Genomic DNA, 136,187 nt, shown 5'->3' on the forward strand with positions numbered 1-136,187 from the left:
ATTTCAATATGGGTCAGGATCCCTAATAGACCTTGAGATGAGGAACTCAGATGACGTAATTAAAAAAAAATATTAGTCCGCCATACAATTGTGGATGCTGTGATTTTAAAAATGGACATAAATGAACAATAAGAACTGTTTTATAGAGCTGATGTGATGAGAAAAGAAAGATGTAGATTTGACCTGAAATAAATTATTAGAAAGGACAATTTTTTTATTGAATTTTATGATCTGAATTTTGGGATTATTTCATGAGGAGAGTGACATTTTTCACCATCTTCCGGGGTCCAGCAATTTGCGAAAAAAGTAATCTCACTTGCCACCCCGAAAATTTAACCAGACATGTATAAATGTATCAGCTTCGATATGAGCCATCATACATGTTCAAGTAAACGATATGGACTGAGCAACGGAGGAAAACGTTACCATTACGGCCTATGGAGAATTAATTGTAAATGTATACCCAAATTAGAAGCTTAATTCCAGAAGTTTTCAGGCTGATTTATGGATGATTTCACCTTGTACACCACCGAAAATGATGGTTAGTAGTTTTTTATTTATACCTAGTTATTATAAATGGTTTAAGATAAATATTATTGATAAAGATCAGCAAAAACTCAATGAAATTTTCGCTTTTAAAATGCATTACTGGCACGGGGCTGAACACTTTTTTTAGGCACAATCATAACTTTGTTTACTTCCGAGATATCCGAAAGGAATTTGTTTACTATATTGAAAAAGGCAAGAAATAACTTTTAAATATTATTAAATTGTAAGTAAACATGACACAATATAGTCTTTGTTATGTAATTATCACTTCGGTCTACAGGAATACCTGATAATCATGGGAGATAACACACTTCATACGAGTAAAGTGAGATACATCATCGCATGTGCTTTTATCCAATGATTTGACCCCTGGTCAGTAGATATATGCAAAAAAACAGAAAACACATGTACATGTTTTAAGAAAATCATGAATTATTATTTTTAATGCACTTGAGCAAAACAAAAGATATTGTCATTTCTCAGTGAAAAAGGGGGAGGGTCAAACCTTTTTGAAAACAATATTTCTACACCGATTCAACTATTAAGCTAGTTAGCTACTACCCATTGCTTCTAATATAAAAGGTTTAAATGAAGGTTACTAAGCCACAAGGGAGAAGCATTTGTCTTTCTTTGTAATTAAACTTTCAAGAAATAGATTTTTCTCTCTCAATAATACTTATGTATTTAAATCAAATGATAACACAGCCTGAGTAATTTTTTTTTTGTCTTATTTCAGTTCCAGACATATCATTACTTTTTAACCTGAGATGGCAAACTAGAGGTTTTAAAAAGTCCTGAATAACTGGTAAGCATTTTGTTTTGTTAGGCAAGCTCTAAATTGTTTATTTATGGTATTTATGCAATTGAAATTACAGTCGGTATGTTAAAAATATGCAAATATGAAAACTGTTGCTATGGTCTTGATATTGAATGGAAAGGCTTAGTTACAGATCGTTTCGACTCAATATTTCGAGTTAAATCTTGCGGCAACTGTTTCTCACGTAACACCGCAAACTATATTTAGCACTATTTTGATCTGTCGTTATTTAATGACGCCATAATACATGTGATGTCACAATGTTTCCTTTAAAACCTAATGTGGATTTCTCACTGATAAAAGGTTTTCACTGAAATACATGTTAAAAACATTTTTTCTCAAATAGAATTATGTGAAAGGACAAGTTTTGAAAATTTGCACTATATTGCACTCTAATTATATGATAAGGATGACTTTCCCAGTAGTTTAGAGTGCTTTCCACAGTTTTAAATACCAGATTTCCACTAGTAAGAATAATTATTTTGGTGTTGGTTTTTTTATAAAATCTTCATTTTTGCATAATTTCTCTGCCAAAATGCACTTTAAGACACAAGAAAATTTTATAGAATGCTTTAACAGGGTCTGTGTATTGTAATTAAAGGTTATAATCAGAAGTTTTGTCCTTGTTTTGACTAGTGAATGTATTCTGGAAGAAATTAATTATACATACACATTGTATTCAAAATAAATGAATATAGCGACGAAAGTATCATTGCCTTATAGTGCTAAAACAACTTTATTTTTTTTCAGAAATGGACAAAAATACACAGATTTATTCAGAATGTTATACCGATGAAGATCACATAAAAATATTTGGAAAAATCAGAAGTATTGATTTCAATATGGGTCAGGATCCCTAATAGACCTTGAGATGAGGAACTCAGATGACGTAATTAAAAAAAAATATTAGTCCGCCATACAATTGTGGATGCTGTGATTTTAAAAATGGACATAAATGAACAATAAGAACTGTTTTATAGAGCTGATGTGATGAGAAAAGAAAGATGTAGATTTGACCTGAAATAAATTATTAGAAAGGACAATTTTTTTATTGAATTTTATGATCTGAATTTTGGGATTATTTCATGAGGAGAGTGACATTTTTCACCATCTTCCGGGGTCCAGCAATTTGCGAAAAAAGTAATCTCACTTGCCACCCCGAAAATTTAACCAGACATGTATAAATGTATCAGCTTCGATATGAGCCATCATACATGTTCAAGTAAACGATATGGACTGAGCAACGGAGGAAAACGTTACCATTACGGCCTATGGAGAATTAATTGTAAATGTATACCCAAATTAGAAGCTTAATTCCAGAAGTTTTCAGGCTGATTTATGGATGATTTCACCTTGTACACCACCGAAAATGATGGTTAGTAGTTTTTTATTTATACCTAGTTATTATAAATGGTTTAAGATAAATATTATTGATAAAGATCAGCAAAAACTCAATGAAATTTTCGCTTTTAAAATGCATTACTGGCACGGGGCTGAACACTTTTTTTAGGCACAATCATAACTTTGTTTACTTCCGAGATATCCGAAAGGAATTTGTTTACTATATTGAAAAAGGCAAGAAATAACTTTTAAATATTATTAAATTGTAAGTAAACATGACACAATATAGTCTTTGTTATGTAATTATCACTTCGGTCTACAGGAATACCTGATAATCATGGGAGATAACACACTTCATACGAGTAAAGTGAGATACATCATCGCATGTGCTTTTATCCAATGATTTGACCCCTGGTCAGTAGATATATGCAAAAAAACAGAAAACACATGTACATGTTTTAAGAAAATCATGAATTATTATTTTTAATGCACTTGAGCAAAACAAAAGATATTGTCATTTCTCAGTGAAAAAGGGGGAGGGTCAAACCTTTTTGAAAACAATATTTCTACACCGATTCAACTATTAAGCTAGTTAGCTACTACCCATTGCTTCTAATATAAAAGGTTTAAATGAAGGTTACTAAGCCACAAGGGAGAAGCATTTGTCTTTCTTTGTAATTAAACTTTCAAGAAATAGATTTTTCTCTCTCAATAATACTTATGTATTTAAATCAAATGATAACACAGCCTGAGTAATTTTTTTTTTGTCTTATTTCAGTTCCAGACATATCATTACTTTTTAACCTGAGATGGCAAACTAGAGGTTTTAAAAAGTCCTGAATAACTGGTAAGCATTTTGTTTTGTTAGGCAAGCTCTAAATTGTTTATTTATGGTATTTATGCAATTGAAATTACAGTCGGTATGTTAAAAATATGCAAATATGAAAACTGTTGCTATGGTCTTGATATTGAATGGAAAGGCTTAGTTACAGATCGTTTCGACTCAATATTTCGAGTTAAATCTTGCGGCAACTGTTTCTCACGTAACACCGCAAACTATATTTAGCACTATTTTGATCTGTCGTTATTTAATGACGCCATAATACATGTGATGTCACAATGTTTCCTTTAAAACCTAATGTGGATTTCTCACTGATAAAAGGTTTTCACTGAAATACATGTTAAAAACATTTTTTCTCAAATAGAATTATGTGAAAGGACAAGTTTTGAAAATTTGCACTATATTGCACTCTAATTATATGATAAGGATGACTTTCCCAGTAGTTTAGAGTGCTTTCCACAGTTTTAAATACCAGATTTCCACTAGTAAGAATAATTATTTTGGTGTTGGTTTTTTTATAAAATCTTCATTTTTGCATAATTTCTCTGCCAAAATGCACTTTAAGACACAAGAAAATTTTATAGAATGCTTTAACAGGGTCTGTGTATTGTAATTAAAGGTTATAATCAGAAGTTTTGTCCTTGTTTTGACTAGTGAATGTATTCTGGAAGAAATTAATTATACATACACATTGTATTCAAAATAAATGAATATAGCGACGAAAGTATCATTGCCTTATAGTGCTAAAACAACTTTATTTTTTTTCAGAAATGGACAAAAATACACAGATTTATTCAGAATGTTATACCGATGAAGATCACATAAAAATATTTGGAAAAATCAGAAGTATTGATTTCAATATTAGAAGCTTAATTCCAGAAGTTTTCAGGCTGATTTATGGATGATTTCACCTTGTACACCACCGAAAATGATGGTTAGTAGTTTTTTATTTATACCTAGTTATTATAAATGGTTTAAGATAAATATTATTGATAAAGATCAGCAAAAACTCAATGAAATTTTCGCTTTTAAAATGCATTACTGGCACGGGGCTGAACACTTTTTTTAGGCACAATCATAACTTTGTTTACTTCCGAGATATCCGAAAGGAATTTGTTTACTATATTGAAAAAGGCAAGAAATAACTTTTAAATATTATTAAATTGTAAGTAAACATGACACAATATAGTCTTTGTTATGTAATTATCACTTCGGTCTACAGGAATACCTGATAATCATGGGAGATAACACACTTCATACGAGTAAAGTGAGATACATCATCGCATGTGCTTTTATCCAATGATTTGACCCCTGGTCAGTAGATATATGCAAAAAAACAGAAAACACATGTACATGTTTTAAGAAAATCATGAATTATTATTTTTAATGCACTTGAGCAAAACAAAAGATATTGTCATTTCTCAGTGAAAAAGGGGGAGGGTCAAACCTTTTTGAAAACAATATTTCTACACCGATTCAACTATTAAGCTAGTTAGCTACTACCCATTGCTTCTAATATAAAAGGTTTAAATGAAGGTTACTAAGCCACAAGGGAGAAGCATTTGTCTTTCTTTGTAATTAAACTTTCAAGAAATAGATTTTTCTCTCTCAATAATACTTATGTATTTAAATCAAATGATAACACAGCCTGAGTAATTTTTTTTTTGTCTTATTTCAGTTCCAGACATATCATTACTTTTTAACCTGAGATGGCAAACTAGAGGTTTTAAAAAGTCCTGAATAACTGGTAAGCATTTTGTTTTGTTAGGCAAGCTCTAAATTGTTTATTTATGGTATTTATGCAATTGAAATTACAGTCGGTATGTTAAAAATATGCAAATATGAAAACTGTTGCTATGGTCTTGATATTGAATGGAAAGGCTTAGTTACAGATCGTTTCGACTCAATATTTCGAGTTAAATCTTGCGGCAACTGTTTCTCACGTAACACCGCAAACTATATTTAGCACTATTTTGATCTGTCGTTATTTAATGACGCCATAATACATGTGATGTCACAATGTTTCCTTTAAAACCTAATGTGGATTTCTCACTGATAAAAGGTTTTCACTGAAATACATGTTAAAAACATTTTTTCTCAAATAGAATTATGTGAAAGGACAAGTTTTGAAAATTTGCACTATATTGCACTCTAATTATATGATAAGGATGACTTTCCCAGTAGTTTAGAGTGCTTTCCACAGTTTTAAATACCAGATTTCCACTAGTAAGAATAATTATTTTGGTGTTGGTTTTTTTATAAAATCTTCATTTTTGCATAATTTCTCTGCCAAAATGCACTTTAAGACACAAGAAAATTTTATAGAATGCTTTAACAGGGTCTGTGTATTGTAATTAAAGGTTATAATCAGAAGTTTTGTCCTTGTTTTGACTAGTGAATGTATTCTGGAAGAAATTAATTATACATACACATTGTATTCAAAATAAATGAATATAGCGACGAAAGTATCATTGCCTTATAGTGCTAAAACAACTTTATTTTTTTTCAGAAATGGACAAAAATACACAGATTTATTCAGAATGTTATACCGATGAAGATCACATAAAAATATTTGGAAAAATCAGAAGTATTGATTTCAATATGGGTCAGGATCCCTAATAGACCTTGAGATGAGGAACTCAGATGACGTAATTAAAAAAAAATATTAGTCCGCCATACAATTGTGGATGCTGTGATTTTAAAAATGGACATAAATGAACAATAAGAACTGTTTTATAGAGCTGATGTGATGAGAAAAGAAAGATGTAGATTTGACCTGAAATAAATTATTAGAAAGGACAATTTTTTTATTGAATTTTATGATCTGAATTTTGGGATTATTTCATGAGGAGAGTGACATTTTTCACCATCTTCCGGGGTCCAGCAATTTGCGAAAAAAGTAATCTCACTTGCCACCCCGAAAATTTAACCAGACATGTATAAATGTATCAGCTTCGATATGAGCCATCATACATGTTCAAGTAAACGATATGGACTGAGCAACGGAGGAAAACGTTACCATTACGGCCTATGGAGAATTAATTGTAAATGTATACCCAAATTAGAAGCTTAATTCCAGAAGTTTTCAGGCTGATTTATGGATGATTTCACCTTGTACACCACCGAAAATGATGGTTAGTAGTTTTTTATTTATACCTAGTTATTATAAATGGTTTAAGATAAATATTATTGATAAAGATCAGCAAAAACTCAATGAAATTTTCGCTTTTAAAATGCATTACTGGCACGGGGCTGAACACTTTTTTTAGGCACAATCATAACTTTGTTTACTTCCGAGATATCCGAAAGGAATTTGTTTACTATATTGAAAAAGGCAAGAAATAACTTTTAAATATTATTAAATTGTAAGTAAACATGACACAATATAGTCTTTGTTATGTAATTATCACTTCGGTCTACAGGAATACCTGATAATCATGGGAGATAACACACTTCATACGAGTAAAGTGAGATACATCATCGCATGTGCTTTTATCCAATGATTTGACCCCTGGTCAGTAGATATATGCAAAAAAACAGAAAACACATGTACATGTTTTAAGAAAATCATGAATTATTATTTTTAATGCACTTGAGCAAAACAAAAGATATTGTCATTTCTCAGTGAAAAAGGGGGAGGGTCAAACCTTTTTGAAAACAATATTTCTACACCGATTCAACTATTAAGCTAGTTAGCTACTACCCATTGCTTCTAATATAAAAGGTTTAAATGAAGGTTACTAAGCCACAAGGGAGAAGCATTTGTCTTTCTTTGTAATTAAACTTTCAAGAAATAGATTTTTCTCTCTCAATAATACTTATGTATTTAAATCAAATGATAACACAGCCTGAGTAATTTTTTTTTTGTCTTATTTCAGTTCCAGACATATCATTACTTTTTAACCTGAGATGGCAAACTAGAGGTTTTAAAAAGTCCTGAATAACTGGTAAGCATTTTGTTTTGTTAGGCAAGCTCTAAATTGTTTATTTATGGTATTTATGCAATTGAAATTACAGTCGGTATGTTAAAAATATGCAAATATGAAAACTGTTGCTATGGTCTTGATATTGAATGGAAAGGCTTAGTTACAGATCGTTTCGACTCAATATTTCGAGTTAAATCTTGCGGCAACTGTTTCTCACGTAACACCGCAAACTATATTTAGCACTATTTTGATCTGTCGTTATTTAATGACGCCATAATACATGTGATGTCACAATGTTTCCTTTAAAACCTAATGTGGATTTCTCACTGATAAAAGGTTTTCACTGAAATACATGTTAAAAACATTTTTTCTCAAATAGAATTATGTGAAAGGACAAGTTTTGAAAATTTGCACTATATTGCACTCTAATTATATGATAAGGATGACTTTCCCAGTAGTTTAGAGTGCTTTCCACAGTTTTAAATACCAGATTTCCACTAGTAAGAATAATTATTTTGGTGTTGGTTTTTTTATAAAATCTTCATTTTTGCATAATTTCTCTGCCAAAATGCACTTTAAGACACAAGAAAATTTTATAGAATGCTTTAACAGGGTCTGTGTATTGTAATTAAAGGTTATAATCAGAAGTTTTGTCCTTGTTTTGACTAGTGAATGTATTCTGGAAGAAATTAATTATACATACACATTGTATTCAAAATAAATGAATATAGCGACGAAAGTATCATTGCCTTATAGTGCTAAAACAACTTTATTTTTTTTCAGAAATGGACAAAAATACACAGATTTATTCAGAATGTTATACCGATGAAGATCACATAAAAATATTTGGAAAAATCAGAAGTATTGATTTCAATATATATTGGGTCAGGATCCCTAATAGACCTTGAGATGAGGAACTCAGATGACGTAATTAAAAAAAAATATTAGTCCGCCATACAATTGTGGATGCTGTGATTTTAAAAATGGACATAAATGAACAATAAGAACTGTTTTATAGAGCTGATGTGATGAGAAAAGAAAGATGTAGATTTGACCTGAAATAAATTATTAGAAAGGACAATTTTTTTATTGAATTTTATGATCTGAATTTTGGGATTATTTCATGAGGAGAGTGACATTTTTCACCATCTTCCGGGGTCCAGCAATTTGCGAAAAAAGTAATCTCACTTGCCACCCCGAAAATTTAACCAGACATGTATAAATGTATCAGCTTCGATATGAGCCATCATACATGTTCAAGTAAACGATATGGACTGAGCAACGGAGGAAAACGTTACCATTACGGCCTATGGAGAATTAATTGTAAATGTATACCCAAATTAGAAGCTTAATTCCAGAAGTTTTCAGGCTGATTTATGGATGATTTCACCTTGTACACCACCGAAAATGATGGTTAGTAGTTTTTTATTTATACCTAGTTATTATAAATGGTTTAAGATAAATATTATTGATAAAGATCAGCAAAAACTCAATGAAATTTTCGCTTTTAAAATGCATTACTGGCACGGGGCTGAACACTTTTTTTAGGCACAATCATAACTTTGTTTACTTCCGAGATATCCGAAAGGAATTTGTTTACTATATTGAAAAAGGCAAGAAATAACTTTTAAATATTATTAAATTGTAAGTAAACATGACACAATATAGTCTTTGTTATGTAATTATCACTTCGGTCTACAGGAATACCTGATAATCATGGGAGATAACACACTTCATACGAGTAAAGTGAGATACATCATCGCATGTGCTTTTATCCAATGATTTGACCCCTGGTCAGTAGATATATGCAAAAAAACAGAAAACACATGTACATGTTTTAAGAAAATCATGAATTATTATTTTTAATGCACTTGAGCAAAACAAAAGATATTGTCATTTCTCAGTGAAAAAGGGGGAGGGTCAAACCTTTTTGAAAACAATATTTCTACACCGATTCAACTATTAAGCTAGTTAGCTACTACCCATTGCTTCTAATATAAAAGGTTTAAATGAAGGTTACTAAGCCACAAGGGAGAAGCATTTGTCTTTCTTTGTAATTAAACTTTCAAGAAATAGATTTTTCTCTCTCAATAATACTTATGTATTTAAATCAAATGATAACACAGCCTGAGTAATTTTTTTTTTGTCTTATTTCAGTTCCAGACATATCATTACTTTTTAACCTGAGATGGCAAACTAGAGGTTTTAAAAAGTCCTGAATAACTGGTAAGCATTTTGTTTTGTTAGGCAAGCTCTAAATTGTTTATTTATGGTATTTATGCAATTGAAATTACAGTCGGTATGTTAAAAATATGCAAATATGAAAACTGTTGCTATGGTCTTGATATTGAATGGAAAGGCTTAGTTACAGATCGTTTCGACTCAATATTTCGAGTTAAATCTTGCGGCAACTGTTTCTCACGTAACACCGCAAACTATATTTAGCACTATTTTGATCTGTCGTTATTTAATGACGCCATAATACATGTGATGTCACAATGTTTCCTTTAAAACCTAATGTGGATTTCTCACTGATAAAAGGTTTTCACTGAAATACATGTTAAAAACATTTTTTCTCAAATAGAATTATGTGAAAGGACAAGTTTTGAAAATTTGCACTATATTGCACTCTAATTATATGATAAGGATGACTTTCCCAGTAGTTTAGAGTGCTTTCCACAGTTTTAAATACCAGATTTCCACTAGTAAGAATAATTATTTTGGTGTTGGTTTTTTTATAAAATCTTCATTTTTGCATAATTTCTCTGCCAAAATGCACTTTAAGACACAAGAAAATTTTATAGAATGCTTTAACAGGGTCTGTGTATTGTAATTAAAGGTTATAATCAGAAGTTTTGTCCTTGTTTTGACTAGTGAATGTATTCTGGAAGAAATTAATTATACATACACATTGTATTCAAAATAAATGAATATAGCGACGAAAGTATCATTGCCTTATAGTGCTAAAACAACTTTATTTTTTTTCAGAAATGGACAAAAATACACAGATTTATTCAGAATGTTATACCGATGAAGATCACATAAAAATATTTGGAAAAATCAGAAGTATTGATTTCAATATGGGTCAGGATCCCTAATAGACCTTGAGATGAGGAACTCAGATGACGTAATTAAAAAAAAATATTAGTCCGCCATACAATTGTGGATGCTGTGATTTTAAAAATGGACATAAATGAACAATAAGAACTGTTTTATAGAGCTGATGTGATGAGAAAAGAAAGATGTAGATTTGACCTGAAATAAATTATTAGAAAGGACAATTTTTTTATTGAATTTTATGATCTGAATTTTGGGATTATTTCATGAGGAGAGTGACATTTTTCACCATCTTCCGGGGTCCAGCAATTTGCGAAAAAAGTAATCTCACTTGCCACCCCGAAAATTTAACCAGACATGTATAAATGTATCAGCTTCGATATGAGCCATCATACATGTTCAAGTAAACGATATGGACTGAGCAACGGAGGAAAACGTTACCATTACGGCCTATGGAGAATTAATTGTAAATGTATACCCAAATTAGAAGCTTAATTCCAGAAGTTTTCAGGCTGATTTATGGATGATTTCACCTTGTACACCACCGAAAATGATGGTTAGTAGTTTTTTATTTATACCTAGTTATTATAAATGGTTTAAGATAAATATTATTGATAAAGATCAGCAAAAACTCAATGAAATTTTCGCTTTTAAAATGCATTACTGGCACGGGGCTGAACACTTTTTTTAGGCACAATCATAACTTTGTTTACTTCCGAGATATCCGAAAGGAATTTGTTTACTATATTGAAAAAGGCAAGAAATAACTTTTAAATATTATTAAATTGTAAGTAAACATGACACAATATAGTCTTTGTTATGTAATTATCACTTCGGTCTACAGGAATACCTGATAATCATGGGAGATAACACACTTCATACGAGTAAAGTGAGATACATCATCGCATGTGCTTTTATCCAATGATTTGACCCCTGGTCAGTAGATATATGCAAAAAAACAGAAAACACATGTACATGTTTTAAGAAAATCATGAATTATTATTTTTAATGCACTTGAGCAAAACAAAAGATATTGTCATTTCTCAGTGAAAAAGGGGGAGGGTCAAACCTTTTTGAAAACAATATTTCTACACCGATTCAACTATTAAGCTAGTTAGCTACTACCCATTGCTTCTAATATAAAAGGTTTAAATGAAGGTTACTAAGCCACAAGGGAGAAGCATTTGTCTTTCTTTGTAATTAAACTTTCAAGAAATAGATTTTTCTCTCTCAATAATACTTATGTATTTAAATCAAATGATAACACAGCCTGAGTAATTTTTTTTTTGTCTTATTTCAGTTCCAGACATATCATTACTTTTTAACCTGAGATGGCAAACTAGAGGTTTTAAAAAGTCCTGAATAACTGGTAAGCATTTTGTTTTGTTAGGCAAGCTCTAAATTGTTTATTTATGGTATTTATGCAATTGAAATTACAGTCGGTATGTTAAAAATATGCAAATATGAAAACTGTTGCTATGGTCTTGATATTGAATGGAAAGGCTTAGTTACAGATCGTTTCGACTCAATATTTCGAGTTAAATCTTGCGGCAACTGTTTCTCACGTAACACCGCAAACTATATTTAGCACTATTTTGATCTGTCGTTATTTAATGACGCCATAATACATGTGATGTCACAATGTTTCCTTTAAAACCTAATGTGGATTTCTCACTGATAAAAGGTTTTCACTGAAATACATGTTAAAAACATTTTTTCTCAAATAGAATTATGTGAAAGGACAAGTTTTGAAAATTTGCACTATATTGCACTCTAATTATATGATAAGGATGACTTTCCCAGTAGTTTAGAGTGCTTTCCACAGTTTTAAATACCAGATTTCCACTAGTAAGAATAATTATTTTGGTGTTGGTTTTTTTATAAAATCTTCATTTTTGCATAATTTCTCTGCCAAAATGCACTTTAAGACACAAGAAAATTTTATAGAATGCTTTAACAGGGTCTGTGTATTGTAATTAAAGGTTATAATCAGAAGTTTTGTCCTTGTTTTGACTAGTGAATGTATTCTGGAAGAAATTAATTATACATACACATTGTATTCAAAATAAATGAATATAGCGACGAAAGTATCATTGCCTTATAGTGCTAAAACAACTTTATTTTTTTTCAGAAATGGACAAAAATACACAGATTTATTCAGAATGTTATACCGATGAAGATCACATAAAAATATTTGGAAAAATCAGAAGTATTGATTTCAATATGGGTCAGGATCCCTAATAGACCTTGAGATGAGGAACTCAGATGACGTAATTAAAAAAAAATATTAGTCCGCCATACAATTGTGGATGCTGTGATTTTAAAAATGGACATAAATGAACAATAAGAACTGTTTTATAGAGCTGATGTGATGAGAAAAGAAAGATGTAGATTTGACCTGAAATAAATTATTAGAAAGGACAATTTTTTTATTGAATTTTATGATCTGAATTTTGGGATTATTTCATGAGGAGAGTGACATTTTTCACCATCTTCCGGGGTCCAGCAATTTGCGAAAAAAGTAATCTCACTTGCCACCCCGAAAATTTAACCAGACATGTATAAATGTATCAGCTTCGATATGAGCCATCATACATGTTCAAGTAAACGATATGGACTGAGCAACGGAGGAAAACGTTACCATTACGGCCTATGGAGAATTAATTGTAAATGTATACCCAAATTAGAAGCTTAATTCCAGAAGTTTTCAGGCTGATTTATGGATGATTTCACCTTGTACACCACCGAAAATGATGGTTAGTAGTTTTTTATTTATACCTAGTTATTATAAATGGTTTAAGATAAATATTATTGATAAAGATCAGCAAAAACTCAATGAAATTTTCGCTTTTAAAATGCATTACTGGCACGGGGCTGAACACTTTTTTTAGGCACAATCATAACTTTGTTTACTTCCGAGATATCCGAAAGGAATTTGTTTACTATATTGAAAAAGGCAAGAAATAACTTTTAAATATTATTAAATTGTAAGTAAACATGACACAATATAGTCTTTGTTATGTAATTATCACTTCGGTCTACAGGAATACCTGATAATCATGGGAGATAACACACTTCATACGAGTAAAGTGAGATACATCATCGCATGTGCTTTTATCCAATGATTTGACCCCTGGTCAGTAGATATATGCAAAAAAACAGAAAACACATGTACATGTTTTAAGAAAATCATGAATTATTATTTTTAATGCACTTGAGCAAAACAAAAGATATTGTCATTTCTCAGTGAAAAAGGGGGAGGGTCAAACCTTTTTGAAAACAATATTTCTACACCGATTCAACTATTAAGCTAGTTAGCTACTACCCATTGCTTCTAATATAAAAGGTTTAAATGAAGGTTACTAAGCCACAAGGGAGAAGCATTTGTCTTTCTTTGTAATTAAACTTTCAAGAAATAGATTTTTCTCTCTCAATAATACTTATGTATTTAAATCAAATGATAACACAGCCTGAGTAATTTTTTTTTTGTCTTATTTCAGTTCCAGACATATCATTACTTTTTAACCTGAGATGGCAAACTAGAGGTTTTAAAAAGTCCTGAATAACTGGTAAGCATTTTGTTTTGTTAGGCAAGCTCTAAATTGTTTATTTATGGTATTTATGCAATTGAAATTACAGTCGGTATGTTAAAAATATGCAAATATGAAAACTGTTGCTATGGTCTTGATATTGAATGGAAAGGCTTAGTTACAGATCGTTTCGACTCAATATTTCGAGTTAAATCTTGCGGCAACTGTTTCTCACGTAACACCGCAAACTATATTTAGCACTATTTTGATCTGTCGTTATTTAATGACGCCATAATACATGTGATGTCACAATGTTTCCTTTAAAACCTAATGTGGATTTCTCACTGATAAAAGGTTTTCACTGAAATACATGTTAAAAACATTTTTTCTCAAATAGAATTATGTGAAAGGACAAGTTTTGAAAATTTGCACTATATTGCACTCTAATTATATGATAAGGATGACTTTCCCAGTAGTTTAGAGTGCTTTCCACAGTTTTAAATACCAGATTTCCACTAGTAAGAATAATTATTTTGGTGTTGGTTTTTTTATAAAATCTTCATTTTTGCATAATTTCTCTGCCAAAATGCACTTTAAGACACAAGAAAATTTTATAGAATGCTTTAACAGGGTCTGTGTATTGTAATTAAAGGTTATAATCAGAAGTTTTGTCCTTGTTTTGACTAGTGAATGTATTCTGGAAGAAATTAATTATACATACACATTGTATTCAAAATAAATGAATATAGCGACGAAAGTATCATTGCCTTATAGTGCTAAAACAACTTTATTTTTTTTCAGAAATGGACAAAAATACACAGATTTATTCAGAATGTTATACCGATGAAGATCACATAAAAATATTTGGAAAAATCAGAAGTATTGATTTCAATATGGGTCAGGATCCCTAATAGACCTTGAGATGAGGAACTCAGATGACGTAATTAAAAAAAAATATTAGTCCGCCATACAATTGTGGATGCTGTGATTTTAAAAATGGACATAAATGAACAATAAGAACTGTTTTATAGAGCTGATGTGATGAGAAAAGAAAGATGTAGATTTGACCTGAAATAAATTATTAGAAAGGACAATTTTTTTATTGAATTTTATGATCTGAATTTTGGGATTATTTCATGAGGAGAGTGACATTTTTCACCATCTTCCGGGGTCCAGCAATTTGCGAAAAAAGTAATCTCACTTGCCACCCCGAAAATTTAACCAGACATGTATAAATGTATCAGCTTCGATATGAGCCATCATACATGTTCAAGTAAACGATATGGACTGAGCAACGGAGGAAAACGTTACCATTACGGCCTATGGAGAATTAATTGTAAATGTATACCCAAATTAGAAGCTTAATTCCAGAAGTTTTCAGGCTGATTTATGGATGATTTCACCTTGTACACCACCGAAAATGATGGTTAGTAGTTTTTTATTTATACCTAGTTATTATAAATGGTTTAAGATAAATATTATTGATAAAGATCAGCAAAAACTCAATGAAATTTTCGCTTTTAAAATGCATTACTGGCACGGGGCTGAACACTTTTTTTAGGCACAATCATAACTTTGTTTACTTCCGAGATATCCGAAAGGAATTTGTTTACTATATTGAAAAAGGCAAGAAATAACTTTTAAATATTATTAAATTGTAAGTAAACATGACACAATATAGTCTTTGTTATGTAATTATCACTTCGGTCTACAGGAATACCTGATAATCATGGGAGATAACACACTTCATACGAGTAAAGTGAGATACATCATCGCATGTGCTTTTATCCAATGATTTGACCCCTGGTCAGTAGATATATGCAAAAAAACAGAAAACACATGTACATGTTTTAAGAAAATCATGAATTATTATTTTTAATGCACTTGAGCAAAACAAAAGATATTGTCATTTCTCAGTGAAAAAGGGGGAGGGTCAAACCTTTTTGAAAACAATATTTCTACACCGATTCAACTATTAAGCTAGTTAGCTACTACCCATTGCTTCTAATATAAAAGGTTTAAATGAAGGTTACTAAGCCACAAGGGAGAAGCATTTGTCTTTCTTTGTAATTAAACTTTCAAGAAATAGATTTTTCTCTCTCAATAATACTTATGTATTTAAATCAAATGATAACACAGCCTGAGTAATTTTTTTTTTGTCTTATTTCAGTTCCAGACATATCATTACTTTTTAACCTGAGATGGCAAACTAGAGGTTTTAAAAAGTCCTGAATAACTGGTAAGCATTTTGTTTTGTTAGGCAAGCTCTAAATTGTTTATTTATGGTATTTATGCAATTGAAATTACAGTCGGTATGTTAAAAATATGCAAATATGAAAACTGTTGCTATGGTCTTGATATTGAATGGAAAGGCTTAGTTACAGATCGTTTCGACTCAATATTTCGAGTTAAATCTTGCGGCAACTGTTTCTCACGTAACACCGCAAACTATATTTAGCACTATTTTGATCTGTCGTTATTTAATGACGCCATAATACATGTGATGTCACAATGTTTCCTTTAAAACCTAATGTGGATTTCTCACTGATAAAAGGTTTTCACTGAAATACATGTTAAAAACATTTTTTCTCAAATAGAATTATGTGAAAGGACAAGTTTTGAAAATTTGCACTATATTGCACTCTAATTATATGATAAGGATGACTTTCCCAGTAGTTTAGAGTGCTTTCCACAGTTTTAAATACCAGATTTCCACTAGTAAGAATAATTATTTTGGTGTTGGTTTTTTTATAAAATCTTCATTTTTGCATAATTTCTCTGCCAAAATGCACTTTAAGACACAAGAAAATTTTATAGAATGCTTTAACAGGGTCTGTGTATTGTAATTAAAGGTTATAATCAGAAGTTTTGTCCTTGTTTTGACTAGTGAATGTATTCTGGAAGAAATTAATTATACATACACATTGTATTCAAAATAAATGAATATAGCGACGAAAGTATCATTGCCTTATAGTGCTAAAACAACTTTATTTTTTTTCAGAAATGGACAAAAATACACAGATTTATTCAGAATGTTATACCGATGAAGATCACATAAAAATATTTGGAAAAATCAGAAGTATTGATTTCAATATGGGTCAGGATCCCTAATAGACCTTGAGATGAGGAACTCAGATGACGTAATTAAAAAAAAATATTAGTCCGCCATACAATTGTGGATGCTGTGATTTTAAAAATGGACATAAATGAACAATAAGAACTGTTTTATAGAGCTGATGTGATGAGAAAAGAAAGATGTAGATTTGACCTGAAATAAATTATTAGAAAGGACAATTTTTTTATTGAATTTTATGATCTGAATTTTGGGATTATTTCATGAGGAGAGTGACATTTTTCACCATCTTCCGGGGTCCAGCAATTTGCGAAAAAAGTAATCTCACTTGCCACCCCGAAAATTTAACCAGACATGTATAAATGTATCAGCTTCGATATGAGCCATCATACATGTTCAAGTAAACGATATGGACTGAGCAACGGAGGAAAACGTTACCATTACGGCCTATGGAGAATTAATTGTAAATGTATACCCAAATTAGAAGCTTAATTCCAGAAGTTTTCAGGCTGATTTATGGATGATTTCACCTTGTACACCACCGAAAATGATGGTTAGTAGTTTTTTATTTATACCTAGTTATTATAAATGGTTTAAGATAAATATTATTGATAAAGATCAGCAAAAACTCAATGAAATTTTCGCTTTTAAAATGCATTACTGGCACGGGGCTGAACACTTTTTTTAGGCACAATCATAACTTTGTTTACTTCCGAGATATCCGAAAGGAATTTGTTTACTATATTGAAAAAGGCAAGAAATAACTTTTAAATATTATTAAATTGTAAGTAAACATGACACAATATAGTCTTTGTTATGTAATTATCACTTCGGTCTACAGGAATACCTGATAATCATGGGAGATAACACACTTCATACGAGTAAAGTGAGATACATCATCGCATGTGCTTTTATCCAATGATTTGACCCCTGGTCAGTAGATATATGCAAAAAAACAGAAAACACATGTACATGTTTTAAGAAAATCATGAATTATTATTTTTAATGCACTTGAGCAAAACAAAAGATATTGTCATTTCTCAGTGAAAAAGGGGGAGGGTCAAACCTTTTTGAAAACAATATTTCTACACCGATTCAACTATTAAGCTAGTTAGCTACTACCCATTGCTTCTAATATAAAAGGTTTAAATGAAGGTTACTAAGCCACAAGGGAGAAGCATTTGTCTTTCTTTGTAATTAAACTTTCAAGAAATAGATTTTTCTCTCTCAATAATACTTATGTATTTAAATCAAATGATAACACAGCCTGAGTAATTTTTTTTTTGTCTTATTTCAGTTCCAGACATATCATTACTTTTTAACCTGAGATGGCAAACTAGAGGTTTTAAAAAGTCCTGAATAACTGGTAAGCATTTTGTTTTGTTAGGCAAGCTCTAAATTGTTTATTTATGGTATTTATGCAATTGAAATTACAGTCGGTATGTTAAAAATATGCAAATATGAAAACTGTTGCTATGGTCTTGATATTGAATGGAAAGGCTTAGTTACAGATCGTTTCGACTCAATATTTCGAGTTAAATCTTGCGGCAACTGTTTCTCACGTAACACCGCAAACTATATTTAGCACTATTTTGATCTGTCGTTATTTAATGACGCCATAATACATGTGATGTCACAATGTTTCCTTTAAAACCTAATGTGGATTTCTCACTGATAAAAGGTTTTCACTGAAATACATGTTAAAAACATTTTTTCTCAAATAGAATTATGTGAAAGGACAAGTTTTGAAAATTTGCACTATATTGCACTCTAATTATATGATAAGGATGACTTTCCCAGTAGTTTAGAGTGCTTTCCACAGTTTTAAATACCAGATTTCCACTAGTAAGAATAATTATTTTGGTGTTGGTTTTTTTATAAAATCTTCATTTTTGCATAATTTCTCTGCCAAAATGCACTTTAAGACACAAGAAAATTTTATAGAATGCTTTAACAGGGTCTGTGTATTGTAATTAAAGGTTATAATCAGAAGTTTTGTCCTTGTTTTGACTAGTGAATGTATTCTGGAAGAAATTAATTATACATACACATTGTATTCAAAATAAATGAATATAGCGACGAAAGTATCATTGCCTTATAGTGCTAAAACAACTTTATTTTTTTTCAGAAATGGACAAAAATACACAGATTTATTCAGAATGTTATACCGATGAAGATCACATAAAAATATTTGGAAAAATCAGAAGTATTGATTTCAATATAGAAGCTTAATTCCAGAAGTTTTCAGGCTGATTTATGGATGATTTCACCTTGTACACCACCGAAAATGATGGTTAGTAGTTTTTTATTTATACCTAGTTATTATAAATGGTTTAAGATAAATATTATTGATAAAGATCAGCAAAAACTCAATGAAATTTTCGCTTTTAAAATGCATTACTGGCACGGGGCTGAACACTTTTTTTAGGCACAATCATAACTTTGTTTACTTCCGAGATATCCGAAAGGAATTTGTTTACTATATTGAAAAAGGCAAGAAATAACTTTTAAATATTATTAAATTGTAAGTAAACATGACACAATATAGTCTTTGTTATGTAATTATCACTTCGGTCTACAGGAATACCTGATAATCATGGGAGATAACACACTTCATACGAGTAAAGTGAGATACATCATCGCATGTGCTTTTATCCAATGATTTGACCCCTGGTCAGTAGATATATGCAAAAAAACAGAAAACACATGTACATGTTTTAAGAAAATCATGAATTATTATTTTTAATGCACTTGAGCAAAACAAAAGATATTGTCATTTCTCAGTGAAAAAGGGGGAGGGTCAAACCTTTTTGAAAACAATATTTCTACACCGATTCAACTATTAAGCTAGTTAGCTACTACCCATTGCTTCTAATATAAAAGGTTTAAATGAAGGTTACTAAGCCACAAGGGAGAAGCATTTGTCTTTCTTTGTAATTAAACTTTCAAGAAATAGATTTTTCTCTCTCAATAATACTTATGTATTTAAATCAAATGATAACACAGCCTGAGTAATTTTTTTTTTGTCTTATTTCAGTTCCAGACATATCATTACTTTTTAACCTGAGATGGCAAACTAGAGGTTTTAAAAAGTCCTGAATAACTGGTAAGCATTTTGTTTTGTTAGGCAAGCTCTAAATTGTTTATTTATGGTATTTATGCAATTGAAATTACAGTCGGTATGTTAAAAATATGCAAATATGAAAACTGTTGCTATGGTCTTGATATTGAATGGAAAGGCTTAGTTACAGATCGTTTCGACTCAATATTTCGAGTTAAATCTTGCGGCAACTGTTTCTCACGTAACACCGCAAACTATATTTAGCACTATTTTGATCTGTCGTTATTTAATGACGCCATAATACATGTGATGTCACAATGTTTCCTTTAAAACCTAATGTGGATTTCTCACTGATAAAAGGTTTTCACTGAAATACATGTTAAAAACATTTTTTCTCAAATAGAATTATGTGAAAGGACAAGTTTTGAAAATTTGCACTATATTGCACTCTAATTATATGATAAGGATGACTTTCCCAGTAGTTTAGAGTGCTTTCCACAGTTTTAAATACCAGATTTCCACTAGTAAGAATAATTATTTTGGTGTTGGTTTTTTTATAAAATCTTCATTTTTGCATAATTTCTCTGCCAAAATGCACTTTAAGACACAAGAAAATTTTATAGAATGCTTTAACAGGGTCTGTGTATTGTAATTAAAGGTTATAATCAGAAGTTTTGTCCTTGTTTTGACTAGTGAATGTATTCTGGAAGAAATTAATTATACATACACATTGTATTCAAAATAAATGAATATAGCGACGAAAGTATCATTGCCTTATAGTGCTAAAACAACTTTATTTTTTTTCAGAAATGGACAAAAATACACAGATTTATTCAGAATGTTATACCGATGAAGATCACATAAAAATATTTGGAAAAATCAGAAGTATTGATTTCAATATGGGTCAGGATCCCTAATAGACCTTGAGATGAGGAACTCAGATGACGTAATTAAAAAAAAATATTAGTCCGCCATACAATTGTGGATGCTGTGATTTTAAAAATGGACATAAATGAACAATAAGAACTGTTTTATAGAGCTGATGTGATGAGAAAAGAAAGATGTAGATTTGACCTGAAATAAATTATTAGAAAGGACAATTTTTTTATTGAATTTTATGATCTGAATTTTGGGATTATTTCATGAGGAGAGTGACATTTTTCACCATCTTCCGGGGTCCAGCAATTTGCGAAAAAAGTAATCTCACTTGCCACCCCGAAAATTTAACCAGACATGTATAAATGTATCAGCTTCGATATGAGCCATCATACATGTTCAAGTAAACGATATGGACTGAGCAACGGAGGAAAACGTTACCATTACGGCCTATGGAGAATTAATTGTAAATGTATACCCAAATTAGAAGCTTAATTCCAGAAGTTTTCAGGCTGATTTATGGATGATTTCACCTTGTACACCACCGAAAATGATGGTTAGTAGTTTTTTATTTATACCTAGTTATTATAAATGGTTTAAGATAAATATTATTGATAAAGATCAGCAAAAACTCAATGAAATTTTCGCTTTTAAAATGCATTACTGGCACGGGGCTGAACACTTTTTTTAGGCACAATCATAACTTTGTTTACTTCCGAGATATCCGAAAGGAATTTGTTTACTATATTGAAAAAGGCAAGAAATAACTTTTAAATATTATTAAATTGTAAGTAAACATGACACAATATAGTCTTTGTTATGTAATTATCACTTCGGTCTACAGGAATACCTGATAATCATGGGAGATAACACACTTCATACGAGTAAAGTGAGATACATCATCGCATGTGCTTTTATCCAATGATTTGACCCCTGGTCAGTAGATATATGCAAAAAAACAGAAAACACATGTACATGTTTTAAGAAAATCATGAATTATTATTTTTAATGCACTTGAGCAAAACAAAAGATATTGTCATTTCTCAGTGAAAAAGGGGGAGGGTCAAACCTTTTTGAAAACAATATTTCTACACCGATTCAACTATTAAGCTAGTTAGCTACTACCCATTGCTTCTAATATAAAAGGTTTAAATGAAGGTTACTAAGCCACAAGGGAGAAGCATTTGTCTTTCTTTGTAATTAAACTTTCAAGAAATAGATTTTTCTCTCTCAATAATACTTATGTATTTAAATCAAATGATAACACAGCCTGAGTAATTTTTTTTTTGTCTTATTTCAGTTCCAGACATATCATTACTTTTTAACCTGAGATGGCAAACTAGAGGTTTTAAAAAGTCCTGAATAACTGGTAAGCATTTTGTTTTGTTAGGCAAGCTCTAAATTGTTTATTTATGGTATTTATGCAATTGAAATTACAGTCGGTATGTTAAAAATATGCAAATATGAAAACTGTTGCTATGGTCTTGATATTGAATGGAAAGGCTTAGTTACAGATCGTTTCGACTCAATATTTCGAGTTAAATCTTGCGGCAACTGTTTCTCACGTAACACCGCAAACTATATTTAGCACTATTTTGATCTGTCGTTATTTAATGACGCCATAATACATGTGATGTCACAATGTTTCCTTTAAAACCTAATGTGGATTTCTCACTGATAAAAGGTTTTCACTGAAATACATGTTAAAAACATTTTTTCTCAAATAGAATTATGTGAAAGGACAAGTTTTGAAAATTTGCACTATATTGCACTCTAATTATATGATAAGGATGACTTTCCCAGTAGTTTAGAGTGCTTTCCACAGTTTTAAATACCAGATTTCCACTAGTAAGAATAATTATTTTGGTGTTGGTTTTTTTATAAAATCTTCATTTTTGCATAATTTCTCTGCCAAAATGCACTTTAAGACACAAGAAAATTTTATAGAATGCTTTAACAGGGTCTGTGTATTGTAATTAAAGGTTATAATCAGAAGTTTTGTCCTTGTTTTGACTAGTGAATGTATTCTGGAAGAAATTAATTATACATACACATTGTATTCAAAATAAATGAATATAGCGACGAAAGTATCATTGCCTTATAGTGCTAAAACAACTTTATTTTTTTTCAGAAATGGACAAAAATACACAGATTTATTCAGAATGTTATACCGATGAAGATCACATAAAAATATTTGGAAAAATCAGAAGTATTGATTTCAATATAGAAGCTTAATTCCAGAAGTTTTCAGGCTGATTTATGGATGATTTCACCTTGTACACCACCGAAAATGATGGTTAGTAGTTTTTTATTTATACCTAGTTATTATAAATGGTTTAAGATAAATATTATTGATAAAGATCAGCAAAAACTCAATGAAATTTTCGCTTTTAAAATGCATTACTGGCACGGGGCTGAACACTTTTTTTAGGCACAATCATAACTTTGTTTACTTCCGAGATATCCGAAAGGAATTTGTTTACTATATTGAAAAAGGCAAGAAATAACTTTTAAATATTATTAAATTGTAAGTAAACATGACACAATATAGTCTTTGTTATGTAATTATCACTTCGGTCTACAGGAATACCTGATAATCATGGGAGATAACACACTTCATACGAGTAAAGTGAGATACATCATCGCATGTGCTTTTATCCAATGATTTGACCCCTGGTCAGTAGATATATGCAAAAAAACAGAAAACACATGTACATGTTTTAAGAAAATCATGAATTATTATTTTTAATGCACTTGAGCAAAACAAAAGATATTGTCATTTCTCAGTGAAAAAGGGGGAGGGTCAAACCTTTTTGAAAACAATATTTCTACACCGATTCAACTATTAAGCTAGTTAGCTACTACCCATTGCTTCTAATATAAAAGGTTTAAATGAAGGTTACTAAGCCACAAGGGAGAAGCATTTGTCTTTCTTTGTAATTAAACTTTCAAGAAATAGATTTTTCTCTCTCAATAATACTTATGTATTTAAATCAAATGATAACACAGCCTGAGTAATTTTTTTTTTGTCTTATTTCAGTTCCAGACATATCATTACTTTTTAACCTGAGATGGCAAACTAGAGGTTTTAAAAAGTCCTGAATAACTGGTAAGCATTTTGTTTTGTTAGGCAAGCTCTAAATTGTTTATTTATGGTATTTATGCAATTGAAATTACAGTCGGTATGTTAAAAATATGCAAATATGAAAACTGTTGCTATGGTCTTGATATTGAATGGAAAGGCTTAGTTACAGATCGTTTCGACTCAATATTTCGAGTTAAATCTTGCGGCAACTGTTTCTCACGTAACACCGCAAACTATATTTAGCACTATTTTGATCTGTCGTTATTTAATGACGCCATAATACATGTGATGTCACAATGTTTCCTTTAAAACCTAATGTGGATTTCTCACTGATAAAAGGTTTTCACTGAAATACATGTTAAAAACATTTTTTCTCAAATAGAATTATGTGAAAGGACAAGTTTTGAAAATTTGCACTATATTGCACTCTAATTATATGATAAGGATGACTTTCCCAGTAGTTTAGAGTGCTTTCCACAGTTTTAAATACCAGATTTCCACTAGTAAGAATAATTATTTTGGTGTTGGTTTTTTTATAAAATCTTCATTTTTGCATAATTTCTCTGCCAAAATGCACTTTAAGACACAAGAAAATTTTATAGAATGCTTTAACAGGGTCTGTGTATTGTAATTAAAGGTTATAATCAGAAGTTTTGTCCTTGTTTTGACTAGTGAATGTATTCTGGAAGAAATTAATTATACATACACATTGTATTCAAAATAAATGAATATAGCGACGAAAGTATCATTGCCTTATAGTGCTAAAACAACTTTATTTTTTTTCAGAAATGGACAAAAATACACAGATTTATTCAGAATGTTATACCGATGAAGATCACATAAAAATATTTGGAAAAATCAGAAGTATTGATTTCAATATGGGTCAGGATCCCTAATAGACCTTGAGATGAGGAACTCAGATGACGTAATTAAAAAAAAATATTAGTCCGCCATACAATTGTGGATGCTGTGATTTTAAAAATGGACATAAATGAACAATAAGAACTGTTTTATAGAGCTGATGTGATGAGAAAAGAAAGATGTAGATTTGACCTGAAATAAATTATTAGAAAGGACAATTTTTTTATTGAATTTTATGATCTGAATTTTGGGATTATTTCATGAGGAGAGTGACATTTTTCACCATCTTCCGGGGTCCAGCAATTTGCGAAAAAAGTAATCTCACTTGCCACCCCGAAAATTTAACCAGACATGTATAAATGTATCAGCTTCGATATGAGCCATCATACATGTTCAAGTAAACGATATGGACTGAGCAACGGAGGAAAACGTTACCATTACGGCCTATGGAGAATTAATTGTAAATGTATACCCAAATTAGAAGCTTAATTCCAGAAGTTTTCAGGCTGATTTATGGATGATTTCACCTTGTACACCACCGAAAATGATGGTTAGTAGTTTTTTATTTATACCTAGTTATTATAAATGGTTTAAGATAAATATTATTGATAAAGATCAGCAAAAACTCAATGAAATTTTCGCTTTTAAAATGCATTACTGGCACGGGGCTGAACACTTTTTTTAGGCACAATCATAACTTTGTTTACTTCCGAGATATCCGAAAGGAATTTGTTTACTATATTGAAAAAGGCAAGAAATAACTTTTAAATATTATTAAATTGTAAGTAAACATGACACAATATAGTCTTTGTTATGTAATTATCACTTCGGTCTACAGGAATACCTGATAATCATGGGAGATAACACACTTCATACGAGTAAAGTGAGATACATCATCGCATGTGCTTTTATCCAATGATTTGACCCCTGGTCAGTAGATATATGCAAAAAAACAGAAAACACATGTACATGTTTTAAGAAAATCATGAATTATTATTTTTAATGCACTTGAGCAAAACAAAAGATATTGTCATTTCTCAGTGAAAAAGGGGGAGGGTCAAACCTTTTTGAAAACAATATTTCTACACCGATTCAACTATTAAGCTTAAGTTAGCTACTACCCATTGCTTCTAATATAAAAGGTTTAAATGAAGGTTACTAAGCCACAAGGGAGAAGCATTTGTCTTTCTTTGTAATTAAACTTTCAAGAAATAGATTTTTCTCTCTCAATAATACTTATGTATTTAAATCAAATGATAACACAGCCTGAGTAATTTTTTTTTTGTCTTATTTCAGTTCCAGACATATCATTACTTTTTAACCTGAGATGGCAAACTAGAGGTTTTAAAAAGTCCTGAATAACTGGTAAGCATTTTGTTTTGTTAGGCAAGCTCTAAATTGTTTATTTATGGTATTTATGCAATTGAAATTACAGTCGGTATGTTAAAAATATGCAAATATGAAAACTGTTGCTATGGTCTTGATATTGAATGGAAAGGCTTAGTTACAGATCGTTTCGACTCAATATTTCGAGTTAAATCTTGCGGCAACTGTTTCTCACGTAACACCGCAAACTATATTTAGCACTATTTTGATCTGTCGTTATTTAATGACGCCATAATACATGTGATGTCACAATGTTTCCTTTAAAACCTAATGTGGATTTCTCACTGATAAAAGGTTTTCACTGAAATACATGTTAAAAACATTTTTTCTCAAATAGAATTATGTGAAAGGACAAGTTTTGAAAATTTGCACTATATTGCACTCTAATTATATGATAAGGATGACTTTCCCAGTAGTTTAGAGTGCTTTCCACAGTTTTAAATACCAGATTTCCACTAGTAAGAATAATTATTTTGGTGTTGGTTTTTTTATAAAATCTTCATTTTTGCATAATTTCTCTGCCAAAATGCACTTTAAGACACAAGAAAATTTTATAGAATGCTTTAACAGGGTCTGTGTATTGTAATTAAAGGTTATAATCAGAAGTTTTGTCCTTGTTTTGACTAGTGAATGTATTCTGGAAGAAATTAATTATACATACACATTGTATTCAAAATAAATGAATATAGCGACGAAAGTATCATTGCCTTATAGTGCTAAAACAACTTTATTTTTTTTCAGAAATGGACAAAAATACACAGATTTATTCAGAATGTTATACCGATGAAGATCACATAAAAATATTTGGAAAAATCAGAAGTATTGATTTCAATATATTAGAAGCTTAATTCCAGAAGTTTTCAGGCTGATTTATGGATGATTTCACCTTGTACACCACCGAAAATGATGGTTAGTAGTTTTTTATTTATACCTAGTTATTATAAATGGTTTAAGATAAATATTATTGATAAAGATCAGCAAAAACTCAATGAAATTTTCGCTTTTAAAATGCATTACTGGCACGGGGCTGAACACTTTTTTTAGGCACAATCATAACTTTGTTTACTTCCGAGATATCCGAAAGGAATTTGTTTACTATATTGAAAAAGGCAAGAAATAACTTTTAAATATTATTAAATTGTAAGTAAACATGACACAATATAGTCTTTGTTATGTAATTATCACTTCGGTCTACAGGAATACCTGATAATCATGGGAGATAACACACTTCATACGAGTAAAGTGAGATACATCATCGCATGTGCTTTTATCCAATGATTTGACCCCTGGTCAGTAGATATATGCAAAAAAACAGAAAACACATGTACATGTTTTAAGAAAATCATGAATTATTATTTTTAATGCACTTGAGCAAAACAAAAGATATTGTCATTTCTCAGTGAAAAAGGGGGAGGGTCAAACCTTTTTGAAAACAATATTTCTACACCGATTCAACTATTAAGCTAGTTAGCTACTACCCATTGCTTCTAATATAAAAGGTTTAAATGAAGGTTACTAAGCCACAAGGGAGAAGCATTTGTCTTTCTTTGTAATTAAACTTTCAAGAAATAGATTTTTCTCTCTCAATAATACTTATGTATTTAAATCAAATGATAACACAGCCTGAGTAATTTTTTTTTTGTCTTATTTCAGTTCCAGACATATCATTACTTTTTAACCTGAGATGGCAAACTAGAGGTTTTAAAAAGTCCTGAATAACTGGTAAGCATTTTGTTTTGTTAGGCAAGCTCTAAATTGTTTATTTATGGTATTTATGCAATTGAAATTACAGTCGGTATGTTAAAAATATGCAAATATGAAAACTGTTGCTATGGTCTTGATATTGAATGGAAAGGCTTAGTTACAGATCGTTTCGACTCAATATTTCGAGTTAAATCTTGCGGCAACTGTTTCTCACGTAACACCGCAAACTATATTTAGCACTATTTTGATCTGTCGTTATTTAATGACGCCATAATACATGTGATGTCACAATGTTTCCTTTAAAACCTAATGTGGATTTCTCACTGATAAAAGGTTTTCACTGAAATACATGTTAAAAACATTTTTTCTCAAATAGAATTATGTGAAAGGACAAGTTTTGAAAATTTGCACTATATTGCACTCTAATTATATGATAAGGATGACTTTCCCAGTAGTTTAGAGTGCTTTCCACAGTTTTAAATACCAGATTTCCACTAGTAAGAATAATTATTTTGGTGTTGGTTTTTTTATAAAATCTTCATTTTTGCATAATTTCTCTGCCAAAATGCACTTTAAGACACAAGAAAATTTTATAGAATGCTTTAACAGGGTCTGTGTATTGTAATTAAAGGTTATAATCAGAAGTTTTGTCCTTGTTTTGACTAGTGAATGTATTCTGGAAGAAATTAATTATACATACACATTGTATTCAAAATAAATGAATATAGCGACGAAAGTATCATTGCCTTATAGTGCTAAAACAACTTTATTTTTTTTCAGAAATGGACAAAAATACACAGATTTATTCAGAATGTTATACCGATGAAGATCACATAAAAATATTTGGAAAAATCAGAAGTATTGATTTCAATATGGGTCAGGATCCCTAATAGACCTTGAGATGAGGAACTCAGATGACGTAATTAAAAAAAAATATTAGTCCGCCATACAATTGTGGATGCTGTGATTTTAAAAATGGACATAAATGAACAATAAGAACTGTTTTATAGAGCTGATGTGATGAGAAAAGAAAGATGTAGATTTGACCTGAAATAAATTATTAGAAAGGACAATTTTTTTATTGAATTTTATGATCTGAATTTTGGGATTATTTCATGAGGAGAGTGACATTTTTCACCATCTTCCGGGGTCCAGCAATTTGCGAAAAAAGTAATCTCACTTGCCACCCCGAAAATTTAACCAGACATGTATAAATGTATCAGCTTCGATATGAGCCATCATACATGTTCAAGTAAACGATATGGACTGAGCAACGGAGGAAAACGTTACCATTACGGCCTATGGAGAATTAATTGTAAATGTATACCCAAATTAGAAGCTTAATTCCAGAAGTTTTCAGGCTGATTTATGGATGATTTCACCTTGTACACCACCGAAAATGATGGTTAGTAGTTTTTTATTTATACCTAGTTATTATAAATGGTTTAAGATAAATATTATTGATAAAGATCAGCAAAAACTCAATGAAATTTTCGCTTTTAAAATGCATTACTGGCACGGGGCTGAACACTTTTTTTAGGCACAATCATAACTTTGTTTACTTCCGAGATATCCGAAAGGAATTTGTTTACTATATTGAAAAAGGCAAGAAATAACTTTTAAATATTATTAAATTGTAAGTAAACATGACACAATATAGTCTTTGTTATGTAATTATCACTTCGGTCTACAGGAATACCTGATAATCATGGGAGATAACACACTTCATACGAGTAAAGTGAGATACATCATCGCATGTGCTTTTATCCAATGATTTGACCCCTGGTCAGTAGATATATGCAAAAAAACAGAAAACACATGTACATGTTTTAAGAAAATCATGAATTATTATTTTTAATGCACTTGAGCAAAACAAAAGATATTGTCATTTCTCAGTGAAAAAGGGGGAGGGTCAAACCTTTTTGAAAACAATATTTCTACACCGATTCAACTATTAAGCTAGTTAGCTACTACCCATTGCTTCTAATATAAAAGGTTTAAATGAAGGTTACTAAGCCACAAGGGAGAAGCATTTGTCTTTCTTTGTAATTAAACTTTCAAGAAATAGATTTTTCTCTCTCAATAATACTTATGTATTTAAATCAAATGATAACACAGCCTGAGTAATTTTTTTTTTGTCTTATTTCAGTTCCAGACATATCATTACTTTTTAACCTGAGATGGCAAACTAGAGGTTTTAAAAAGTCCTGAATAACTGGTAAGCATTTTGTTTTGTTAGGCAAGCTCTAAATTGTTTATTTATGGTATTTATGCAATTGAAATTACAGTCGGTATGTTAAAAATATGCAAATATGAAAACTGTTGCTATGGTCTTGATATTGAATGGAAAGGCTTAGTTACAGATCGTTTCGACTCAATATTTCGAGTTAAATCTTGCGGCAACTGTTTCTCACGTAACACCGCAAACTATATTTAGCACTATTTTGATCTGTCGTTATTTAATGACGCCATAATACATGTGATGTCACAATGTTTCCTTTAAAACCTAATGTGGATTTCTCACTGATAAAAGGTTTTCACTGAAATACATGTTAAAAACATTTTTTCTCAAATAGAATTATGTGAAAGGACAAGTTTTGAAAATTTGCACTATATTGCACTCTAATTATATGATAAGGATGACTTTCCCAGTAGTTTAGAGTGCTTTCCACAGTTTTAAATACCAGATTTCCACTAGTAAGAATAATTATTTTGGTGTTGGTTTTTTTATAAAATCTTCATTTTTGCATAATTTCTCTGCCAAAATGCACTTTAAGACACAAGAAAATTTTATAGAATGCTTTAACAGGGTCTGTGTATTGTAATTAAAGGTTATAATCAGAAGTTTTGTCCTTGTTTTGACTAGTGAATGTATTCTGGAAGAAATTAATTATACATACACATTGTATTCAAAATAAATGAATATAGCGACGAAAGTATCATTGCCTTATAGTGCTAAAACAACTTTATTTTTTTTCAGAAATGGACAAAAATACACAGATTTATTCAGAATGTTATACCGATGAAGATCACATAAAAATATTTGGAAAAATCAGAAGTATTGATTTCAATATGGGTCAGGATCCCTAATAGACCTTGAGATGAGGAACTCAGATGACGTAATTAAAAAAAAATATTAGTCCGCCATACAATTGTGGATGCTGTGATTTTAAAAATGGACATAAATGAACAATAAGAACTGTTTTATAGAGCTGATGTGATGAGAAAAGAAAGATGTAGATTTGACCTGAAATAAATTATTAGAAAGGACAATTTTTTTATTGAATTTTATGATCTGAATTTTGGGATTATTTCATGAGGAGAGTGACATTTTTCACCATCTTCCGGGGTCCAGCAATTTGCGAAAAAAGTAATCTCACTTGCCACCCCGAAAATTTAACCAGACATGTATAAATGTATCAGCTTCGATATGAGCCATCATACATGTTCAAGTAAACGATATGGACTGAGCAACGGAGGAAAACGTTACCATTACGGCCTATGGAGAATTAATTGTAAATGTATACCCAAATTAGAAGCTTAATTCCAGAAGTTTTCAGGCTGATTTATGGATGATTTCACCTTGTACACCACCGAAAATGATGGTTAGTAGTTTTTTATTTATACCTAGTTATTATAAATGGTTTAAGATAAATATTATTGATAAAGATCAGCAAAAACTCAATGAAATTTTCGCTTTTAAAATGCATTACTGGCACGGGGCTGAACACTTTTTTTAGGCACAATCATAACTTTGTTTACTTCCGAGATATCCGAAAGGAATTTGTTTACTATATTGAAAAAGGCAAGAAATAACTTTTAAATATTATTAAATTGTAAGTAAACATGACACAATATAGTCTTTGTTATGTAATTATCACTTCGGTCTACAGGAATACCTGATAATCATGGGAGATAACACACTTCATACGAGTAAAGTGAGATACATCATCGCATGTGCTTTTATCCAATGATTTGACCCCTGGTCAGTAGATATATGCAAAAAAACAGAAAACACATGTACATGTTTTAAGAAAATCATGAATTATTATTTTTAATGCACTTGAGCAAAACAAAAGATATTGTCATTTCTCAGTGAAAAAGGGGGAGGGTCAAACCTTTTTGAAAACAATATTTCTACACCGATTCAACTATTAAGCTAGTTAGCTACTACCCATTGCTTCTAATATAAAAGGTTTAAATGAAGGTTACTAAGCCACAAGGGAGAAGCATTTGTCTTTCTTTGTAATTAAACTTTCAAGAAATAGATTTTTCTCTCTCAATAATACTTATGTATTTAAATCAAATGATAACACAGCCTGAGTAATTTTTTTTTTGTCTTATTTCAGTTCCAGACATATCATTACTTTTTAACCTGAGATGGCAAACTAGAGGTTTTAAAAAGTCCTGAATAACTGGTAAGCATTTTGTTTTGTTAGGCAAGCTCTAAATTGTTTATTTATGGTATTTATGCAATTGAAATTACAGTCGGTATGTTAAAAATATGCAAATATGAAAACTGTTGCTATGGTCTTGATATTGAATGGAAAGGCTTAGTTACAGATCGTTTCGACTCAATATTTCGAGTTAAATCTTGCGGCAACTGTTTCTCACGTAACACCGCAAACTATATTTAGCACTATTTTGATCTGTCGTTATTTAATGACGCCATAATACATGTGATGTCACAATGTTTCCTTTAAAACCTAATGTGGATTTCTCACTGATAAAAGGTTTTCACTGAAATACATGTTAAAAACATTTTTTCTCAAATAGAATTATGTGAAAGGACAAGTTTTGAAAATTTGCACTATATTGCACTCTAATTATATGATAAGGATGACTTTCCCAGTAGTTTAGAGTGCTTTCCACAGTTTTAAATACCAGATTTCCACTAGTAAGAATAATTATTTTGGTGTTGGTTTTTTTATAAAATCTTCATTTTTGCATAATTTCTCTGCCAAAATGCACTTTAAGACACAAGAAAATTTTATAGAATGCTTTAACAGGGTCTGTGTATTGTAATTAAAGGTTATAATCAGAAGTTTTGTCCTTGTTTTGACTAGTGAATGTATTCTGGAAGAAATTAATTATACATACACATTGTATTCAAAATAAATGAATATAGCGACGAAAGTATCATTGCCTTATAGTGCTAAAACAACTTTATTTTTTTTCAGAAATGGACAAAAATACACAGATTTATTCAGAATGTTATACCGATGAAGATCACATAAAAATATTTGGAAAAATCAGAAGTATTGATTTCAATATGGGTCAGGATCCCTAATAGACCTTGAGATGAGGAACTCAGATGACGTAATTAAAAAAAAATATTAGTCCGCCATACAATTGTGGATGCTGTGATTTTAAAAATGGACATAAATGAACAATAAGAACTGTTTTATAGAGCTGATGTGATGAGAAAAGAAAGATGTAGATTTGACCTGAAATAAATTATTAGAAAGGACAATTTTTTTATTGAATTTTATGATCTGAATTTTGGGATTATTTCATGAGGAGAGTGACATTTTTCACCATCTTCCGGGGTCCAGCAATTTGCGAAAAAAGTAATCTCACTTGCCACCCCGAAAATTTAACCAGACATGTATAAATGTATCAGCTTCGATATGAGCCATCATACATGTTCAAGTAAACGATATGGACTGAGCAACGGAGGAAAACGTTACCATTACGGCCTATGGAGAATTAATTGTAAATGTATACCCAAATTAGAAGCTTAATTCCAGAAGTTTTCAGGCTGATTTATGGATGATTTCACCTTGTACACCACCGAAAATGATGGTTAGTAGTTTTTTATTTATACCTAGTTATTATAAATGGTTTAAGATAAATATTATTGATAAAGATCAGCAAAAACTCAATGAAATTTTCGCTTTTAAAATGCATTACTGGCACGGGGCTGAACACTTTTTTTAGGCACAATCATAACTTTGTTTACTTCCGAGATATCCGAAAGGAATTTGTTTACTATATTGAAAAAGGCAAGAAATAACTTTTAAATATTATTAAATTGTAAGTAAACATGACACAATATAGTCTTTGTTATGTAATTATCACTTCGGTCTACAGGAATACCTGATAATCATGGGAGATAACACACTTCATACGAGTAAAGTGAGATACATCATCGCATGTGCTTTTATCCAATGATTTGACCCCTGGTCAGTAGATATATGCAAAAAAACAGAAAACACATGTACATGTTTTAAGAAAATCATGAATTATTATTTTTAATGCACTTGAGCAAAACAAAAGATATTGTCATTTCTCAGTGAAAAAGGGGGAGGGTCAAACCTTTTTGAAAACAATATTTCTACACCGATTCAACTATTAAGCTAGTTAGCTACTACCCATTGCTTCTAATATAAAAGGTTTAAATGAAGGTTACTAAGCCACAAGGGAGAAGCATTTGTCTTTCTTTGTAATTAAACTTTCAAGAAATAGATTTTTCTCTCTCAATAATACTTATGTATTTAAATCAAATGATAACACAGCCTGAGTAATTTTTTTTTTGTCTTATTTCAGTTCCAGACATATCATTACTTTTTAACCTGAGATGGCAAACTAGAGGTTTTAAAAAGTCCTGAATAACTGGTAAGCATTTTGTTTTGTTAGGCAAGCTCTAAATTGTTTATTTATGGTATTTATGCAATTGAAATTACAGTCGGTATGTTAAAAATATGCAAATATGAAAACTGTTGCTATGGTCTTGATATTGAATGGAAAGGCTTAGTTACAGATCGTTTCGACTCAATATTTCGAGTTAAATCTTGCGGCAACTGTTTCTCACGTAACACCGCAAACTATATTTAGCACTATTTTGATCTGTCGTTATTTAATGACGCCATAATACATGTGATGTCACAATGTTTCCTTTAAAACCTAATGTGGATTTCTCACTGATAAAAGGTTTTCACTGAAATACATGTTAAAAACATTTTTTCTCAAATAGAATTATGTGAAAGGACAAGTTTTGAAAATTTGCACTATATTGCACTCTAATTATATGATAAGGATGACTTTCCCAGTAGTTTAGAGTGCTTTCCACAGTTTTAAATACCAGATTTCCACTAGTAAGAATAATTATTTTGGTGTTGGTTTTTTTATAAAATCTTCATTTTTGCATAATTTCTCTGCCAAAATGCACTTTAAGACACAAGAAAATTTTATAGAATGCTTTAACAGGGTCTGTGTATTGTAATTAAAGGTTATAATCAGAAGTTTTGTCCTTGTTTTGACTAGTGAATGTATTCTGGAAGAAATTAATTATACATACACATTGTATTCAAAATAAATGAATATAGCGACGAAAGTATCATTGCCTTATAGTGCTAAAACAACTTTATTTTTTTTCAGAAATGGACAAAAATACACAGATTTATTCAGAATGTTATACCGATGAAGATCACATAAAAATATTTGGAAAAATCAGAAGTATTGATTTCAATATAGAAGCTTAATTCCAGAAGTTTTCAGGCTGATTTATGGATGATTTCACCTTGTACACCACCGAAAATGATGGTTAGTAGTTTTTTATTTATACCTAGTTATTATAAATGGTTTAAGATAAATATTATTGATAAAGATCAGCAAAAACTCAATGAAATTTTCGCTTTTAAAATGCATTACTGGCACGGGGCTGAACACTTTTTTTAGGCACAATCATAACTTTGTTTACTTCCGAGATATCCGAAAGGAATTTGTTTACTATATTGAAAAAGGCAAGAAATAACTTTTAAATATTATTAAATTGTAAGTAAACATGACACAATATAGTCTTTGTTATGTAATTATCACTTCGGTCTACAGGAATACCTGATAATCATGGGAGATAACACACTTCATACGAGTAAAGTGAGATACATCATCGCATGTGCTTTTATCCAATGATTTGACCCCTGGTCAGTAGATATATGCAAAAAAACAGAAAACACATGTACATGTTTTAAGAAAATCATGAATTATTATTTTTAATGCACTTGAGCAAAACAAAAGATATTGTCATTTCTCAGTGAAAAAGGGGGAGGGTCAAACCTTTTTGAAAACAATATTTCTACACCGATTCAACTATTAAGCTAGTTAGCTACTACCCATTGCTTCTAATATAAAAGGTTTAAATGAAGGTTACTAAGCCACAAGGGAGAAGCATTTGTCTTTCTTTGTAATTAAACTTTCAAGAAATAGATTTTTCTCTCTCAATAATACTTATGTATTTAAATCAAATGATAACACAGCCTGAGTAATTTTTTTTTTGTCTTATTTCAGTTCCAGACATATCATTACTTTTTAACCTGAGATGGCAAACTAGAGGTTTTAAAAAGTCCTGAATAACTGGTAAGCATTTTGTTTTGTTAGGCAAGCTCTAAATTGTTTATTTATGGTATTTATGCAATTGAAATTACAGTCGGTATGTTAAAAATATGCAAATATGAAAACTGTTGCTATGGTCTTGATATTGAATGGAAAGGCTTAGTTACAGATCGTTTCGACTCAATATTTCGAGTTAAATCTTGCGGCAACTGTTTCTCACGTAACACCGCAAACTATATTTAGCACTATTTTGATCTGTCGTTATTTAATGACGCCATAATACATGTGATGTCACAATGTTTCCTTTAAAACCTAATGTGGATTTCTCACTGATAAAAGGTTTTCACTGAAATACATGTTAAAAACATTTTTTCTCAAATAGAATTATGTGAAAGGACAAGTTTTGAAAATTTGCACTATATTGCACTCTAATTATATGATAAGGATGACTTTCCCAGTAGTTTAGAGTGCTTTCCACAGTTTTAAATACCAGATTTCCACTAGTAAGAATAATTATTTTGGTGTTGGTTTTTTTATAAAATCTTCATTTTTGCATAATTTCTCTGCCAAAATGCACTTTAAGACACAAGAAAATTTTATAGAATGCTTTAACAGGGTCTGTGTATTGTAATTAAAGGTTATAATCAGAAGTTTTGTCCTTGTTTTGACTAGTGAATGTATTCTGGAAGAAATTAATTATACATACACATTGTATTCAAAATAAATGAATATAGCGACGAAAGTATCATTGCCTTATAGTGCTAAAACAACTTTATTTTTTTTCAGAAATGGACAAAAATACACAGATTTATTCAGAATGTTATACCGATGAAGATCACATAAAAATATTTGGAAAAATCAGAAGTATTGATTTCAATATGGGTCAGGATCCCTAATAGACCTTGAGATGAGGAACTCAGATGACGTAATTAAAAAAAAATATTAGTCCGCCATACAATTGTGGATGCTGTGATTTTAAAAATGGACATAAATGAACAATAAGAACTGTTTTATAGAGCTGATGTGATGAGAAAAGAAAGATGTAGATTTGACCTGAAATAAATTATTAGAAAGGACAATTTTTTTATTGAATTTTATGATCTGAATTTTGGGATTATTTCATGAGGAGAGTGACATTTTTCACCATCTTCCGGGGTCCAGCAATTTGCGAAAAAAGTAATCTCACTTGCCACCCCGAAAATTTAACCAGACATGTATAAATGTATCAGCTTCGATATGAGCCATCATACATGTTCAAGTAAACGATATGGACTGAGCAACGGAGGAAAACGTTACCATTACGGCCTATGGAGAATTAATTGTAAATGTATACCCAAATTAGAAGCTTAATTCCAGAAGTTTTCAGGCTGATTTATGGATGATTTCACCTTGTACACCACCGAAAATGATGGTTAGTAGTTTTTTATTTATACCTAGTTATTATAAATGGTTTAAGATAAATATTATTGATAAAGATCAGCAAAAACTCAATGAAATTTTCGCTTTTAAAATGCATTACTGGCACGGGGCTGAACACTTTTTTTAGGCACAATCATAACTTTGTTTACTTCCGAGATATCCGAAAGGAATTTGTTTACTATATTGAAAAAGGCAAGAAATAACTTTTAAATATTATTAAATTGTAAGTAAACATGACACAATATAGTCTTTGTTATGTAATTATCACTTCGGTCTACAGGAATACCTGATAATCATGGGAGATAACACACTTCATACGAGTAAAGTGAGATACATCATCGCATGTGCTTTTATCCAATGATTTGACCCCTGGTCAGTAGATATATGCAAAAAAACAGAAAACACATGTACATGTTTTAAGAAAATCATGAATTATTATTTTTAATGCACTTGAGCAAAACAAAAGATATTGTCATTTCTCAGTGAAAAAGGGGGAGGGTCAAACCTTTTTGAAAACAATATTTCTACACCGATTCAACTATTAAGCTGGTTAGCTACTACCCATTGCTTCTAATATAAAAGGTTTAAATGAAGGTTACTAAGCCACAAGGGAGAAGCATTTGTCTTTCTTTGTAATTAAACTTTCAAGAAATAGATTTTTCTCTCTCAATAATACTTATGTATTTAAATCAAATGATAACACAGCCTGAGTAATTTTTTTTTTGTCTTATTTCAGTTCCAGACATATCATTACTTTTTAACCTGAGATGGCAAACTAGAGGTTTTAAAAAGTCCTGAATAACTGGTAAGCATTTTGTTTTGTTAGGCAAGCTCTAAATTGTTTATTTATGGTATTTATGCAATTGAAATTACAGTCGGTATGTTAAAAATATGCAAATATGAAAACTGTTGCTATGGTCTTGATATTGAATGGAAAGGCTTAGTTACAGATCGTTTCGACTCAATATTTCGAGTTAAATCTTGCGGCAACTGTTTCTCACGTAACACCGCAAACTATATTTAGCACTATTTTGATCTGTCGTTATTTAATGACGCCATAATACATGTGATGTCACAATGTTTCCTTTAAAACCTAATGTGGATTTCTCACTGATAAAAGGTTTTCACTGAAATACATGTTAAAAACATTTTTTCTCAAATAGAATTATGTGAAAGGACAAGTTTTGAAAATTTGCACTATATTGCACTCTAATTATATGATAAGGATGACTTTCCCAGTAGTTTAGAGTGCTTTCCACAGTTTTAAATACCAGATTTCCACTAGTAAGAATAATTATTTTGGTGTTGGTTTTTTTATAAAATCTTCATTTTTGCATAATTTCTCTGCCAAAATGCACTTTAAGACACAAGAAAATTTTATAGAATGCTTTAACAGGGTCTGTGTATTGTAATTAAAGGTTATAATCAGAAGTTTTGTCCTTGTTTTGACTAGTGAATGTATTCTGGAAGAAATTAATTATACATACACATTGTATTCAAAATAAATGAATATAGCGACGAAAGTATCATTGCCTTATAGTGCTAAAACAACTTTATTTTTTTTCAGAAATGGACAAAAATACACAGATTTATTCAGAATGTTATACCGATGAAGATCACATAAAAATATTTGGAAAAATCAGAAGTATTGATTTCAATATAGAAGCTTAATTCCAGAAGTTTTCAGGCTGATTTATGGATGATTTCACCTTGTACACCACCGAAAATGATGGTTAGTAGTTTTTTATTTATACCTAGTTATTATAAATGGTTTAAGATAAATATTATTGATAAAGATCAGCAAAAACTCAATGAAATTTTCGCTTTTAAAATGCATTACTGGCACGGGGCTGAACACTTTTTTTAGGCACAATCATAACTTTGTTTACTTCCGAGATATCCGAAAGGAATTTGTTTACTATATTGAAAAAGGCAAGAAATAACTTTTAAATATTATTAAATTGTAAGTAAACATGACACAATATAGTCTTTGTTATGTAATTATCACTTCGGTCTACAGGAATACCTGATAATCATGGGAGATAACACACTTCATACGAGTAAAGTGAGATACATCATCGCATGTGCTTTTATCCAATGATTTGACCCCTGGTCAGTAGATATATGCAAAAAAACAGAAAACACATGTACATGTTTTAAGAAAATCATGAATTATTATTTTTAATGCACTTGAGCAAAACAAAAGATATTGTCATTTCTCAGTGAAAAAGGGGGAGGGTCAAACCTTTTTGAAAACAATATTTCTACACCGATTCAACTATTAAGCTAGTTAGCTACTACCCATTGCTTCTAATATAAAAGGTTTAAATGAAGGTTACTAAGCCACAAGGGAGAAGCATTTGTCTTTCTTTGTAATTAAACTTTCAAGAAATAGATTTTTCTCTCTCAATAATACTTATGTATTTAAATCAAATGATAACACAGCCTGAGTAATTTTTTTTTTGTCTTATTTCAGTTCCAGACATATCATTACTTTTTAACCTGAGATGGCAAACTAGAGGTTTTAAAAAGTCCTGAATAACTGGTAAGCATTTTGTTTTGTTAGGCAAGCTCTAAATTGTTTATTTATGGTATTTATGCAATTGAAATTACAGTCGGTATGTTAAAAATATGCAAATATGAAAACTGTTGCTATGGTCTTGATATTGAATGGAAAGGCTTAGTTACAGATCGTTTCGACTCAATATTTCGAGTTAAATCTTGCGGCAACTGTTTCTCACGTAACACCGCAAACTATATTTAGCACTATTTTGATCTGTCGTTATTTAATGACGCCATAATACATGTGATGTCACAATGTTTCCTTTAAAACCTAATGTGGATTTCTCACTGATAAAAGGTTTTCACTGAAATACATGTTAAAAACATTTTTTCTCAAATAGAATTATGTGAAAGGACAAGTTTTGAAAATTTGCACTATATTGCACTCTAATTATATGATAAGGATGACTTTCCCAGTAGTTTAGAGTGCTTTCCACAGTTTTAAATACCAGATTTCCACTAGTAAGAATAATTATTTTGGTGTTGGTTTTTTTATAAAATCTTCATTTTTGCATAATTTCTCTGCCAAAATGCACTTTAAGACACAAGAAAATTTTATAGAATGCTTTAACAGGGTCTGTGTATTGTAATTAAAGGTTATAATCAGAAGTTTTGTCCTTGTTTTGACTAGTGAATGTATTCTGGAAGAAATTAATTATACATACACATTGTATTCAAAATAAATGAATATAGCGACGAAAGTATCATTGCCTTATAGTGCTAAAACAACTTTATTTTTTTTCAGAAATGGACAAAAATACACAGATTTATTCAGAATGTTATACCGATGAAGATCACATAAAAATATTTGGAAAAATCAGAAGTATTGATTTCAATATGGGTCAGGATCCCTAATAGACCTTGAGATGAGGAACTCAGATGACGTAATTAAAAAAAAATATTAGTCCGCCATACAATTGTGGATGCTGTGATTTTAAAAATGGACATAAATGAACAATAAGAACTGTTTTATAGAGCTGATGTGATGAGAAAAGAAAGATGTAGATTTGACCTGAAATAAATTATTAGAAAGGACAATTTTTTTATTGAATTTTATGATCTGAATTTTGGGATTATTTCATGAGGAGAGTGACATTTTTCACCATCTTCCGGGGTCCAGCAATTTGCGAAAAAAGTAATCTCACTTGCCACCCCGAAAATTTAACCAGACATGTATAAATGTATCAGCTTCGATATGAGCCATCATACATGTTCAAGTAAACGATATGGACTGAGCAACGGAGGAAAACGTTACCATTACGGCCTATGGAGAATTAATTGTAAATGTATACCCATATGCTCTTCAAACATCAGAAGCTCAGACAATAGATGCAATATGACACTTATCAAGTGTTGACACCTCAGTCTTTAAATACAAAGATTTTGGTGAAAAACTGTCAGAACGAAATATTCATCAGAAGAACAAAGTCACAGAGAATCTGAAATCTTCCCGGGTACTTACTAAGTGCTAATGATAAATTTCCATTAGCACTAGTATGTGCTTGGAGAGGGGATCGGAAAATAACATCTTTAGAGAAATACAGCCGAAACTTTGAAAAAGCCAGAGAAGAGAAGCCGAGACAATATTTTGAAATCTTTTCAGGTAGTTACTATGTGCTAATGATATTATAACATTAGCACTAGCCTGTGCTTGGAGAGAGATCATCGAAATAACACCACAGACGAAGAGAAAAAGAAACAGACAACAAAGATCCGGACAACAGATCTACGCCAACAATCTGATATCTTCCCAGGTACTTGTTATTTTCAAACGATTAAGAAAAATTAGCACTAGCCTGTCAGTCCAAAATCCTTCCAAGGACATGTTATGTGCCAATGGACAATAAGCATTAGCACTAGCTTGTGCTTGGAGGGAATTTGGAAAGTATCATCGTATCAAAGGTCATGGATGTCTTTCTACATGAGAAAAATAAACAGGTTGATGAATGTTCATCTTAAATTTGTCCCCAAGTACTTATTATGCGCTAGTTTAAGAATAGTTACAAGCACTAGTCTGTACTGGGAGACAAGTTTAAATGTCATCATTTATTTTGGTCGAAAAACATCACATTTTCGGCTAGGTTTCAAATATATCAAGTTTGTTAAAAAAAGAAAAAAGAAAACTATTTTCATTACTGTGGTTTAAAGTATCACATTTAAAAATATTCGTGATTATTGTCAGCGAAAATGGTGAAAACTTGGCTTGGGATACAAACATCGATCTCATCAATAATGACATTAATCGAAATTGGACGACTTTCTCATATGCTCTTCAAACATCAGAAGCTCAGACAAGAGATGCAATATGACACTTATCAAGTGTTGACACCTCAGTCTTTAAATACAAAGATTTTGGTGAAAAACTGTCAGAACGAAATATTCATCAGAAGAACAAAGTCACAGAAAATCTGAAATCTTCCCGGGTACTTACTAAGTGCTAATGATAAATTTCCATTAGCACTAGTATGTGCTTGGAGAGGGGATCGGAAAATAACATCTTTAGAGAAATACAGCCGAAACTTTGAAAAAGCCAGAGAAGAGAAGCCGAGACAATATTTTGAAATCTTTTCAGGTACTTACTATGTGCTAATGATATTATAACATTAGCACTAGTCTGTGCTTGGAGAGAGATCATTGAAATAACACCACAGACGAAGAGAAAAAGAAACAGACAACAGATCTACGCCAACAATCTGATATCTTCCCAGGTACTTGTTATTTTTAAACGATTAACAAAAATTAGCACTAGCCTGTCAGTCCAAAATCCTTCCAGGGACATGTTATGCGCCAATGGACAATAAGCATTAGCATTAGCTTGTGCTTGGAGGGAATTTGGAAAGTATCAACGTATCAAAGGTCATGGATGTCTTTCTACATGAGAAAAATAAATAGATTGATGAATGTTCATCTTAAATTTGTCCCCAAGTACTTATTATGCGCTATTTTAAGAATAGTTACAAGTACTAGTCTGTACTGGGAGACAAGTTTAAATGTCATCATTTGTTTTGGTCGAAAAACATCACATTTTCAGCTAGGTTTCAAATATATCACGTTTGTTAAAAAAAGAAAAAAGAAGACTATTTTCATTACTGTGGTTTAAAGTATCACATTTAAAAATATTCGTGATTATTGTCAGCGAAAACGGTGAAAACTTGGCTTGGGATACAAACATCGATCTCATCAATTATGACATTAATCGAAATTGGACGACTTTCTCATATGCTCTTCAAACATCAGAAGCTCAGACAAGAGATGCAATATGACACTTATCAAGTGTTGACACCTCAGTCTTTAAATACAAAGATTTTGGTGAAAATCTGTCAGAACGAAATATTCATCAGAAGAACAAAGTCACAGAGAATCTGAAATCTTCCCGGGTACTTACTAAGTGCTAATGATAAATTTCCATTAGCACTTGTCTGTGCTTGGAGAGGGGATCGGAAAATAACATCTTTAGAGAAATACAGCCGAAACTTTGAAAAAGCCAGAGAAGAGAAGCCGAGACAATATTTTTGAAATCTTTCCAGGTACTTACTATGTGCTAATGATATTATAACATTAGCACTTCCCTGTGCTTGGAGAGAGATCATCGAAATAACACAACAGACGAAGAGAAAAAGAAACAGACAACACAGATCCGGACAACAGATCTACGCCAACAATCTGATATCTTCCAAGGTACTTGATATTTTCAAACGATTAACAAAAATTAGCACTAGCCTGTGAGTACAAAATCCTTCCAGGGACATGTTATGTGCCAATGGACAATAAGCATTAGCACTAGCTGTGCTTGGAGAGGGGATCGGAAAATAACATCTTTAGAGAAATACAGCCGTAACTTTGAAAAAGCCAGAGAAGAGAAGCCGAGAAAATATTTTTGAAATCTTTCCAGGTACTTACTATGTGCTTATGATACTATAACATTAGCACTAGCCTGTGCTTGGAGAGAGATCATCGAAATAACACCACAGACGAAGAGAAAAAGAAACAGCCAAGAAAGATCCGGACAACAGATCTACGCCAACAATCTGATATCTTCCCAGGTACTTGTTATTTTCAAACGATTAACAAAAATTAGCACTAGCCTGTCAGTCCAAAATCCTTCCAGGGACATGTTATGTGCCAATGGACAATAAGCATTAGCACTAGCTTGTGCTTGGAGGAAATTTGGAAAGTATCATCGAATCAAAGGTCATGGATGTCTTTCTACATGTGAAAAATAAACAGGTTGATGAATGTTCATCTTAAATTTGGCCCCAAGTACTTATTATGCGCTAGTTTAAGAATAGTTACAAGCACTAGTCTGTACTGGGAGACAAGTTTAAATGTCATCATTTATTTTGGTCGAAAAAACATCACATTTTCGGCTAGGTTTCAAATATATCAAGTTTGTTAAAAAAAGAAAAAAGAAGACTATTTTCATTACTGTGGTTTAAAGTATCACATTTAAAAATATTCGTGATTATTGTCAGCGAAAATGGTGAAAACTTGGCTTGGGATACAAACATCGATCTCATCAATTATGACATTAATAGAAATTGGACGACTTTCTCATATGCTCTTCAAAAATCAGAAGCTCAGACAAGAGATGCAATATGACACTTAATAAGTGTTGACACATCAGTCTTTAAATACAAAGATTTTGGTGAAAAACTGTCAGAACGAAATATTCATCAGAAGAACAAAGTCACAGAGAATCTGAAATCTTCCCGGGTACTTACTATGTGCTAATGATAAATTTCCATTAGCACTAGTCTGTGCTTGGAGAGGGGATTGGAAAATAACATCTTTAGAGAAATACAGCCGAAACTTTGAAAAAGCCAGAGAAGAGAAGCCGAGAAAATATTTTTGAAATCTTTCCAGGTACTTACTATGTGCTAATGATATTATAACATTAGCACTAGTCTGTGCTTGGAGAGAGATCATCGAAGTAACACCACAGACGAAGAGAAAAAGAAACAGACAACAAAGATCCGGACAACAGATCTACGCCAACAATCTGATATCTTCCCAGGTACTTGTTATTTTCAAACGATTAACAAAAATTAGCACTAGCCTGTCAGTCCAAAATCCTTCCAGGGACATGTTATGTGCCAATGGACAATAAGCATTAGCACTAGCTTGTGCTTGGAGGGAATTTGGAAAGTATCATCGTATCAAAGGTCTCGGATATCTTTCTACATGAGAAAAATAAACAGGTTGATGAATGTTCATCTTAAATTTGTCCCCAAGTACTTATTATGCGCTAGTTTAAGAATAGTTACAAGCACTAGTCTGTACTGGGAGACAAGTTTAAATGTCATCATTTGTTTTGGTCGAAAAACATCACATTTTCGGCTAGCTTTGAAATATATCAAGTTTGTTAAAAAAAGAAAAAAGAAAACTATTTTCATTACTGTGGTTTAAAGTATCACATTTAAAAATATTCGTGATTATTGTCAGCGAAAACTGTGAAAACTTGGCTTGGGATACAAACATCGATCTCATCAATTATGACATTAATCGAAATTGGACGACTTTCTCATATGCTCTTCAAACATCAGAAGCTCAGACAAGAGATGCAATATGACACTTATCAAGTGTTGACACCTCAGTCTTTAAATACAAAGATTTTGGTGAAAAACTGTCAGAGCGAAATATTCATCACAAGAACAAAGTCACAGAGAATCTGAAATCTTCCCGGGTACTTACTAAGTGCTAATGATAAATTTCCATTAGCACTAGTATGTGCTTGGAGAGGGGATCGGAAAATAACATCTTTAGAGAAATACAGCCGAAACTTTGAAAAAGCCAGAGAAGAGAAGCCGAGACAATATTTTGAAATCTTTCCAGGTACTTACTATGTGCTAATGATATTATAACATTAGCACTAGCCTGTGCTTGGAGAGAGATCATCGAAATAACACCAAAGACGAAAAGAAAAAGAAACAGACAACAAAGATCCGGACAACAGATCTACGCCAACAATCTGATATCTTCCCAGGTACTTCTAATTTTCAAACGATTAACAAAAATTAGCACTAGCCTGTCAGTCCAAAATCCTTCCAGGGACATGTTATGTGCCAATGGACAATAAGCATTAGCACTAGCTTGTGCTTGGAGGGAATTTGGAAAGTATCATCGTATCAAAGGTCTCGGATATCTTTCTACATGAGAAAAATAAACAGGTTGATGAATGTTCATCTTAAATTTGTCCCCAAGTACTTATTATGCGCTAGTTTAAGAATAGTTACAAGCACTAGTCTGTACTGGGAGACAAGTTTAAATGTCATCATTTATTTTCGTCGAAAAACATCACATTTTCGGCTAGCTTTCAAATATATCAAGTTTGTTAAAAAAAAGAAAAAAGAAGACTATTTTCATTACTGTAGTTGAAAGTATCACATTTAAAAATATTCGTGATTATTGTCAGCGAAAATAGTGAAAACTTGGCTTGGGATACAAACATCGATCTCATCAATTATGAGATTAATCGAAAATGGACGACTTTCTCATATGCTCTTCAAACATCAGAAGCTCAAACATTAGATGCAATATGATTCTTATCAAGTGTTGACACCTCAGTCTTTAAATACAAAGATTTTGGTGAAAAACTGTCAGAACGAAATATTCATCAGAAGAACAAAGTCACAGAGAATCTGAAATCTTCCCGGGTATTTACTAAGTGCTAATGATAAATTTCCATTAGCACTTGTCTGTGCTTGGAGAGGGGATCGGAAAATAACATCTTTAGAGAAATACAGCCGAAACTATGAAAAAGCCAGAGAAGAGAACCCGAGACAATATTTTTGAAATCTTTCCAGGTACTTACTATGTGCTTATGATACTATAACATTAGCACTAGCCTGTGCTTGGAGAGAGATCATCGAAATAACACAACAGACGAAGAGAAAAAGAAACAGACAACACAGATCCGGACAACAGATCTACGCCAACAATCTGATATCTTCCAAGGTACTTGTTATTTTCAAACGATTAACAAAAATTAGCACTAGCCTGTGAGTACAAAATCCTTCCAGGGACATGTTATGTGCCAATGGACAATAAGCATTAGCACTAGCTGTGCTTGGAGAGGTGATCGGAAAATAACATCTTTAGAGAAATACAGCCGAAACTTTGAAAAAGCCAGAGAAGAGAAGCCGAGAAAATATTTTTGAAATCTTTCCAGGTACTTACTATGTGCTAATGATATTATAACATTAGCACTAGCCTTTGCTTGGAGAGAGATCATCGAAATAACACCACAGACGAAAAGAAAAAGAAACAGACAACACAGATCCGGACAACAGATCTACGCCAACAATCTGATATCTTCCCAGGTACTTGTTATTTTCAAACGATTAACAAAAATTAGCACTAGCCTGTCAGTCCAAAATCCTTCCAGAGACATGTTATGTGCCAATGGACAATAAGCATTAGCACTAGCTTGTGCTTGGAGGGAATTTGGAAAGTATCATCGTATCAAAGGTCATGGATGTCTTTCTACATGAGAAAAATAAATAGATTGATGAATGTTCATCTTAAATTTGTCCCCAAGTACTTATTATGCGCTAGTTTAAGAATAGTTACAAGCACTAGTCTGTACTGGGAGACAAGTTTAAATTTCATCATTTATTTTGGTCGAAAAACATCACATTTTCGTCTAGGTTTCAAATGTATCAAGTTTGTTAAAAAAAAGAAAAAAGAAGACTATTTTCATTACTGTGGTTTAAAGTATCACATTTAAAAATATTCGTGATTATTGTCATCGAAAATGGTGAAAACTTGGCTTGGGATACAAACATCGATCTCATCAATTATGACATTAATCGAAATTGGACGACTTTCTCATATGCTCTTCAAACATCAGAAGCTCAGACAAGAGATGCAATATGACACTTATCAAGTGTTGACACCTCAGTCTTTAAATACAAAGATTTTGGTGAAAAACTGCCAGAACGAAATATTCATCAGTAGAACAAAGTCACAGAGAATCTGAAATCTTCCCGGGTACTTACTAAGTGCTAATAATAAATGTACATTAGCACTAGTCTGTGCTTGGAGAGGGGATCGGAAAATAACATCTTTAGAGAAATACAGCCGAAACTTTGAAAAAGCCAGAGAAGAGAAGCCGAGAAAATATTTTTGAAATCTTTCCAGGTACTTACTATGTGCTAATGATATTATAACATTAGCACTAGCCTGTGCTTGGAGAGAGATCATCGAAATAACACCACAGACGAAAAGAAAAAGAAACAGACAACAAAGATCCGGACAACAGATCTACGCCAACAATCTGATATCTTCCTAGGTACTTGTTATTTTTAAACGATTAACAAAATTTAGCACTAGCTTGTCAGTCCAAAATCCTTCCAGGGACATGTTATGTGCCAATGGACAAGAAGCATTAGCACTAGCTTGTGCTTGGAGGGAATTTAGAAAGTATCATCGTTTAAACCCAAGTAAAATAAATAAACCCTTTTTGAAATTTAAAGGAAAATACCTTGATAAAGTATATGAATATAAATACCTTGGATGTGTTATAACATCTAATGGCAGTCTAACTAGTTGTAGTTCAGATCTTGCAAAAAAAGCAAGAAAAGTTTTATTTGCTATTAACTCTTATTCATCAGGCTTTGGACAACTTCCTGTGAGAGTGTCTTGCAACCTTTTTGAAACTTTGGTCAAACCTATTTTAACATATAATAGTGAAATATGCTATATGGACACTTATATTCAATTTTATAGAGCTAAACTCCGAGCTAACAAAAATAGCTCAACACCAGATGCTATTCATTTTATTGATAAAAACTGTTTTAGAAAAAACCCAGCTACATTTTATGAAACAAGTACTGGGGACAAAAAGAAGCTCAACAAATCTAGCTGTTAGAAATGAACTAGGACTTTTGCCATTAGAAACTTTCATAATCAAAGCCTTAAAGGCTGTAAAAGCAATTGCTGCCATGTTAATGTTTGGGGACTTTTATTTTTCATCCACATATATACAAGAATTAAACCTGACATGAGTGTTGTCTAGTTAAAAGTAAGAAGGTTTTAACTTTATATAAATAAAAGACTTTAGCAGAAAGTCATTTTTAATATGTTTTATATTTCACAAGGAGACAACACGTTTACCAGGCTAAAGTTGGGGTCAAATATACATGTGCTGAAACATATAACTCAAAAAGAAATCATCATGGATTATCCCCTGGTAGTGTTTGTAACTTCCTTGGCAATAATTTCCTTTATTGATTTAATTTTAACAATTTTCATTATTAATTTATATTTAACCATTAACACAAATGATTAAGTTAAAACATTTCAACTTTCCAGACGCACATGTTAAAAAACGGGAAAGAAATAAAATATCTTACAAGACATAAACATGTAAAGAATAAATTAAATGTATATTTCAGCTTAATAAAAATATTTTCATAATGTTACTTTGTCATCATTTTTAAAACTAAGTTCCAAACATTATTGCTCAGTTGATATGTGTCCTTCTGATGCGGTACGAGCACAGGCACTTGTTTCTATCCATAGGAAGGTCGATTATCCATATAAATAGTTTTATATGGATAGTCGACCTTCCTATGGATAGAAACAAGTGCATGTGGGTACGAGATAACTACAATTCTCATGCAATCCCGAAAAGGGGGGGTCATCACAGACAAACATGACATTAAATCGTTATCACTGAACTAGTATATATATTGTATAGGGGCCAGCTGAAGGACGCCTCCGGGTGCGGGAATTTTTCGCTGCATTGAAGACCTGTTGGTGACCTTAATTCTGCTGTTGTATGTTTTTCTATGGTCGGGTTGTTGTCTCTTTGACAAATTCCCCATTTCCATTCTCAATTTTATTATACGAACAAGAACAAACAGCTCTACGTTGCTTTGATATTTATCAATTTTCAGGAAACATTGCGAAAAATGATCTTCAATATTTCGAAAACATGTGAAATAAAATTGCTAACACGGTGGACCGTCGAGTGTCAACAAACGTAGTACTAGTAGACTTGTTCACTGAAAAGACGAGGATAATGGTTTCATCTGACATTTGTTATGCAAACCCAGTTTTGATCATGATATTTAAAAAGACGTACTTTTTTCAATCTATGTATTAATAAACTAGAAAATTCCAAATTGTAAATATCTCTTCATCTGGACCGACTTGGCATCTACTACGTTTGGACGGGTCCATTTCATTAGTAAGGTGATCGATAAATATTACGGAGTTTTGACAGAAAAGGAAAACGAACTTATTGTTATGTGTTTTCAACAAGGGTTTCGTTCCGCTAAATTATTTGCGCAAATAAAGTTTGTCTATTTTTAGATTACAGGTAATAATTTGACACTACGCATTAACCTGTGTAGTGATTTTGATTTTACGATAAATGTATGAATGAACGATAATTTTATGAATGAACAAGAGCACCTGACCTCTTAAAGAAACACAAATTAAACATAAAAAACCGTATTTATTAGGGGATAATTCAGTTAAATTTCCAATACTAAATCAACAACTGAAATGAATCCATATTTTGTTGAAACATCGTACGAACGGCGGAAAACGGAATCGCATTTATAGAAATGTACTTTTTTTCACTCGGACTTCTATGTTATTTGATAGTCAAACGGTTGACCCTTTAAATACAAAAATACATCTACAAGAACATATTCTGAAACTTCTTAAATCCACTAACTTTTTTTTTAAAGTTTCAAGCTATGTATTGCATTAGAAAACATACATAGGTGTTAAAGAATGACTGACCAGGAGCCTGTTAAACAAAATACTATGGCTTGATCTGGGCGGAGTCTCTGATCTGGGTCACAAAGATGGCCATACGCGACGGCATAAAAGCAATTGCTTTAAAAACCCAAACTATGATGTACCTATCTAGATTAAATAATGAAAATCTAAACCCACTTCTTAATGAAGCCTTTAAATTAACTAAAAGTTTAGATACCAAGGGAACATACTCTTGGTATACTTTTGCAAAAAATGTGTCACAAGATATAAATATTGACATTAAACTTACTGAGGAAACTAAAACTTTAGAACAGACTAAAATGTTAAAACCCCAATTAAAAAAAAGTTATATCAACTATTATCAAACTGTTATTGATGATAAAATAAATAACTTAAATGAAAATAATAAAATATATCTATATAAATTTCTTAAATCTAATATAAATAACCAAATGCAATACTACCTATCACACCCAAGTAAAGAGACAAGAAAAATGTTAACCAAATTTAGAATAAGCGAACATTGTATCTTCATAGAAACTGGACGATATACCAAAATACCACGAAATGAAAGAAAATGTAAAATATGTAATATCTTAGACGATGAATTTCATTTTTTCTTCAACTGTAAAATAAATAAAAATATAAGAGAAATCTTTCTAAAATATTATATACAAAAATAAGTAAATTTTAATACACTTAATTTTACTGATAAACTCGTAATAATACTTAATCCATCAACACTAAATGATGTAAAAGCAGTTGTTTCTTTTATTAAAGAGTCATTAGAACTGAGGAAAGGAGAACAGTAACTGTTTTTATCATATTTCTTATAATATTGTCGAGTTTTCATTATGTTTCATTATGTTTGTTTGTCAATGTATTTGCCACAACCAAAATTGGTTTTTGTATGTTTTGCAAATAAAGATATTATTTTTAAAGGTCATGGATGTCTTTCTACAAGAGAAAAATAAACAGGTTGATGAATGTTCATCTTAAATTTGTCCCCAAGTACTTATTATGCGCTAGTTTAAGAATAGTTACAAGCACTAGTCTGTACTGGGAGACAAGTTTAAATGTCATCATTTATTTTGGTCGAAAAACATCACATTTTCGGCTAGGTTTCAAATATATAAAATTTGTTAAAAAAGGAAAAAAGAAGACTATTTTCATTACTGTGGTTTAAAGTATCACATTTAAAAATATTCGTGATTTACTGTCAGCCAAAATGGTGAAAACTTGGCTTGGGATACAAACATCAATCTCATCAATTATGACATTAATCGAAATTGGACGACTTTCTCATATGCTCTTCAAACCTCAGAAGCTCAGACAAGAGATGCAATATGACACTAATCAAGTGTTGACACCTCAGTCTTTAAATACAAAGATTTTGGTGAAAAACTGTCAGAACGAAATATTCATCAGAAGAACAAAGTCACAGAGAATCTGAAATCTTCCCCGGTACTTACTAAGTGCTAATGATAAATTTCCATTAGCACTAGTCTGTGCTTGGAGAGGGGATCGAAAAAGAACATCTTTAGAGAAATACAGCCGAAACTTTGAAAAAGCTAGAGAAGAGAAGCCGAGAAAATATTTTTGAAATCTTTCCAGGTACTTACTATGTGCTAATGATATTATAACATTAGCACTAGCCTGTGCTTGTAGAGAGATCATCGAAATAACACCACAGACGAAGATAAAAAAAAACAGACAACAAAGATCCGGACAACAGATCTACGCCAACAATCTTATATCATTTCAGGTACTTGTTATGTCCAAACAATAAACAAAATTTAGCACTAGCTTGTCAGTCCAAAATCCTTCCAGGGACATGTTATGTGCCAATGGACAAGAAGCATTAGCACTAGCTTGTGCTTGGAGGGAATTTAGAAAGTATCATCGTTTTAAAGGTCATGGATGTCTTTCTACATGAGAAAAATAAACAGGTTGATGAATGTTCATCTTAAATTTGTCCCCAAGTACTTATTATGCGCTAGTTTAAGAATAGTTACAAGCACTAGTCTGTACTGGGAGACAAGTTTAAATGTCATCATTTATTTTGGTCGAAAAACATCACATTTTCGGCTAGGTTTCAAATATATCAAGTTTGTTAAAAAAGAAAAGAAAAAAGAAGACTATTTTCATTACTGTGGTTTAAAGTATCACATTTAAAGATATTCGTGATTACTGTCAGCCATAATGGTGAAAACTTGGCTTGGGATACAAACATCGATCTCATCAATTATGGCATTAATCGAAATTGGACGACTTTCTCATATGCTCTTCAAACATCAGAAGCTCAGACAAGATATGCATTATGACACTTATCAAGTGTTGACACCTCAGTCTTTAAATACAAAGATTTTGGTGAAAAACTGTCAGAACGAAATATTCATCAGAAGAACAAAGTCACAGAGAATCTGAAATCTTCCCCGCCGTACTTACTAAGTGCTAATGATAAATTTCCATTAGCACTAGTCTGTGCTTGGAGAGGGGATCGAAAAATAACATCTTTAGAGAATTACAGCCGAAACTTTGAAAAAGCCAGAGAAGAGAAGCCGAGAAAATATTTTTGAAATCTTTCCAGGTACTCACTATGTGCTAATGATATTATAACATTAGCACTAGCCTGTGCTTGGAGAGAGATCATCGAAATAACACCACAGACGAAGAGAAAAAAAAACAGACAACAAAGATACGGACAACAGATCTACGCCAACAATCTGATATCTTCCCAGGTACTTGTTATTTTCAAACGATTAACAAAAAATAGCACCAGCCTGTCAGTCCAAAATCCTTCCAGGGACATGTTATGTGCCAATGGACAATAAGCATTAGCACTAGCTTGTGCTTGGAGGGAATTTGGAAAGTATCATCGTATCAAAGGTCATGGATGTCTTTCTACATGAGAAAAATAAACAGGTTGATGAATGTTCATCTTAAATTTGTCCCCAATTAAGTACTTATTATGTGCTATTTTAAGAATAGTTACAAGCACTAGTCTGTACTGGGAGACAACTTTAAATGTCATCATTTATTTTGGCCGAAAAACATCACATCCTTCGTCTAGGTTTCAAATATACCAAGTTTGTAAAAAAATACTATATTCATTTCTGAGGTTTAAAATATCATATTTGAAAATATTCGTGATTAATGTCGGCGAAAATGGTGAAAACTTGGCTTTGGATACAAACATCGATCTCATCAATTATGACATTAATCGAAATTGGACGACTTTCTCATATGCTCTTCAAACATCAGAAGCTCAGACAAGATATGCATTATGACACTTATCAAGTGTTGACACCTCAGTCTTTAAATACAAAGATTTGGGTGAAAAACTGTCAGAACGAAATATTCATCAGAAGAACAAAGTCACAGAGAATCTGAAATCTTCCCGGGTACTTACTAAGTGCTAATGATAAATTTACATTAGCACTAGTCTGTGCTTGGAGAGGGGATCGGAAAATAACATCTTTAGAGAAATACAGCCGAAACTTTGAAAAAGCCAGAGAAGAGAAGCCGAGAAAATATTTTTGAAATCTTTCCAGGTACTTACTATGTGCCTATGATATTATAACATTAGCACTAGCCTGTGCTTGGAGAGAGATCATTGAAATAACACCACAGACGAAGAGAAAAAGAAACAGACAACAAAGATCCGGACAACAGATCTACGCCAACAATCTGATATCTTTCCAGGTACTTGTTATTTTCAAACGATTAACAAAAATTAGCACTAGCCTGTCAGTCCAAAATCCTTCCAGGGACATGTTATGTGCCAATGGACAATAAGCATTAGCACTAGCTTGTGCTTGGAGGGAATTTGGAAAGTATCATCATATCAAAGGTCATGGATGTCTTTCTACATGAGAAAAATAAACAGGTTGATGAATGTTCATCTTAAATTTGTCCCCAAGTACTTATTATGCGCTAGTTTAAGAATAGTTACAAGCACTAGTCTGTACTGGGAGACAAGTTTAAATGTCATCATTTATTTTGGTCGAAAAACATCACATTTTCGGCTAGGTTTCAAATATATAAAATTTGTTAAAAAAGGAAAAAAGAAGACTATTTTCATTACTGTGGTTTAAAGTATCACATTTAAAAATATTCGTGATTTACTGTCAGCCAAAATGGTGAAAACTTGGCTTGGGATACAAACATCGATCTCATCAATTATGACATTAATCGAAATTGGACGACTTTCTCATATGCTCTTCAAACCTCAGAAGCTCAGACAAGAGATGCAATATGACACTAATCAAGTGTTGACACCTCAGTCTTTAAATACAAAGATTTTGGTGAAAAACTGTCAGAACGAAATATTCATCAGAAGAACAAAGTCACAGAGAATCTGAAATCTTCCCCGGTACTTACTAAGTGCTAATGATAAATTTCCATTAGCACTAGTCTGTGCTTGGAGAGGGGATCGAAAAAGAACATCTTTAGAGAAATACAGCCGAAACTTTGAAAAAGCTAGAGAAGAGAAGCCGAGAAAATATTTTTGAAATCTTTCCAGGTACTTACTATGTGCTAATGATATTATAACATTAGCACTAGCCTGTGCTTGGAGAGAGATCATCGAAATAACACCACAGACGAAGATAAAAAAAAAACAGACAACAAAGATCCGGACAACAGATCTACGCCAACAATCTTATATCTTTTCAGGTACTTGTTATGTCCAAACAATTAACAAAAATAGAGCACTTGCCTGTGCTCGCAGAGGGATCGCAAATGAATTAACCACAGATTCACAAGGAAAATGTTTAAAAACATACAGGTGACAATTCAGTCCAATCCTTCCAGGGACATGTTATGTGCAAATGGACATTAAGCATTAGCACTAGCTTATGCTTGGATGGAATTTGGAATGTATCATTGTAACAGAAAAAACGACAATACTTGCATGTTCAGCAGTTGTCGTTTGTTGATGTGGTTCATAAGTGTTTCTTGTTTCCTGTTTTTTATATAAATTAGACTGTTGGCCATGGTTTTCCTTTTGAATGGTTTTACAATAGTTATTTTGGGGCCCTTTATAGCTTGCTGTTCAGTGTGAGACAAGGCTCAGTGTTGAAACTGTTTTGACCTATAACAGTTTACTTAACAAAATTTTGACTTGGATGGAGAGATGTCTCATTGGTACTCATACCCCATCTTATAACTATATACATCATAATTATGATAATGAAAATTCATAGTAAAATTGGTTCATTTTATTTTTTTTTAGCTTTTTCACTTATGAATACCTGGCTTACATCTCTTCTAAACTTCTATTAACTGACCTGCCAGCAATGGATAATAAACAAATACACAATGTTTGTGAAATATCACATACAGATTGTCAGCTCTATATATCTTTATACACAAGGTCATATTTTGGAATATTTTCTTGATCTAATGGACTTTTGATCATCACTTTGCCCTTCATTGCACCTCTAAAGATCATCTCCACAACATCTATAAAATCTTGTTTGGTTTTAAAACTTCCAATAAATTTGGTGTGATCAGGAGTCCTGTAAAGAAATAATATATTCCAATATCAAATCAATTGTTTCCTCATTAAGGGGGCTCGGGGTATAATTTAAAAAAAATATTTTAAATATGGGATTTGGCTATTTTTTTCTATAAATAAACTTTATCCTATACTTAATAGAAAAATAAAATAAAAATATTGGGTCACCGTTCATTTAAGCTCACAATAAGATGCATTTTTGTTGAGGTACTTTTTTACCATATCATAAAGTAACAACTAATAAAATTTGTAATGAAAAAAATAATGTTTAAAATTTTGCTGAATTTTTTATACCCTCCAGCCTCTTTAAACACAGATATAACATGTAAATCTCTACAGTTGTTTTAAACCATACATTTTATGTGTTTAACCTTATGATTTTGTCATTTGATTATGAACTATTCATTTTGAATTGTCCTCGGATTTCAGTAATTTTTCTTGTTTTTTATATATATTAGTGCGTTGGTTTTCCTGTTTGAATGCTTTTACACTTGTCGTTTTTAAGGCTCTTTATAGCTTGTTGTTTTTTGTAAGCCTAGGCTCCTTGTTGAATGGTATTACAGTTTGAAAACATCACAATAAACATGATTTATTGAATGTTGTTTGCTAACATATATTTCATTGATATTCAGGACTTTAAAGAGCACATTATAATTTATAAAAGAGTCACCAGAATACAGGACCTGAAATTTGGACCACTAAGGAGAAAATAGCTGGATATTCGTGATCACAAATTTTGCTTTGCCACAGGCCATTACACACACCCTCAAAGTTTGGTTCAAGGTTTTTTTTTTATAGTACATAAATATGGCCTCTCCAGACACAACACATTAGATTGAATGTTCAACATCAAACCTGAGATGGATTTATATTCCACTCAACTAAACAGATATCTCTAGGCACAGGTTTTACTGCCATAAGATTTTTTTACAAAAAAATATAGCAGGAAAATTTAAAACATGCTTTTCATGAGATGACATAGCCACAAAAACACAAACTAGAGGCTCTAAGGAGCTTGTGTAACTCACCTTGGTCTATGTACATATTCAACAACTTTTTGGACACTCTCCAAAATTGTAGACGGTAGAAACAAGAATATGTAGTTTGAGTGATCCATCAAAATAATATGGGAGATAACTCAAAATAAAATTAAAACTCAAATTGGACAAACATTTCTAATTCTAATATTATTAGCAATTACCGCAGTCATCATTCATAAAAAAAACATTTATCATAACTCAGTGATTACTGCTGTTGTCATTCATAAAAACCATTTATCATTTAGATCACTTTAGGCGATATTTCTATTTACCGTAAACCTTTTTCTCTTTTCAAATCAAATAGAAATGCTTTAAGATGGATGAAACAATTATTTTCATGGAACTTGGTTTATCAATATTTTTTATTTCTTAGATCTTACCCCCAATCAACTTTTATATGCTGGGCATTGAAAAAGAAGATAGTTGATGGTATAAGTGTAATGTCAAAGTATCTGGTGTAGACTGGAATACTATCAACATCTACTGTATAAATTGCTGCCATTTTCCTCAACTCTGGAATAAGCTTTGACAACTACAAAGAATAAAAAAAAATCCAAGATTATAGTACATGTATAAGTAAATACACAGCATCATAATACATTTTTAAATACTTCCGGACAACATGTTGCTAAGGGACTAAGCACAATAATAATATTTAGCTTTCTAAGTATGTACAATATGTAGGATATTCAAATCACATTAATCACATTAAATTATTGTACCAGAACATTTAGACTATTTCATGTATTTCATTCCAATTCAATTCAAACAAAAAACAAAAAAAATAATAATGGAATTGATTGATCCTACAACATTGCTCGATTGACTACTCTCGAAAGAATATATATTATTAAATATATAACATTTTCCATTTAAAACAGTCAATTATCCAAGATTTCTATTTCTTACCCCCAATAAAAAAATATTTTTCATAGTCTGTAACATTCCTTCATTAATGACTAACATTTAATGGATAATGCATACAGGTGCGACAGTAACTGTGATTGTCTATCAAGGATATAATGATGTAAACGAAGCTCTCAGAAAATCTTGTTATATTTTTTTAAACATTCCCCATAATTTTCCATTTTCAATTTTATTCGATAGATTGTTGAATAATAGAGGTTAATATACTTCATCTGCAGTGTTGTCAACTCTGAAGATATGAGTGAACCCCGCTCCTGACAAGGTCTGTTTGATTTCAATTGACAAGGTTCAACAGTTTTTCCTGGGCGGCTTCAAGGTTGTTTAATGTTCAGACTGTTTAAGTAATAAGGACTTTGAAAATAGTGCATCGTGTAAAATTACCAATCAAACAAGCTTTGAATATTTTATTATGTTTGTTGTTTTTTTCTTTTGGCAACAAACCTTGATAATTAATGCACAACAGTCAACACCTGCAAAATACATTTCTGAATATTTTTCTTACTATATGATCCAGTTGCATACACGTGACATCATTTTCCCTGCCAAATCTCAAAACAAGAACCACATCTTCTGTTTTCCTAATGACTTCATCAACCTCCTGTTTTGTGGATAGCTGAGGAATAATAAAACTCATTTCACATCTCTACTTTCTGTTTCTTCTTTCGTTTTACAATCCGTCACTTATATCATTGAAAACAAATTGCCAATTATAAAATTAATTGTGATAGGGTTTATCGAGTAATAGATTTATATGATTGGGAAAATAATGAACAAATAACTTATTATTTTTTTTATATTTCGATCATTTTTAAAATAGGAAATGTCATAAATTATAAATTCGGAAATACATATCGCAACCGACAAGAGCTAAAATTAGAATCTTCTACTTCCTGTTTACAAAATTAACTTAAAAATTTCAAAATACTTTTTTACTTCTCATTTAAAGACTAGTCATGGCATACCCACAAGGACAACAATTTCAGGCCGGCTCGTCAGCAGTTCCGTCATCTCAAGTAGAAATCAGTGTATCATGCAGGTAATGAAGGTTATTGATACGGGGGAAAACAGTCACATTTTGTGATATTTTTTAAACATATATTTTTTTTATACTTTCACATGGTTTACATGTACTAAAGCATCTGTCGATAGTTTCAGAATATACATATGTTGAACTAACTATCTTTTATTTTGCTGAACATACATGCCAATTGTTTGTATTTATTTAAAATCTCTCCTGGATCAAGAGGGGCGTGGTACCAAAAAGGCACATATAAACATTCATGTGAGTTCAGGGTCTAGTGGTTAAGTCCACTACTGTAAGTCCTGAGTTCTATTCTCAATCGGGGTGCTTGAAATATCAGTACATCAGAAGGGGGATTTTCACCCTCTTACAATGTACACACATCTCTGGTACCCAAACCAGAGTTTAAAATAGAATTGGTACTTTGGGGGTCTCAGTGTTCTCCCCAGGCCGATATGACGCTGCGGTGCCGCAGCGCCTTCATAATATTTTCGAAGATCCCGCAGCGTCTTAATTGTCCGCTGTCCCTTAATACTTGATCCCGCAGCGTGTTAATTTTCACATTTTCATTATAAATGTTGGTTAAAATTGTCAAGTTGCTGATCACCGCTGAGAGGTCGGTCAGTGTTACACAATAACTGATAATTAGTTTTACCTGAGCCACACTCATCTCAGCCTTATCGGACTATCTTATCATGTAATAGCATAAATGATCATCAAGAAGATAGATATTTTTAGAAGAAAATTAAAAAAAAATTAAAACTTCAGTGCAGAAATTGAAGAAATAGATTGCAAATAAGAAAATTAAAAAAAAATCAAACTTCAGTGCAGAAATTGAAGAAATAGATCGCAAATACATTGTTCGAAAAGAAGAATCTATTTTAGCACGACCAATGAACGTGATGAATACACATGATCAATTTGAATACACATTGCTAAAGATATTTACGATGAAAATTATGAACATGATGAATGAGAGTATCTGTAATTGAAAAAAAATAAAATAAACTTTGATTAAAGGTAAAGAGAAGTGATTTTTTTTTAATAGAAAGTGAAAAAATGTTACTTGCAAGGTAAATTGTCTCAAACTGTCGTGTTTTTAGAAATAAAATGATCATTGAACATTGATCGTAAAATTCCGTGCGTTGGGAAATATGTGACAATTAACACGGGTACAGAATTGCTGCAGCTTCTATATAATGTCACTAGTTGATAATTTCAATGGTCTTAACTTTAACAAACTTACAAAGTTTCGTTTATATCTACCTGCCAGATATAGGCTTTAACAATATTATAATACACACAGAAGCGTAATGTAAAACTACGGAAACTGGTCAGCTGTTCATTAACATATTTTTGTTTTAAAAAGTTGTATACCAAATATGATCAAATATCTTAACCATATTCGATTTTATTAATTCTGAATGAACATGTTCTCTGCAAATAACAAAAGGGTGACTTCTAAGCAAAAGGCAGATGATGGAAATAGAAGGTTTTTTTTCAGCCTAATGACTTCTAATGAAAAGGGGAATACACCTTCCTCTACACTGTCAGTATAAGCAGATGTCATTGCTTCTCCTAATCCCAACCTAAAGTTTTAGCAAGTGATAACAGCAAGCACCATGTTTCTGGTTTCAATGACAAGTGGCTGACTGAGTTTTTATGGCTTACAAATGTAAAAGGGGGTATAAGCAAAAGTTATTGTGAGAGGGGGTTTTCAACCCTAAAGAGGATAAAGACAAAATTGAGGAACAGACTGTCCAACAAAATAACACTATCTTGAAACATATAACTAGAAGGAGCAGAGAGTAAAGAGATGAATATTTATATTTTGACTTATAAATAACTTTTGTGTTTAAAATCAATTTATTTCATATATAATATTCTTGTAATTCATTATCAAATACTCTGCATTATCAAACACATAACACAAAGCATTATAATTCATATTGCATGTCATGGATTAATGACTGATTGCTTCAGATCACAAAAGTTCACTCTAAAAAATGAGTTACGCGCCCTTGAATTTTGCGCCTTAAAAAAATCCTGGGGAGAACACTGGGTCTTGGTTGGTCAAAGTTGCTCCTGACTTTGACCTTGATGTCTTTCATTTCTACATGTTATATTCATTTAAATCTTACTGGACAAGATGTATACAATATTAAACTTGCATGTATTGATAGAACGGAAGGAATGCAGTCTTCAGAAACATTCTACCATGATATACAAGTGCAAACATCTGTAGCTTCTTCTTCTTTTGACATTACCTTAATCAATCTTGACAATACCAAAGAGAAGGAAAATTTGCACCAAAAGAAGATACTGTTACAGCTATGATTATGTTGAGTCCACACGTGCCATGTGTGCAGAGGCTATTGTTTCACTGTCCTCCTTATGAATGTAACTGTTACATTGTATGATCTTTTCAGGAGTTTAAGAGATTGTGATATGCTGTCCAAGTCTGATCCAATGGTTGTAGTATTTTGTAAAGATTCAAAATCAGATCAGTACTATGAAGTAAGTTTTTTCTATTCTTAAAGGTTGATATTGTATATATAATTAATACATACACTTGTAGTGAGTCTTGTACTATTGTACATATATGTTATAGTTAAAGTATGTGTAAATATTTTTTTTTTATTATAACAAAGGCCATAATGAAATAAAACACAGTAATAATTAACGTAGTTTAATGATTGCTTACCAAACTTAGTATATCTGTTGACTGTTGCTATGAAACAATACCATCTATCAATCATATAGTAAACATTGTGTCTTTCAACAGCTTTAATATATAGTGTCAATATGGTAATGTCAAAAAAGGTGCAATTCCAAAAAATGCTAGATCAATTTAATACTATTTTCCACAAAAGAATAATAAATGGTTTTGCTGTAAAATTGTTTTGCATTGTTATGCATGATATTTGATTATTTATGGTCTTTCCAAAGTATCAACTTTACTTCTTGGTATGTATTTAGTGCACTTGCACTTTCTATCAGAAAAAAATGCTGAATTTGTTAATTCCAATAGGTTGGTTTTTGAACTATCAAAATAATTTATTGGAAAAATTGATATGATTGAACTACTTGATTGTATTTTTATGTTTTAATATCTTTTTCAGTTTGGAAGGTCAGAGGTCATTCAGGATAACTTGAATCCAGATTTTGTGAAGAAGTTTGTGATGAATTATTTTTTTGAGGAAAGTCAAAAACTAAAATTTGAAGTGTAAGGAAATATTTATGTTAATACAGTTAGCTAGAAAGGGGAGGGGAGGTACTGTTTCATGTAGCCTCTAGCCACTCTCAATGTATAACTTATCAAAGAAATAATGTGTGTTTGGTATTGGATGAACAAATTTTGTAGAAGATTTCTTTTCTCCCAAAATATTTGTTTATTGTAAATGTATACTACAAACCTTGTCTTTATTCAAACAAAACAAACACCAATCAACAATGATCAATCAGTCAACAAAACAAACCTGGATTTCTCATTATCTGTAACATCACATTTTTGTACATTCTAAGAATAGTATTAATAATTTGTAACTTTTTATACGACCGCAAAAAAATTTGCGGTCCTACATTGTATATTGATTGGTATCACGTCATTGTCCGAAGACGGATGGTTTTGGGATACATGTAATAACATTATTATAAGTAAATAGAAATCAATAAAATTTTAATACAATGTTTATAACCACAAAAGGAAGGTTGGGATTGATTGTTTGGTTACTGTCCCATCGGTTTTATAGGAATTAGGGGCCCAAAGGGGCCCAAAACATACATTTGTCTAAGTTTCACGACAATAAGTTGTGTATAAGTATTTCAATTACCCTGAAATTGTACCACTATGTTCTTACCATTAAGTAGAAGGTTAGGATTTAGATAAAGGGTTATGGGGCAAACAATCTAGGAATTAAGGGCCAAAAAGGGGTCAAAAACAAACATTTTTGAAGTTTTGGGACAATAACTTATGTTTAACTGTATGGATACGGATCTCTCTGACATTGTACCACATGGTTTTATATATTAATGAAGGGAAGGCTTGGTGTCAGTTTGGGGTTAATATTCCTGAACATTTAGAAATAAGGGGCCAAAAAGAGGGCCAAAAAGAAGCATTTTTTTCTAGTTTACAGACAATAACTTGTGTTTAAGTGTATGGAGATCTCTGAAATTATACTACAAGGTTTCTAAAAAGGAAAGGCTGGAATTGAGTTTTGGGGTTCTTGTTCCAAGGGAGGTTTCAATAAACAAGGAGCCAAAAAAGGGGCCCAAATAAGCATTTTTGTAGTTTTCAGTTAATAACTTGTGTTTAAGTGTATAAATATCTCTGAAATTATACCACAAGTTTCCATACTACAAAGTGATGGTTATAGGTTTAATGAATCAAATCATTAAGTAATTAGGGGCAAAAAAAAGTGGGGAAAAAAGGGTTTTTCTTGTTAAAGGACAATTTAGAAAATTTAAAAGCAGTGTAAGGGAGGTAATCCAATTCCAATTAAAATTTAAAGAATACTGTTATATATATGTTTGATTACCTCCCTTACACTGCTTGAAAATTATGTTAAAGGAAGTGATAATTGTCTTGAGATGTGTAGCTGTAAATTTATTTTTAGAAGTTACTGTTATTTTATATTTAAATACTTTATGATGTATTTAAATGAGTAGTTATTGTTGCTAACTTAATTAGAAATTTGAATTGAGATTATTTTTGGAATAAGGGATTGGGGTAGGTGAAAAAAATGGGGAGGGGTGGGGGTAAAAATTTTATCATTTCAGATTTCAATTTTTTTTTTAAAGTTCATAAGACCACATTCATTCTTTGTCAACTATTTAATCACAATCCAAATTCAGAGCTGTATCAAGCTTTAATTTTGTGTCCATACTTGCCCCAACTGTTCAGGGTACGACCTCTGCGGTCGTATAAAGCTGCACCCTGTGGAGCATCTGGTTAAAAGAGGTTTTGCCAACAAAAAAAAACAGGCTCAACTCAACATTTATCTTTTCCCTGTATTTATAGTTAATGGATATACATGTGTATATTTACTGATTAGTGTCTTTAAGAACCCTTTTCTTTTTCTATCACTTTTGAGCTTTTTCAATCAATTGTAAATTTAAAAAAAATTGTGTTATTTAAATAGATTTGATTTGTAAAGTATATATATATTGGTTTCTTTTCATAGAAAATGGATATTAACTAGAAAAATAATTAACACAAAAATAATTTCCAGGAAAATGAAGTTAAACGAAACAAAAAGACTTGATGGAAAAAAAAACCTGGGTGAAGGAATGTTTATAAAGGGACATGATTTAAAAAGCAATGATTTAGACTATATTCAGATTGTAAGAAAATTACATGGTATACATATTTTTAAAATGTTCATTATTTTCAGATATGATGTAGATGCCAAAACAGCTAGACTTGATGCACATGTAAGTTATAAAGAATGAATGAAAACTTCAGGAGCATTGAAAGTACATTTGACTGTTACAAACAATTGTTGCATCAAGCCAAAATGCATGAAATATTTGCTACTGAACATAAAGGAAACAACAATCAATATTAACACATTTAATCAGATTTGTCAATTTCAATTTATGATCTGTAAAAATTGCAGTAGTATTTGATGTTGCAAACTTACTAGTAAGTAAACACTCAGAATTTCAAAGCATTTGATATTTTAATGGCATGTTTAAAGCCAGAAGACACAGAAAATTCTACTGCTAAATCAATTATTTAATACCATTTTTTTATAGTTTCAATTAATTAAATACTTAGTTATAATTTAAAAGCAATGATTCAGACTAAATTATATATATATATATATATATTGTCATGATTGTAAGAAATACATGTTTGTTTCTCTGTCCTATATTTTCTCCCATTTATTTGTTTATTTATTGTTACCCTGTCGTGTAGTGTTGTCATTTTAATGTTATAATTAACACTGCCATTAAAGCGGGAGGTTTGGCATGCCACAAAACCAGATTCAACCCACCATTTTTTCACAAAATGCCCTGTACCAAGTCAGGAAAAATGGCCATTGTTACCTTAAAGTTCGTTTCTGTGTGTGTTACCTTTCACTGATGTGCCTCTGTTGTGTCGTAGTTCTCTTATATTTGATACGTTTCCCTCAGTTTTAGTTTGTAACCAGGATTTTTTTTTCCCTATCGATTTATGAATTTTGAACAGCGGTATACTACTGTTGCCTTTATTTGTAACATTTCTTTCTCAACTTTAAATAATACTCAAAGCCTTCTAGCTTCTTTATTAATGCTACTTATTCCTCTCATCAGAGATGTTTTGATGAGAAGAATTTTGGGTCAGTATATAAATTTAGAGAATACGATATAAGGCATTACAGTATAAGATATTGGTTGAAAGGTTAATTGTGCTGAACTGAACAAAACTTTGCAAGAAGAGGTTACAATAATGAATGCCTTTTTTTAGGATTTCATAGGAAGAATAGAAGTGTCATTAGGAGAAATTGTTGGATCACCAAATGGAGTTATGAAGAGACCACTCAAGTAAGCGATACTATAAGTAGTGGTTCATTTCATTTAATCATATTTTATTTGTTTTCGCATATAACAAAAATAATCAGACACAAGTTATCACAACTGAAATAATCCTCTCCTAAATATACTGAGTTATAATATATAAATATAAAGAAATACAACAACAACATTTGATAATCATAAATTTGTACAATAGTTATAGAAAAAAGAAAGTTCACAAATTCCCAAATAAAGTATTTGCTTGGAAGAACATCTGTGTTTCTTTACTTTAACAGTGAAGTCATAAACAAACAATAAGTTTTTTGTAAGGTCTATTTAGTATTTTGTATAATGTTACTGTACATAAGTTATGTATCTCAAATGTATAAACTGCCATTTTAGTTATGCATCATTGATTTGGAAAGGACTTGCATTGATAAAAGTTTAATTATTTGGTGTATTTATTAAAATGAACTCTCATATTTGGTACTGTCATAATTTGTTGGATACCAATTTTTCGTCAGTTTTGTGGTAACAGGTGAACCACTAATTCAAATGTTCAACGAATTACAAATAGACTGTAAATTTGTATACTGAGATTTCAAAAACCTAAAACTAAAATTTCCATGAAAATGCAAGTTTTTCTCAATCCACAAAAAATTGATATCCACATAAATAAATGAATCCACAGTATATTAAGAACTTTAATACACCTTATCGCTTATCCCGGCTGACCTGGCCGCTTGAACTTTTGACGCATACAACAATTACTTTTCCATTGTGGCGTCAGATATTTTGTTTTATTATGTCAAAATTTTACGGGAACCTGTTTGATACCCAGTAATGGCGGACAAATAGCGATAAGGTGTATATTTGGTATGTGGTCCAATTTCATTGGGATTTCAAACATATAATGATCTGCCCTTGTTGTTTTCCTTAGTAGAGTTATGCCCCTTGGAAATATTAAATTTATGAAAAATAGTCTTGTTAACGCTTCCAAAAAAAAGTGTTTTATTTAGTTATTGTCCTTCTACCTTGGAAAGATAAAACATTTGCAATGGGGGTGTTTTTGGAACTCTGTTTATTTATTTATTTTCAATATAGAATTCATATTTTATAGGGGACCAGTTGCAAAGAATGGAGACATTATCAGTAAGTTGAGTTATCATTGTAATTTTAAATTTCATGTCACAAATGATTCATGTGATAAACTTTTAATTTCATTACTGTTTATGGATCTAACCTGTTCTCAAGATTTCTTTTTCATATTTTCTTATCCCTGATTCTGATCTTACATAAACACCAATTTTACACGAAAGGCAATTTAACCTTGATCTTGATACTAGTGGGGAGGGGTGACTTTGCCAAAATTTCCCACATGACAATAAATGTGCTATTGTATGTTTTATTTTTTATTTTCAGTTCGAGCAGAAGAAATGAGCAACTGCAAAGTGAGTTTTACCTTAAAGGATATTCACAATAAAGCTGTGTAGACTCTGGCAAATTGGCAACCTCAGATCTTATGAAATTATCCACAGTTTTACTGTTCTTCTTTATAAATATTCTTTTAAAGTAGGGCATTTTCAAAGAGTAAAAAATACTGCATCTTGACCGATATTGCATTCTATAGTTTCTCCTTAAAGTTGGTTATACATTAGAGAAGTTCTGAGTAAAATAATATTTGCACCCAAGCGAACAGAAGATAAACAAGATGACAGAAATAGGTATCACATCCTTACTACTGATATTAGAGATGCATGTTTTGAACAAGGTGTTATGAATGTTACTGTAAAATTTGATACTATCTTATAAAACATAAAAAAGGGTTATTGCACAAAAATTAATGAAAATTGTCCCTTGCAGTATATCATATTGCACTTGCAAGCTTTTGCATTGTAATATACTGATCTGGACAATATTCCTAAATATTAGTTCAACTACTCTATGATGTTGTCATACTGGTAATTGTTATTTAATATAGCATGACTGGTTGAAAGAGAAAAATACTGATGACTGTGCATTCATTAACATACTTCCAAATTATATTTTATTAACTTTTTATACCCCTGCTTAAAAAAAGTTTGGGTATACTGTTTCACCTCTGTCTGTCCATCCCATCTGTCCTTCAGTCCATCCATCCATCCGTCAGTATGTTTGTCCCATGAATATTTTTCGTCAGATCTTTCTCAGGAACTACATCATAAGGATTTTTGAAATTTGGTTTCAGGGTATATATAAGTCGGCTATACCGAGTGATGAGATTTCAGATTCATCACTCAACAACTTCCTGATTACCGAACATTGGTATAATTAACACGTGATAGTCAAGTTGAAAATTTTCATCACATTTTTCTCAGGAACTACAATACAATGATTTCTGAAAATTGGTTTCAGGTTGTATATAAGTCAGCTTCACTGTGTGATGTGTTTTTAGATTTATCACTCAACAACTTCCTGTTTACCGAAATATTTGGGCAGGGGTATATTCAGTGAGCAGTAGCTCACACTTTCACTTGGTCTGCTTGTATCACATACTAAACAAACATTTGATAGTTAGTTTTTATTAGCTTTCTATTGACAAGTTTTTGTTGTGATATAGAAACTAACAGTAAATGCCTAAAAAAAAAATTTTTTTTAACAGGAAATCATCACCCTACAGTTTAAAGCTAACAAATTAGACAAAAAAGATTTCTTTGGGAAATCAGATCCCTACTTAGAATTTCAAAGATCAAATGAGGATGGCAGGTAGGTTTTTAAATATATAAGAATATGAGTCTTGTAATGATCCAATCGGTTTTAACCGTCATGCAATTATAAAATGAGTCATTTATTAAATTATCTAGATTTTATTTTTATACGACCGCAAAATTTAAAAATTTTTTCGTCGTATATTGCTATCACGTTGGCGTCGTCGTCTGCGTCGTCGTCGTCGTCCGAATACTTTTAGTTTTCGCACTCTAACTTTAGTAAAAGTGAATGGAAATCTATGAAATTTTAACACAAGGTTTATGACCACAAAAGGAAGGTTGGTATTGATTTTGGGAGTTTTGGTCCCAACATTTTAGGAATTAGGGGCCAAAAAGGGCCCAAATAAGCATTTTCTTGGTTTTCGCACTATAACTTTAGTTTAAGTTAATAGAAATCTATGAAATTTTGACACAAGGTTTATGACCACAAAAGAACGGTTGGGATTGATTTTGGGAGTTTTGGTTTCAAGAGTTTAGGAATTAGGGGCCAAAAAAGGGCCCAAATAAGCATTATTCTTGGTTTTCGCACAATAACTTTAGTTTAAGTAAATAGAAATCAATGAAATTTAAACACAATGTTAATGACTACAAAAGGAAGGTTGGTATTGATTTTGGGAGTTTAGGTCCCAACAGTTTAGGAATTAGGGGCCAAAAAGGGACCCAAATAAGCATTTTTCTTGGTTTTCGCACCATAACGTTAGTATAAGTAAATAGAAATCTATGAAATTTAAACACAAGGTTTATGACCATAAAAGGAAGGTTGGTATTTATTTTGGGAGTTTTGGTCCCAACATAATAAGGGGCCCAAAGGGTCCAAAATTAAACTTTGTTTGATTTCATCCAAATTGAATAATTGGTTCTTTGATATGCCGAATCTAACTGTCATGACTGTGTAAGTAGATTCTTAACTTTTGGTCCCGTTTTCAAATTGGTCTACATTAAGGTCCAAAGGGTCCAAAATTAAACTTAGTTTGTTTTTGACAAAAAATGAATCAGTTAGGTTCTTTGATATGCTGAATCTAAAAATGTACTTAGATTCTTGATTATTGGCCCAGTTTTCAAGTTGGTCCAAATCGGGGTCCAAAATTAAACTTTGTTTGATTTCATCAAAAATTGAATAAATGGGGTTCTTTGATATACCAAATCTAACTGTGTATGTAGATTCTTCATTTTTGGTCCTGTTTTCAAATTGGTCTACACTAAAGTCCAAAGGGTCCAAAATTTAACTTAGTCTGATTTTAACAAAAATTGAAATCTTGGGGTTCTTTGATATGCTGAATCCAAAAATGTACTTAGATTTTTTATTATGGGCCCAGTTTTCAAGTTGGTCCAAATCAGGATCTAAAATTATTATATTAAGTATTGTGCAATAGCAAGTCTTTTCAATTGCACAGTATTGCGCAATGGCAAGAAATATCTAATTGCACAATATTGTGAAATAGCAATTTTTTTTTTAATTAGAGTTATCTTTCTTTGTCCAGAATAGTAAGCAAGAAATATCTAATTGCAAAATATTGTGCAATAGCAAGATTTTTTTTTAATTGGAGTTATCTTTCTTTGTCCAGAATCAACTTAAATCTTTGTTATATACAATATACAATGTATATTCACTTTTTACTACCAACTGATAAATTAAAATAATCTTTACCATTCAGTGATAACAAGCAGTTTTTTTACATCTTAATATTTTATGATGTATTTAAATGAGTAGTTATTGTTGCAAACTCCATTAGAAATTTTAATTGAGATTAGTTTTGGAATAAGGGAAAGGGGGATGTGATTAAAAAAATTGGGTTCAATTTTTCTCATTTAAAATTTCATAAATAAAAAAGAAAATTTCTTCAAACATTTTTTTGAGAGGATTAATATTCAACAGCATAGTGAATTTCTCTAAGAGAAAACAAAAATTTTAAGTTCATTAGAACACATTCATTCTGTGTCAGAAACCTATGCTGTGTCAACTATTTAATCACAATCCAAATTTAGAGCTGAATCCAGCTTGAATGTTGTGTCCATACTTGCCCCAACCGTTCAGGGTTCAACCTCTGCGGTCGTATAAAGCTATGCCCTGCGGAGCATCTGGTTCAATGTTAACTAAATGTAAGTGTATTTTCCCTATAAACCCAGACAGACAATAATTTTTAAGGTGTACCTGAATTTTTTTAATTCTTTTTGATCAAGGACTGTTAAAGTCAGACTTTGTCCTGTCATAACCAGTAAAAAACTTTATTTTAATGATTCACCTTCTTGCTGACCTTTATTTTGTTCAGCATGTTAGTGGAAATATATTGTTTTATTTGCTTATAAATAGAATCTCAAAAGTTAGTTATGCATAGAAAATATTCAAGTATGCCTTTCTGAGATGTTTTAATGTATAAATTGAACGACCCTTACCAGTAAAATAAACAATTTTATACTTCAGTCTCCTTTTATCTCTCATTAACATTTGATGATTTATATATACAGTACGCAAATATGTAACACATTTTGTGTTTGTAACTACCGGTATATATACCACTTTTCTATGTTTAAACTTTTACAGTGTAAATGATCTTTTAAAAATGAGTCTTGATAATTATTTTGAGTATGCACGAGGAAGCTGTTAGCTGATAATAATTTGTTTTTCTTATAAAATATTGGTACTTTTAATCTTTTGTTGTAGTTTCACTGTTGTTCATCGTACAGAAGTAATTAAAAACTCATTAAACCCAACATGGCAGCCGTTTACTGTACCAGTGAAGACATTATGTAATGGAGATCATGCGAGGTATAGATAATTGTTTTCTTTCATTACCCAGTATAGAGAAATTGTAAGTTGTGTGCAAGACCTCCATTTTTCATTAGTTTCTAAAATTATAATATGTCGACATATTTTTACAGTAAAAAGTTATAATAAAAATTACAGGTGATTTTTTTTTAGAAATGTAGGATTTGTACATCCAAAAACATTTGTAATTATGGCCAAGGTACCATAATTATTTATGAAAAACTATGACAAATATGTAAAGATGTTTAAAAAAGAGACAATAAAATTGCTAAATGAAGAATAAAAAAGGAACAACATCATGGCTAAAGAGGAAATGTGAAGAAAAGACAAACAACAGCTAACAAAACGCTACATGGAAAAATGGAAGACACAGCATGCATGAACCTATTCAAAAACTTAGTTTTTCTCAAGTGCCCAGGTCCATAAACTGAACCATCTTCATTTAAGTTAATGTCAAAATTAGAATGAGACAACTAACACATACAAAATGGTGTTAATGAAACTATTGCTAGAAATACTAAAGATAGGCAATTGTTTTGATAAAACATTTTCAAGGGAACTGTGTAAATGTGGTATTTCCTGTAAATGCATTTAATTGGACCTTTGATATCTTTTCAGAGTAATCAAGGTTGTATGTAATGACTGGAACAGTGATGGCAGGTAAATAAAATCAGTATATTGTAGAATGTAGACTAGTAATATGAATATAAATTGAAAGGTGTTCTGCCATAGTTTTTGAATATGTACAGAATATGTTTCAAAAAGTTATAATTGGGCTTTAAAATATATTTACATATAAATTTCAAAAGTTGGTGGATAAAGAACAAAATTAGCAAATAGTATTTGGTTAACTTTTTTTGAATTCTTCCATCAAAGAAAATCTTCTCATTATTTTTTTTTCTTGAACAACTTTTTTTTACATTTTCAGAAATCATTTTTATTCAACCAATGTTCATGATGTTGCAACATATATTTTAGGTATTCAAAGTCTTTATCCTTCCAAGCATATGAGATAAACAGCACTCTATAATGAAACATATTGTTTATCCCCTTTTGTTTAACATAATTTATGCCACAAATATGTAGTGTATTGAAAAATGATTCTGTGAAGAATATTCCAAAGAGACTGATTTTAATGATAACCTAAAATACATGAACATTTGTAACTAAGAATGATTAGATACCCAATATCACTTTTGGAAATTTATGAACTTAGTTTCAACTGTTGGAAAATGACAAATCTAAATAAAAGACAGAGTTTATGATAAAAAAATTAAGATTTATATTAGCCTCTTTTTAATGGAACAAAACTTTAATCTGCTTAATAACTGTCTTCTGGAAGCAGACATGTTTTTATGCCCCATTTATGGGCATTATGTTTTCTGGTCTGTGCGTCTATTCATCCGTCCCTTCGTTCGTTCATTTGTCCGTCCGTTCGTCCCACTTCAGGTTAAAGTTTTTGGTCCAGGTATATTTTGATGAAGTTGAAGTCCAATCAACTTGAAACTTAGTACACATGTTCCCTATGATATGTTCTTTCTAATTTTGATAACAAATTAGAGATTTCCCCCGATTTTCACGGTCCACTGAACTTAGAAAATGATAGTGCAGATGGGGCAAATGTGTACTGGGGACACATTCTTGTTTATGTATAAATATATTTCCTTTTTTACAGTGTTGATCTGATTGGAGAATTTACCACAACAATAAGTGAAATCAGTAGAGGACCAGGATCCAGTAATCAGTATGGTGTAGGTACTAATTATTCATGATAGTAGGAAATTGAAATTGTTCATAAATTGTACAGAAAAGAATGATTGAAAAATCCTCAAAGGCTGTTTTATATTTTCATACCAAGCTAAAATCACCAAAGAAAGCTAAAAATATATGACAAGTTAGATGCGAAGTAGATATTCAGTCACAACTTCAGGTACAGTGTAACCTGAATTAATCAACTCACTGAAGGACCAGAAAAAAATGTCGGATTAAGCAGGGTGATAGAATACTCAGTTTTTTTCTGCAGGGATAGGCATATTTTGGGACCATCAAAATGTGTCGTCTAAAACAGGATGTTGGAATACTCAGGTGTCGGATTAGGCAGGATACACTGTATATAGTTTATCACCCGATTCTGCTCAGATTCTTAGATAGAAAAAATATAGGTTTTACTTGGCATAAAATGTTAATAAAAATTGTCTCCCTTATTGCTGCTTTTTTTTTTTTACAATTACAGACAAAAAAAGCCCCCTTCCCTCTCAAACTTGATCTGCACCTGATAAACCACCAAAATTTACCAATTATATGTTGTTTTAGAATTTTCTAACAAATTTGAAAGTTAACAGAATCAATGTCATATATTTTCCTATCTTTCTTCCGGGTATTTTTTCAATTATTAAAATATATTTTTACATATACATTGTATCTAAAAAAAAAGTGACAAAAAAAAAATTAAAATTACCGGTAAGAAAATAACAATTTTTGTGAAAGCGACTGTCTTTTATTGAATTGGTAATTATTGTCTTGTGTTTATATCAACAGATAGGTGAAGTCACTTGAAATATAAAAAAAAGTCATGTTGTTTCTTGGTTTATTACTTTGCTGTCATTTAATGTAAATGCAGTAACATTTAGTATTTCACTGCTGTTAACTATCTTAACAGCTTATAAATCCAAAGAAGAAAGAAAAGAAGAAAAAGTATGTAGACTCGGGACAGGTATGTAGAAACAATATCAATAAAGACAAAATTTTCATATCTCAGTTTACATGCTACTGATCAATTTCACTTTGTTGACATTGTTATATTACTTGGGCTATTTGGGGGGAAAATTGCTGCATAAATGAAAACATTTAGACAGAATGAAGGCAAAATGTAATTACTGTTATTCAGAATTACATTTGTACATGTACATGTACATTTATTATCATGAATTTTTGACAACTGACAATGATGTGAGAAAAGATAGTAAAATTCCTGTACATATGTAATAGACAATTAGCAGCAAGAGTTAGAATATAAGTTTTGATAATTATACCCCCGCTTTAAAAAAGGGGGGGTATACTGTTTTACCTCTGTCTGTCAGTCCGTCCGTCCGTCCGTCCATCAGTCCGTCCGTCAGTCAGTCAGTCCGTCCCATGAAACTTTCGTCACATTTTTCTCAGGAACTACACATCCACCCTTTCTGTAATTTGGTATCAACATTTATATATGTCAGCCACACCGTGTGATGCGTTTTCAGATTCATCACTTGACAACTTCCTGTTTACCGAACACTTGTCTGATTTTACACATGATAGCCAAGTTGAAAATTTTCGTCACATTTTTCTCAGGAACTACAATACAAGGATTTCTGAAATTTGGTTTCAGGATTTATATTAGTCAGCTATACCGTGTGATGCGTTTTAAGATTCATCACTCGACAACTTCCTGTTTACCGAACACTTGTATGATTTTACACATGATAGCCAAGTTGAAAATTTTCGTCACATTTTTCTCAGGAACTACAATACAAGGATTTCTGAAATTTGGTTTCAGGATTTATATAAGTCAGCTATACCGTGTGATGCGTTTTCAGATTCATCACTCGACTACTTCCTGTTTACCGAACACTTGTATGATTTTACACATGATAACCAAGTTAAAAATTTTCGTCACATTTTTCTCAGGAACTACAATACAAGGATTTCTGAAATTTGGTTTCAGGATTTTTATAAGTCAGCTATACCGTGTGATGCGTTTTCAGATTCATCACTCGACAACTTCCTGTTTACCGAACACTTGCATATTTTTACACTATTAATATTATCCACTTGCGGCGGGGGTATCATCAGTGAGCAGTAGCTCGCAGTTTCACTTGTTATCACAATAAGTAAGTATAGTTTTATGATTTAGAATAATAATATAATATGGAATTTGATGTACACAAGTGTTTATGTTGATAGACACTAAATTTGATAAATAATAGACTTTTTTTTAAAGATTTTGTGAATGATTATAATAGGGATATACACATAAAAATCTTCTTAAGTTATAAAGATCACTATTCTTGTCATGCCCTTAATGTAGGCAATGGGGGGGGGCATTAAGTGTAACCCTTGACCATTCTTCCTTCCACCCCATTTTCGTATCAGCACTCTAAGTTAAGTTTTCCTCATCCAAATTTTATGAAACTCATACAGAATGCTGAGAAACCAAAACATGCAGACATAGTTAAAAAAAAATTGGCAGTATGTCAAGATCATTTCTAGAGTTATGCCACTTTTTTACTTGAAAAATTGCAGAGCTTGTGTGGGAGCATTCATGTCCTAAGACACATTATTCATTTATTTTAAGTAGAGTTTAAAAAAAAAAATGAAACAATTTTGTTTAAACTTTCATCGTTCTATGGCAATAAACACAAAACTTTATTAATAGAAGTATATTGTATCATCTAATTAAATGATGTTGTTTTTAGATTTGATTGTTTTCAATCATGAAAAGAACACATTTGTGAAGGATATTGATTTTTTCACTTTTAGGTATATCTAATGTCAAACAAAATAGAATATCAACATACATTTTTAGACTACATCCAGACAGGGTAAGAACAAAAAGTACAATATTTTTTTAAACTTTGCTTACAGAAATATTTCATTTAAAAGAAAGGAAGACATAGGTACATGTCTATGTTTTGTACACAACTTCAATTAAATTTCTACAAACTAAAAAAGGAATTATATAAAAAAAAACTAGTAAAGATCAATCTGCTCATAAGGCTGTTGACATTTTCATATCCGAACATTGGCAGAAGTAACATAAAAGCAAAGTCCTAAAAATATTCCTTTAATCCAATTATATAAGACAAAATTCAGTATACTTATTTGGTTTGCATCATGTACAGTTTTAATTAATAATTATTTTTAGAAAAAAAAACAATTCAATATCTTGCCTATTACTTTAATATTGTAAAATGAGTTTTCTTTCTAAGGATTTTAAAGTTTTGATAATGTTTTGTTCTCTTTTAGCAGCACACAAATGAATTTCACAGTAGCAATAGATTTTACTGCATCCAATGGAAACCCAAGTAACCCATCATCACTACATTATCTTAACCCTTATGGTTCTCCTAATCAGTACTCTGCCGCAATCATGGCTGTAGGGGAGATAATTCAAGACTATGACAGGTATTTTTATTGAAGTTGTATTAGAATATTGGAAGTATGAAGAAAAAAAAGAACCTTTTGAGAGAGCAATAAAGAGCAAAAAATATTGAAATTGCATACCACACAAAGCGTCCTGTTTATAACCATTGTATATAGAGTCAGTGTAAAATTATTATAAATAATAAACTATTACAATCATTATTATCATACAACAAACTCACAACTTTAGCAAAAGTTGAAAACAGAAAGATATATTGATTTGAATATAGTTTGAATAGATGTTGAAGTTTCAGTTGCTTTTATTAGATTAGACATCGAAACAAAATTACATACTGTAATGTCCAAACTTTATACATGTACATGTATTATTTTTCACTTCCCATTTATTCTCTTGGCATTTACATATTTTCAAATAATTATATGCTTTCAGTGATAAATTGTTTCCTGCTTTAGGATTTGGTGCTAGAATGAGTGATAATAATGTTTATCATGACTTTGCTTTGGTAAGATTTATGTCCTATACAGATATTATAAAACATAATAAATACCAATTGCGAAAGATCTTTCAATTAAATAAATGGTAATCATTTTGTGTTTATAAGTCATTTATGGATACTTAATGGAGGTTTGTCATATTTAGGATAACTGTCATGTTTCTTTTAAGGCGAAGTGTACGTAATTGCACGCCTCTAGCGAAATACGGGATTAAAAACGTTCGTCGTTAGTTACGCAAGTTATCTCCCTTACTCCAAGAAAGGACACCCGAAAGAGAAACTACTTTCTGCGGTCTATAATGAATCCAACAAGCACGCCTGTGCTGTCTTAAACCTCATAGAAATTATCTAAATAACTCCAATTAGAAATCACAGCATTCTGTACGTTGTTCTGTGTGCAGCCTGACTTAAAAACACTGTTTTGTTTTTTGTTTTAGACGCGTAGGAGAAGGCATTTCGTGTTTATGATATCAACAGAAAGAAAAAACGCCTCACAACAAAATTATAAACAAATAAACAAATAAACGTAACAAATTTTCTTCTATTGATATCAAATTAATTAAAATGAAACCTGAATTGACCCAACAATATCGTTTTAAAAAGCCGTAGTCTTGAACGAAAAACACAGTACTCAACGTAAAGTTTTATAATAGGTTACAAATAATTAATGAAAGACGTGTGAATTTAATTGTTTAATCAAAAAGACGTTGAAATGTTCGTATTTTGTGCAATTGAAAATTTAAGGACATGACTTATATTCATATAAGAAATCAGACGATACCAAGAGAATAATTTAATCTCTAGTGCAACACTTACAAGTTGGAAGAACAAAGACGGAAAACAAACAAAAAATAAAAAAATTATGCCCCAAAAATTACTCATTTACTTAAAAATTCTAAAATTTATCTTAAAATAAGTAAAAATTATGTCATTCAACTCCCAGTTTTCAACTTTTTCTACATGTGCAGAAAATAAACAGGTGTCTTCTATTCCGTCCGCAATTTATGGGAAAACTAAATCTAAATTTAGAACCATATTGAAATTGAAAGTACACATGTAAGATAAAATATAACATGTCATTTCTTCTTTCACAAATTCCAATTTCGAAGAGATATATAGCGAAATCTGTTTTCTTTTATTGTGCCTGTGTGCATCATTCAAAATTAGAGAATGTAATTTTGAAGTATCAAGTCTCAATTCAAGATTAAGAATGAATAGAATATAGAATTACGAGGGGGGAGGGGGTAGGACCTTTATCGGAACTCCGGGATCCGGGAATTCTTTTTCCGAATTTCGGGATTTGACTTTTTTTTTAATTTGGGACCTCGCCGGATTTCGTGTTTTTAAGCCCAGGATTTCAGGATCTGGATCCCTCCTCCCCTCCTCCCTCTATTATGGTTAAAGAAAATAGGTCAGGGAAGTTTTGTGATACTTGTAACTGCAATTTAATATTCAGTGGAATGAGCGGTGAAATGTGTTCAGACTATTACATTTCGATGTTTTTTTAAATTTAACCAAAGTTTACTGCAAGGGACCGGTGTTTAACGACCTCGATGATTATCCATGAGGATCTCGCACTCGGTCAGCTCTAGGTTTTCACCTAGTTCATTATCATACAAGAATTTAGAAGCCTGTGGTTACTAGTCTTATAATATGAGATTTTGGAGTTCATATAATTAACATTCAACATTTTTTATCGAATATTTCAAGGCTTTTTGACTATCAATGTTGACCCCCCCCCCCTTTTTTTAATTGATTGGATAAAACGAATGGATTGCCGCCCCTATTTCAAACTGAAGTCCTATAAACTGACTGGTATTCGAAGTTGTTAAAAGAAATAATTGGTATCTCTATTGATTCAATACCGTAATGCCAAAAATTTGTTTCCGCGAATTCCGAACAGCTAGAAATAGAAGCCCTTTCCATGTCCGATTTTCTCCCACACGAGAAATGTAGCATTCGTACATCAGCTGAAAAATACGACTGAATTATTCGGGTTACAATTTGTGTAAATCCCGAATGCACATAAAAGTAAAGGTCCAGCCCGACTTTCGGAAATGGACTGTTGTAGATTTCAGATTGATTTCCAGAAATAAAAATCATACAAAAATGTTTCACGCAAATATTCGTCTTCAGACGTGTAAAGTTATACAACGGTTACTAGCGGTCTGGATTGTGATAAAAAGAAGCGCATGCGATGCATAAAATATATAATGTCGTGGCTCAGGGATGTGTTGAATTATAGAGATGCTTATGCGGCACAAAGATAAGATTAATTTACCCAAATGTACTAAGAATTACCACACAAGGGTATAGCTTGAAAATGTACTAAAAATTACCACACAACTTAAATTTACTTAAATATTGATTTGTTATCCTGTGCCAGACAGATGGCTGATATTCTGAGAAGAGACGTTGATGAAATGAAGTTTTATGAGAACAAAGATTTTGAAAATACGTCGCAGTGTTTAGATTTTAACAAAAAATAAGGCACCGAAGTCGAAAATAGTTCTAGTTTATAATGAAGAAAATGTCAACCGTTTTCTAGCTTGGCGATCTCCGCACGCACCCGAATATAATAGACAAATACAATACAATAGTACACAAAACGTAACATAAAGAACTTAAGACCGAGCAACACGAACTCCAACAAAACGGTATATATTTCATACAAGTATTATGGACTATATGAAGCGTCGTAACTGTTGCGGCGACGTCAATAACGTTGTCGTTGTTTTTTGTTCTTTTTACACTCAAGATTCAACTTTAACAGGGTATAGCTTGAAAAGTAGCACGGTTGCTAAGGACTTTCTTTGCACCAATCGATTCCTCAGACATTCCAAGTCGCAATTTGTAAAAGTAAACCTTTATAGGTCAAAGTACAGCTTTCAACACGGAGCCTAGGCCTACAGTGAACAGAAAGCTATAAAGGGCCCCAAAAATGATAAGTGTAAAACTATTCAAACTGGGAAATCAATGGTCTAATCTATATATAAAAAGGAGAAACACTTATGCTAAATCAACTTTGATAGAGGGAGTTGGAATCTTATTATCTTATAGTTTCTTAATTATTCAATGGAAATGTTTGTTATGAATCATATGAGTGGCATAGTATAGCATAGATTACTGCTGGGATGATTATCTCTAGGACTAACAGTATACTGGCAAAGGTATTGGCCCAGTGCTTGAAAATGAAAATAATGCTATAAATTTCATGCATCCCAGAGCACATCTTAATTTTTATACGACCCAAATTTATTTTGGGATCGTATAATGGTATGATGTCGTCGTCTGAGTCGTCGTCCGAAGACACATTGGTTTCCGGATAATAACTTTAGTTTAAGTGAATAGATCTTCATGAAATTTTTTCAGAAGGTTCAATACCACAAAAGGAAGGTTGGGATGGATTTTGGGGATGATGGTCCCAACCGATTAGGAATTAGGGGCCCAAAAGGGGCCCAAAACAAGCATTTTTCTAGTTTCAGGATAATAATTTGTGTAGAAGTATTTCAATTGCTCTGAAATCATACCGCAATGTTTAAAACCACAAGTAGAAGATTTGGATTCATTTTAGGGGTTATGGGACCAAAGTTTAGGAATTAAGGGACAAAAAGGGGTCAAAACAAGCATTTTTCTAGTTTCAAGACAAAAACTTATGTGTAATTGTATGGATCTCTCTGAAATTGTACCACAGTGTACCATATAACAAAGGGGAGGCTGGAATTAAGTTTTGGGTTAATTGCCCAAAATATGTAGGAATTAGGGGCCAAAAAAGGGCCAAAAAGAAGCATGTTTCTAGTTTCCAAACAATCATGACAAAAACTTGTTTTTAAGTGTATGGATCTCTCTGAAATTGTACTACAAGGTTCAATACTGCAATGGAAAGCATGGGATTGAGTTTAAGGGTTATTGCTCCAAGGGGGTTTCAACAAGTGGGGGGGGGGTGGATTTTTTGTTTACCATTTTTTGAAGTGCTTCCTTTTTAGCTCACCTGGCCCGAAGGGCCAAGTGAACTTTTCCCATTACTTTGCATCCGTCGTCGTCCGTCGTCGTTGTTAACTTTTACAAAAATCTTCTCCTCTGGAACTACTGGGCCAAATTAAAGCAAACTTGGCCACAATCATCGTTGGGGTATCTAGTTTAAAAAATGTGTCCGGTGACACGGCCAACCAACCAAGATGGCCGCCATGGCTAAAAATAGAACATAGGGGTAAAATGCAGTTTTTGGCTTATAACTCAAAAACCAAAGCATTTAGAGCAAATCTGACCGAGTAAAATTGTTTATCAGGTCAAGATCTATCTGCCCTGAAATTTTCAGATGAATCGGACAACCTGTTGTTGGGTTGCTGCCCCTGAAGTGGTAATTTTAAGGAAATTTTGCTGTTTTTGGTTATTATCTTGAATATTATTATAGATAGAGATAAACTGTAAACAGCAATAATGTTCAGCAAAGTAAGATTTACAAATAAGTCAATGTGACCGAAATGGTCAGTTGACCCCTTTAGGAGTTATTGCCCTTTATAGTCAATTTTAAACCATTTTTCGTAAATCTTAGTTATCTTTTACAAAAATCTTCTCCTCTGAAACTACTGGGCCAAATTAATCCAAACTTGGCCACAATCATCTCTGGGGTATCTAGTTTAAAAAATGTGTCCGGTGACACAGCCATCAAATCAAGATGGCTGCCACGGCTAAAAATAGAACATAGGTGTAAAATGCAGTTTTTGGCTTATAACTCAAAAACCAAAGCGTTTAGAGCAAATCTGACAAGGGTAAAATTGTTTATCAGGTCAAGATCTATCTGCCCTGAAATTTTCAGATGAATCGGACAACCTGTTGTTGGGTTGCTGCCCCTGAATTGGTAATTTTAAGGAAATTTGCTGTTTTTGGTTATTATCTTGAATATTATTATAGATAGAGATAAACTGTAAACAGCAATAATGTTCAGCAAAGTAAGATTTACAAATAAGTCAATGTGACCGAAATGGTTGGTTGACCCCTTTAGGAGTTATTGCCCTTTATTGTCAAATCATTTTTCGTAAATCTTGGTTATCATTTACAAAAATCTTCTCCTCTGAAACTACTGGGCCAAATTAATCCAAACTTGGCCACAATCATCTTTGGGGTATCTTGTTTAAAAAAATGTGTCCGGTGACCCGGCCATCAAATCAAGATGGCCGCCATGGCTAAAAATAGAACATAGGGGTAAAATGCAGTTTTTGGCTTATACCTCAAAAACCAAAGCATTTAGAGCAAATCTGACGGGGTAAAATTGTTTATCAGGTCAAGATCTATCTGCCCTGAAATTTTCAGATGAATCAGACAACCTGTTGTTGGGTTGCTGCCCCTGAATCGGTAATTTTAAGGAAATTTTTGCTTATTGTCTTGAATATTATTATAGATAGAGATAAACCGGAAACAGCAATAATGTTCAGCAAAGTAAGATCTACAAATAAGTCAAACATGACCAAAATTGTCAGTTGACCCCTTAAGGAGTTATTGCCCTTTATAGTCATTTTTTAACAATTTTCATAAATTTTTGTAAGTTTTTAGAATATATTTTCCACTGTAATTACTAGGCCAAGTTCATTATAGATAGAGATAATTGTAGAAGGAAGAATGTCCAGTAAAGTAAGATCTACAAACACATCATGATCACCAAAATACTATTTTGTCATGAATTTATCTGTGTCCATTGTTTAATATGCACATAGACCAAGGTGAGCGACACAGGCTCTTGAGAGCCTCTAGTTTTTCAAAATTTTTCAAATTTCGAATTTTGAAAAGTTTAAAGAAGAAATCTTCAATTGCACAGTATTGTGCAATAGATTTGTTAGATCTTTGACCACATTAATTTTGTGTCAGAAACCTATATTATGTCAAAAATTTGATCACAATCCAAATTCAGACAGAATCAAGCTTAAATATTGTGACCAAATTTGCCCCAACTGTTCAGGGTTCAACCACTGGGGTCGTATAAAGCTGCGCCCTGCGGAGCACCTGGTTGCCTTTAATCCTCTGGTTTGCACAACATCTACCATTATTGTTGTCAAAGATCTGCAGAAGTAAATGCACTCATTTTGTAAATTTACAGTCAAATGTTTAAATTTGGAATGTGTTTTATCAGTAAATGTTTCAAAATAAATATAAATTCTCATTTTGTTATTTTTCAGAATTTCAATCCTAATGATCCTCAATGTCAGGGAATAAAAGGAGTTTTAGATGCTTATTATCATTCCTTAAAAAATGTACAATTATATGGACCAACAAACTTTTCTCCTGTTATAAATAGGGTGGCAGGGTAAGTAATATATGTTCAAAAGTTAGAGTTTATTTGAGAATAAGCAATAACTAATAGATACAGGTTGTGCCAAGTTCTTATATACTGTAAAGATATTACTTGGAAAAGAATGAAGTGGCTGGATAGAAAACTGTTTAAATTTTGAAACAGGATATGGAAATAAATTTAACAGGACCATTACACATGTTTTCTAGCTACATCACTTAATTATATGAGTTGTCTCCCCAATACAAATCATATTGTTTTTAAATTTTGAACCAGTAAAATTAAAATTTCAGTGTGAAAATTTTGAAGCAAATATCAGAAAAGATTATGCTATACAATGTATTACTTTTCAATGTTTTTAATGGAATATTCCAAAGGTAAGATAAACATTTTTGAATTATTAACAAGCATAGTGGAAATTTATTTTTGTGTATGTTTTCCAGTTAAATAAGCAATTGTGAGTAAAAATAACAGCTCCTGTTATTGAAAATTCAAAAATATATATATGCAGCTTACTAAAATGAAAGTGCATAGTGATTATTATGTCAATTTGTCCATTTTTTTATTAACTATTTGTTTGTATTTTGTGCCTTTGTTTGTTTGTTGTCAATAAGTGTACCTATTTGCATTTTGCATCTGTAATACCTTTTAAATAAGTGACTTCATTGCAGTGTTACTTCATGGAATCATTAGTTCGATTTTTGCATTATTAATTTTGATTTTATCATTTTGATTTAAATAATTTAAAGGGGAGGAATTAGCTGTTAATTTCATGTTCACATAAATTCTCATATAGGATTTATTTTCCCCCTGTATAAAAATGTTGCTGAGGACATGGAAATCCATCTGTGTGTTTATCAGTTCATCTGTCCATCCTGTCCTATTAGCACTCTCACATGTACAATTCTTGCCAGATATTTATGTAACTTATATCATAGGTTTATATCAGAAATGTCTTTGATGAATTTAAAAATCAGAACCTATCAATAGTTTTTAAAAAGTTGTGCCCCTTAAAATTTTTGATTATATGGAAAATTGCCTTGAGAGCACTTTAATAAATACAACTTTTGCTAGATTTTTATGAAATTTATATCATAGGTTCATATAAGCAATGTACTCAAAGATTCATAAATCAGTGCTGATCAATTATTTTTAAAAAGAGTTATGCCCCTTGAAAATATTATTCATCATATAAAATTTTAATGTTATTGCTCTCATGTCTTCAATTATTGCCAGAATTTTATGAAACTTATATCACAGGTTCATATCAGCAATGTCTTTGACTATTTTGAAAATAAATTCTAATCAAATATTTTTAATGAGTTTTTGCCCTTTGGAAATAGAAATTATAATAGAAATCACATTGCATTTGCTCTGAAGCTTTCATTTGTCTTGAGATATTACATGTAATAAAAAGTTTTAAAGAAAAGAAAGAAAAAAATGCCATTTTTAGCTAATACTAAATTGAACCAAACTTACTGCTAATACTGAAAAAAAAATCTATATTCTGTGTTTTTAAAGTTTAAACACACAAAAATCATTTCTCATTAAATGGGTGTCAAAGAAACTCTCTGAGATCACGCTCCTTTTATTATAATTTTAGGTGCTTCCCATATCAAACGTTATCTTTGCCATTCTTACTAATGAAGGGGCATTTTGTATCCATATTTCCTTTTAAACCAGATTTTAAATAAAATGTTCAAAAGATCTTGAATACATATGATTTATCTCGTTGCATAATGGTGCTTCCCATAGCAAAAGAATGACCTACCCTATCTATCTAGAAAATGGATAAGTCATATCCCAAACTGCTAAACGCAAACTGGATTTTATGAAATTTTAACAGACTTTTGAATTTTTTTTTTCAGCTTTGCAGCACAACAACAAGACGGATCAAATTATCATGTACTATTAATAATAACAGATGGAGTTATCACGGACATGGAACAAACTAAAAATGCCATTGTACAGGTAAGTCATATCTTAGAAATAGTAGAAAGAAGTCAATTACACAGTACACTAGGAATGAGAGTTTCTCTGCTGAAATTTGGTGCTTCTCTCTGGGTACCTGATTTTGCTCAACATACTCCTTGATAGAAACAGTTTTATCCATTCTGTTGTCACCTATATTTAAGTAACAAAAACATTAAATTAAAAATATCGTAATTTTTACAATGAGCTTCTTTGAATTGTTCAACAAATGTATAAAGGTATTAATTCCCTTAGCATATTATTTTTAATCTGTAGCATCCCTTGCAAGTAAGAGACAAAATCTTAATCCAAATATGAGACAAGTGAATACAGGGTTACATTATCAGATGTACTTATAGATTATCGTTGATCATCTCAACGAGATTGATTTGCTAGCTTGAGCCAGTACGGTGAAAGCGAGAAAAGCAATCAAGTTGAGATGACCAATGATAATCTGTTTATCACTATTTTACCTATGACGACGATGTCAATTTCATGTCAATTTCATTAGCAACACCACATGCGTCCTTAGTTTCTAGCGATAATTTCCATCTCAAGCGAGTAGCTTGATATGAAAAATTATCACAAAAAGGGTTAAAGGAAAAATGCACAAAATAGCAATAATAACATTTATTTAGAATTGAGAACTAATATGATTTATGCATTGTTTATCTATTTATTTTTTTCAGGCATCTAGATTACCTATGTCTATTATAATTGTTGGGGTTGGAGATGCAGATTTTGAAGGTAAACACATCCAAAATTCTACAAAAACATATATTAAATAAATTATTGAAGGTTAAGTTATTGGTGAAGATTTATTCATAAGGAATTATATTCAGTTGCTGTTGTGCAATCGAAATATGCTGACTACTACATTACTTTCAGCAAGGATTTGTATAGTTAGACTTAACTTTACAAATCCTTGCATTCATTATGATAAGTTTTATATCACATAGCTGAGAGGTAATAGTTCAGACTTATAACTCTTAACAGTTCAGATAATAAACTATCATAATACAAATATGAAATAAAGATGCAAAATTTTATGCATACCGGTAGATTATTTTGAAGCTAGCTTTGGAAAAAATTTGACTTTGACTAAATGAAATTTTTGAGTCCTGAGAAAATGTAACTTTTATTAAAACACACCTTGCAAAACCTTTTTCAATTAGGTATGAACTTTAACCCTGAAAAAACCTTAAAATATTCTGTATTATGTATCCAGCTCAGCATTTTCCCTATTTTATACATTCTAGCAATGAACATATTGGATGGTGATGATGTACGAGTGTCGTCTAATGGACAATATGCTGATAGAGACATTGTACAGGTAAATATAATTATAACCAGATGTACCTCTCACCATATAAGTGAAAAAAATTATGTATTTAAATACTGGGTAAATTTGAAATGAAATATTAAAGAAGATTTTAAATTCATCTCATCTTATCGATTTCTTTAAATAAAAGGACAAGGAAATTTATGACATGCACCCAATTAAAAAAGATCGTGAGTTTAAATTACTTGATAAAATTGAGAATGGAAATGAGGAATATGCCAAAGAGACAACAACCCGACCAAATAACAGATAAAAACCCAAGGTAAAAAGGTAAGTATTCATTCAATGACATGTATTTCAATAAAATTGAGTATGGAAATAGAGAATGTGTCAAAAAGACAACCCAACCAAAGATTCCTGTTGTCAAGTATTCTACTGTTAGTGCTTTTATTAATATTTTTTTTTTCATTTTAGTTTGTTCCTTTCCGGGACTTTATTAGAAATGGTACCAGTATGCTCACAAGTCAGGCTGCTCTTGCTAAAGAAGTTTTGGCTGAAATTCCTGACCAGTTTCTGCAGTACATGAAGAAAAAAGGTGTTAAACCAAGAACTAGAACAACAGCTCCACCTATGTAAACATTTTCAAATGAATAGACTTAATGTGTTCATCATCATTTTCCCAGAATTACATTATGAAACCTAATTATTCAATATAAAAAATTGTTATTGTCCAAGACCAATGGATTGGGCACAAATGAAACAATTCAGAATTGAGTACTCCTAGCTAGTTAGGCTGCTCTCTGTTTTCTTCAAATAATGAGTCAACATTATTGGACTAATGGAATGATACATCAAAAGGTTGGAACAGATTAATTACAGCGCCTTGTGAAAAAGAAGTTTTTAAATGCTAAAATATTAATGTAATTCTAGCATAGTGTTGCTGTTTAAAATTTTCTGTTATTAACTGTTGAGAATTCTACTCTACTGACATAAAGCTATGAGCCAACACCTTTATTCAGTTGTAGATCCCATGTTGGTGGGATGCTTAATAAAGGGTGTAAAGTGTAAACCCCTTTTTTGTAACAAGACCCATATTTTTTTCAGGGGAGGGGGGTGGGGGAAATTATTAAATAAAAAAGATTTTTACCTTTTTTTAACAACACCACTCACCCCCCTTTTCATAGGACCCTGGATCCTCCTGCTAAATGAAATTGTATAATTCTTCATATGTGTTTTAACTATCTGCAATATATTTTCGAAGGGGCTGGCAATGATATTCTTTAACAATTAAAATTTGTCAGACTCCTAAGAGGTACATGTAGATACTTAAGGCCCTGGCAAGTAGGGTGTCCTAATTGAGAATATAAATAAAAAAGTGTTGTTCTCTTTCTACTCCTTAATTTTTAATTATTTGATGTGCAATGTATTTTACTGTGGTCAGTCTGATTAATGCCTTGATATTTATATAATCAATTGTGTATATATTTTAATACGAAAATGTGCATTATAATATTTAACTACATTTATTAGATATTATTGTTTTTACATTCGCAAGTATGTTGTGAAATCAATGACCTTTGGCAGATGAAACATGTATAAATACTTTCACCTTTCTCGCAATCAAACACTTGGAATTATTTAAAAAGGACAAAAATAAAAAGAATTAAAACAATATGAAAGAGAGTATTCACAAAATAATTAGAGCTTTTAGTGTAAAAGAAATATTTACAAATAAGAAAGTGCTTTGATTGAGGAATCTATCTCTCTTTTATAGTTTTTTTTTATATTATGATGTTGTCCTAGGTGCCATATTAAATCAGAAATGTCACAAAACATCTTTTATATTAAAAAAAAAATCTGTTTATGGTTTAGCATGATTATTGATTATTTGTTAAAATTCTATTTTTTAACAAATGGGCTGTTCTTGCTGACTTTGTAAATCAGTTTAAAGTAAAAGGGTAAAATCTTCTAAGGTTGTTGGTAATGTGCATGAAAGACAAACAAAGTTTTAGATTTATTTGGGGACTTTAAATTATTAGCATTTTAAGATCCAGTATTAAAAAGTAAAGAAAAGGAGTATTCACATTTTCATACTTCCAAATGCTAAATAATAAATTTAAAACAACAGTATTTATACCTAATACAATGTAAAATTGAGAAAGGAAATGGGAAATGTGTCAAAGCGACAACAACTCGACCATAGAGCAGACAATAGCCGAAGGTTACCACATTGGCTACTTCAATTGTCCAACCTTTAATGCACAATAAGTATTATGATTCTGCAAAACTACGGGTAATCTTTCAAATGTTTTTTTTTCTTCATTTACACACAATGCATATGCTTCTTAATAGGGTACAGGGTTTCATTTAATGAATAAGTTTTCCAACTGGGCTAGTTCATTCAATCAGTATACATAGGATTTATGAATATTTAAATGAACATTTGTGAGAATGTGTAATAATGTATTTTTTTTTTTACTTTTAGTAAACAGATTTTATTATTCATTTAATGTGATATATAAGTATTAGAGTAGATTTTTATTCTGATAAGTACATTTTTATTGCTCAAATATTTTCATTGACATACAAAAGTGAGTAGTTCAAATGCATGAAGAATAAACATGACAAATTATATTTAGCATTTTGAAACTTTATACACCTGTTTATTAATTTATATCAGAAAGGCATTACAAGCTACAAGCATTTGCTTTGTAACTTTTCTGTTCAATCTGAACTTGGCAATGGATAATGTTGCGGAAATGAAATAGCTTGCTTCAGGTGACTTACCATTGATTCACATAAGCAATATAGTAACAACTGCTGATACTTGGTTAAAGAGCTTATTATGAAATGAACAATTTAAATAGACCACTTAGAAGATTTTAGTGAGCACTTATTACTATTGTTGTTATGCTGTAGATTGTTGCATTGTTATACAGAAAAATATCATGGTACATTGTATACAATTAGTTTTAATCATTAAGTTGTTTAACCTCATTTTAAGTTAAAGTATTTTTACATTTTCCATAATATAACTTTTTTATGTTACAATAAATATTTAAAATATCTTAAATATGCCTGTGTTTTTATACCAGATAGTCTTTGTCCCTTAGCTTGAACTATGTTTCTCAGTTATAACATATCACTACCTTTTATAGCTTTATATACTTAACTTAATCCTCTTCGTGCACATTTGCACATGAGGCCACCACCAAAGCCCTCCACTGTTGCCTGTCTTGTGGCTTTCTTTCTGCTTCTCCCCATGTCATTCCTATGATTCTCAGTTCACTCTCTATTGTGCGTCGCCATGTCTCTTTCGGTCTCGCTCTCTTTCTTTTCCTTTTCCCCTCTGCTGGTGTCCAACATAGAGCTATCTTTGTCTTTTCTTAGAATCCATTTCCATTGCCTTTCTTTAATTTCTGCTCTGATGTCTCTTTGTAAAGTAAGGTTGTAGAGGTCTTTATTACTGATGGTTTTTGGCCAGACGATCTTGCAAATTTTAAGAAGACATGTATTATGGAATGATGATAGTTTGTTGAAGTCAGATTTGATAACCCTCCATGACTCTGCACCATATAGAAAAACTGATTTCAAACTGTATATACAGTAAAGGTTTACTCATTGTTGAAGGCCATACAGTAAGCTATAATTGCTTAAATCAACATCATTTGGACTTTGTTTGATATTAGTCTCATTGGCAATCATTTCACATCTTACTGTAAATACTGAAATAATGGTGTGCATTTATTATAGTGATTTTGTCATTTTTGACTAAAATGCAATTTTAATTTTTGCGATTCTCAGAAAAATCCTGTTTGATTCATATAAAATATTTCAAAATGCAAGTTTAAATTATTGCGAATATAACTCTGGCATTTTTCATTATAATAAAAACATTGCAAAAGTTTCTGAATTTACAGTATTTATACCAGATCCCTTTTACAAATAAAACTCCCAGCTGTCATTAGTAATCATGTACTTGATTCAAAAGTTCCATTTGTTGCTGGATAAAAAGGTCAGCTGATTGTTGCTCTTCTTGTGATAGGCAACCAACCAAAACCAGCTGTAGAAAAATGTGATGAGCTGATAATCAACCTACATGAGACATTCTCCAATTTGCAGAAACAAGTACTACCAATGTGTAATGTACCATCTGTTACCAGTTACAACATTCAGGAACCTTTTTATTTATTGTCCACCTTTCACCAGTGATTCCCAAATAACTTTTTTAATTAGCCTATTTGTTAATGTTTGTATTGGAAAAACAAACTCCTAATTTATAAAGGATTGTGCTTCCTATCTAAGATAACTACATTTACTACAATTTTATTATTATAAGCTTTTAATTTATAACGTCATCAAGAAAAAATTCTCTCAAGATATGGTATATGGTATGGTATATAGGGTCATAGGCGGATCCAGGGGTGCCCCTTTGGTGGTGAAAATTTGGTTGATTATACATATATAGGGAATCACTGAAGCATGGCGGGAGCAGGCTCCCCATTAGGTCAGTCAGCATGTCCCCGCTTATGAAAAGTTCTGGATCTGTCACTGAGGGTGTATATCAACTTTAACAAATTCAGACCGACAAACTTTTAGATTTAAGATCAGAGTAATGTTCTTAATTTAAGAAATAGTTGCAATAGCAGTAAAGGTATGAGGTTGTTTTTTTTTTCATCTAGCCTGCAACTTTTGTCGCTGAAAGCACAACATAGGAATAGTGATCTGGCGGCAGCTTTAGCTCACTTTTTAAGAGATGTATATTTTAGGTGGAAGACCTGAATGCTTCATACTTTATATATAGATGCCTTATGTTATGAAGTTTTCGCCTGTCATATGTATATTGTCCTTAACCTTCTTTTCATGGTTCACTTACTACTTGAAAATAAAGATTTTTAGTAATGATAATTTCTTTCTTATTATGCCTATCAGACAGTTTTCATCTGACCTGGGCCTCATACATGGATCATAGAACCAGGTAAAGTCCATATATCAGATACTATAAGCAATATGTCTACTATATTTGGTGCATGGAATGAATGTAAGGTGCACATGTCCAACTGGCAGGTCTCATCTGACCTTGACCCCATTTTCATGGTTCAGTGGTCAAAGTTAAGTTTTTGTGATTTTGTCTTTTTTTCTACTACTATGGTATATGCAATAGGTCAACTATATTTGTATGGAAATATTTTAGGATAAACATGTCAGTGTGGCAGGTTTTATTTGAATTTGACCTCTTTTTCACAATTCATTACTCCGTGGTAAGTTTTTGTTTTTGGTCTGTTTTTCTTCACATACATCAAGTATATTTGTTGTAGGGAAGGATTGTATGGTGTATATTAATGTCTAGCAGGTATCATCTGACCTTTACCTTGTTTTTATGGTTAATTGGTCAATGCTGAGTTTGTTTCTTAGATACTATACCAATAGGTCAACTAGATTGATTATGATGAGTACATGTTTTTCCAGCATAGTTCATCTGACCTTGACCTCATTTTCATTGTTCATTGGTCCATGTTTAGTTTCCCATGTTAAGTCTGTTTCTTAAAAACTATAATCATAAGCAATAGGTCAACTATCTTAGGTGTATTTAATAATTGTAAGGTGTACATGTATCTCCTGTTTGGTTAATCTGACAATGACCTCATTTTCTTGGATCATGCTAAGTTTATGTGATACTTGTAGAAGTAAAACTTTATATTTAGGACTATCCAGTGTTCTCCCCAGGCCGTTTTAGCGTCGCGGTACCGCGATGCTATATTTTTTCACCGTGATGCTATAATAATTCCCGCGACGCTATAATTATTTTGAAGATGCTATTTTACCTGTCCTCAATTTCGAAATTTCATCTATTATCGATTATGATCATAAAAATTATATCACCTTTAATTTTAATCCCTTTAAGTCGGACACTATAGGCAATTAAGAGATTAAATAGCTAGGTGTTAATTGCCCTCAAGGTGATAACTGTTTGGATGCGATTATCCCAAGCTGACACTTGTGACATGACTGCAATCACCCATTTCGACATGGAAAAATGCAATCACAAAACAATTCGAAATCTACGTTTTGTATTAAGAAATTTCAAAGCTTGAAACGATTATTATTTTTTTTTTTTAAAGATCGTTTATTTGTGCAACTCTCCAAAAATTACTTTCTTTCTCTTCCGGTAATACGAGAGCGAGAATTTTGGTTTACAGCTAAAATAAGTTTAATACTTCTTTAAAAAGTTATCATAATTGGCTTAAGTTTATGTTTAATCCATTTAATGTATTAAAAGCGTCTTATTCATTCACAATCTCTTGTCAAACAATGTTTATTCTCGGACTCATTTTCGTAAATTTTTCTACGGCCGCCATTGCACATTTTTGTGTAAACTACGGATAGGAACCGGACGAGATATGACAAAAATTCGCATTTTCACGATAATGACAACAGATGGACAGTAGACAGAAAAAATATACCAAGAGAGAAATCTACGCATTAACAGACTATTTGTTAGATAACTTTGTTAAAAATACATATCATTTTAATGTAAAGATAAGAAACTACTGGGACTTATTCATTGAGTGCCATGAAACAATGAATTTCATAAACATGATAAAAAAAAGTTTTTAAATTGATTTTTTTTTGCTACTTTTGCTACTTTATCTTTACTTACATGACTTAATATAATATAAAAAATAGTTAATTTTGTGTACTAGATATTTAGTTTTGTATATATACAGGTTGCACTATAGGTATGATGAACCATCCATTCATTTGACTTATTGTTGGGTAACTGAAACCACATATTTATTTTTGTTTGGCACAAAAGGAAAAAAATAATTCTGTAACTATAAATGAATAAAGAAAACATAAACTGAAACAACTGTTTTTGTGGTTATAGTTTAATTGTATTCTCAGTTATGAATTGAACAATATAAACTAAAACATATAAAGGAAATAGAGCATCAACGCGACACGTTAAATGACATTAAAAAAAATACAGTTATTTTTTTTTACGCAAAATGTGATGCTATCCAAAATTTCTGGGGAGAACACTGGGACTATCAACATAAAATTAATGGTCAGTAAAGAAGGCAAGACTTTTCAGTGTGTGCACTCTTGTCATAAAATTGAATAACCTTTACCATATCCTATGACCCAAGTCTTGAGTTTCAAGGTCAGAAGTCCTGCAATTCATGAAACAAAATTCCCTTTAAAATTTGACAAAATTCAAAGCAATCGAATAGTGTCCTTTTCGTACAATTCTTTTTCTCACATTTTGGGGCCTAAAACAAATTTCTAACCAAGGGTCCTATGTAAAACATAAAGTGTTAGGTTATCCTGTTAATTTGATAGTACTACTAACAATTCTCTTACAGCTTTATTATTTCAACAATATTAAAATATGCATAAAATGAGTTGTTGGGTACACATTAATTGAGATACAAACAAAATTAAGATTGAGACAATATATATATATACAGTCTTCAACTTCAATTTTTCACACTTTAATATATTCTACTCTCTGCATTGAATAACTCATGGTAAACTAACTTAAAGTAGAAAACATCATTGATCACAAGTAGTACCTATCAAACTAACTTCAGCAGAAACCTCATTAATATTGAGAATTTATAACTCATTTAAATTCACTGGACCATGACCTACGGGGCAGGGCCTCACAATAGTTTTCAAACCAATATGTACTAATAGTAATGAAACTTCATTCAAACATTGAATTTTTAAGCAAAGAACTTAAACAATTTGAAGACCCCATCACTGCTGCCTGAAAATTATTACCTATGTCCCACCTTCCGTGGCTCATAGAAATAATATCAAACCCTCTCATACATTTTTACCTGGAATAGGTATAAAGTCAGACTCAGGAATATAATTCATCTTAATATTAAGCTAATTCTAAACACTTCTTCAAAATATTTAATATTGCAAAGTTAAAAAATACAAAACTGTTTTGATTTAATGCACAAATAAAGAAATGATATATTCATTGCAAAAATATATTCTCTCAATTTTTGTATAATTATTATGTCAATTTTTCCTAAAAATCCCCAAATCACAATAGTTTTGCAATTGTACTACCAGTAGACATTATGGATACAAATTATAAATGCATGAATAAATTTACAATAAATAATGATAAATGACTGCCTTTAGTTTGAAATTTCAAATAAACTCCTAAATCTCTTTTTTTCATGAGAAATCAAAATGTTTGAAATGAAATGAAATTAATAAACAGTGTACTACACTGTCATTTAAACAACAATATTCATACAAAGAATGAAGACTAGATTTACATCTATTTATGATGCTGCGGTCAAAGATGAATTTGATGATATGCTTGTATTTATCGGAAAATCAACGAAGTATCCTTCATCTTGATAAAGTTTATAGAGTTCATCTTGTTCTCTTACTCTGTAAACTAGTGTTTTATCCTGGTAGTAACTGTCATTCATTTCAATATTTTCAATAACATCCACCAATAAATGAGCTCTGTCAGCATCAAAGCCAGGAGATTCTAAGTTGATATGATTAAAATGAACATGTAGATGATAATATGAAGGTTGGTAATGGATGTATATTCGAAGTTTGGACTTTGGTATACCATATTCTTGGTTGATCACATCCTGAAAATACAGACATATCAGTATCAACTAAAAAATTAAGGTGATTACTCATGTTGTGTTGGTCTAAACTAAATTTGCCTAAGACATCAAATGGGTGTGTCAACATTTCTCTTTGAAGATGTGAGTCAAACATTAGATTATTTTTATAGTTTTATTCACCATTACTTAATCATACTTTTAAAATGCTTTCAAATCAAAACATAGATTTAGATGAGGAGTTGTCCCATTGGCACTCTTACCACATCTTTTTATATCTATAAACAAAGAGGTTCACCATGTGATCAATCTGGTGATTTTTTAAAACATGACAATATGCAGGTTTCAAGATATTATGTTATTTATATCTGTCATGTGACTTCCATTACCACATGACCAAAATGTATGCATCTTTACTTCCAACACATGTTGAGCAAACATGTGAAAAAAGAAGATGCTATACTGCACCAAATATTCAACATATTAAAATCTAATTAGTTGGTCATCGAAATTCAGTCACAACTGAATCAAGATTACATATTTATAGAAAATAATTAAAATAATTAATTTTGAGACACCACTGCAGAATGACATTCCAAAAAATATGCTTGAAAATTTATATGTGCAGAGATACATGCATGCCTTTCATCTGGGAAATGATATCTAGCATAATAAGGGTGTGTATATTTGTTGATCTTTTCCAGTGAAAGACATGATTCAAGAAACAGCCTCCATCAGTGGCATAAAAATTATCCCAAACTATTAAAATATAAAATTATTACTTACTGCACCTTCCTCCAATATGTTGTTTAACAGAGGTAAATGGGATTTGTTCAGATCCCTGACTGACTTGAGTCCATGCTTATGTACAATGGCTTGAAGATATAGGCTATTTAAGTCCTTGCCATCCCATTTCATGTCTGGTATTAGGATAAACCCTGTATCTGGATCTGCATTTTCAAACACAATTCTGTCTGCTTCTTTCTTCTTTTCTAAGATATTATAAACCCACTAAAATAAAAAATATACAAATCATTTAAATTCACATCCTAACATGTCTAAATAGCAAATAAAAATTATTTCAAAATAATTATGCAGGTAAAAAGACATTAGCTGTCAAATTCTCATATTTGATTTAGACCATACTAAAACATATATCCAAAATACAAAAAGTTGAAATACACCCTTAGCAATGCATGGACTCAATGATATGGGGCGCAGGACATTTTAGCGAAAAAAATTTAAAACTACTAGGGGACATTTGAGTGTCAACATTAGAACCCATTTTAGCACCGGATTAATCCGTTCACCAGTATTTTCAATAGCCCATTTTAGCGAAAATTTACCTGTTTTTCTTTAAGTTTTGCAAAGTGGGTCATCCTTAACTCCTGTCCTGTCCTTTTTTCCATTCTAGGGTTTGATTTGCATTCTATTGATAGGATGAATTTCGCTAAACTTTTCTATGAACTAACCTTTGTGCTAAATGCATGTTTCTCTAAGTATGGTAAAGTGACTTTGGTATACAACTCTGCTGTTTCTTGTATTACAAATGACTCTTGTTCAGTATACTTTTTGATATGTTTTTCTGAGGCAGGACAGATCACTGTAGCTTTCACACCTAAAATATGAAGCAAAGATAACTGAACAGTTGATAATATCATGTGGAGGAAAGACTGAGTTATAGTCACGCCCTTTTAACTTTCAATTTGTAAAGTTTCTTTTTTCAGCCACTGTACATGCTTTAGTATACATTTGTAACTATGCTTAGCAACATTTTTGTGTGTGAAATTATAAAATTTAATTTAATCATGGTTGATTATAGATCAATAGCACAAATAACCATTTTCAGTGGCTAATCAGGAGCAGATCCAGTCATTTATAAAAGGGGGAGATAACCCAGGATAAAGGGGGGTTTCAAATATATGTCTCCATTCAAATGTATTGATCATCCATAATAAGGGGGGTTTCAACCCACGGAACCAACCCCCTGGAGCCGCCATTGCTTATCAACATATAAAAATGAATTCATTACTGGTACACATATACATTGTACATTCAAGTTTACATTTTCATAATTATGTAAAAGGATCTTTTATACCTATTTACTGAGGGGGTTGAAGGGGTCCTGATCCCGAAATCCCTGGCTTAAAAACATGAATCCAGAGGTCCCCCCCCCTTTACTGTTATTTTTATAAAAAAAATTACCATTGAGATTTTCAGGCAGAAGAGCTGAGTAAGTGTGGTAAATATCATTTTGTAAAGTCTGTCTGATCTTGGTGTTGTCTGACAAAATTTGATCTGTCATAGATGAATCAAAAGGTGTTTTCTCCAACAGCACAACAGCATCTTCATCATTTTTTGTACAATGAAGAAATAGGTATTTTTGTCTCGCATTTTCATTTATGACAGCTTTTACTTTGAATCCATTAAATGATTCACTTTCTTCTCTAGCTTTATCCCCATCGCCGTCGTCGTCGATTTTCCTTTTCTTTGCTTTTTCTGGAGATTCTTTTTCCATGTTTACTTCCATGAACATTCGGTGTGGTGTTCATCCGAGTTTTACAAGGCAACATAACAATATTGGAATCCTCTGCTTTTATCCATGTAGTGCTAATAAATATTGAGCCCCTACTTTTCCTTCTTTAAGATTATTATGTAAAGTTAAATCCTTGTTATTTTGTCGTAGATATTGAAAGACAAAAAAAGTGCCAATGATAAATGTATGAAAAATTTAGAGATAATTAATTCCCGCCAATTTTTTTCTATTTTTTTTAATAGTTCATTTGTTTTCATATTTACAGTTTTTAACAATTTAAAAAAACACTTATTATTTTGTAACAGAGCAGCTTTCATCCTTAACATTTAAATGGAGTTAACGAATGTGTCATGAAAGCAAAATAAAGTTATTAATGTTTCGTATAGTCTTAGCCTAGTTAAGTCAGTTAAGGAAGACCTATTTACCGGAAAGCCCAAAATCTAGTACTTTATTACTAGTTATATAACTATGTAGACTAGTAAGGACTAAGGTTTTGATCACCTGCTTTTAAAATGGCACGATATCTTTTGAAATAATTCCCAATGCAAACTGAGGGATGAATCAGGTTTAGGAAAATATGAATTAACATTGCATACAGGTGAAAATCAACGGAAATTTTCTATAACTTTGTTTTCACTGCATGCTAAAATACATAACAGCACTAGTTGTCTCTAAGGTTTATAAAGATAGCAAAAAAGTAAACGGTCATCATAAATATTCAAAATATTAGTTTATAGTAATATTTGTTTTGTACAAGTGTGGACACAGATCAGTGTGGATATTATGTGTGATAGTGTTTTCTAACAAAAAAGTTTTCTATGGGGTTTTCCTATAATGTTCTATGTTAAACTGTGTTCCACAACGACAGCCATCCTCAATATCAGACCAGTACCAAAAAGTAAAAAATTATAGTGTCGGTTATACACTATTTTGTTTTTTATGTTCAATAATATTATTGAAGAAATACTTCATATACATGTTATATGGATTACCAAATGATTCTATTGAAATATGCTTTTGGATAAAAGTCAAAGTTCAAAATTGGTAGAGGTACACATAACCTTCATTTCTGCATTAATTGTATGTAAAATTAAACATACATGCTAGATGGTAAATATATAAGAACCTGTATGAGTTTTCTTCTCATATTTTTCTAATCATGTTCGTTGTAGTGGACATTTCTTACTTGGACACAGTAGTTAAGGATCATCCCAGTATAATTGGTGAAAAATTTCGTTCACATATTTAAAACTGTTTCTTAGAAGATTCCTTATGGTTCAAAGTGACGATATCTTAATGCATAGAATGTACATGGGACTAGCTAGATGAGCAAGAAAGTACACCTTTGTTTTTGTTTTACAAATGTATTTTAATTCTTTAATTGAAAATGGGTTTTTTCTCGAATTCTCCAAGGCCTTATATAAAAATGATATAAAAGACTAATTTATATATGTACAAGTAATAATTTCAGGGCCGTAACTAGCCTCTTTTACTAGTGAGGCAAAATATATTTTTTGGCGTTGGGTCTGGGGGCCGCTCAAGCCCTGAAGCTCTGATAAAAATAACGCAAAATCGTGCATTCTGAGCGTTTCCCAGACTCTTTCTTGCATTGAAACCAATTAATTGAATTTTAGCTATTTTTTTCAAACAATATTCTGGTCCCAAAACAAAATCATAGATTCATTGTAATTTAAGACTTTTAGGTTCTAGAGACCAATTATTTATACTGGATCTCTCTGTCTATTTTCGTCTTGTATTGTGCTTAGACTTTGGTGATTTTTTATGACTAGATTTAAATATAGTGACAGTGCAGTATTATATTTAAAGTACTACTAGTACTGCTTTTAAAAGTCCACACTAGGGACCATCTTCACCTTGTTTAACGGTATTAATGATTCTTTCAAAGTATTGTTGAAGACCCTCCAGCAACTATCAAGATGAAGAACACACAGGCACTTGTCTCAGAAAAAAATTTCCTATATACCTTATTATAACACAAGGTACTTAACTTGCATTTTAGAAAAATGTCAGGTGGTGACGAAGTTCCATTATATGCCGCTTTATAGGCTGTCAACCCCGCTAAAACTTGTTATATCCTAAATCTAAATTGATTTATCTTTACAATGGTGTATAACATGCCTACATTTGTTGTCGGAATCATCCGTAGCAATCCTACCAAAGTATGTCAATCGTAATAATTTTGCAAACCGCTGAAGAATTGGCAATCACCAGAGAGTGAAGAGAACTTGCTTCTTGCAAGACAATTCGTGAAAACAATTTGATATAAAGACAATCTTTTGTTTCAGTTTTTTTTTTTTTAATTTCTAACATGAGGCATTTGCCTCATTTGCCTCAATGTAGTTACGGCCCTGAATTTGCACACAGTACAATATAAATCACTCCTGTTATATACCATAAAACAAAATGTTTCTTTTGATGAGAACAGCAAAGACTTTTATTTGTATAGCATCGACTGAATACAATAAGCATTTTAATAAAATAATGGTTTCTATATAAAAAAAACTAGCTGTTAGTCTTTGATATTTTAAAAAAATGAAGATATAGACAACCTGGGACATAGATACGATAAATTGCCATTACATAAATAGATATACTGTAAACTATTTTCATGGAAATTATTATATGTTTGAATACTATTTAAGCGGAAATAGATCAGCCATATACGATCAACAAATAAGTTTTCATAAGTTTATTGGAAATTATTTTCTTAGTATTAATTGTCCTAAATTAATGATTTTTATCCCTTTTTGCGTTTTTGTTTTGTTTATTTAAAGAACTATAAAAGTGTGGACACAGATCAATGTGGATAATATGTTGGGATGTTTGTCAGTGTTTTCTGTCAAAAAGAGACCTCTGTTTCTCCCCATTGGGTTCTTTGATAAACTGTAATTGCACAGTGATAGACAACCTGTAGCAAATTCTTAATATAAGCAGTCTCTTTTATTCGATATTACCAAGGATTCTGATAAAACATGTTCCGCAATTTTGATTTTCGATAGCTCAAAATTACGAGAGGAACACATTAGGCCATTTCTGCATCATGCGCTTTTAATATGTGAGATGGTAAAATTAAAGGCAACAGTAGTATACCGCTGTTCAAAACTAGTAAATCTATGGACAAAAAACAAAACTGGGGTAACAAACCAAAACTGAGGGAAACGCATTAAATATAAGAGGAGAACAACGACACAACATTAAAATGTAACACGCACAGAAACGGACTCAGCATTAGACAAAATCCGATGAGAATAACAAATATAACATCAAAACCAAATACATGAATTTGGGATAGAAAAGTGTACGAGAACCCGCAGTGGCGGATCCAGAAATTTTCATAAGTGGGAGCCCACTGACTGACCTAAGAGGGGGCCCGATCCAGTCACGCTTCAGTGATTCCCAATATAAGCAACCATTTTTTTCCCAAAAAGGGGGGCCCGGGCCCCCTGCCCCCCCCCTAAATCCGCCTCTGACCCGCATTTATGTACTATTCATATGGAACTATTTATGCTCCTTTGTGGTGATCAATTGTTAATTAGATTTGTCCGCAAAAAACTGTAAATTAGTTAAGGATCTCCCGTGCTCATTAGTTAAAAAATACGATCAAAGTCGCGGAAATTGTTTCTTAGAAGATGTTTAATGTATTTTTTTTTTTTATATCGAATGATTTGAAGCAATGACAATACTTGGCATGAGGCTTTGGGCTAGATAATCCAGAAAGTACACTTCTATGTTATTTTATTTCTTTCTTCGAAAATGTCTTCATCCAGGCCTGGTCAAGGTTAAAGAATAGCAGTATGATAATTCATGATAAATTATCAATTATAATTTTTATCAAAGATTTAAAGCATTTTTAAGCATATACTATTTTTTTAGATAGTAATGTTTTGATAGATATTGTTGTAAATAGACATAATTGTATCATCAAAAATAAATGAAAAGCTTTATCTCAGGTGGCAAAAACCAGTTTGACACTTTGCAGAGTCCTTAAATAACCACCTCTTTTGACCAATGGAAAACATGATAAAAATGTATAGCTAGTCTTAAAACAGTATGTATCTGGGACTCTAGATTTTTCATGTCAAACAAGGATAAAACCATGAAAGTTGCATATCAATGTAAACAGGAAAGGTATCATTGTGTAATGCAAACTTTTAAATCTTTTTATTTATCACTGTCCAATGAAGTGACAAAAATATCCAAAGTTTTTTTAATACTGCGTGGGACAATGGCACAGATGCTAGGAACTAGTACCTGCCACCTCAAGCTTGATCTCAGGATAATGAGCATGTTCCAATAAATTAATGCCGATAAAAATGTTAAGCCCATAATTTGAAAGAACAAAAATTCAACATTAGATCTGAGATCCGAAAAACAGCCATAATAATGCACATGACCTATTTATCTTTGACATCCGACTATTTCTTTGCTGTTTGAAGAAATTGTAAGAATTGTTTTTTGTTTTGTTTTGTTTTGTCTTTTTGTAATAATGCACATGACCTATTTATCTTTGACATCCGACTATTTCTTTGCTGTTTGAAGAAATTGTAAGAATTGTTTTTTGTTTTGTTTTGTTTTGTCTTTTTGTAATAATGCACATGAACTATTTATCTTTGACATCCGACTATTTCTTTGCTGTTTGAAGAAATTGTAAGAATTGTTTTTTGTTTTGTTTTGTTTTGTCTTTTTGTGAATTTGCATACATTCGTCTTAATAGTTATCAAAGGTACCAGGATTATAATTTAGTACGCCAGACGCGCAATCGTCTACAAAAGACTAATTTATCAAACTACATCGGTTGTCGATAGAATTACTACTGTGTTTTATTCAGTAACATTTCTAAGGCAGAAAAAATAATAAGACATGATAATATAACCTTCCAGTTTGATTTATTTTAAAAATTTATTGAAAGATCTTGGTTTTGTTCCACAGAAAGCTGTCTTTTTATCTCTCACAACATTTTTCGGGGTCACAGCTTGAGATTGTTGTGTTCGTAATTTTATTTTGTCCTTTGGTGTTAGACTATAACGGTTATCCACGAATTTCAAAGGTGTTGTTTGGTTTGATCTTATTGTTGGAAGTATTGGTTCTTTTTGTTCGGATGATAGTCTCGTAGGTATTCGTCGACTCTGATTTAATTTATTCTCCAACACATTCATCATAAGCTTCCATTTATCATCTAAATTCACGTTCATTTCATCTAACTTCACCTTTAATTCATAACGTTCTTTCCTTGCAACTCCAAGGTCCTCTCGCAGTGCTTTCATTTGGTCGCTTAAAGCTACAAGCTGGTCGGTCTTTTCTGCTAATTCCAATCTAAGTTTGTAGCAATCGTCTTGAAGTTGTTGTACTTCATTCTCTTTTTCTTGTATTTCCGTCTCTAAGAGTCCATGTTCTGTATCCTTTTTTCTAACTTCTAATTCAATGTTGCTTAATCTGTCCTTAAGTTTATCACTATTACAAAGCAGTTTAAGTCTCTCATTCAGCTGTTTATTCTGTGCTTTAAAACCGTTTACTTCTTTGTTAAGTTCTTGCATCTTCCTTTGTTTCGACTCCAGTTCCATTCTTACACTTTTTTGTTGGACTCTCAAGTGTTCGTTCTCACTCTGCATATTTTTCAGCTGCTTCTGTAGTTTGTCACTTTGCTCAGTTTTGGTGTGGTTCCTATTGTTTTCACATCCATCGCTCTGAAATATATAAGAAAGACTCAAACTTATAAAGTATCTTAAAACATGTTTGAATTTCCATTACATTTTTATTATCATCATCATTATCATTATCATCCTATGGTATACTAAAATTAGCTTTTTGGTCTAATTTGTGATCGTGTTTGATCCTTTGAATTGTTTTGAATATTTTGGGGTTTTTTGGGTTTTTTTTTGTACATGTTTAATTATAATTCGAACATATTCCGTACATTCAAATGTTTATTTGTACTATTTGGTTGTGTTATTTGTTTGTGTTTTTTATGGTGTTGTCTTTTTTAATCTTCTTTTGTGATTTACCCAGACAAAACAAGATAAACTTCTTCACTAGTAGAACACGTCGTATAACGCATCTGATGATAGATAAGAGACAACATTAGTTTACCGATTTTAGAATATTGTAAATACATTAAGAATTAAGAACTACAAATCAAGACAAACGAACAAAATCACGAAGGGATCGCATGCAATACTAACGGAGCGTCTCCTTCTATGCGTGCATCACACGCCAAGCAAATCCATGCTTATTCGATAAAAGTCACAATAGGGCATAGGAAACAATAAGTAAAGATGCAAACCCAGCGTCCATTTTGCCGAAAGATTTAATAAACATGTTGGTATCGAAAAGATAAATCTGAGAATGTTTTTCGGAGCATTTTAACATAAAAAACCAGAACAATTTCTTGCATAAACAGCAATGTTGTTATGTCAAGAAACTCATCATAGATACCAGGATTGAAATTTTGTATTTACGCCAGACGCGCGTTTCGTATACAAAAGACCCATCAGTGACGCTCGAATGAAAATAGGATTTAAAAGGCCAAATAAATTACGAAGTTGAAGAGCACTGCGGAATCTTTTGACAAATACAGCTACGGTAATCTATTCCTGATGTAGAAAACCATTAGTATTTCAAACGATCTATAAGTATTTCAATGCTCTATGAGTGAATTCTTATAAAATCAAAAATGATTACCTGGTCAATCTCTTCTTGTATATCTTCTTTTGACAAGTCTGTCTTTTCTAAAACGAGAAGAATATAAATGAAATTTTTTAAAGAATTAATTATGAATTTATAAGAATATTCTATTATAGAGATGGAATTTCATTAACTTAAAATAGAACAAGATAAAAAAAAATATACATTTTCAAATAATGGCGTTGTAATATAATTTTAAATACCATATTTTATTAAATACATACATATATATACATACATACCGCAGTTATAATCTATATTTTCTAAACGTTCTATGATGTGACTATTTCCAGAGGTCTCTAATGCTCTAATAAAGTTGTCATATGCTCCTTTCTTCACAACAATTTCCAATATCGCATGAATTTGAAGACGCGGGTTTCTATTTGCCAGAATTCTAGACCTGTCTTCAAGTCGCAGTATGTCATCTTCAATCAGTTTGTCCATTACACCATCCATGTCTGTTATGTTGTCCTTGATAAAGGACAAGTTTCTTGTAAGAACTTTGTCGTCGTCTGACATCTTGCCTCCAAACTGTGTATTTCTAAATCTAACAGGCCCCTTTAAAAATGTAAAATTTGTCATTGTGAATCATAATTATTTATATGCATTGGCATAATTCCTGTAAGAAGATATTATGATCTTATAATCTTTTGACATGCATTATTACATGGCTTTTCAACATAAGGTTCATTCTTCTTGTCCATTGACCAAAAACAAAGAACAAGAAAATGAGAGCAATAACGAACAAATAGCTAAATTTCCCTTTAATTTTATCAAAATAACCCTGTAACAGAATAGTCACTTTCTAAGTTTAGAAATTACGAAAGCGTGTAAATGTCAAAAATGCAAAATGACAAACGAGTTTGAATAACCCTGTTGTATAAAGGTCTATAAAGTAAAATCACAAAAATACTGATCTCCGAGGAAAATAAAATCGGAAAGTCCCTAATTACATGGCAAAATCAAATGACAAAACACATCAAAAACGAATGCACAACGACTGTCGTATTCCTGACTTGGTACAGGCATTTTCAAATGTAGACAATGGTCGATTGAACCTGGTTTTATAGCCTCTCACTTGTACGAAAGTCGCATCAAATTTGATAATATTGATACTGATGCGTGAACAAAACAAACATACACAATAGGTAAAAATCTACAATTAAGATAAAAGTCTAATTCGGTAGGTCACATTTCATCTTCCATTAAATGATACTGATATATTTCAGTTTGTCGAGAAGAGCATGTATCTTTTAATGTTTAAATATGAAATAAGGAGGTTACTTTAAGAATAACTAACCTATAGTTTCTAATATCTGCGCTATGTGGTCACAGGTATATAGCTGTCTGTTTTGCAATCTTACTACATCTCCCTTCTTATTTTATGTTGACATCTTCATGGTAAACAACACGAAAATGGCGAAAGCGTAAACAAGATTCTACAAATCACAACATTCAAGATCGAAGACGAAGGAACACGAGCACAAGAAAAAAAACTGCTGGTCATCTCATGTAGTCCGCAGGGATAAGTAGGTTCTGCACCAAATGTGGCACTCATCGTGACTGAATTGTTTAATCTAGATCGAATATTGCACTTCTGACTTTGAATAAATGTTTTTATACCTACACCCCTTTCAGAGTTTGACTAGATTCAATATTATTATTGAATGATAAGATGTCGCATGTTAAGCAAACCAAATGTACTTGTTATTTTTCCATCGGAACTTTAGTTTGATTCGTGTATATTTTTCTTGTTTACGGTTATTGTTTTATTAAATGTATAAATAAACTCATCATATATACCAGGATTGAAATTTTATGTTGCATCAGATTAATGTCGATCTTTAGATACAAGCTTTCCCAAGGTTAACGTTTTATGGAAAGAAATTTCAATAAAGCAATATTCATCTGTTAACCTAAACCCTTCTCAACTCCGTGCTAGACTCTTCTGTTAAAAAATAATTTCTGGATATCAAGATATTCACGATTGAATGCAATAAATATTTTATATATTCAGTTTAATGCAAAACATTTCTGCATAATTTATTTTTGCCGTATAACAGCGCACGATGTATGCCACATTTTGTCATAAACCTTACTTACCTTTCCGGAGCAAATAAGATCACCCCAAGTTTGTGTTGTGGTTCGTGTTGTTTAATCTATTTTTTTCTATGTTGTATCTTGTGTACTATTATTTGCGTGTTTGTGTGTTTGTCTTTTTCTTTTTTATCCATTAGATTATTTTCGATTTTATGAGTTTTTATGTCCCTCTGTTATCTTTCGCCATTCTTTCATGCTATCAGAACACACCATACTATTTCCACTTTATTTTAATAAGGAATTCATATTGCTCAGATTCTATACGTGTCGATTGCTTTTAATGTTATAGTCACATTTTAATATTTACACGAACAAAAAAATCGGCATGTCCATGGAAACAAACTGTGTGCTTCTTTTTGCCGACTTGTTCCTTCATTTATACGAGGACAACTTCATACAGGAACTTCTAAGGCAGAAAGAAGTAAGAGGTATAATTTTACTTTACTTTCCGCTATATAGATGATGTTGAATATCCATTTCACAGATGATACCGGATATGTTCTCAATGTTGCTACTACAATACCGTCCCCTTTTTGATGAATGTGACCTACCAAATTATACCAACTACCGGGTTTGAACTAACATGAGCAACACGACGGGTGCCATATGTGAAGCAGGGTCTGCTTACTTCCCCAGAGTATCTGAGATCCCCAGTGTTTGGTTGTGTACGTGTTGCCCAGTTTTTGGCTATCAATGTTGTGTTGTGTGTACTATAGTTTGTCTGTATGTCTTGTCGTTATTTTCACTGGGGCTGTCAATTTATTTCTCACTTATTAGGTAGAATGTCTCTCTATTATCTCTCGCCATTCTTTTGAGGTTGAATAATTCAGAAAATGTGAACTCTTCGTTTAACTGAGTTGATGCCGCTGCCAGGGGACAACACGTCTCTGAGGGGCTCAAAACCTATATCAGTGCTTTATAGAAAAAATTCTTAAATTTGCCGTTTAAAAATTAAACAATAATTATAAAACTAAGGTGTTTAATCCTTAAGACAAAATTTTCCTTATCATCTTCATATATATTTTTGCTTTTAGCTTTAAGCTTCAAGTGTATACAAATATTTATACATCCTTTGCTTTCTAGTTTAACGGTAGGTTGGGCGTTCCTAATGATGTTTAACCCAGAAAGCGATTATAGACGCACCAATGTTGTAAAGTTTTATTTTCATAATCATTATAAAGGATCTAGTACTCCTTTTTTATAACGGTATTCAATATGTCAGATTTCTTCAACTAACAGTTGAAAATAAGCCGAAAAAAATAAATTAAAAACGTTTCATAACATATAATCACATATGCAACAACAACAAAAATAAATAAATAAATGCAAGAAAATAAGTCAATCTACTAGTAATTAATTATTTCCATTGTGCTTGGGGTTTAGCTGAAAACACAAATTGAGGTGAGATAAATTGATGTTGGCGTGTAACTCTCGCTCTAGGACTGATGGGAGAATCTCTAGTTGAATTATGTGTATTGTTTGACCTCGGTGTACCCGATGTTTTTCCTTGAAGCGTTGGCAAAATGGAACTTTCCCTATTTTGACCCCTTTCTTTGATTTGATTCCTTGAATGCGCTGCTATGCGTGTAAAGGTAGATTGTCTTGGAGTTCTGACTTTATTTTCTGATATAACATTTATCATATTTTGAATTTTGTCTTCAAAATTTTTATTGATGTTTTCAACTTTAAGTTTTAGTTCTCTCCTTTCAGTCCTTGCTGAAGTATGTTCCTCACGTAAATGTTTCATTTCCCTGCTGAGCATTGCTATTTGGTCGGTCTTTTCGTCTACATCTTTTTTGAGTTCATCTAACTGATTTTTCAAATGCGTTACTTCGTCATTTTTCAAATCAAGTTCTTTCTTAACTTTTGTGTTTCTATTCTCTTTCCTCTTTAACTCATCCTCAAGATCATTAAAAACAGAATTAACCAAATCACCCCTTCTAAGATTGGATAATCTCTGACTCAATTCTAAATTGTCTTTCTGATATTTACAAGCTTCTCGGTTAAGATCGAGCAATTTCTGTTGGTTAGAATTAAGATCTTTTCGAATTTGTGCTTGTTGTTGCTTGAGATTATTATTTTCTTTTGTTAAATTGTCAAGTTCAGTCTGCAGAATGGCAGCCTTGTGTTGTTTATAATCAGTATCTGTATACATATTGTCCTATAAACATACAAAAAATCTTAAATTATAGATGCATATCACTTTCAAATTGTTGTATGGATATTTTATTATGATCAAACTTTCTTTTAGGGGCGTATTTGCGACCATCAAATCCCAAATTGATGCCGTCGGAGCTTAAAATACAATATTGTTATCTCCATTCTAATGAAACTGACAGAAAACAACGTTAAAACATGTATTTAAAATCTGTCATATGCCGTCTGCACTTGCGCGTACGTCCCATAGCATCAATTGTCAATTGATGCCATGTAAGAAAGTGACGTTATCCAATCAAAATGAACGTTCCAAACGTTGTTGCATTAGAATTTTGATTTCTACCATTGATAAACACTTAATAAATTATATATTGAAAATAACACGTGGTAGCTAAAGGTCACTGTTAAAAGTTTTTTTTTTTTTTAGATATGTATATTTGAAAACGTCAAAAACCGTTTGGCTTGTATTTTTATACGACCGCAAAATTTGAAAAAATTTTCGTCGTATATTGCTATCACGTTGGCGTCGTCGTCGTCGTCGTCGTCGTCGTCGTCGTCGTCGTCGTCTGCGTCGTCGTCGTCGTCCGAATACTTTTAGTTTTCGCACTCTAACTTTAGTAAAAGTGAATGGAAATCTATGAAATTTTAACACAAGGTTTATGACCACAAAAGGAAGGTTGGTATTGATTTTGGGAGTTTTGGTTTCAACATTTTAGGAATTAGGGGCCAAAAAGGGCCTAAATAAGCATTTTCTTGGTTTTCGCACTATAACTTTAGTTTAAGTTAATAGAAATCTATGAAATTTTGACACAAGGTTTATGACCACAAAAGAATAGTTGGGATTGATTTTGGGAGTTTTGGTTTCAACAGTTTAGGAATTAGGGGCCAAAAAAGGGCCCAAATAAGCATTATTCTTGGTTTTCGCACAATAACTTTAGTTTAAGTAAATAGAAATCAATGAAATTTAAACACAATGTTTATGACCATAAAAGGAAGGTTGGTATTGATTTTGGGAGTTTTGGTCCCAACAGAATAAGGGGCCCAAAGGGTCCAAAATTAAACTTTGTTTGATTTCATCAAAATTGAATAATTGGGGTTCTTTGATATGCCGAATCTAACTGTCATGACTGTGTATGTAGATTCTTAACTTTTGGTCCCGTTTTCAAATTGGTCTACATTAAGGTCCAAAGGGTCCAAAATTAAACTTAGTTTGATTTTGACAAAAAATGAATCAGTTAGGTTCTTTGATATGCTGAATCTAAAAATGTACTTAGATTCTTGATTATTGGCCCAGTTTTCAAGTTGGTCCAAATTGGGGTCCAAAATTAAACTTTGTTTGATTTCATCAAAAATTGAATAAATGGGGTTCTTTGATATACCAAATCTAACTGTGTATGTAGATTCTTCATTTTTGGTCCTGTTTTCAAATTGGTCTACACTAAAGTCCAAAGGGTCCAAAATTAAACTTAGTCTGATTTTAACAAAAATTGAAATCTTGGGGTTCTTTGATATGCTGAATCCAAAAATGTACTTAGATTTTTTATTATGGGCCCAGTTTTCAAGTTGGTCCAAATCAGGATCTAAAATTATTATATTAAGTATTGTGCAATAGCAAGTCTTTTCAATTGCACAGTATTGCGCAATGGCAAGAAATATCTAATTGCACAATATTGTGAAATAGCAATTTTTTTTTTAATTAGAGTTATCTTTCTTTGTCCAGAATAGTAAGCAAGAAATATCTAATTGCAAAATATTGTGCAATAGCAAGATTTTTTTTTAATTGGAGTTATCTTTCTTTGTCCAGAATCAACTTAAATCTTTGTTATATACAATATACAATGTATATTCACGTTTTACTACCAACTGATAAATTAAAATAATCTTTACCATTCAGTGATAACAAGCAGTTTATTTACATCTTAATATTTTATGATGTATTTAAATGAGTAGTTATTGTTGCAAACTCCATTAGAAATTTTAATTGAGATTAGTTTTGGAATAAGGGAAAGGGGGATGTGATTAAAAAAATTGGGTTCAATTTTTCTCATTTGAAATTTCATAAATAAAAAAGAAAATTTCTTCAAACATTTTTTTGAGAGGATTAATATTCAACAGCATAGTGAATTGCTCTAAGAGAAAACAAAAATTTTAAGTTCATTAGAACACATTCATTCTGTGTCAGAAACCTATGCTGTGTCAACTATTTAATCACAATCCAAATTTAGAGCTGAATCCAGCTTGAATGTTGTGTCCATACTTGCCCCAACCGTTCAGGGTTCAACCTCTGCGGTCGTATAAAGCTACGCCATCTGGTTGATTTTATTAAGGTGAATCAAATTAACTTTTTTGTATTCACTTCCAAGATATTATTCATATAGTATTACCAAGATTTAAGAATTTAACTACCCAAATGTGTACTCACCTGGTCTGTACTAGACATACTCGACTCCTTTTCTGAAAATTGAATTGATAAACTTATATATTCTTTCATCGAAAAAAGAGGCAGAATATCCCAAAAGGCATATTCAAACTCATAAGTCGGTGATAATAAGACAATGTTATTGTGAAAATAAATTAAAAAAAAAAAAAAAACAAACAACAAACAAACATTATACAAAACACAAAAATTAATACTGACAAAAAAACTAACCTCATTTAAATCTTGGATTGATCTGAGATGCTCCGGAAAGGTAACATAAAACAGTGTTAGCCCTGCTAGACTATGTACATACAAAATAATGCTGCGATTGTTTTGTTTAACCTGATAATTCAATTTCTTATCCGACCCCGACACACAGTTTGTTTTAAAAAAAAACCAAAAAAAAAAACGTGTCACAAACAATGTCGGTCGCGTAGATTATCTGAAACCGATATTATCAAGATGCTTGATTTCTTGATTGACAACATATTTGTAACGTTCGGAGGACGTGTTTTTCAACAGACTATCGGCATCCCAATGGGAACAAACTGTGCCCCTCTACTTGCCGACTTGTTTCTTTATTATTATGAGGCTGACTTCATGCAGGAACTTCTTAGGAAGAAAGATAAGAAGTTAGCAATATCCTTTAACTCTACTTTCCGCTATATAGATGACGTTCTTTCACTAAACAATTCAAAATTTGGTGACTATGTGGAACGCATCTATCCCATCGAATTGGAGATAAAGGATACTACAGATACAGTTAAGTCGGCTTCATATCTTGACTTACATCTAGAAATTGACAATGAGGGTCGGTTGAAAACAAAACTTTACGACAAAAGAGATGATTTCAGCTTTCCAATTGTGAACTTTCCATTTCTAAGTAGCAACATTCCAGCAGCACCTGCATACGGGGTATATATCTCCCAATTGATACGATATTCCCGTGCTTGCGTTTCCTATCATGATTTTCTTGATAGAGGGTTACTGCTCACAAGGAAGCTATTAAACCAAGAGTTCCAAATGGTGAAGTTGAAATCATCCCTTCGTAAATTTTACGGACGCCATCACGAGTTGGTTGACCGTTATGGAATAACCGTTTCACAAATGATATCGGATATGTTCCTTACGTCGTAACTACAATCCCCTTCCCTTTCATGAATGTGACCTACCGAATTATACTATTTACCGGATTTGTAATCACATAAGCAACACGACGGGTGCCACATGTGGAGCAGGATCTGCTTACCCTTCCGGAGCACCTGAGATCACCCCTAGTTTTTTGTGGGGTTCGTGTTGTTTATTCTTTAGTTTTCTATGTTGTGTCATGTGTACTATTGTTTTTCTGTTTGTCTTTTTCATTTTTAGCCATGGCGTTGTCAGTTTGTTTTAGATTTATGAGTTTGACTGTCCCTTTGGTATCTTTCGTCCCTCTTTTATAATGAAGGGTTCTGCCAAGAATTATGAAAAAGGAATACATTTGTAAGTATGCACAAATTGTTTTCCCCTAAAAGATATTAACACCACATGCCATAAGAATTATACGTAATGACAACATATTTACCTAATCGTAAGTCTGTCGCTTCCAGTTTTGCTACTATTCTTTCATTTCCAGTACTCTGTAATGCCTTTGTAAACTTCTTATATGCCTGTTTCTTTATAACTATTTCTAGTACTGAATGGATAGGATCCTCATCCATTAATATCAGATTTCTTTCTCCCATCCCAAGGATGTCCTCTTCTATTAATATATCTATAACACTATCAATTTCAGTTACAGTTTTCTTGATAAATGATAGATTCCGCGTAATTCTTCTGGCCTCGTCCATACCTCTGAATGTTAATGAATTATCTAAAACTGTCAAAAATATATTCCTCAAACGTGAAACGAATTTCCGCAAACTTAAAAATTGCTGACAAGATCTACATGAACTACTCTATGTGAGAGATCCCACTAATAGTCTTTTGGCTTGTTTGTAGTTAAAAACCGATAAGGTTATTTTTTTGCAACAAATAAAAAGAGAATAGTAAAAGTAACAATGATAATTAGTCATGATCGGTGACCTATTAATTCACAACCCAATAATCTTAACTGTTACTTACAATATATCTAATGATCCATGAGTATTACAATAATATATAGTTACTAGTACACTGTCCCTATTAGATAAGTGTTCTCAAATTTCTCCTGTACTAATACAAAGAAAGAACACTGTCTTAACTTAGAATGGCAGCCTGTTTTGCTGAATGTGAATTCGTATTACTATAAGACGTGTTTCTGTACTTGTTTATCCCAAATTCATGTATTTAGTTTACATGTTTAATGTTATATTTGTAATTCTCATTTTGTCAAATGTGTTGACGTCTTTTTATTATATTTAGGTGTTACGGATGGAAAAATTAATCACCGCCTTTATTTATTATATTTAATTTTGTACGATTAATTACGTTTGAAGTTGGATTCATAACAAACTGGACATATATATATATATATATATTACAGTTAATTGCTATTAATAAGTATTGCAATATGCATTTTGTTTTAATAAATTATCAGTATTTAGTTCTAATATAATCTTAAAGCAATCCTAATTCTATCTCACTTTTGAATTATAGTTTTTCATGTGTGACGTCATGCTGTTTCTAAATTTCATAAATTCAAATGTGGCATAACGTTTGCCTTTTCGCCATCGTATGTGACGTCATTTTTTTTTTAATTGCGTTGGCGCCTGGACTGAATCGGGTGTGTCTATGCTGTATTGAACTTGGCATCATGTATTCGGGTTTAGTTTTCTGTAATAAGTTAATACTTCAGTTTCATTATGAATATATCTTTCACATTCATTTGTTAAAATTTACTGTTTGCAATAGCATGAATCGTTCTATATAAAAGTGTTCTTATCCCGGGCATAAAAACAATGCCGTATTTGGCAAAACCTTTTCAACTTTTGATCTTCAGTGCTGTACAACTTTGTACTTTTTCACTTTCGATCTTTTATATCTGGGCGTTATGTATTCGGGTTTAGTTTTCTGTAATTAGTTAATACTTCAGTTTCATTATGTATATCTCTTTCATATTCATTTGTTAAAATTTACTGTTTGCAATAGCATGAATTGTTCTATATAATAAGAATGTTCTTATCCCGGGCATACAAACAATGCCGTATTTGGCAAAACCTTTTCAACTTTTGATCTTCAGTGCTGTACAACTTTGTACTTTTTTCACTTTCGATCTTTTATATCTGGGCGTCACTAGTGAGTCTTGTGTGGACAAGACGCGTTTTTGGCGTATTGAATTTTAAACCTGATGCTTTTTGTTATCTATTAATCATGCTTTTCTTTGTCTAATATGGTCTCCTTTTTATTTGTATTGTAGTCCTGTAATATTATGTTGTCATTTCAATGTTATATTTAACTTTGCCATTAAAGTGCGAGGTTTGGCATGCCATAAAACCAGGTTCAACCCACCACTTTTATTCCCCTTTAAAAGTGTCCTGTACCAAGTCAGGAAGATGGCCATTGTTATAATATTGTTCGTTTCTGTGTGTCTTGCATTTTAACGTTGAGTCGTTTGTGTTTTCTCTTATTTTTGAGATAAGACGTGGCACGGTACTTGTCTATCCCAAATTCATGTATTTGGTTTTGATGTTATATTTGTTATTCTCGTGGTGTTTTGTCTGTTGCTTGGTCCGTTTCTATGTGTGTTGCGTTTCGGTGTTGTGTCGTTGTTCTCCTCTTATATTTAATGCGTTTCCCTCGGTTTTAGTTTGTTACCCCGATTTTGTTTTTTGTCCATGGATTTATGAGTTTTGAACAGCGGTATACTACTGTTGCCTTTATTTAAAGCATTTCCTATTTAAATTAGCAACCCTACTGTTTTGATTCGAGCGCCACTGGCAAAACGCGCGTCTGGCTTAACCAAACTTAGACTGCTTTATTTCTACAATGGATTTGCTCTGCAAGGACAGAAAGTTGCAAGTCAAGAAAACGGTCACAGATTCAAATTATATGCAAAACCTCCTGCTTTTATTGAATACTGTCTGAAACAATTGGTAAATGATCACTGATTTTAATCAAGGCAACAGTAATTTACCAATGTTCAAATTTCATTAATCTATTATGATGTGATAAATCAGAATAAAACGAAACAGGATCATACAATGTATCATCGGGGTTTAATAGATGTAACATTCGATATTCTATTGCAAATTTATACTTCCTCCTATCAGGCTATTTTGTGTCAAACGTTTTATATGAGCAACAATTACCACAAATCTTCTTTACTGCTGTGTATCCACCATAGGCATTATACGACACTATAGTAAAATTATCCCGGAATCTTACAATTTCTTATACTAAGTATTATGAATACAGAAATAATTAATTTTGAATAGCCTTTTGTCAGGGGCAAATAATGATACTTAAGCAATGGTTATTTAACTACTAACGTTTCTGTGTATTCGTACATCCATGGCATTTCAAATCTCAAGTTTGAGTGTTCCCGAAGTAGGTAAGCACACAAAAAGCTTTCTAGACGCACAATATTTTTAAATTGTTATTTTCAACTGTACCAATAGTTATCAAAAGTACCAGGTTTATAATTTAGTACGCCATACGCGCGTTTCGTCTACATAAGACTCATCAGTGACGCTCATATCAAAATATTTATAAAGCCAAACGAGTACAAAGTTGATGAGCATTGAGGATCCAAAATTCCAAAAAATTATGCCAAATACGGCTAAGGTAATCTATGCCTGGGGTAAGAAAATCCTTAGTTTTTTTAAAAATTCAATATTTTTTAAACAGGAAATTTATAAAAATGACCACATTATTGATATTCATGTCAACACCGAAGTGTTGACTACTGGGCTGCTGATACCCTCGGGGACGAAACGTCCACCAGCAGTGGCATCGACCCAGTGGTGTAAATAGTTATCAAAGGTACCAGGTTTATAATTTAGTACGTCAAACGCGCGTTTCGTCTACATAAGACTCATCAGTGACGCTCATATCAAAATATTTATAAAGCCAAACAAGTACAAAGTTGAAGAGCATTGAGGATCCAAAATTCCAAAAAGTTATGCCAAATACGGCTACGGTAATCTATGCCTGGGATAAGAAAATCCTAAGTTTTTTGAAAAATTCAAAATATTTTAAACAGGAAATTTATAAAAATGACCAAATTATTGATATTCATGTCAGGAATATGACAGTTGTTGTCCATTCGTTTGATTTGATTTATCATTTGATTTTGCCAGTTGATTAGTAACTTTCCGTTTTGAATTTTCCTCGGAGGTCAGTATTTTTCTGATTTTACTTGTTTTGTAAAATTCATAAATATACAAAAATTCAAGTGTGATTTCATCCTTTTCCTTTTTAAACTGATTCTTTAAACCCTTTATATACACATTCCTATCCATTTTGATTAGGTCATTAACTTCTTTGTTGACAGGGGGCTCGGTGGCCAACTGGTCGAAGTAGTTACTAATGTAAAAACTAGCAAGTGAACACTGAGGTTGTGAGTTCGAACCTAGCTCGTGTGGACGCACTCGACTCTAATCTTAATTGACCAGGATTATCAGTTTCACTATCGAAGGTCGATTTCTCCATGCACTCCGGCTTTCTCAACCAATAAAAACTGGTTTCCAAGAAATAGCTCAATAGTTATCAAAGGGCTAATGTGACGCTTAAATTACCTTAGCTGTATTTGGCACAACTATTTGGAATTTTGGGTCCTCAATTTATTTTGTAATTGTAATTTCTATGTTTCTTTTATTTTTATGTTATTAAACAGGAAATTAATAAAAAATTACCATATAATTGATAATTATGTCAACACCGAAGTACTGACTACAGGGCTGGTGATACATTCGGGGACGAAGAGACCACCAGCAGTGGCATCGACCCAGTGGTGTAAATAGTTATCAAAGGTACCAGGTAATTTAATACGCCGCGTTTGGTATACATATTAAGACCCACAGTGACGCACAGATAAAAAGTTATAAAGCCAAACAAGTACAATTTTAAAGTACCAATAGTCTTTCATATTGAAAGTCAAATGTGAAGGACATGTACAGTACTTAAATTTGATATTTGCATGTAATCGTATTTCCTCTGAAAGTAAAGATTAAAAAAAATGAGGACTGTTGCAAATGTTTGGATTATCGAGAGGAAGGTGTAGAAGATTAAGTCTTAAGAAATCCTTGGATACCTTATATAAATTACCTTATTTCAATAAAAGAACTTTAAAATCACCTATATTAAAAGAAAATGAATATTACTCCAGAGTTTGAATAATTTTTGGTGGAAATAAAGGCAACAGTAGTATACCGCTGTTCAAAATTCATAAATCGATTTACAGAAAACAAATCCGGTTTTAAAACTAAAATCGAGGGAAACACATCAACAATAAGAAGAAAATAACGGAACAACAGAAAGACTGAGAGCATAAAAAACAAACATCAAGGCAACATACATAGAAACGAACTTTTAGATAACAACTGCCATATTCTTGATTTGATAAAAGACATTTTAGGGAAAAAATGGCCTGGTACCTTTGATAACTATTTATGGCTAGCAAACCTCGCCCTTAACACATCCGAACACAAGCAGGACGGTCATTTGCTGCACAAATGTACGGAAAAGATATTTTTAAGTAGGTTTTTGTACATATTTCTTCAGAAACAACTGGTAAGACAACAGATCCGTTCAATACAAGGATTCATTTGAATTTTGGAAAATGAACACGTTGAATATTCTTTTGTACTAGAGCAAACTTCCTTCATAACAGAGGATCAATCACGTGAGTCGAAAATAAATGGACTTTGTACAATGTAATAATTTTAAGGATTGTAATAGTAATTAAACATATAAACTTGTATTTTTGTTTGTTTTTGGTCAACAACTTCTGCAGTAATTCAGGATTTGTAATTAAAGTTTACAATCAAAATTTTATAAACATTCCATCATTGATTCAACATCTTTGGCAGAAGTAAAAATAAATCAAGGTGTTTACCATTGTTAGGAATGTTTCTAAAATATTTAAACATCACCCTAGCATATGATAAATCTATATTGGAGTATCAGTTTTAAAAGTTTGCACCATACTGTGATCGAAAAAATCCCTCCATAACGTCCATCAAATTTATTTGATCAATTAATGATGAGCTAAAAAATGACCTTCATATGGTTAGAAGATGTTTATGGCAGTGGATTTCTACCAAGGATTTTAAATAAAGAAATGTACCAGTCAATATGTTAGAATTTGGAATTACAAACAATAATGAGGAACTTCTATCATTTTGCTTGATACAGATACATATAACAGTCCTTTTAAATAACGTTATATTACTGGGTATGCCAAATGCTTGTCAAAACCTCTTTACATGTTTATAACATCTATTTCATTAGCAATCAAAACCGGTTGCAGACTTTTCTTTGTTTTCTTATAAGGCAGACTTCCTAATTAAGCCTCTAAAGAACAAGAATGTGTCCTAAGTACACGGCTGCCCCATTCGCATTATCATTTTCTATGTTCGGTTGACCGTGAAAATGGGATAAAATCTCTAATTTGGCATTAAAATTAGAAAGATCATATCATAAAGAACATGTGTACTAGGTTTCATTAGAATTCAACTTCATCAAAAACTACCTCGACCAAAAACTTTAACCTGAAGCGGGACAGACGGACGGATGGACGAACGAACGAACAGACGGACAGACCAGAAAACACAATGCCTATAAATAGGGCATAAAAATGAAAAGAATTTGGCCTTATCCCAACTTCCCTTTCCTCTGTTTAGATGATGTCTTTTCACTAAACAATTAATAGATTGGTGACTATGTCGGCTGCATCTATCTCAATGAACTTGAAATGAAATAAAGGATTTAAAATATACAATTCAGTCATAACTGGATTAACATATAAAAGTTGACAATGAGGTTGGTTGAGAACTAAATTTTACTACAAAATATATTTCAATATTCTCATTGTGAACTTCCCATTTCTTTGTAGCAACATTAAAGCAGCAAATTCATATACCGTATATATGGAGTATACATCTCCCAGTTGATTCAATATTCAAGAGTTTGTGTTGCATATCATTATTTTCTTGATAGAAGGTAATTGTTTCAAGGTGGCTATTGCATGGTTATGTTGAAGTCATATCTTAACAAACTTTAACAGATGCTATGATGCTTATATTATATCATAGTCTTTCATCTTTTGCTTTAGGCCAAAAAAAAAATATTTGCTTGTTTATGGTTATCTGACCGACCCTACTTTTGAGCACCCTCCCTAAGTCATTTTTTTCCCTCTTAAAAGTGAAAAATAAACTGAACTCGTGTCAAAAAGTGAAGTTAGTGTTGCCAATAATATAAATCAATTGCCTGATACATCCCAATGTTTACAATCGTGAATATGATAGCTGTTTTAAGGAATTGTGTGACTGGTGTGATGAAATAATCACTTTGCCGCCACATTTCCAACCAATAACAAAAGGGATATTATCCAATCATTTAAAATACTGGTAAACTCCGCCCATGATCATCTCAGACCATGATAGGACGAAACCGCATTACTCAAAACCAGGTCACAAAAAATAAAATGAAAAAAATAAAATAAAATGGAAATACCAACCTACCTACCCTTTTTTTAAAGTATGTATTCCTTAAACAGACGTATATTTTTTGCCCCTTATTGCAACATTGCCACGTCTAATTAATCACCTGATCTGTACTTGCATGAGCAAAACGATAGGTGACACATTTGGATCAGGTAGTGGTTTGTATTTCTCTATCTTTTGCCATGGTTTTGTCTGTCTTTATCAGGCTCATTATTTCAGTACAGCTCTTTGTAAGAACCAGGCAGAGTGCGATATATGAGGCTTTCAGATTTTTACTATAAATTGCCTGGTAGAAGCATTCCTTGAATACTGCTAAAAAAAAATTTGAGTGGGAAAATATGAGTGGTTGCCATGGTAACGGAGACTCTATTTTTGGGTTGTTAAGGGGTGTGACTTTTTACCCCAATATACCCCAACATACCCCAATATACCCCAATATACCTCAAAAAACAGTTTTAACATATTATTATTGAATAATGATATCATTTCAGGCATTTATATGTTATTTTAACCCCAATACAAGTTTATTTTATAAATATATTTAATTTTAAATCACTTTTTCCTCGTAACTTGTCCAATTCGTGTCAGCCGCTTACGATCACAAAATGACTTTTTACCCCAATATACCCAAATATACTCCAATAAAACGTTTCAATGTAATATTCACGGTGTGAAATGATATTTAACCCATATTTATTATTAAATAACAATCCTATGCACATTTGTGTGTATTTAAAAGCTTTTAAAATTACAGTTAACTCGAAAATTGATAATGGTAACACTAAAGACCAGAACGAACCTGAAAAAACACAGGTGCAATTTTTAAATTGCTATTTCTTTTTCACGCCTTCAAATTTAAGTTTTATTCAAGAACTTTTGTATTTTCTTAATTAAATTTGAAATGTTTTTCATACATGTAGATAAAATTAGAAATGTTTTACTTATGTTTTGAATTATTTGTTCCTCAATTTTGATTTTTTTCTCATATTTTAAAGATAACTGTCTCAAATAAAATTTGAAAATGTTCTCTTACATGAAATAAGATTTTGAAATTTTCATTGGACAAATTATGTTTAATAATCACATTTTTAAAATTGACGTAAACTTGGACGGACCAGAAATTACAATGTTGGTAGTTTTAATAAACTTCAAATTAAAAACTTGTAAAAAATAAAATTTATTAAATTTCATTCATCTAGACGAAAAAATATTTTTCTGATGCCACGACTCAGGTAGAATGGGGAAATTCAAAGACTTGAATGGACATCATATCAATCTTATGGTGGGATTCATTTAAACTTAGAATTATTTATTCAATACATTTCTTTCTTATTATAAAGTCGAGGCTAGTCATTTTATTAAAAATCGACAAAAGTTTTAAAGAATTATTTGTTTGTAATTTAACCAAAAAAAATGGACCTAAACGACATCAAGATAAGAAATTCTGTACATTTTTTTATTATTATTTATTTATCTTCATAAGTTATCACTAATTCCAGATCAACCGGGCAAGGGTTGTTAAAACTTTCATTTGTTGTCTAATTCCAGCCTTTTTTAAGACTGAAATGGAATGGAAAAAAAACATACTTTTAGATGGGAAGTATATCTTAAAAAGCCTGAATGTTCCCGAATTGTATCAACAATTCTGCAGATAGCATATTTAATATTTATTTAAAGAAGAAAAAAGTCTTTTAAGCCAACACTCTTCTTCTTCTTTAATATAGTAGTTAAACTCAATAAAGAGTATTCAATACGCATGTGTCAGTAGGTGCCGAATGTCTTTTTACAATAAGAGATCAAAGATAAAAAGATAAAAGAAAAATGTGGTGCATGCTGTACAGTTGGTGCAGGATAAAACATTCCATCATCTATGTAATCAATGTCTTGAAAGCTTTCATACAGTTAAAGCTTTCAGTGTCGATTTCAATAATTTATTCCAGGCTATTACTGATCTCGGAAGTGAACTGGGAAAAGAAAAAGGCCTAAATGTTTCTAAAAATATATTGTTAGATTTATTGAAACTTGTAAAACTCTTATATTTTCAATAGATCTTCTGCAAAATTGGATTATATTAAAGAAAGAGACTGTCGTTTTATAAAATGAAAAGATCTGAATGGCTCTGAAAACTGAAAAAAATATATATTCATACAAACAAGAAGATGTGGTATGATTGTCAATGAGACAACTTTTCACCAGAGACCAAATATTGTATAGAAGCTGGAACTAACCCATTGGTGCCCTTTGACTTTTGTCTGCTCTATGGTCGGGTTGTTGTCTCTTTGACCCATTCCCCATTTCGATTCTCAATTTTTCTATTACAATAACCCCGATACAGATAAATCCGGACGTTTCAACGCGTTCAAAGCGATAATCAGGACAACATTTTGGATGACAACAACTTTGAATGACGCTCTAGAACTTAATTGACATTATATCTATATGTCAATGTACATGTAAGTTTATTTATTCAATTATACAGTTATTGCACGTTTTAGATATTGTATAGAACGTTTCATAGAATTGCTAGATGCAAAACGCACAGACATGGTGCAATTTCGTAAGTTTTATGAGGTAAACAATGCTGAATATCTTTTCGTACATAAACTTTTGCGTATCAATACCTTAAGCAATAATAAATAACTATATACGTTGAATTACTACGTGCCTCCAAATGTTTCCTATTACTAAAAATAAACACAATAATATCATACTTTATAAGTTTTCTCTTACTGAATCGTTCGTTTCACCAAATGTGCGTTGCTCGTTTTTTTAATTTTAATAATCACTACGTATATACACAGTTCGTTGACAAAAACCGTCACAAATCATTTTCTTTTTCAGATATTCGAGATGGCATCGGCGACATTTTTTCTGTATTTTATTGTATTTTTTTTTTATCTTTTAACTTAGTAGAAGTAGTTGACCATAAAAAAATCAATCACCCAAAGCCAAAATTGCAGTGTTTTAACCATCTTAATACATCTGACAGGAAGTTTTCTATTGAAAATTAGGACTTTCAACGTTATTCCAAATGAAATAAATTGTAAATAAATATATTCCAGATGAAATAAACTGTTAAAATATATTGCATATGAAATAAAGTTTCAAAAAATAAAGTATATAGCCAATAAAAAATCAAAGACTTACTTTTCACAATTTGAGGATCTTTCAAATGCCGATGTAAGTAAAAGTTCGCCTAAACAAAAGCTGTTGTGGGATCTCGTTGAACTTTGTTTCACGAATGTATAAGAAGGCATTCCAACTGATCTTTTTTTGTTTACATATATTTTTTTTTAGCTGTGGTATGATGGCCAATAAACAACTATATATGCACCAAAGTTTAAATGAAGTGGTTGAAAGCAATTTGTAAGTATAGTCCAACGTACGGCATTCAACAACGAGAGCTTGGCTAATTGCTGAAGGCTGTACGGTGACCTATATAGTTTATAATTTCTGTGTCATTTGGTCTCTTGTGGAGATTTGTCTCATTGGCAATCATACCACATCTTTTCGTTTTCTTTTTTATCTATACCATATAGTCGGCTATAAAAGCAATTATACCACATCTTCTTTTTTTTTTGTCTATACCGTATAGTCGGCTATACAAGGCCCCGATATTAAAAAACCCAAAAGAAAAACGAGAAAACTTACGGCCTTATTTATAACCAATGAGTTATCAAATTATGAAAAACAAATATGACAGATCTATATAACCTATTATATATTGTACTACAGGCTCTTGACGTTGGACAGGCACATAAAGAATGAGATGTACGATTTCAAGTGTGCATATATGGTAATAATATTTAGCAAACATCACCTAAACATTAGGATATACTAGTAATATCTCGTTTATATATGAGAATTCGACAGGTACAGCAAAACTTTTCTAGCCAAATCTTTTTTTTTTTTTATCTATGCAAAAATTTCGTTAAGTCTATTCTCATCTTGTGCTTTACGCCACTGTTTTAGTTGAAGTAGATGATGGACTTGCAAACATGTTTAAGCCAACTGCATTATGTATACTTGTGATCCCAAACGGCAGTAAAACCCTCGTCGAAGTGGGGCACCCGTTTAGCTGTGTTGGATGTGCAAGTACGCAGCCACGTTCAGTCAGAATGGGAAAATAAAATCCATACGAATTTTTTAAAACATCTAAATTGGTTAAAATCATAACAAAGCATACTTTAATACAAAAGCCATGCAAACTTTATTGACACACGCAAAATATTGCCGCAACAAAGCGTACAGTATGAAAAAAGTGTAATGATGACAAACCGTACACAAAATGAAAATAAAGAAAAACTATGAGGCACGAGAAACACTTAGTTTCGAATGGTTAAAAATACCAAGCATGCTTTTATCAGTGGTATTGTTGTGCGTTTTTTAATATTTGCCTATAAATATAAGTTAGAAATTATAATGGTCAACTTACAGCAAGCAAAATCCATTCTGTATGTAGCTACATGTATAAAAGTTCCTGGCATGAAGCTTTGAAGTCATTTCTTTTTCTTTTTTAATTTGTGCAATCGTATACTTTTTTTTTTGGCTTGAATACCATAAAATACCAACAAACTATAAAAAGCATAAACACGATAAATTTGAAAGCACTGGCATTTATAGCCACAGATAAGTACTCAGAATATGTCACATTGTGTCCCATGTAGTTTCCTTTGAAATATCAAAAGCATGGCACTGCGCGTAGTGCGGACCTATGATGTAGATGGTATTTACCGACATCCCCCAATAGACTAATTACTTATCATAATTATATTTTAATTATCGGGCACTCGTCTTATCAGCCATTAATTAATATACCTTACCTGTCTCGAGTAAAAAAAAATGCCGTGACGGGGAAGCCATAAAATGCGTCTGATTGGAAAGGTTGTTCGGATAGTAAATTATTTGGAGAAAATCAGCCAACAAATGAAAAGGTTATGCTGTTGTTGAAATAATAAAATATAGAAATCATGGAAAATAGACTTTAGGTAACAGGTACGTAAATGGATTGTCCGGCGATTTTTCATAGAAATTGTATACACGTAGAACTTCTAAAAAATAATGAAAAATCGAAATAATGAAAAAATGAAATGAGTCTAATTTCCGAGTTCTATAGACATATGAAAATTATAAGGAAAGAATATTAAAGGGAAATTCCGCGATTTTTTATTTATCATCTAATTATGTCCATCTTAACATAAAAAACACATTTGCAAAGTTTTAAATTTATATTCCTTCTAATAACGGAGAAAATCAAGTATTTGTAACTTTTTTGGTTGAATTCTCGAGTGGGTCGTGACGTATTAGCCCGATTTATTGAATTCTGGGAAAAAATAAAATCTGTTAACTCTTATAGCTTATCGACAATATACGTAATTAAAAGCGCACAGTTGAAGAATGGTCGAAGTTATGAACCACAATATAAGAATGAACGAAAATGAATATGCATATACCGTTTTGTATTGATTGAATTAAACTCCTATAAAATTATCTCTAGTAAATGTTTTTGAATAAATTTAATTAATTATTGTTGAGATTTTTTTCATAAAATATTTATTGAACATTTTTACTGATATTGATCTGAAAATATTTCAGTTCTATTTACCGTTATTGTTTTGATAATCATTTCAATGCAACTAATGTGTGAGCAGAGTGTGTATATTATTTTGTAAAGGTCACTGTATATTTCTCGGCTTGAGGTCAATTCGTTTACCTTGTAGCTATTTAGCCGCAGGTGTGAGTTCAAGCGTACACAGGTATAAATGTTGTTATTTGGAAAGGATAAACAGAAAGGATTAGAAAGAGTATGCTGTCACGATGTTAATACACTAAGATTTAATAAAGATACAATAATTAAATTGTGTAAATTAATTGAAAATAAAATTCAGATTCGTAATTCCGAAAGTGTATAAAAATAAAAGGAAACAATTTTTGATTACTTTCTTAGCGGCAATTGGCGTAAAGATTCAAATATGAAGCAAAAAATAGTAGTTTTAATCTTTTATAAAAACTAAATGCAATATTACCCAATTTGATATACCATTGTACATCTGTTTGACATCATTGACTTTACCGGAATTTCTTAACTTGTATTCAAATCTGGCTGTGTTTAAATGCTAATAAAACTATTGCAATTTTAAAGTTTTTAATTGACAAAAAAATACAACATACAACATGCATGATTTTTTTTTAGTTTCTTTTTAACATTTTATTCTTACATAATTAAATTCATTTGACAATCATTTACACGAACTTTTTTTGAAAAGAATATCAATTATCTAAGCTAAGGCATTATTTCTTTTGAGGATTTTTGAGGTTTTTTTTTAAAATTCTATGATAATATTTGTGCAATGTTGAACATGATAGCCGTCATTAATCCAAATAAGTAATACAGTAGTTGTAATAAAAGTTATATTTTAGTCATGCATAACTGATATTGACGAATTTATAATAGTTCGTCCATACATCGTTGTTCTTGAAACAATCATTATTAGTATACATGTAAGTTTCCTGACGTATAAGAGCCATTGAGGATGAGCTCCAGAGAAATCAGACTAGTGGCGTTTCGTTCGTTTGTTTGTTGGGAAGGGAGAGGAAATGCAACCGCTTGTACAGATAAACGACAGAATTAATTTACCATACAAGCATTTATAGTCAACACAATCAGAAAGAGTTCCCATCGTTAGACGGGGAATATGAAGGCTTCCAAGAATGAACAAGTGACATGTCTAACTCTGAACAGTTAGAAAACAGACTATCGACATCGACCGCTTGTTCTTAATATTTGAAACTGTATGCATATATATACGTATACGTTTATGATATATATAGTGATGAGTTCTTGCGCCTGACAAAAACTAAATTCCTTCATGGTTATATCTTGCCATACGTTTATATTGGTTTGTAAGGTGATTACTCACAATCGTTATTTGAAAATCCTGTTTGTGAGATGTAGATTCATTTCAATACAGAAATTTCGTCTATATATTTCACAAGTGTATAACACGGAGAAGCTCTGAAGGTCCATTACTCCCATTTTGTTTGGGTGTGAACCATCGATGTTTACAGCAATATCACAGAATAAGATGATGATGGTAGAAAGAACTATGGGCGTCATGTGGCAAATATTACATGCATATCGGACAATGAGTTGTCAATCTGTATGAAAAGATTTCCAATACAACCATATTATTGAGAAGGAATGTTTACATGCTATACTCTCGTACTAGTATTACAGGGTTCTTGTGGCGTTCACCTTAGACACACATCTTTTTAACGATGTTTAAAAAAAAGACAGAACCAATTTAATGTCATATTTCCCTATTTTTTAAATATTATAACTAAAAGTCTTTTATCGGACAAGAATACCCCTATTTAGCGAACAAGTAATTTATTCTTTTTTCTGTTATTGAATACCAAGAAAGAAAATAAATCCCGAAATTAATTTGAAACTTTGATACTCAAAAGTTTCCCAGCAAAATATTCACATTCCCTGGGGATAATTAGTGTTCGTCCAGTGGCATATATAACAATTGTGATGACGAATTACTTCCTTTGTTCGAGAACAATCTTATTGAAATATAAATCTGTGATTTTACTTTGTCCACAGCTTCAATGAACCAAAGCAAAAGTTATACATCGACCTGTATATAAATCAAATTGGTTCTCTTCTTCTTCTGGTATACAATAGTCTATCGACATTCGATGATTACATACTGTTGGCATACGTGGACTAGTCTATTTAAAACACTTTTACCCCTATTTATTCAAAATATATGTTTTTTTCTTATGTTCAATGTATACATGTATATATTTTAAATTGCGCTATAGTTCCGTAACTTTCTATCCAGTCGTCGGCAAGTGCGTACATTTTTTTAAATCAATATTTCTGGTCTGTTCCAATCTGTCCTTCACTATTGACAATGACTATATATTACATTTTCCCAAATTCACCCTTGGAAAAAATATTTAAATAGATTTTAATTTCATCAAATCTTATTTTTTGGGTATTATTTATATGTTTATGAATTATATTTTTTACACCAGAAATGTTATTTATAAACAAGCGTATGAGTTTAGTAATGACAAGTAAGACAGAGTTGTATATTATTCATCTGATAGTTCAAAATGGAAAGTTATAAGTTATAAGTTATCAGCCGTGTACACTGATCAATACCTGCAGAAGTGAAACGATGCATGAACTTGCAAGCCCGACAGGAAATCGCTTGAATACCTGAACGTGTCACCTCACACCCCTCACAATACCTTTGGAAGTAATACCTTTAGCCATGCTGGTGATCAGATGAGGGAAGATCAAAATATATTTGTTTATTACTTTAAAGAATTATGAACAAATTAGATTTTCGAAAACAATTTTCACGGAACACTTATTTGTGATTTCAACTTTGACTTTTCACCTAATTCCAATATCAACAGTTTAAAAACAACAGACCATGGTAATTTAAAAAAAGTAAGAATATTTTTCGTATCAAGTTAGTTAGTCGGATAAAACAACCGTACGATTGACAAGATATCGACACGCAATTACGACTACATCGGTTACTGTAGTTTTGTTTCTTTGTGGTTTATAGACATATCGTTAATCGGGAAAGAAGACAAAATGGCGGATCGCAGAGAATTGACACTCTAAATTTAAAATCGATGGTGATCGCTTATCTAGCGGAATAAAACTTTAATATCTATGAATTTGAGCATTTTTATACAGAATGAACATAATATCAATTTTTGATTTTTTTGCGAAGTTTCCCTTTAAAAACATACACCTAACGTCAAATTTAAACTGAAGAGTCAGAAATTTCATAATTAATTTATTCTCCAATCCTACGGGTTGTTTTTTTTTTATAAAAAATTAAAAAAAATTATGGTCGTTTTTTTTCTTTCTTTTGATATATAATTTCCATGGGTTTATCGAACGCCCTTTTTATATATCAGCAGTTGAAAGTGTGTTGGCGACGGGAAAAGATAGAAATTTCTTGACGTCAATGCTTAATCAGCAGAATCGTTGTCTAGCATAGAAATATTGTCACATAAAGAAAACGACCGCATCATTACAATTTGTTTCTCTATACTAATGCGCTGTATTAGATATATATATATATAAAAAAAAGATGTGGTATATGATTGCCACAAGAGACCAAATGACACAGAAATTAACAACTGTAGGTCACCGAACGGCCTTCAACAATATGCAAATCACAAACCGTTTAGTCAGCTATTAAAGTCCCCGAGATGAGCATATTATCCTGTCTGAAAAAAAAGGATTCATTACAGTTATTATTTATATATTGGTATCATTTTAGTTAGTATACGAGATCTTAAGTATTTATTTACGTACTTCTGGAATTATTAAAGGATACATTTAAAAAAAACACTGCATGGCGTTCATGTATATGCCATATGTTAAGCTCTAAATTATACATTCTATTAAATTATAACCATATATAACAGAAACGTGCAATAAAAGATCTGTCATTAAAATAGATTCTCCGCTTGAAGATATACATTTATTGTTCACGTTTTCGACCACAATTTAGCATGAAATATTTGCTGCTGCACACTATGGGAGGCAAAATATAACATACAATGGGGAATTCGAACTTACAAGCCGGAAACATACCGTCAATGCCAGGCGAATTAATACCCAAAAAAAATCGACCAAAAGACAATAGGAAACAAAACACGACAGAAAACTTGAATGTACCCGATCTTTGCAGAAGGTAATATAAAAATGTTTCCAAATGGCACGAGAATGCAACGCAATTATAAACACATACCTCGAGCCCAAAAGCACTGATTTAAATTGTACTCTGGTCATAGGCAAACTTTAGTATGATGAAAGGAGATGTGAGATAAATGTAAATTATAGGCTAACCAAACAAAATATCATAAAGTAATTAGATGCGTTTATTACTTAAAATAAAAAAAATGTAATTGTTTAATTGTAATGTTATATATATGGCACGTGTCAAACGGTTCATTGATTTTCGGCTTAACAAAGAAAAACGGACACGTGCCTAAATAATGTTGAATATCTTGTTTATTTATGATTATTTTTCTATGAAATTTGAAATTTATGCATTGAATATCAATGTAAAAAATATATAAAAATAATACATATAACAGCACTCCTTCTAGTCCTTAGTGGTATTGTATAGTCCTTAGTGCACTAAGGAGTCCTTGGCAGTGTTTAGACGCATCGTGTATACAATATTATATAAAAGTTATTAATCAATGTTTCCTCTAAGAGTCCAGCTGTTTATTAATCAGTCTGATAAATTTGCACGTGTGTCTCAGTCCCTTATTCACATGAGCATGATGGTAGTCCATCAAAAATATACAATATACAAGGTTATCGGATAAATGTAAATGTAAAAGTTGGATACCGAACTTGAATAAACAAACTGAGGCGAATTCAACATGTATAATTATTTTCTCTTCTACAATATCTTAATTGTCTGATCTTTATTTTCATTTAAACTAGGCTAATACATTTTATGGCATATACAATAAAAATGAACATCAGATAAAATTGAATATGGAAACGGGGAATGTGTTAAAGAGACAACAAAACAACCAAAGAGCAGATAACAGCCCAAATGATTGGTCTTAATCCAAGCGGGGGTTAAAATATAAACAGACAACGAACAGCAAACGACGGATCCAACATTTGATAATGTCAACTATACCACATGACCACAAGATACCCTTTTAATATATTTACATACTTATGGAATTTATTTCTGCGAAAAAAACGAATTCAGAAAGTTAACTGTATGAACAGACAACAGACAACAGACATGCACCAAGTCATGGATATGATTGTGTTTTAAATTGTTGAATTCATATTTTAGTGCAAAATTTGATTGATTGATTATGGACTGCCTAACGTCCAGTGGCAAACATTTCATGCATATTTAGGACGAAATGTCATTAAAAAAAAAAAGATTATGGAGTAATAATTATGACAAATATTAAAATTTTCGTATCATTAGGTAAAACATCGAAAGTCAACTTTGCCTATAGATGTAGATAAAATGAAACCATAATTTTTTTTTAGTTCAACCAAAATTAAACGTGCTCCTTATTACTATTTAGTGCAAGAAAACGTTTGTGAACTGTTTAAGACAGACTGGACTCATCAGCAGCCGAGTGTTAAACGCACCCCTGGAAGAATCGGGTTCCATGTGCTTTATATCTTGTTCCAGACATCAATACTGCTTACTACCAGACACGCAATAGTATTTTTAAATTTAATACCAAGTTGAATAACAACCATCGATATTAATTTGATACTCAATATGTTTCCTTGAATATAAACATATTCTCTTTCGGTCTGAAAATAAGATATGAAATTGATATACAGAACATTCAGAAATGTGAATGTTACAAAATAAAAATGTAATTATATATGAGAAAGGTATTGAACGCAATATTAAAAGATGAGCATGCAGGTAATATACATTGTACATGTTGATCTGTAATACCCGGAAATGTCAAGGTATATATCACTACCTATATAGCTATACAGAATGTACCATGGCAAAGAAATAAAAAAAGGATGACCATTCATGATTTAAGTGGGGTCCTTAATATGGGCTACAAAGTTATTAATAGATATAATTGTTATGCCTTTTTTTTTCTTTTTTCTTTCTATTATGTGTGTGGCTCTGATCTGGCTGTGGTTTAACATCTAAGAACTGAGATGGTTATATTCATATTTATACGCTTACAGCATTGTGCATGGCCTGTTTAAAGTCAATATGTATTGATTTCGGAGAGAAATGCATATGGGGTGACTTTCCACATGCTGACATTGAAAAGTACTACAATGTCCAATCTGAATAGTATCTACATGTTGAACATGTTGAAGGAATTATATTGTCATAATAAAATACAAATCAAGAAAAAATACTATACTTAAATAAAGTCTTATATATCATTATTACCATTTTTTACAGGTGAAATACCGGTAAAAATGCGGAAATGTAATCTTTTTTCCCCGGAAAAGTAATGCAGGAAAATGCGGAAACGTAAAACTGGAACTTTGCTAAAATTGCGGAAACGTAACACGACCAAAATATCTGTTCTTATCTTATCTTATTTGCAGCAGTAATGTATTTAGTGGTTTAAATTGATTGAATACGGAGTAAAAACACAATTATTTTCAAATTGATAGCTAATATGTTTCCATCACATAGTTCATATCCTCATTAGTAAACGGACAGAAAGTCACTGCACATAAAGTCACAAATTTGATACGACGAAAAGTAACAGGACGAAAAGTCACAAATAATGTGTTGACAATTTTTCGAAAATATAAGAGAAAGATCTTGAAACTTTTCCTCAGATTGTTTAGCATACGGGTATGGATAGTAAACTGCACATTGCTAGATAACAAAGGAATAGTGATGCCAACTTTAAAAACGTGAATAATGTTATAAGAATAGACAGGAAAATCAAATACGATTTTTTTTTTATCTAAAAACATAAAAGAAACAAAATTTTAATCTGCTAACCGAGTCCCTGAGGTATTTTTTTTTAGATTTTTAGAAACGAACTTTAAAGAGATATTCGTTATTTTTATAAAATAATGCGGGCACGTGTCACCCATTACACAACTACTCAGCTGTGAATTATACAATCAACAAAATTGATTGGATTATCCTTATCATGCTTATTGCTTATGACTATAAAGGGTGTCTTCAACCTATGCCAACATTTTATAAAAATATATTCAACCTATGCCTACAAACAAAATACAATAGGTGTTGTTATAACAATTATTAATTAATAAAAGGTCAAATACAGTCAGTAAGCATTAAATATTACCCTTTTAAAATTCAAAAACAAAAGTACATGTACCAAACAATGTATTTGCAAAATTGTGCTGTAGTAAAAATTGTAAAATAGAACCCTTAATACTAGCAAAATTGTTATGAAATAAATATTAAGTCAATAATAAAAAAAAATTAGTCTAAATTACTAAAATTAAACACTTAAATATAACAATACTTGCGAAAAGGGTTAAAAAGCTATTTCATTTGTGCAAATTTCTATGATAATTTTTGTTCATTATTTTATTAGTTTAAACATTATTTTGTTGTATTTATTATGAAGCATACTTCAACAAGCAACAAAATATACAAATAGACCATACTTTAACAGAAACTTTTTTTTAATCAAATCAAGTTTCAAATATAAAATTTAAAATAAATATAAAATAAAATGTTTTTTTTTCTGTTTATTTATAAGCAGCGACTCTCCAGTGGGACAGTGCACCCTTTATTTACTTTGTTTTAGTTTAGAAATTTAAAGTACCCTATGTTTATTTTTATTCATTATATTGAGTTGTGTCTCAAAGTTATTGTCCGGAAACCAAATGTGTCTTCGGACGACGAAGCTGATTTATTTTATACGATACCAAAAAAATGTTTGCGGTATAATAAATTCTTTATTTAAAGAGGGTAACTCAATTAGAAATAGTCTAATTTTCATTGAGGCCCTCAAACAAAATACATGCATACAGTTAACATTCATACATTCATACATTAATTTACAATATATATTACTAGTATATACACAATTCAATCATTGAAATATACAAAGGGTAATAAATGACAATATTTGATATAGTTTTGTTAGAGGAAAACAAATTAGTTGACTTGCATATAATTTTCAAGAAAATGATTATAACTATGTTTCTTGAATAATTCCACATTAGGACATTTCTTTATTTCGAGTGGTAAATTATTCCATACTTTGGTTGCAGAATAATGAAAAGATTTTTTATAAAAATTTGTATTTGGTCTTGGAACAAAAAAATCATTATTAGAGACAGATCGTAAGTTGTGGCGTTGCACATCATCAATATTTAGTATTGCTAAGTAATCAGGTGTTAGCCCATTTACAATTTTATACATTAGAATTGATTGTTGGTATTTTATTCTTTTGGTAAAAGGTAGCCATTTTAAAGAAGAAAACATGAAATTAGATGGAATAGAAATATCGCATTCCAGTATAATTCTTGCTACTCTTTTTTGAAGTTTTATGATTCTATCTGAATCTTTTTGTAATAAATTTCCCCAAACTGAACTACAATAGTCTATATATGGTAGAATATATGCATTATAAAATAGTTGCCTTGTGTGTATTGGCAAATATACTTTAATTTTATATAAAAGTGATACTTTAGATGAGATAATTTTACATATACGATCAACATGATCTTCCCAGCTTAAATTTTCATCAATGTCTATTCCAAGTAATTTGAAAGAATGGACATTCTCAATACATGTTTCGTTGACGGTAATACATAATTCTGATAGTTGTTTAAGTTTTTGTTTTGAACCCAATTTCATACACTTAGTTTTTTGTGCATTGATTTTCATACTGTTATTGTTACACCAAGATTGTATAGCATTTAAATCATTTTGCAATATGCTGTTTATTTTTTCAATGTTTTTATCATGAAAATGCAATGTTGAATCATCAGCATATAAATCCATATTGGATTGTTTAACATGAAGTGGTAAATCATTTATATATATTAAAAATAACAGCGGACCTAAAATAGAGCCTTGAGGCACTCCATACTTTACAAACGATTTATCAGATTTAATGTTAGCGTATTGGACTTCTTGTTGTCTGTCAGACAAATATGATTTTATCCAATCTATTATATGTTTTCCGATATGATAAAATTTTAACTTTTCTAGAAGTATGGCATGGTTAATAAGGTCAAAAGCCTTACTGAAATCTAAAAACACTGTACCAACTATTTCTCCATTATCTAAATATTTTAACCATTCGTCAATTAGTTTAGTTAGCGCTGTTTGGCAGGAATGACCTTGTCTGAAACCTGACTGGGCGATATGTAACAATTTTTTATTGTTAAGGAATTCATATAACTGTGTACATACATGTCTTTCGAAAATTTTAGATATGGTATTCAAAATAGAAATTGGACGATAATTTGAGGGAATATCTCTTGGTCCTCCTTTATGTATAGCAGTTACTCTTGCAAGTTTTAATTTTTGCGGAAAACGATTTGAAGTTATACTTTTGTTTATTAAAAAAGTTAATGATGGGGATATTATTTCTGCACTTAATTTTAAAAATTTGGGACCTATTCCATCTAAACCTGCGGATTTATTAATATTAAGATGTTTTAGTTGAGAACACACCTCTCCAATGGAAATAAGTTTTAAATGAAAATTTTCAGTTTTCTTTAATTTTTCACTAGTAAAATTTTGTAGCATAGAAAAATGCGGTCGTATAAAAATTAGTGTAATTTATATAAACAAACTTATGACTATCCTAAGATCATACAAGAAACCTCTCGTGTAGATAAACTCATTATAGTAGTCCTTACTTTATGACCAACTTTAAAAATGTCCAAATTTATGACCACTTTGTGAAACCAACTATAAGGACTAGAATATACCGTAAAACCATCCTTAGACATGTCTTACTCTTGAAATAGTTTTGTGAAACTGGCCACAGAGACTCAAGGATAACAATATTACACCAGTTGATTGTGCAGATGCAGCATCATATCTTATAGTATGACTTTTGAGGCAATCATATTAGTGAAATTTGTCTTATTCTCTGTACGTGTTGGATTAATAGTAAACATTTAAAATAGATATTTCACATAAGTCAGTATTTATGAAATACACGAGTTTCAATAGTGTTGTATGTCATTGTATTTGAAGGAATCCATGTTATTTAAAATTTAAAGTTTTTATCAACATTTTTCAATCATGATAAATAACTCAGTAGCAGCCAAGATATTTAATAAAATTTGGCATGTGACGTTTGCGCTTTTTCATAAGACATTTGCGCTTTTTATTTTGGACACTTGCGCTTCAAATCATAAAACATTCGCGCTTTTTACAAAGGGCATTAGTTCTTTTGTTATATTTGGTTTATATGACTATCCTCCCCTTTTATATGGGCTTGGGACCGACAGGTTTGACCTTAAAAAGTTAAAATCGTATTTTTCTTTATGAACAAATTTAAAAATCGTTTCATAGAACATTGATATATGTTTAAAAGTTTATATACAGCTAAAAGTTAACATTATAAAGACATAAAACAAGTATAGTCATCACAGGTCAGTGTAACTTCATAACTGAAGACCAAGGAGTGAACAAATTTAGCTCTCCAACT

General features: G+C 31.4%; 5 protein-coding genes across 6 annotated transcripts; 1 reads left to right on the forward strand and 4 right to left on the reverse strand.

Annotated features, from left to right (window-relative positions):
- Window positions 1-56,363: 56,363 nt before the first annotated feature.
- LOC143073673 (thioredoxin-like protein 4B) lies at window positions 56,364-59,330 on the reverse strand. The gene is made up of 3 exons (XM_076249387.1): window positions 59,147-59,330; window positions 58,098-58,249; window positions 56,364-56,678 (listed from the first exon to the last, which is right to left on the reverse strand). Exons 1-3 carry the CDS (start codon window positions 59,276-59,278, stop codon window positions 56,513-56,515), a joined length of 450 nt encoding a protein of 149 aa, XP_076105502.1. The 5' UTR covers window positions 59,279-59,330; the 3' UTR covers window positions 56,364-56,512.
- A 162-nt stretch (window positions 59,331-59,492) lies between these two features.
- On the forward strand, window positions 59,493-87,636 carry LOC143073662 (copine-8-like). 2 transcript variants are annotated; one of them, XM_076249366.1, is made up of 20 exons: window positions 59,493-59,680; window positions 62,095-62,182; window positions 62,788-62,891; window positions 65,059-65,098; window positions 66,117-66,193; window positions 67,284-67,315; window positions 67,586-67,614; window positions 68,805-68,908; window positions 71,573-71,677; window positions 72,296-72,337; window positions 73,353-73,428; window positions 74,337-74,390; window positions 76,193-76,254; window positions 76,679-76,837; window positions 77,247-77,319; window positions 83,484-83,611; window positions 85,465-85,567; window positions 86,257-86,314; window positions 86,827-86,900; window positions 87,324-87,636. In XM_076249366.1, the coding sequence occupies exons 1-20, from the start codon at window positions 59,598-59,600 to the stop codon at window positions 87,483-87,485; spliced, it is 1,653 nt and encodes a 550-aa protein (XP_076105481.1). In that variant the 5' UTR covers window positions 59,493-59,597; the 3' UTR covers window positions 87,486-87,636. The 2 variants fall into 2 exon arrangements, with proteins under 2 accessions (XP_076105481.1, XP_076105490.1); XM_076249375.1 differs by having other exon boundaries at window positions 76,682-76,837.
- A 7,123-nt stretch (window positions 87,637-94,759) lies between these two features.
- Window positions 94,760-98,015, reverse strand: LOC143073676 (m7GpppX diphosphatase-like). Its single transcript, XM_076249402.1, has 4 exons — window positions 97,664-98,015; window positions 96,931-97,076; window positions 96,245-96,469; window positions 94,760-95,482 (listed from the first exon to the last, which is right to left on the reverse strand). The coding sequence occupies exons 1-4, from the start codon at window positions 97,992-97,994 to the stop codon at window positions 95,159-95,161; spliced, it is 1,026 nt and encodes a 341-aa protein (XP_076105517.1). The 5' UTR covers window positions 97,995-98,015; the 3' UTR covers window positions 94,760-95,158.
- Window positions 98,016-102,884: 4,869 nt separating this feature from the next.
- Window positions 102,885-105,263, reverse strand: LOC143073680 (uncharacterized). Its single transcript, XM_076249416.1, has 3 exons — window positions 104,939-105,263; window positions 104,694-104,740; window positions 102,885-103,699 (listed from the first exon to the last, which is right to left on the reverse strand). Exons 1-3 carry the CDS (start codon window positions 105,213-105,215, stop codon window positions 102,902-102,904), a joined length of 1,122 nt encoding a protein of 373 aa, XP_076105531.1. The 5' UTR covers window positions 105,216-105,263; the 3' UTR covers window positions 102,885-102,901.
- A 2,811-nt stretch (window positions 105,264-108,074) lies between these two features.
- On the reverse strand, window positions 108,075-113,293 carry LOC143077452 (uncharacterized). The gene is made up of 3 exons (XM_076252974.1): window positions 112,937-113,293; window positions 111,376-111,407; window positions 108,075-108,957 (listed from the first exon to the last, which is right to left on the reverse strand). Exons 1-3 carry the CDS (start codon window positions 113,199-113,201, stop codon window positions 108,154-108,156), a joined length of 1,101 nt encoding a protein of 366 aa, XP_076109089.1. The 5' UTR covers window positions 113,202-113,293; the 3' UTR covers window positions 108,075-108,153.
- Between the last annotated feature and the right edge of the window lie 22,894 nt (window positions 113,294-136,187).

This window comes from Mytilus galloprovincialis, chromosome 1 (genome assembly GCF_965363235.1).
Source record: "Mytilus galloprovincialis chromosome 1, xbMytGall1.hap1.1, whole genome shotgun sequence".
NCBI lineage: Eukaryota > Metazoa > Mollusca > Bivalvia > Mytilida > Mytilidae > Mytilus > Mytilus galloprovincialis.

What these genes read in the sequence shown, in the direction of transcription:
- LOC143073673 (XM_076249387.1), bottom strand. Translation starts at nt 59,278, where the DNA reads ATGAGTTTTATTATTCCTCAGCTATCCACAAAACAGGAGGTTGATGAA. An exon ending in GTATGCAACTGGATCATATA is followed by an intron (nt 58,250 to 59,146) that starts GTAAGAAAAATA and finishes TATTCTTTGTAG; the next exon opens with TTGTCAAAGCTTATTCCAGA. An exon ending in CATATAAAAGTTGATTGGGG is followed by an intron (nt 56,679 to 58,097) that starts GTAAGATCTAAG and finishes ATTTCTTTACAG; the next exon opens with GACTCCTGATCACACCAAAT.
- LOC143073662 (XM_076249366.1), top strand. Translation starts at nt 59,598, where the DNA reads ATGGCATACCCACAAGGACAACAATTTCAGGCCGGCTCGTCAGCAGTT. An exon ending in CAGCTAGACTTGATGCACAT is followed by an intron (nt 65,099 to 66,116) that starts GTAAGTTATAAA and finishes GCCTTTTTTTAG; the next exon opens with GATTTCATAGGAAGAATAGA. An exon ending in CTGATAGAGACATTGTACAG is followed by an intron (nt 86,901 to 87,323) that starts GTAAATATAATT and finishes TTTTCATTTTAG; the next exon opens with TTTGTTCCTTTCCGGGACTT.
- LOC143073676 (XM_076249402.1), bottom strand. Translation starts at nt 97,994, where the DNA reads ATGTTCATGGAAGTAAACATGGAAAAAGAATCTCCAGAAAAAGCAAAG. An exon ending in TCTGCCTGAAAATCTCAATG is followed by an intron (nt 97,077 to 97,663) that starts GTAATTTTTTTT and finishes TTCATATTTTAG; the next exon opens with GTGTGAAAGCTACAGTGATC. An exon ending in ACATATTGGAGGAAGGTGCA is followed by an intron (nt 95,483 to 96,244) that starts GTAAGTAATAAT and finishes CTGTATTTTCAG; the next exon opens with GATGTGATCAACCAAGAATA.
- LOC143073680 (XM_076249416.1), bottom strand. Translation starts at nt 105,215, where the DNA reads ATGTCAGACGACGACAAAGTTCTTACAAGAAACTTGTCCTTTATCAAG. An exon ending in AAATATAGATTATAACTGCG is followed by an intron (nt 104,741 to 104,938) that starts GTATGTATGTAT and finishes TTCTCGTTTTAG; the next exon opens with AAAAGACAGACTTGTCAAAA. An exon ending in TACAAGAAGAGATTGACCAG is followed by an intron (nt 103,700 to 104,693) that starts GTAATCATTTTT and finishes TATATATTTCAG; the next exon opens with AGCGATGGATGTGAAAACAA.
- LOC143077452 (XM_076252974.1), bottom strand. Translation starts at nt 113,201, where the DNA reads ATGGACGAGGCCAGAAGAATTACGCGGAATCTATCATTTATCAAGAAA. An exon ending in AGCGACAGACTTACGATTAG is followed by an intron (nt 111,408 to 112,936) that starts GTAAATATGTTG and finishes TTCAATTTTCAG; the next exon opens with AAAAGGAGTCGAGTATGTCT. An exon ending in GTATGTCTAGTACAGACCAG is followed by an intron (nt 108,958 to 111,375) that starts GTGAGTACACAT and finishes GTATGTTTATAG; the next exon opens with GACAATATGTATACAGATAC.